Source organism: Sphaeramia orbicularis, chromosome 6 (assembly GCF_902148855.1).
Source record: "Sphaeramia orbicularis chromosome 6, fSphaOr1.1, whole genome shotgun sequence".
Classification (NCBI taxonomy): Eukaryota; Metazoa; Chordata; class Actinopteri; order Kurtiformes; family Apogonidae; genus Sphaeramia; species Sphaeramia orbicularis.
In genome coordinates, this window is record NC_043962.1 from 52,875,988 (window position 1) to 53,020,166 (window position 144,179).

Here is a 144,179-nt window from a genome sequence, read left to right on the forward strand (position 1 = left end):
ACAACAGTTAATTGTATTTATGCTTTTGACGATCTATCTATTTTATGTTGCTTAAAACAACTTTTAGCTGTGTGTGTTTAATTTAATTTTATCAGTGTGCTTTTTCTGTTCTGTCTTCTAATGGTAAGGGTGTCTAGTCTCATTCAGTGCTTCAATAGACTCAGTGATTTGCGAAGTGATTCAGCGAGTCATTGATTCATGAACAATTTGTGTTTGTGAACGATTCAGTGAGTCAATGATTCAGTGAGTCAATGATTTGTGAACCATTAAGAATTGATTCAGCGACTCAGCTTTACTCCGCCCTACTCAGTCGTTATCTGCCGGTGGTTCACTACGTCAGCTCCGTCCGTCCATCGCCGGCAACTACTCTTGCAATACAATCAGATCTTGCTGTGGCGACTACTGGCTGCTGCACGGTATGTCACACAGCACTTCTGCCTCCAACTTAATGAGTGATTCAGACTAGTTTGTGATACTAAACAAAAAATTAGCAAAATGCTGCTTAATCAGTTCAGTTGCATTCACAAATCGATTAAACTTGTTCACTTAAATGAACTGATTCTTTTGAACGCTTGTCATCGCTACTCTACCATTACACAAACTGCAACCACAGAAGAGTTCCTATAACATCCTTACTTTTTGATCACAATTAAAATCCCCTCATAAGAATTTAACTAATGCCTCTGTTTTATCTACTCAAAGGTTTTACAGTTATAGTTAATATATATATGTCTTAAGATTCTTTTAACCAGTGCTTCTGTTTTATCATTTTAATGTTTAATATTTGTATTATTTTCATATATGTCTTAAATTTAGCCTCTTTTAATCAATTCTTTTCTATCTTTTTGTGTTTCTTATTCTCCAGTGTTTCATCAGAGGGAGCCCTCCGTGCCGGGGGGTGGCTGTGGACTCCGGTGGCTGTGGCGCCTTCTTTCACTGGGGTTTGCTCCTTTCTGGTGGTTGGGGGTCCCAGTTGGCCCTCTCCCACTGGTTGGGATACGGTGCTGCGGCGCTGGCGCCTGGTTGCCGGGGTCGGCGGCTGCCTCCTGGTGCGGATGGCTCCCTGAGACAGCGCCTACTCTTTTACTTTTACTTTTTCGCTCTGGTCTACCCGTGCTCAGTCAGTCTTTTTAAGTATGTGTGAGCTTGTGGGTTTGCATATGTGTGTGTGTGTGTGTGTGGGTGTGGGTGTGTGTGGGTGGGTGCGTGAGTGGGGGGTGGTACTGATTTTTAAACTGATATGTAAAGCACTTTGTGCTACAGTCTCTATGTATGAAAAGTGCTATATAAATAAAGATTATTATTATTATTGTAAAGATTATTAAGAATTAGTTGCAATATAAAGATGAATGTTAATAATCAGTCAAATCTGTAAGTATTCTTCCATTTAACAATCCTGCTGAGTGTTGCTGCGGAACATTTATGGCAGAAAAAATATTGTTTTCAATGCATTTTTGCATTTTTTGTGTGTGTGTGTGTGTGTTTGTTTATGAAGCCTTTTTATTTATATTGCATTATAAATGCAATAGCCACACAAGCCTGTGATTCAGTGATTTTACAACAGTTACAGGGGTTTTACCCTAGTAACACCTGACATCTTTTAAGGTCAGTCGATGTGGTTGTAAATCAGTATGGTCAATGAGAATAAATGTGTCTTTTCAATCCTTTTTGACAAAGGTTTTCTAAACTGTTCCTCCAGTCAAAGGGAGCGTGATTTTCTGAAGAAAGAATTAAAATAGTTCTGGCAGTGCTAAAAAGGTGTACAGCCTTCTTTTTCACCCCACAGAGAGAAAACTGTTCAGGAATCAGTAAAGAAAATTGTAAAGAATCACAGCATTGTCCCCCAGGAGCATAAACTACATTATATCATGTGTCATAATGTTATATCTGCTTTAACTGTGTGATGAACTGCAATTTTATCACTGTTTTTTCATGTAAATGGCAAAGCATCCAAGAGGAATCGTAGTTAAATAGGGGATCCACTGACAGCTATCCTCAAATCAACTCTGAAGTTATGGTAAGAGAATATTGCTTTAATGAGTGTGGAATATTAAACATTCATGTGACAAATGTGTCTGCTCTCATAGGATCATCGTCACACAACAGCAACCACATGACTATAAGTCAGGGTAAGTAAAGCCTACATCGCTCAGCACAGACCAGAGACGTCCAGAGCAGGAGGAGTCACTTTTTCACCCAGTTTCCGTGGCAACCGGGACAGACATTTTCTACTCAGGTGTCAAAGTTTTACTTGGTCTGTGTTTGGTTTTGCGAGAAGCCCACGTTGGCTATCAGAAGCAGCTATAGGCCCCCTCAGTGACCAGTATGCAACTCACAACAGAAGAAAAAATAGAGCTGGGATTCAAGGAACAGGGGACAGTCAATCCTGCATTCATGGTAAGTCAACATCACCTTGACTTTTATATAAGTACACAAAGTGTCAGGATGAAGGATTGAAAAGTGACAATATCACAAGCAGAAAGTGAGGTCCAGTGCAGATTTCTTAGTACAGTACAACAGTCAGAGCTGAATGTAAGCCACTGTGGAATGTGAAAAGACCCAAGTGTTCATGCGTTCCACAAACACACAGGATATTTCTGTGGAATCGATTGCATGGTGTTGAAGTATGCGGTTAAAATCAGTCTTGAGGGTACAGTCACAACTCATCAGTGTGCTCCGAGGTTGAGAAATGGCAATTAAGAACTGAGTAAAGGATACAGCCATGGCGATGTGTGAGTGCTGAGTGGGAATGGTACGAGGTCCAAGCACATGGGGAGTACAAGTATACACAGCTGAATCCAGAGGAGATGTTTTCCCCTTTTGTATCCAGTTACTCTAAGTGAAGAAAAATGTGAGAATGAAAACAAACAGCACAGAGTGTTTTGCAGATGTGTGAACAAGTCAGCATCTGCAAAATAAAGCATGCAGATGCACAGAATGTAACAAATTAGTAGGGGAGAGGGTAAATCCTTTACTGAAGTACCAACACTAATATGTACTGTGAAAATACTCAAGTACAAGTTGTGTATTCAAAACCATGTCTGCAAAATGTACTTTAATGCCTCAGAGGTTAAATGTGCTAAATTTTATATACTCAACGTATATAAAATTTAAGATGAAGTGGAAAACAAATGGCCAAATCAATCTGTCTGTCTGTCCATCTATTATATCTGATCATTTTTCAGCTGCAGTAACGTATATGTTGCATTTTACTGCTGCAGATGTTTAAAGCTGCATATGACTTTCGTCACCAATTTTTCACTGAATCTGTAAAAACCGAGTCATAGCCTAAGTATCACAAATCCGTAAGTCTTTCCTTGATTACTCACCTGAATCTCTTCCCTCATGGAGTGATGCATTTTTATGGATTAAGTGTGAATTTCTCCTCCTTAAGAAGAAAAAAAAAATCTCTAAAACACTGTTGTAAAATGCATAATCACAAATTTGAAAAGCCACATTATGGCCGCAGTGGCAACAAACACGGAAATGGCTTCATTGCCCCTTGCTACTACAGCTGCACAGAGTTCCACTTCCCACAATGCACATCATGGCAAATTTCTGAAAATGCCCGAGTTACCTACCGGCTCTGTTTGTAAACAAATGGATTGTTTATGGTGGAGTACACTTCACAATTGTTCACCGTGAGGGAAGAGGTTCAGGTGCATAATCACAGAGAGACTTTCGGATTCGTGAATGTTAGGCTACAACTCGGGTTTTACAGATTTGGTGAAAAATTGGTGACGAAAGTTATGCACAGCTTTAAGGCAGAGCTCATTAGAATGACTTTATAAAGTGTTGGTAGTTTAACAACAGTGATTCATTATATTATATGTTTGTCACATAGCTGCACTGTAAGAAGCATGCATCTCTGAAAAGTGAATAAAAAGACCAGTTTTCAGGTTTGTGATTATGCATTTTACAACAAATCCAAGAGTTTTAGAGATTTTTTTTTAATCTGAAAGAGAAGGAATTCACACTTAATCCATAAAAATGCGTCACTTCATCTTTCAGTTCATCCCAATCACTGAAAATGTGTTTGGATGCATTTTGTTTTCCTGGTCAGGAAGGGGATGAAAAACTGTATAAGGAAACTAAAGCTGTAGTGATGATCAGGCCTTCACATTTCAACTCTCCTACTTCAGTTTTGGAACACTGGTTGTAGGTTGGCACTAAATCACAAAACAACCCCATCAAATGTAACCTTAAAGTATAATTTTACCCATATTCTGCATCTAATCCACTCATCAAATGATTCTTAAAACAGCTATGAAGTCTTCCAGAGGCTCAGATGGAGGTGATCAGTGTCTGAATGTCCAGGTGTGGATGTAAGACAAGAGGACTTCAGCTTCATACATATAAAAAAGAATTACAACATACTTATGCAGAACCATGTCAGGCTCTGAAAAGATTAATATGAGTTTTAATAGCCAACTTATTTTATCACCCGAGAAAGGCCTGCCTAAAAATTATTTTCTGTTTCTGTGTGTTTTGTTTAGAAAATGTTCACCAATTTTTTTTGCCATTGTAAAAAGCCTTTTCTAACAGGACGGACTCTCAAAACTACCAAAATTCCCTGACAAAAAGAACAATTCTGCAGGCTGTGTTGTTGTGTCATTGTGGTGTTTTAATGTTATCTTGGATTCAAACCAATAAACAGATTAACTAATTAAGGAAGTGACTTTACAAGATAAAAATCACTGCCTTATTCTAAGTTTCAGTGTTTCCGAACAGAGTGATATACAGGCTTCAAATAAATGGCTGGTTTGTCTGAATCTGACTGAAGGACAGATGGACCAAACACCTCATATTAGAGGCTTTAACACTGTTGGAGTTTTTTTGTTATGTTTTGTTTTTTTCTGTACAAATTTCCTGACTATTTCTTACTAAAACAACACTATGTCATGACAGGGGAACACTTTCAAACAGGAAGTGGTTAGTTGAGCTCTTTTCACCAACAAAATGGACATTTTTCTTAGTCAGTTTTTGTTTGTGGTACTGCCTCACAGGAAGCTGCCACCTCGTTTGTCTCCTTTGTTGATCTATAGATACACTCGGCAACAACAGGAAACCCAAAAAACGTCCCATCCAGTTAGAGCCAAGGGGGAAAACAAACCGGTCTCTTCCATTAGTTGTAATGCTGAAGAGTTGCTGTGTGCCCTTTTGCACCACAAATAAAAAAAAAAAAAAAAAAAGTCACCAATTAAGGTGTTACATTTCACCAAATAATAAAACGGAACCACAAAGGAAGGCAAAATGGCTTCAAGCTATCAGAAGCGAGGACGAGTTTGACAGATTATGGGACCCAACAACAAAACTGCATTGTAAGTCGGATCATTGGCCCAGTCTTTTAAAACATATGGACGACAATCCAACCCCAGTGGATTTAATTTTTTAATATATCAATCATTGTCAGAAGGGAACAGGGACTCAAAGTACATCATGACTACTTGTTAGCATTAGCCAAACAAGTTGAAATTCTGTGTTTTTACAGTATAGCGAATGGGAGGGGGGGGGTTCCCCCTCAGATTTCCGCCCCTGGCTGTGACATCGTTGCTGACTGTATCTATATAGGGGCCTGGCCAAGCAGTTATGGGCTTCCAAAGTGACTGTTCATTGAGTAATAACTTTTAAACCAGATAACTTACAGCAACTTCAATACATATTTCTGTAGGCCTTTATAAGTACTGGTTAAATGAAAGATTTGTCTTAAATAATTTTAAAATACGAAATTAGCAAAAAAACATGCTCGGTTACGGCACTGCAAGAAAAGAACATCACCTTGGACAAGGTTTATGCAAACATGCATAACATGCTGTTCTTGCTCAAATTTGGGGCAAACAAAGTTTGGATATGATAATAAACATGTAAAACTATACTGAGGCTAAAAATGGTGACAAAATATTGACCCTCCTAGATTTTATAACTAAAAGAGTACATTACGGATTTACATGCTGTATTGGTTACAGACTTACAGAAATGTTTATGTGAAAACATCACCTTTACCTGAAAAAAACACTAAAATATGTACCATAACATTCTTCTATTATAAAAAAAACAAAAAAAACCCCAAAACATTTTATATCACAGATATATACATGTTGATTGTTAAAATGAGTTTTAACGGCAGTATATATGAACAGAATTCAACATCTGTGCAACTTCAAAATTCTTAAGCACTCATTTTGTTTTCCAATATTCACACCAATAATGGATGTATTGTATTAAGCAGCCTTTAAGTTTGATACTTTTCCATCACATTAGACCTAATTGCTTAAAAGTCTCTGAACTTCTCCTGTACAGCTTGAAAGTCATCTTTGGTAAGCTTGAGTAAGCTGGTCCTGCTCATGTAAGGGTAGAGAAGCCACTCTGGCATCAAAAGAATCCTGTAATTGGCAGTTTGACTGATGCAGACTGCAAACAAACATTTCATACAAAACAAATCATCATTGTCACATTAGACCTATAATAGTCTAGGATCCTGCCCCCTCAAATAAAAGGTTGCGAAGCTTTAGGAGGTAGGGAAAAGATAAATGACAGTTTAGTTTCACTTTCGAGGGGTGGGGGGTACACACCACCACACCAACATGTCAGTTCCACAGGAAACACTTCAGGTCAAATGTAAGGTATGATATCCATTCATATAAATAAAATAACTTCATAAATGTCTCTCTTGATCAACAGTAGGTATTAAAAGGAGTTATGAATGATTTGGATTTAAAAGTTGGGTAACAGAGTCTGGTCTGTATGTTCTGGTTTCACTGATCTGTCACTGGTTACAGCACTACAGAAATTGTCAAAGTAAAAAAATCCTATTCCAGTCATAAATGTCCAAAGTTTTTTTAACTAGTGGAACATGCATCTAAACCTCATTATTTTTACCAAGTTTCATTAAACCCCAGAAAATTTTGGTTACAGACTTACGGATGCCCGAATCTGAAGTGTCAAATTTCAAGAATAAAAAAAAAAACAACTTTTACTTAGTCAGGGAAAATAGGTGAATATGTTGAAAAATATGAATAATAAAAGGCATTAAATGCAGGAATCAGCAAATTTGCCTAATTTTAGGCATATAAATTATTCAGTTGATAATGAGGTAAAAACAGGTTTCCAAGACACTTCAGAAGTTTTCAAACTTAATACTCTTCAAACAGTTGTAACTTTTTTTTTTCCACTTGTATTCAAAAAGCAAAATTAGATCCATAAACTAGACAAATTAAGCCAAAAGATGAGCCCATTTACTATGTGATATTAAGAAATATGATTTTGACCCATGATGTACACTTTTGCTTGGCCAGGCCCATAGATCAACTCCACACACATACAGACATGACTTCTTCTAATGTCCTTTTTGTGTCTTTGTAGAAATTACCTCGTTAAAACAAAGAGTGAAACAACATGAACCAAAATATCTGCCTAATTTTAACTTAAAGTGATTTTTTTTAAATGAATATTTGAGACAGATTTTCTGTAACTTATGTATCCAGCTCCCATTGCAGATAAGTCGCTGCTACCAGAGGTGAACTCACCAGCACAAATCGATTAAATGTCAAAGCCAAATATTTTGTTCCTTCTCCCACATTTTTTTTTTCTTCTTCAGTTTAGACAAGTAAGTCTCTGTTTATTTGGGCAGATTATTTATGTCAAGAGGAAGTCAGGTAATGCTGGTTCATTAAGGGTTTCATGTATCAGCTGAAGACGGAGATGATGAACCTGAACACAAAGGACAACTTCATGTGAAATTACTACACATCCCACTTACATTTCTGTGGAATTCAGATTCCACTGTGACAAAAACACTCTCATGATACATTAACCTCTCTGACCTTTGAGCTATGGCTTGTTTTTGTCGTGACTGTGGATATTGTTAAGGTTTGAGGATAATTCTGGAAATGATTGTGACATGAAGTATAAGAAAAAGGGTTGCCTGTGGTTGCAGATGAGTACAGCAATTTTGTGATGGTTTAAGTGAAAGACTTAAACACATTGTGTGCATTAAAATATATCAAAGACAAAGTGCACTGGAAATGAGCAATGGAATTAAAAACAAAGATGAACTGTAGTACACAGTAGTCAAAGCAAGTACTGTGTTTTTGTGTGACAGTGCACAAATCCGTATCGATTATGCCCAACTCATATCTTATGGACACATTTGACATGCGATACCTCACACCTTATGCAGTTACCTGAAAATCCACTGTCATTTTGCCTCATGTCTGATCTTTGTCGTACACAGTCAGGCTCATAAGTCTTTGTACAGTTAGTTAATATTAACAAAGATCCTGCACCCAGCACAGGTCAGACTCCAGTGAACAGACATGTTTCTACATTAAATATTGAACCTGTGAAACTGTTTACAGTAGCAGACTGTGACAGAATAACCAAAGCAGGGCCTTCTTATTGCACTGGGCCCGACTGGCACGATCATAGGGGCCCCATGCTAATCTGTGATTGCTAGCCCTTCAAAGCACCTTGTGTCATATATGATACATATACTTACTTCACTATTTGATCATTTAAGTTCTTTTCTGCTTTTTTCAATGAATTTCAAATATATATATATTTTTAAATTTCCTACTCAAAATTTTCCATTATTTTTTTATATAGATTTGTTTTCTTTTGTAAGAGAATTTCTACATCATTTTATGTAGATTTTATTATTTTGTACTGGAATTTTTCAATCATTTTATAAACATTTTATTATTTGGTAGTGAATTTTTAAAAATCATTTTAAAGATAATTTAAAATTTGTTTTAAACTAAGATTTTTTCAATATTTTTTTTTTACAGATTGTTGTTTTTTTTTTTTTTTTTTGTACAAAAATTTGTACAGAAACTATTTCTGATCATTTGAAATCTGTATTCCTGAATGTTGAAATTGCAGGCAGTATTCATGTGCATGATGGTGCCCAACTGTAAAGGAGAACATTCTTTTTCAAGACTGAAATTTATTAAAAAAATAATAATAATAATAATCAGTGTCATAGCACAACAGGGCAGCATCGTTTTGAACTGGCTTTCACTTATGTGCATGGACAATGATATCCTGAAGACCACGGATTTCAAGCCAATAATAATTATTTAATAGTTGTCGTAGGGGCCCCAGTAAACTGCTTTGCCTGGGGGCCCATTCTGCTGTTAAGACGGCCCTGAACTAAACTGTTTATAATGTTCCTCAAATGAGCTCAACCTCAAAACAGAAGTGAAAGACATCATACACATGAATGCTACAGGAAAACGAATTCCAAAAAACTGAATATTATAAAGATAAGGAGGACGTCCACACTTTCTTCACTGAAGTAGAAGTAGTGAGTAGTTACTCTGCTAAATGCTGAAGTGCTGATTCAGTGCCCACAGTACCAAACTATAAAGTCTGAAATGTATTGAAAGACCACTCCTATTGACTGCCTCTACTACTGACCCTCATGTCTCCTATGTCAGTTTTAGGGCTCCTGGTCTCAGACAGTGTTACTCCACCTGTGTCATGTTTCACTTTAACTGTTTAGATCTGACAGAACTTGACAATATTGTTGGTCAGCTCAGGTCCTCCACCTGCTGCCTGGATCCTCTCCCAACTACGATCCTTAAGAACTGTCTTTAACTGCTTAGCACCAGAGGTTCTTCATATCATTAACAGGTCTCTTGAGTCAGGTATATTTCCCATATCAATAAACACAGCTATCAACAAACTACTTCTGAAGAAGAACAATCTGGATCCAACTGTCATTGCAAATTACAGGCCTGTCTCCAATGTACCATTCCTCAGCAAAATACTTGAAAAAACAATTTACATTCAGCTCAAGGACTATTGCACATCAAATAGCCTTTTAGATACTTATCAGTCTGGTTGTTGTCCCCACCATAGCACAGAAACGGCAATTATTAAAGTTAGAAATGATCTACATATAAAAACAGACTCCCAAAAAGTTTCCATTCTTGTTTTACTTGATATTGGTTCTGCATTCAACACCACAGACCACAAAATTCTACTGGAGAGCCTTGAACAATGGGTTGGCTTATCTGGCCCCATTCTAAACTGGTTAGAACCTACCTTCATGATAGGGAGTTCTTTGTCTCCATTGGTGATTTCTCCTCCACCAAATGAACATTACATGTGGGGTACCCAAAGGGTCAGTTCTTGGACCCCTGCTGTTTAATCTTTACATGCTTCCACTGTCACATATCACACACTCATAATATAATTACCATAATTATGCAGATGATTCGCAACTTTATATTTCACTACACCCTGATGACCTATCTTCCATACTATCCCTCTCTGAGTATTAAAGATGTTAATCAATGGATGTCGGACAACTTTTTTACAACTAAACAAAGACAAAACAGAAATACTCATCTTTGGTGCTCAGGCTCAGAGACAGAAAATCACAGCACACCTCAACTCTCTCTTTCTCCTGACAGCAAAACTGAAGCAAGGAATCTGGATGTAATTATCAACAGCAATCTAAATTTCAAAATTCATATCAACCACATAAAATCAGACTCTGAAAAATGAACCCAGGCATTTATAACAAGCAGACTAGATTACTGTAATGGTTTGTTCACTGGACAACCAAAATCAAGTTTTCAGAGGTTACAACTATGGATGCACCGATACCAGTATCAGGTATCGGTCCGATACTGAGTGTGTGTAGTAATGCACGTACTTGTAAAAGTGCTCCGATAAAAACACACTGATACCACATTCACTTCTTAGTGCAGCAGGTACGCAGCCAAGGAGTAGAGATTTAAAAAAAACAACAGTGACAAAAGTAGGTGTCTGAAAGTTACGGTGACTGAAAGTTACGTTAAAGACACAGAAGGATACAGATTGAGCATATTGTCCACCCTCTGTTCACATTCCACATGTAATTCTGTCCGTTTTCCGGGAGCTAGCAGATGCATACCCAGAGCCATATAAAGATCATCACAGCATTTCCGCTGGTAAGGTTTTGTGCCATGGCAAAATCCTTGGTGCCACACCATACATTTCATACAAAACAATCATCACTGTTGCGTTAGATTATTATCATTATTATTATTATTATTATTATTATTATTATTATTATTATTATCACATATTATACATACTATGTATAATATATGATAGGCCAGGACAAACGTCCTGTCCCCTCAAATGAAAGTTTGTGAAGCTTCAGGAGGTAAAGAAAAGATAAATGAGTGTTAGGTTTCATTTTCACTTCCGCGGGCAGCATGGTCCACACTGCTCTGTACCCCCATAGTATTATAAGTAGGACAGAAACCAGCTGAGCCCTGCCCCCTGCCACCCACCGCCACATTAGTATTACCTCCTCTGTCATCATCATGTTTGTTATTACCAGCTTTCTTCTTCTTCTTCTCAAAAAACTTTACTCTTCTTCGTGGTACTTGTCCAGTATGGTTAATTAAGTGCAGTGCCCTCTGGTGGATTGATTGGGAAACGCTCATTCCAACATATTAAATGTCAGTAGCAGCACTTTGTAACAGTCAAACTACAGTAATGACAATGACAATAAAGCACATTTTCAAAAGTTACTAAGAACTGTAATGCTATTATTAAGTACTCATATCGGTACTCGATATCAGCAAGTACTCATATGTAAGTACTTGTACTTGTACTTGGCCTGGAAAAAAGTGATATCAGTGCATCCCTAGTTGCAACTCATTCAACTCATTCAGCTGCACGTATTCTCATTGGCACCAAGAAATATCAACACATCACACCTGTTCTTAAATCTCTGCACTGGTTACCCGTTAAAACAAAAATTGATTTCAAAATCCTGCTCCTGATTTACAAAGTACTACATGGCCTTGCACCTCAGTACATCACAGATATGCTCATCACTTACACCCCTTTTAGTGTATATGCCCAACAAAAATGGAACACCCTGCCTGATACAGTTAGACATGCCACAACAGTAACCATTTTTAAAACAGATTAAAAACATATCTCTTTTCGACAGTGTTCTGTTGAGCTGTGTGTACATGTGAGGTTGTGTGGGTATGTGCGCATGTGTGAGTTTAAGTGTGTGCACATACGATTGTTTACTTGCACTTGCACTCTTTTTTTTTATAATCATATTTTACTGTAGCTATATTATATACTTGTTGTGAAGTACACTGTGCCTTGTGCATGAAATGTGCTTTAGAAAGTTGAACTGAATTAAATATATGATAATTATTTCACTAGTATGATAATTTTTCTCTGTTTCGTCAAATGTACAATAATATTAATCACTTTGTAACACTTAGCGGTTATAACACTGGACAACAACAACAGCAAACAGTCCATCTGCTACTGGAGAAAAACGTGACCTTGACTAAATCAGGCATTCCATGTACTTCTAGACATGGACATAAAACCCACTGAAGAATAATCATCAGTATCAAAGCCGATCAGTTTGGCTCTAAACCGTTCTACAATGTTCCATACACTGTCTCTGGTTCTTGTGGTTGTGACATTTTTCAGTATTAGAACCAACCTTAATCACCATCATATTTGGGTTAATGCCCCTTGGTCCCTGGTTTCCATTTCCGTAATCGGAATGAAATGTTCCCCAGCCCATCACTTACATCACCCAAACTGGAGTAAAAAAAATTACATTTTTTCAGTTCAATTTTATTTGTCGAGCCCTATATCACAACAAGGTTGCCTCACAGGGCTTTACAGAATTAGTTGGATATGAAACTAAACAACAGTCAAATGAACAATAGATGAAGGTGTCATCATTAGACCCTCCTTCTCGGCAAGGGAAATCCCCAAAAACCCAGTGGGAAAAGAGAAACCTCAGGGAGAACCACAGTGAAGGAGAGCTCCACTCCCATGGACGGACAGGCTGCAGATGAAACCAGGGCCGATGGACGTCCAAGGTGTGAATGGAAGAAATTCATTTAGAGTGGCATTCTGGAACCAGTGTGTTCATAAGTTTTTATCAAGTCCTCAAATAGTTGATCCTAATATGGGTTCTGTGCTTGAACAGAACCTTCTGCACTACTTGCACAAATGAATACCAGTCTGTTCTAGACTTCTAGAGCTGAATTTTCAGGGAAATTCGGGATCACCAGTGAGTTCTCCAATCTGGGTTCAATGAAAGCTCCAGTTTTCAGTTTTATTTCACTTTGGACTGCACCACATTGTTCTGATATTCAAAGCATCTGGATTTTAATCACTTAAAATCTATAGAACTAAACCCCTGGCATGCATAACTCAAAACCTTTATGTTCTGGAGAAATTCTGATTTCAGATGTGGAATCAGAGTACCTAAATTAGGTGAAATCCTAGTAGTAAAAATGTTGAGTAGTGTAATCTATTGGGGAGATCTTATTCAAATTTTTCTACAACTTGATCAAGATCAAAATCTTAGCCCTGCAAACAACAGTAAAAACAAAAAATAACGACAAGGAAAAAGGGTAAAAAAAAAAAATTGTCTTTATAGCGAGTCAGTCTCACTCTCAGCTCTGTGATTTGCCCTTTAAGTGTCACATGTACTGCTCTATGCACAAAGAGGTCATCTTCTCTAAGTGTTATTCTTTTATCCTGTAGGTTGTAACTGGTCTATATGTTAGGAAGGTCTGCTATGATGCAGAATAAAATATAACAATAATTCTTCCTGAATTGAGGAAAACAAGCATGTTATTACAGTGAAAGCAGTACTTGATAAATGTGTTAAATGTAGGGTAAAGCACAAATAAAGCACTTTTACTGAAGGAAAAGTTGTGAATATTTCTCCCACTACAAACTACATGTTGAACTAAACAGAGACAGCGTGACAGTCACTTACCGGTCTGATTTAGTGCAAAGTGTCATGTGCTGAGCTGCTTCACAGCTGTAAATGATACAGATGAATACTTCAGGCATGGGAAAAACAGCTAGTTTTTCAGGCTGATCTTAATGTTTTTCTAGTCAGTAACTGTAGAGAGGAAATAATTGAAGCTGTTTAAAGATTATGTGATTCAGCAAGTAGTGCTTTAGTTTGTGAACTTTGATGCTGTGATGATTGAAGTCCTCTTCAGCCTAATACAGAGACACACAAACACCTCATCCATCTCCAGATACATTACTTTTATCATGTTGAGATGACAGATGTTCCTGTCATATAATTTGAGGTGTCATCTGGATATTGGAATAATAAATGGGGAACCTATTATTTTGTCTTTTCTTCAAGTTTCTTCTTTTTTAATCAAATTAAAAAAAAAAAAAAAAAAAAAAAAAAAAAAAAAAATATATATATATATATATATATATATATATATATATATATATATATGTAGTTGTTTGATGGGGGAATAGCATCAGCGTTGCCAGACATAGGATAATTATTGCATTTGTATGATAATTTCACCCTCTGTATGATCAATAATAATAATAAAAAAAAAAATCCCATAATGTACAATAATTTGACCCCTTCAATACATGGCTATTAACAAACACAAACAGGATACATCCTGCACTGCGCCTGATGTTGCACACTGTCTCACGTGCCTCTTTACAGCCAATCAACGCATGACATAGCACAAGTGATGCATGACATATAGCATGGCAACACAAAATGTAAACAAGTTTTTGAAGGGACACAGGATTTTCATTTTTGATTTAGAAAGTGTGTTTTGAACAGAATAAAACTGCAAAACAGGTTTCTTCAGCATGTTCTCAAATTATCAAGCATTTTAGTAGTTGAAGTGGATTGACTGATGTTCATTCCTCGTGTATAAACAGATTAAGTCTTAAAATATTTATGTTACAGGACCTTGACACATGATGATTAAGTAGATGGTTCAATATGACTGATATTCTGTGCTGTTCAGTGCAGCAGCTCATCCTGCACACCACACAGGTGGGGGCGCTGTTCTGCCAGTGGCATCTTTTTTCCCAACAGTGCTGTTAGTTTATTACCCCCCCACAAGGGGGAGGCCAGGGCTATTCAGGACCACCATAAACTTTATTGTTCCATACGGGAAATTTGTTTTGAACAACAGTGCTATACGTTGCTGCATTCACATTCAGACAGATACAATAACAAAACATACTCAGTCACAAAGTATTGGAGTCAGTTTAATCACAATTATGTATTACCCCTAATCTATGTAGGGCACCTCCCACTCCAAGGTAAAAAATTAATAAAATAAATATAATTAATTGATACAGCGCATTAATTTAAAAAGATGGGAGTAATTCCATTCCTTAAAGAGTAAAAAGAATACAAGCATTAAAACTAGGGCTGGGCAAGTTAATACGTTATTACCGCATTAACACATTCATTAAATAACGCCGACAATTTTTTTTTAATCTCCCGTTAATGCCGTTCTGCCTTTCAAGCAAGTCTTAGTTCATTTATACATACAGACTCTTATTTTGAAACTCATGCTTTTATTTTGGCACTCCACACGCACTAGAACCAAGCGCCAAAGCTGAGAGGAGAAAAGTGAGCGAACTTTCCGAGAAATGTTGAATCAAACTTTTTGCAACTCCTGCAGAAGCAACGTCTGTATGTATCAATCATTCTGTTGTTTGCTAAATAATTTCACATGCAAACATGCCGTTAGAAACATGTTTATGAAGTTATTTTGGATGTGTTTATTACAATATGTTATTAACATGTTAAAGCTAATTCGTTTATGCTAGTAGTCGGAGATTTGTTGCTAATTCTTTATGCAGGGTCATGTTAAGTTTATGTAAATTCATTGGTTGTGTTTAGGTATAATATGCCAGCCTTTGAACTAACCTTTATTTATTTATGATGTGATTAGCTCGATGCTAACTTGAATGGGAAAATCCATAGACACGCTAACGATTAGCATTTACAGATTAATTTAAAATTTACATCTTTTTATCCAGCAACAAAGGTTCACATCAGAGATATTTTATACTATTCATTCTGACAACAACTGAACATAAAATACTCACAGGCAAACATTTTTGGGGCCATACAAACAGAGTGAAAGAAACGTGTCTTCTTATGTCGAACTGACTACGGTAACACTGAAAGGACAAAACATACGTTAGTGCAACTTATTCCGACCACTAGAGGGCCCCCTTTGCATGCTTTTAACAACTGAACATCACATATTATTGGTCTAATTAGTATTAGTACTTATTAGTGGGCTTAAGACTCCTGTCAGTCACTTACAACCGGAAATAAACTGGTGGGGACATAAACATGGAGAAAAGTAGCGGTCTTTTACATGGACATTTTCATTTTAAATGTCTTCAGATGGTGGGGTTGAGAAGGACACAGTTGTTTGGAAGCACTGCAATGTGGAATTATTTTTTATCACTGGAGTACTTCAAGTCTGAAATATCACTTAAAGGCAATTCACGCTGTTGATGCCAGCAACCCCCCCCCCCCCCCCATACAACTATGTGATTAATCACGATTAATCACAGAAATCCATGCGATTAATTGTGATTAAAAATTTCAATCGCTGCCCAGCACTAATTAAAACACACAAAAAACATGGGTAGTTTAAAAGCCAGACCTCAAGCAAGGTTGAATGACAGGAAGAGGTCTCAGAGCCTGTTAAACATAGCAGGCTTCTCATCTAACAGGGCTGTGGATGGAGCTTTGTTTTTGGTTCAGTTTGTTTCTTTGTTTCTTTGTTAACATTAGCAGCAAAAATACTGGTTGAATTCATGCCAAATTTGGTTTTAGATTGCCACTGACCCAGAATAGATGTCATTACATTTTAGGAAAAATAAATCAAAGTTCAAATTTTTTTAAATTAATTTTTAAAATCTTTTTTTTTTCCCCATTCATATATAATAAGCAAAAATTCACATATCTATAAAAACATCAATTCTGTTTCAATGTACTTCAGACATAGCACATACATAGAGGCAATTGATGTGCTGATTTCAGCACGTGCGTAGACACGATGACATCAGCTGGATTGATGCCAAAATAAGCTACAATTTGTGTGAGGGGCAGGGTTTGTTGTGCCTGGCACCACTTATTTAAAGGTAAAACCGCATTATAAGCTATACTTTACACAGACAGTGGTAATGTTTTACTGAAGCAGATGGTCCTGAGCAATGTCAAATCAGGTATGTACGATAATTTTCCTCAAAATATGATAATTTTTTGCTTCTGATACGATAATTTGTCATTTCCCATCTGGCAACTCTGAGTAGCCTATTCTTTTAAATCTAAAAGTATACAGTGCTTATGTGGATTTCTGAGTGCATTTGCATGCGTGTAAATGGGCCACTATTATTCCCAATATGACAGCATTCTGAAATTGACAGGTGTTGTGTAAATAGCATATGTAGATATTCTGATTAGACTGTATTACAAATGGAGCAATTTCTGACCAAAGCATGTGGGATATACTGATATTCCAGTTTTGTGAGAATTTCTTTGACATGTATGTATGGCACGTTTGGAAAATGTATTTTATTTGCAGGTTTTCCAATAGATTGTGACACACAGTCCCTGTTTGATGGATGTATCAAAAGTCCACATTTCTGGTCAGAAGGAGAAATAAATCTACTGTTAAACATTATGACAGAGGATGTCAAGGAAATATCAGAAAACAACATTTTCCATTCACACAGTGGAACATTTACTGTCAGTGATAAACTTTGAAAAAACCCTCAAAGTCCTCAGCAGCCACCAGTGTCCAAAAACATCTACTATTTTTTAAAAACTTTAGACCCACTAACCCTAACCCTTATCAATAAATGTAAATAATGCAGGTCAAATGCAGTTTCTCAGCTTTTCAATGGATATGACCCATTTCGTCATTCAGAGACAAAATAGTAAATGTGAATATCCTATCAACTTCTGCAAAATTCACCAATAAAACCCATGTAGTTTTGTAGTAAATGACAGGGGCTGTAGATTCTTGTTTTAATATTAAGTTAATGATATGTTTTGTTGAAAAAGTCCTTTTTTCTTCTTTAGTTTTCTTTCTATTCATTTAATGACCTTTGAGTTTACTCATGAATATCTACATAGTAAATTTAATAGAGGAAAATACCAAATTTTCACTGAAAAACAAAAAGGATAATGTAATCAATGTAAACTATTTTTGTGGTGACTTCCAAATGTATTTTTCTTTACATTCAGCCTTTCCTAGGTGATTTAAGTGTTAATCATATTGTGCACGACTGTGTGTGAAGAGGAAGAGATACATTATTAGAAATGGAATTAGATTTTTTTTTTTTTTTATTAGTCATTTAAACATTAGGAATTAACTTCTTTCTTCAGAACTTTGAAACTTTAAAAACTTTATTTTGTGCATTTAAATATAATGAGTTTGAACTCACAGCCACTGAAAAAGCAAAGGCAGCAGCTTTGATATCAACAGATATTCTCTTCTAACAAGAAGTAAATTGTCTCATCACCTCCAGCACTTGTACATTCATCTAAATGCTTAATTGAAAACAATTCACAACAACTGGTTTTCACATCAATTTATTAGACAATATATGATTAGTTTTATTCTGTGGTACCTAGTTACATTTTCATGTTTGGGTTTAGGTACTGAAAGACACCAGAGATTAAAACAAGAAAGTCTGCAACCATGGGATAAAAATGACCAATGGGTGACCACATTTTTTTCCAACTCTAATCGAAGTCACTTTGCAATTGTAGAATTACAGATTATTTAATCATCTGAGACAGCAGAAAATACAGAAATGCAATGACAACTGACAATATTAGTGTTGAGATTTATGTATTTATTTATTTACTTACTTACTTACTTACTTACTTATTTTCTAATAGTCATGTTTGGGCCATGCTGCAAAAAATGTTATGATAAAAATGTTTATGGTAATTGACACTGATTTTTCATTCAGTGTGTGATGCTCAGATCATTTAAAAACTGGTCATATGATACAATGTTAATTCAGTATCGAATTGTGCAGAAGAAGAAGAAACATGCAATAATTTTTTTGGCAATGTAAACCAAATCACTCACTGAGTATTAAATCCTCACTTTTTTTAAGCCATTTATGATATCATTAATATGACTTCCAAGCTACAAGAAGTTGCTTTTACACTGAAGATAAAAACAGATTAATTGCTTTGGTCAAATAATCAGCAGTGATAGGACGTTTTACTGCAGATAATGATGGATATCTTCATAAGTCCAAGTGTGTCAAAATAGTTCAGAGATGAGCTACATTCATTTAATTAATCACATTAAATGTGGATACGGCCAACACAAAGCTCTAGTTATAGGCCTTTTTGTGGGCCATATAAAATATTGATATTTGTGGTCAGAACATAATTTCTTTCACATCCCACCCAACATTGCCCTGCAGCACTGTATCTACAAACCTTTATTATCTAAACCTGTATTCTATTTCTAGAGCTCAGATTTTGTTTAGCAAGTATACTCATCATCCAAAAGCATCCTTATCTGCAAATATGTCACAGAATAAAGTGGAACAATTCAGAACAGAACAGAATAAAGTAGATATTGTGTGTTCAATTCAACAGCTTTAATAATCCTGTTGTGAGTTCTGGTGCCTGGTGGTTTTCAGACTACAGGTGGATGGCCACTAGATGGAGGCAGCAGGCTGTGGAATCACTAAAGATGGGTACCTGCTCAGTGGTTCAGTGTCCTTATAGTAAATCAGAGGCAGATAGTTCACATCTCTACAACTAGATCTATATGGCCATGCAACTCATTTGAGAATGATGACACATTCACAATAAGGTGTTTTCTTTATCCAAAGAGCTGATCAAAAGCCAAACTCAACTTCCAAGGCTCAGCAGGTTTCAGGCCGGACGCTGCTACATGTGGCTCTGTCTCCGGTCATGGGATCTGGGTGTGATAAATTCTGAAATTCACTGGAGTCTCTGGTCTGATGACTTAACTGTATAATGTATTAAGAGATGGTTGAAAAGTCCAGACATTATTCAGCATTAATGTTGGAGGATTTACTCGTGCATTCTATCAAAGTGGAGGAAGAAGTACTGAGGTCCTTCACCAAAGAAAAAGTACTATTACACTGTAATAAAGTGCATCATATTCTAAAAGATCATCATATATCTTGTGAGAACCATATACCTTTTCAGTAATGATGCATTTTCCAGCAAATCCAAGAGCTTTTTACAGACATTGTTTAGCTTAAGATGGAGGAGATTTTGCAGTTCAATCCATACATGAGCATGTCATCCCTCAGTATCCTTCACTATATGAATGTAAGTCAATGTAAAAGGAACTAAAGCTGTCAGACAAATAAAATGGAGTAAAAAGTCCATCATTTGCCTTTTGAGATGTAGTGGTGTAGAAGGTTAATGTAGTGTAAAATAAATACATAAATTCTTTTACTCGCACTTTTACATACGAAGTCCCCCGAAAGTCAAAAAACAGTATTGTCTTTAACAACTGTTGTAAAATCTGTATCTCTGTAATACTCGCGTATTTGTTGACAAGCCATTGATGCCGGCAAACTTCCTGAGGCAAGACAATTAATGTGCGTTCAACCCCAGGTAAAGGCCAGGCAAAGTAGCCTTACAACATTTAATACAAACGTTATTGTTTTATTTTTAAAAATATCAGAAATGAACAAAAAAAAACCAGACAAATGAACAAATATATATTACAATGTTGTATTAGGGCCACATAGGAAAAATGAAACCACTTGTCACTACGTGGATAAAGTTGTAATACTTCGGGAATAAAGCCATAATATTACGAGGATAATGTCCTAATTTAAAAACTCACAGTCAGTTCCTCCTCCACATAAGAGGCAATTTGCTCCAAATCCATTCAGTTCTTATGATGAAAGTAAGTAAGTAAGTAAATTTTATTTATAGAGCACTTTTCGCAGACAGGGTCACAAAGTGCTTTATCAAATCAAATCAAGTTTACAGAAACCCAGCAGAATCCTCCAGGAGCAAACACTTGTGATTGGTGACAGTGTCGAGGAAAAACTTCCCTTTAACAGGCAGAAACCTCGAGCAGACCCAGACTCCTGAAGGATGGCCGTCTGCCTTGACCAGTTGGGGTTAAAGAGTGAGAATAAAGGAGAAAAGAGAGAGCGATAGAGACAAACACAAACGTGTGCAAACTCACTTCAAAGTCCTCAGACTAATGCTAATGTGTTGATGGTGGGCGGGGCTGATCGGCTCAGTATTTCACTGTGCCTAAACCCCAAATTAAAATAAAACCTTACAAAATGTTACAAGTTCTCCATTATGCAACAAGTGGGTACAACTTTATTCTAGTAATATTATGGCTTTATTCTCAAAATACGACAACAATATTCCCATAACATTACGACTTCCTTCTTGTAAAATTATGACTCTTTTTGTATTCAACTTTATTCTCATAAAATTATGGGTTTTATCTCAATACTTTAGGACTTTATTCTTGTAGTGACAAATGTTTTAATTTTCTTATGTGGCCCTAATACACCATCGTACTATAGAGCAGCAAATAAGTAATTGCTCATTGAACATAGTTTTACTGTAATACAGTGCTGTTTGTGTGGTCATCATATTCATATTGTAATACAAAAAAATTAAAGATTGGTTTGTAATACTGTGAATTCAATTTATATCAGCCTGAAACTTAGTAAACTTTACACTTACTACTCCAACAGTACCAGGTCCAGGTCTCCATGGGTGGGGCATCCCTCCTCCTCTTCTAGTAAAAGTTGGGCCAATATTCACCCTAGTCCCGCCTCCTACTCTCACGCTTTCTTTTCTTTGTTTCTTCGGTCAACACCCTTACCCTCTGTGCTTTTCTTGCTGCTTCAGCCATGACTGTTAGCCTATTTGTAGCTTTCCTTCACTTGTAACTTGGTTTACCTGCGTCATCTTCTGAAAGTGGAGGGGGGATGTAATGTATGCCATAAAGCAGTCACATTTTGTAGTTCTTTTTGTGTAGAGGTTCCTACCCGAAACCAGAAGTTGCATAGTGCCAGTGCAGGAGATACAGATGCTCTGGAGTGATGATGAAAGTGTAATTGAACCTATTGTGAGTTGTCGTACCACCAAAATGAACTGGAAAAAGAGTTTGAATGCTGAAAAAGCCTGTTGTGTTGCTTTAAATTAGATAAACAGATTTCTTGTGTTATAAAGACCAGCTTATTTCAGCTGCATTTTTTTTAGATAAGGTGAGGCCGTACCTCCCTATGAACCAATTCAAGCATGTTGTCCGTATGCTTCTCACATCTCCACTAGATTACTTCAAGTCACTGTATTATGACCTGGACCAGTCTTCTATCCACTGGCTGCAGATGGCCCAGAATGCAGTGGTTCTTACTGGAACCAGAAATTGGGACCACGTCACCCCCATACTGGCTTCCCCTCACTGGCATCCTGTCATTTACAGGATCAAGTTAAAGATTGTATTTTATGTTTTAAAGCTACTAAACTAAAGACTAAAGGTGACAGAGCCTTTTTTGTGGCAGGTCCAAGGCTCTGGAACACTCTACGCCAGGGGTGTCAAACTCATTTTAGTTCAGGGGCCACATTCAGCTAAATTTGATCTGAAGTGGGCCGGACCAGTAAAATAATATCTTAATATGTAAATAAGGTCAACTCCAAACTTTTATCTGTTCTAGAGCGAAAAAAGTAAATTTACATTATGAAAAGGTTTACATCTACAAACTATCCTTTCAAAAGATGTGAATAACATGAACAAACTAAAAAAATAAGTATAATTTTAACAATATTATGCCTCAGTTTAACATTTACACATGTACATCATAACTTACAGATCACAGTGGATCTACAAATACACAAAATATTTAGTAACAGTCAGAATCTTGTTAAAATTGTACTTATTTCTCTTAAGAGATTTTAGGTTGTTCATATTTCTTCAGGTTATTCACATTTTTTGTGAAATTATACTTGGTTTTAGTGTAAATACATGATAATATTTACATTTACAAAGATAAACATTTGGAGTTGTCATTAATAATATGTTATTATGATAGTATTTTACTGGTCCTGCCCACTTTAGATTGAATTGGTCTGAATGTGGAACCTGAACTGAAAGGACTGTTAATATCTTAGTGTAATTTTTGCATTTCACAAATTCATCCCAAGGGCCGGACTGGACCCTTTGGTGGGCCAGATTTGGCCCCCAGACCACATGTTTGAAAGCTGTCCTCTACGCCAACAAATCACATGTGCGCAGTCTATTGAGCACTTTATACCTCTTTTAAAGATGCACCTGTCTGCACTGGCTTTTAGTACAAGTGTGTGACTTGTATTTGTTTTGTCTTCTGGTTGTGTTTTAGATCCTTATCCTGTTATTGTGTACCTGTTTGGATCAGTTTTAGAATATCTTATATTTATTCTTATTTTTACTAGTTTTAACATATCTTGTGTTTTTATCCACATCTTTGTACAGAACTTTGGGCACATTTGGATGTTTTAAATGTGCTATAGAAATAAACTTGACCTTGACCTAAAATGGGAAAAACTGAAGGCCCTGGTCTAGAATGGAGGCGGTGGAGAACAAGGTGGTTGTGATGATCAAGAGGCACAATGAGAGGTAGGGTGGAACTTTTCAATGAATAGCATGCAACAGAGGGTCTCAGCACATGCACTGATTAGATTATAAGGAGGAAGAGGGAGGCAGGAAGATGGTGCAGAGGCTGGACCAGAGAGAAATGTGAAGAACAATGTTTAGTCTCATCATTGAACTACAGTAAACCTGAATAAAATAAGTTTATGTTAAGTGTGGACACGAGTAAAAGGATTTAATTACATTCCACCATGGCTACAGCAGGATTATTATAGAACCTCAAAGTTTCATAACTTAATAAATGAATTGTGATAAAAAAATAAAAAAAAAAAGCTATGAATACAGATAGACTTCACCTATATTGTAATATTTTACATTAATTGTTAACATTGTCTTGCTTTTTGTGCTGATTGTGTCATTCCATTTGGTTTTCAACCTTTAAAGATGTGCAACCATTTTAATGTGAGTTCCAAATGATTTTTTTCTTTACATCCAAACTTTCTTAAATGGTCTATCACCATTTACTATAATATTTTTCAGGTGTATTTTTTTCCACTTTATTTATACATAAAGTAAGAACAAGAATGAAAAATATGTGCAAAATAAGCTGTGGGGTGACTGTGGAAGAGTCTGGAGCAAGACATTAAGTGAAGTACAAATATAAATATATTTAAAAGGAGGTACAAAAATTATTTCTAAATAGGTATATGGAAGATGAGGGATACCAATAGTATTGTCCCAAATATCATTTGTGATTTCTTGGAATTAAGATTTTCGGGCATATATAATTCCATTTCATTTGTTTTCTTTATCTTATTGTTATTATTATTATTATTATTATTATTATTATTATTATTATTATTATTATTATTAATAATAATAATAATAATAATAATAATAATAATAATAATAATAATTATTATTATTATTGTTATTATTATTATTATTATTATTATTATTATTATTTTTTAATTATTACTATTTATTTATTTATTTATTTATTTATTTTTGTGGTTTGTTTGCTTATCAGTCATTTATATACCAGTACTTATATTTTACTGGTTGATTTTTGTTTTTATTTCACTGTCTACATGTTTGAAATAAAGATTTCATTCATTCATTCATTTAAGATAGAGTAATAATAATTTCAGAGATCTTTATATTTGTGAATGGACAAAAGCGAAGACAAATGTGAAGTCTAGGTGGACTGGGGTTGTGGGTGTGAAATTATGGTGTGGACCTGATGAGGCATTTAAGTTATTCAATCCTTTGACAAAGTTTATAAAAATGCCTTAAGTTTAAAATTATTTAGGAATATTGAATTGAGGTGGTAGATATGTTTTTGCTGTTGTTGATTTTTTTTTCTGCATATGGTGTGAATGTTCGATGCTGTACACATTTAATTTAATGTAAGCAGTGTATCAGGTGAAAAGGATAGGCAAAAAAAATAAGCTTTTGCTTCTACCCTATTCCGTTTTGGGATTTTGTGTTTATTGTGATTGTTGTGCAAAGTGCAATGTACAAACCAAACCAAAAATGAATTAATGCATTCATTATTTCATTACTGATTATGTATATTTTCATAAAAACTTAAAAAGTTTTAAGCTTTTATGAACATGACAAACACAGTCATTTATTGTACTATGTGGTTCTTAGTGGTAAACATAGACTACGTCCATGGCTCAGATGGTAAAGCGGGTCGTCCAATCACTGAAGGGTTGGCGGTTCGAATCCTGCTCTGTCCATGTGCTGTTGTGTCCTTGGGCAAGACACTTCACCCCCTTGCCTCCAGTGCTGCTACTCACACTGGTGTAGGAATGTGTGTGAATGTTCGGTGGTGGTCGGAGGGGCCATAGGCGCAGATTGGCAGCCGCGCTTCCGTCAGTCTGCCCCAGGGCAGCTGTGGCTACAGATGTAGTTTACCGCCACCAGAGGGAGGATGTGAGAGTGAATGAATAATGGATCCACTGTGTGCACTTTGAGTATGCGTTCATAGAAAAGCGCTATATAAATCAAATCCATCATTATTATTTCATTTGGTGCCATGATCTTTGACCTTGAGTGACCTTGAAAGGTCAAACGAATGTCAATTCATGTCTTTAAATATGCCGTTAGACTACAAGACCCTTGGTCCTATTTTTTAATATTAGGAACTAGAAATACAGCATATAGACTCTTTAAACAGTAATTTAAAGCAGTTGCTCATATATATGATGTCTATTTCCATATAAGTCATCCTGCCTCGACCTCCTTGCTGTAGAACTGCTTTTGACCTCCCAATGTGCCTCTTAACAAAACCTGCAACAGAACTCTCTCCTAAGGATGTTTAACATGTTTCAAAAGATTTAATGTTAATCCTGTTTTCCCTTTCTCTCTTTCCTTCTCAAACACTGCCATATTTGTTGCACCTCGTCCTCGTGACGTCCTCTCGAGTTTCACTACAACACGCCCTGCCCCTCTCACCTTCAAACACCATCCTGAAAACCACAGAATCGGCTTCGCTCACACTTCAAACATACGCATCCTCAGGAGAGTACGTAGAAGCCTCCTGGAAACTGATCCATCCCATGTGGGCTGCGTTAAGAGGAGGCTGACCTCTTTGCATTCGACTATAGCAGGTCACATGGGGCGTCCTGTAATAGGCTTAATGCATAACAAAAACACACAATCCTGCTGCTTTTTACACCGTTTATGGTGCAGAATATGGAGGTGATACTTTAAATACTGGTGTTTTAGCTGGAACTCATCCAAACATACTTGATTTACGCATATAGAATTACCTATCTGCTTATCTACCTACCTACCGCACTAAACATATTGTAATATCCCCACACTTCAAACAGACTCATCCTCCAGAGTGTTTGTACAATCCCACAGGAAACTGATCTGTCCCAAGCGGCCTGTTCGAGGAGGGAGCTGACCTCTTTACATTTGAAGACAGCCCCTGGTCTTACATTTCAGGTGGCCCTTAAGGATCTCTTGTTGTTAATAGATGTTGGTCTAAGTCACGCTCACATCAGCTGTCGGCAGCTCCCAAAGGAAGTCAAAGGAAATCCCATAAAAGAGCTGGAAAAAAACAGGCCGCTTGACAGTTCAGACTTACACATAGCTCAACAGATAAAAAAAAAAAAAAAGGCAGGCGATTCTTTCATTCTATTTCTTTTTAAACTATGGATATAACTTTGGTTAATATTTCATGTTCAGGTTGTTTTATTCCTGTGGTTATTGTATTGTGTTGAGAAAACTGATCTTAAAATGGAAAGCTCCAAATTCAGAGGTGGCTGAAATGAAGTAGAAGATAAAAAATACTCCAACAGACAAAGGAAATCTATTCATATAGCAATAACACAGATAACTGAGTGGAAAAACTAAATGGTGATCTTTATGTTGGCTCCAGAATTTCTTATTTTCCTTCCCATCCACATCCCCTCAGATGCCAACAATAAATCCCAATCACCCAAACAGTGCTTAACATTGCATCTGACCCCAGTTGCCACCTCCTGACTCTGCCCCCGGTCATAGACATTGATCACTGGCATGTAAACCATCGGCAGGTCACCAAGTGTTTACTCAAATGTATTTATTTAGAGGTTTTTAAGTAACTTAGTTAACAGTGGTTAGTTATTAATCTCATTAATTCTTAATGAAGCATGATTTTTGACTGCTTAGGGTGATACTTCATTGGCATTTCATTCATCCATGAATTCATCATAAATCTTTGATTCTCTAATCACCACAGGCTACTGACAGATTACCGCTTTGGAATTACAGGCAAGGCTCACCACTATCATTCCCTCTCAGTCTCCAGTTCACCATAAAACTACTGTAAATCCTCTGCTGTCTGTCTAAATATTAGAATCATATCAACCCAAAAGATCATATGATATGATATGATATGACATGATAAAGACAGCCTAAAGTCCTGTACCCTCCACCTAAACCCTACACAAACCCTAAGGGAAAACCCACACATGGGATAAAATCTGTGCCTTTGTATATTTTAACAAAAGAAATGTTAAAACCAAGACGTGTTTGAAAGGTGTGAATTTATTTCAGCACTTTACTGTGAACATGATGAACTTGACAATACTTCTCAATTTAAGTGATAAATGTCTTGTCCTGATACAGAGTCAAAGTAACCTATATAGTTTTAAAAAAAGAAATGAACATTTTATGAAAGGTATGCAAATGATGAAAATCAAACATCAATCTTTTTATGGATTTAAATGACATGAGATTAGAGCTACATTTGTGTCATTCCTGTCTGTTTAAACCTGCAAACCTGGATAAACCTGCAGCTGAAGTCATATCCTTGGTGCTTTTATTTTCAGTTTTACAAATCTCTAAGACTGGTGTATCACCAGATCATACCAAATTCATTTTAGGGATTTGTGTAAGTATGCCTGTTTTATTAAGCAAATATTCATAGAACAGTTGTAAAAAAAAAAAATCTTTTGGGTGGAGTAGTCAAGTACAGCAATCAAGCTAACTACAGTTAAGATTTGTTCTTTATTACATCCCATCTCTGTACAGAGTATTAGATATAAAGTTAACTATTTTAATATCCATCCATCCATCCATCCATCCATCCACTTTCTGAAGTACTTATTCCTCATGTGGGTTGCGAGGGTGCTGGAGCTGATTTTCAGGTGAAGGTGGGGTACATCCTGGACCTGTCATCGGTTCATCATAAGACTGACATGTACAGACAAACAACTATTCACTCTCACATTCACACCTATGGGCAATGTAGAGTGACCCATCAACTTTTTAACCCCTGAGACATTATTTCAACAAAATGAGCTGCTTGGAATTTGTGTCTTTTTCAGTGTCATAAAAGCTGCTGTGAGTTTGTGCTTGTGTTCCTTTTCTTCAGTGGTCTTGCTTTACTGTGTGTTTTAGGGTCAAAGCAGGGTCAAATAACCAGCGGTGGGTAGTAACACGTTACATTTACTCCATTACATTTACTTTAGTTACCTTTTACATAAATTGTACTTTTAAGAGTACTTTTAATATGACATACTTTTTACTTTCACTCGAGTACATTTATGAAGGAGAAACGTTACTTCTACTCCATTACAATGGCATACATTCCGCTTGTTACTTATATTTTTGGTCGTTTGTTAAACCACGAACCATTTGTTTTGTTTTGTTTTGCTAGAAAGAGTTCCACTAGAACCTCACATGACTGTGTTTCACCAATCAAACATAGCTGTGGCTACATTTCACGTAGCACTAACTATGTTTGACTCCATACCACCAATCAGATGTAGCCAGGCAGTCACATGACAGCTTAGTTCCGGTTTCACACAAGAGCAGAGTGAGCACACCGGAGCACAAACACAGGAGTGGACGTCAGCAATGGATGAAAGAATAGCTTGTGATTCGGATTTAGATGAAACAGAAGACGCAGAACACCCCTCAGGGCCGGCTTGTGGCATAGGCCACATAGGCGTGTGCCTCGGGTGCCAACCGTTGGAGGGGGCGCCACTGGTAGGCAAAAAAATAAAATAAAATAATAGTAATGATAATTATAGTAAATAAAGAAATACTGGTACTGATAGCGTGATAATTTCTCATTAACTGTCTTAATTCTTTCCCCGCTATTGACGAGATATTCCATCAATTGCTTCCCAACGCTTCCCTGCCAATGACAAGATTTTCCGTCAATCCGTGTTTTCACTGTTATACTGTAGTTGGAGTTGTTGCGGATCATGTGAATTACTTTCCTTAGTCCAAAAACAAACAATTAAGCAGCTTTTCCAGAAAAATGAAGGACGGGGTGTAACGTTTTTGCACTGGAATCACCGTATCCCATGGCAACGCATACAGTGCCAGTCACTCTGAATGAGGAAATGCCAACTGTGCAGGAACCGCACACAGTTTCAAAAGCCTTAAAGATGATTATGGAGACAGAGTCTGACAATTCATTCATTCATTCATTCATTCATTATCCACCACTTATCCGGGGCCGGGTCGCGGGGGCAACAGTCTTAGGAGGGATGCTCAGACTTCCCTCTCCCCAGACACCTCCTCCAGCTCTTCCGGGGGGATCCCGAGGCATTCCCAGGCCAGCCGAGGGTCATAGTCTCTCCAACGTGACCTAGGTCTTCCCTGAGGCCTCCTCCCGGTGGGACATGCCCGGAACACCTCCCCAGGGAGGCATCCAGGAGGCATCTGAAACAGATGCCCGAGCCACCTCAGCTGGCCCCTCTCGATGTGGAGGAGCAGTGGCTCTACTCTGAGCTCCTCCCTGGTGACTGAGCTCCTCACCCTATCCCTAAAGGCGGCCATACACTGTGCGATTATTTCGATCGTTGCATGCAGCTCCATCTCAAACTGTGCGAATCAGTCGTACAGTCAGGCTCACGATTCATGTTCTCACACTGCACGGACCGACGCTCGTATGCGACCGTACTGCTCACACCGTAGGACCATACACCACAGGACGCACGACACGTTTGAGTGTTGTATCCAGAAATACAACGTTAAAATACCAAGGAATCCGTAAAAGTGCATAGACGATTGTGCATTGGCGTGAGTCACGAAATGGTAATGCTAAACAAAAACCAACGAGCTGCTTTGGTAATATGTGCCATTATCTGCGGGGAATCAAAAAAGAAGAAAAGACAACGATGTGTTTGGTGCAGGCATTGGTTGGCCAGACGTGGACAGTATGGGCTGTCAATCCTACAGCAAAGAGAACAAGAGGTAAGCTGCAACAGCCAAACTGCACTAGGACAATAGCCAGCTACTGTTAGCTTGTACGCTACTGTACGCGTCTGTGTTCGCGCATGCACAGTGTGAGAATTTGAGGCACATCAGTTCGTGGCACTGCTTTGACAGTACGATACACTTACGAGGAGCGAGCAGGATTTCAAACAGCTCCGTTTTCCTTGCGAACACACGATTGCTGGTCGTGAGGTGCTAATCGCTTCTCTTTACCCCATGTACACTGCACGAAGCACGACACACGATTAGAGGCACATCGGGCCCGATCCCAGAAAGAGTCGCACGAGTGAGAAATCGTCTCTAAACTCGCACAGTGTAAGGCCGCCTTAAGGGTGCGCCCAGCCACCCAACAGAGGAAACTCATTTCGACTGCTTGTATCCGGGATCTTATCCTTTCGGTCATGACCCGACAATTCAATATATGAAGAATCTTTTAGAGACAGTGACACAGAAATAGAAGGTGAGAGAGACGGACACGGACCACGGGAAACATGGAGCGGCGAGGGTCTGACATGGAGATGGGGGGGCACGGAACAACACAGAGACAATGACAGACAGGAGGAAGAGAAAAGAGACATTTATAGTGGACATTCAAGGAGAAGACAGACAACCAGACGTGGGACAAGACAAAGGACACCTAGTCTGCATCTGTTAGATGTTTTTTCATTAAGTACTTTTTTACTTTTTCTTGAGTAATTATTTGGATGACTACTTTTTACTTGTACTTGAGTAATATTTTTCCAAAGTAACAGTACTTTTACTTGAGTATAATTTTTGGCTCTTCAACCCACCTCTGCAAATAACAGAAAAAGACAAAGACAGGAATTGCAGTTTGGCAGGTTTTGACTAAATAAGGCACTCAGAATGTACATCAGTAATAGATTTAGGATGTTGAACATGAACGGTGCACTGGAACACACTGAACAACAAGTATTTAAAGTTTGGCCCAGTAATTTTTTGGGGGGGCTCTTCTTTTCTACATCAGTCCAGCTGCTTTTTGACACATGGTTGAGCTACAAAAAGCAGTTACATGGTAAAAGTCTGTAAAAACATAGTAAAAACAAAAAAAAACAAAAACAGAAAATCACAACAACATTGCAAACAACAGTAAAATAAAAAACGACAAGGAAAATGGCATAAAAAAGCCCAAATTCTCTATTTTTATAGACACTATATTCACTGCTCTGTGGTTTGAACATGTTCAGATGTCTATGGAAAGTACAAAGGTCTATTCTGTCAGCACTTTTTGAAAGCGAACAGTTGAATTTTTAGGAATATTTAAAACACATCATACATATGGAATGAGCACCACAGACACTTAAAGGGTTAAAAAGTTACGATGCAGAGGAAGGATGGAGGAAGCCGTAGTACCTGGAGAGAACCCAGGCACACACAGGGAGAATATGTCCAAGCAAAAACAAATATCATTATTAAATGTAATTAAAATATATTGGCCATTAAAGTCGAACATTCCTAAAGCATGGATTAAATAGAAATCCAGCTCATACAAACTCCACAGAAGTAAAAGAGAGATTAGTGTGAAGCTGTTGGTTAAACAAAATTTAACCAATAATAAAAGGAAAGAAAGAAAGAAAGAAAGAAAGAAAGAAAGCTTTTTACAAAATGCAGTTTTTCAATGTAAGCCCTTTTATAATCACCAACACTGATTAGTAACTGATTGAATTACATATTTTTATGAACGATTATATCTCAAACAATTAGATTTATGTTATAAAAAATATTCTGACATATGTTCAGTTCAGCAACATAAAATGAAGTCTTGAGAAAAACAATTTTTCAGACATGACTTATTACCTCCGCCAAGGAGGTTATGTTTTTGCCAGGGTTTGTTTGTTTGTCTGTCTGTCTGTTTGTTTGTCTGTCTGTCCGTTAGTGTGCAACATAACTCAACAAGTTATGGACAGATTTGGATGAAATTTTCAGGGTTTGTTGGAAATGGGGTAAGGAAGAAATGATTAAATTTTGGTGTTGATCGGGGGTGGGGGGGGCCCACGGGGGGGGGCACTGATCGTTAGTGTGCAACATAACTCAGGTCAGGTCTGCGCTCTCCGAGTGCTTCTAGTTTATGATTTGACCATTGATTTACATTTACTTTGCAGTTGAATTATGTAATAATATCCCTTGTCACTAGTTACTCTCCAAAGCTGTTATGTAATATTAGTTATAGTATCCAGGAAAATAATTTGGTGGCTTTGTTCTGCTTTGACTATGTGTGGAATGTGATTTATTGGTGTTTTGCTTAATTTACAATGGAAGTTGAGACTGCAACAACTAGAAACGCATCCACTCATGATCTTTTAGGTTGCATGTGTTTTATTGTTGAATTTAATAGATGATAGATGCACTGAATGTGTTGGATGTGCTCCAGGACACAGCTCCACCTGCATCACTAACAAAACTTTTGAAACGGTGAAACGTTTCAGATACCACTAACTTGTCCTGGACTGTTTACTCAGCTTTGACCCACAACTCACTGACCCTCACCCTCCTCCACCCTCCTCCCGTTGTGTCCCACCCATTCTGTTTCTTTAACATCTTAACCACCTCCAGTGAAAAACAAACCTATCTGCGTCACACATCAGCTGCTGGAATTATGGGTCTCCCTCCTCTCCAACAGTCAGACTTCACCAGTGAAACCACCACCCAAACAGCTCTCATCATTGACCCCTCGTTGCTCCCGCCCAACCCCCTCTTCACTCTTACTTCACGTCTGGTTGTAGGTATTTTTCACTGGTCTTTAAACAGCTAAAGCTTCATCCCTTCTGACACACGAAGACCAGAACTAATTAAGACATAGATTAAACCTATTGAACTGTACACAAAATAGTTCAGTGTCATAGTTTGGAAATAAAAATTACCAAGTGCTGAAGATAGAAGAAAAACTGTTGCACTTACTCTTTATTTTTAGACAGGCCATGAGCTATTGTGAAAGCACTTTGTCCATCGTCATCTTCGTCGTTGTCTTCGTTGTTGTCGTTGTCTTTGTTCTCATAATAATTTCTTCACACATCTTCTCCGACAAAACCACTGGTCAGATTCATTTCAAATTTTATATGTAGCTTCCTTTGAACAGTATCTACAAAGTTTGTTCACTGTTTTGAGAAATTTAGATTTTTTAATTTTTGATGAAATTTTGAAATATTTGTCTTTACTTATAATGGTCCATATTTTCATGGCTTATAACATGGAAATGGTTAGAGATAATATCGTTACAATTGAGCACTGATAGGAAGTCATTTAATTTGTTAAGTTATCCTCTATTGAAAGTGCCACCCACTTCTATTGGAAGATTGATGTCCTGCATGAAGACCACAGGACATTCTCGCATATTCAAGTTGTTATTGGTTCTTGATAGAGCATGCCAGTGAGCTACCGGGCCATTAGTCCTATTATTATTTTTTGGTAGTGATACAAATGGACTCTGCATAAATGTATGATGTATATTGATGTATATGATATACATATTTTTAATTTTGTTATATTGTTACCGCCAGTGTTTTAACCTATTTTTTATCATGGTGTGTGCTGCAGACCTCTTGGCCAGGTCGCCCTTGTAAAGAGATCTCGATCTCAATGGGATTGGGGTCTGGTTAAATAAAGGTTAAATTTAAAAGATAATAATAATAATAATAATAATAATAATAATAATAATAATAATAATAATAATAATAATAATAATAATATATGACAGTTTTTGAAAGTCAGAAAATGAGACTAATTGTTCTTCAATATTTCACCGAAACAGGATTCTTTAAAAAGTTTGCAAAACACATGGTTTGTGCACAGGTTTTGCACATTACCTGCATCATACCTCCATCTTTCTGTGTCATCAAGCAAAAATAACAATTTTATTTATGAGATAAATGGCTAATCAACACTAACGAAGATATTTTGGAGAAATTTGTTCACTACATTTGTGCTTCTATTTCACATCACAGTAGAATTAGTAGTGTTAGTAGGAGCAGCAAGTTAATTTGGACCCCCTTGATTAGACAGGCAAAAAAGGTAAAATGTCTTAAAAAAAAACAAAAAAAACAAAACTTAAAATAAAATTTTTAAAATTTCATAAAAATTTGTGGACAATCGCTGAAGTAATTTTTTTTTCTTGCCATATGGACAGTAACATTTTTAAAACTAGAAGCACTCGGAGAGCGCAGACCTCTGCCAAGGCACATCAGTGGTCCCCCGACCCACGATCACCACCAAAATTTAATCATTTGTTCCTTGTGCCAGTATCAACATTTCCTGAAATTTTCATCCAAATCCTTCCATAACTTTTTGAGTTATCTTGCACACAAACAGACAGACAGACAGACAAACCAGCGCCGACAAAAACATAACCTCCATGGTGGAGGTAATGAAGGACAGTGGATGAAACTGTTGTGAAAAATATCAGTGTGGACAGGACACTAGTATTCCTTTTTTTTCCCATGTCACACTAGTTGCTTTTCCATTGGACATATGCGCAAAACTTTATTGATATTTACTAAATGTCGAAAAAATAGAAGTGGGTAAAGTCAGTTTTCCATTAAATCACAAATGCAATGATTTGTTAATTTTTTATCGCGAGATGACACGAGAAGTCATTCCATAAACATGGTGACGAACACAAATATCATGCTGATTTACAGATATATTCCTTATTATAATATATTACGCCTCTGTTCCATCCTAAATTAAAAAATGATCCTGGTGTGTCCACACATACCACGCCATGTTTCTTTTAAAAGTCTTCTTCGCTTCTTGTAACATCCTTTTTTTATAAAAATGTATGTGACTATTTATGAGTTGCGAAAAAAAAAGTCTTTTCATTACAGTTCTGTGTGATTTACCATTTGCACTACGCCCGAAAAACCACCTCTTGTCAGCGCAAAAACTTTTAATTGATTAGGTAAGTTTTTATGCACAAGTTATATTCGCGCAATTTGAGGGTCAATGGAAAAGCAACTACAGATGAGTATTTTAACTTCTGTAGGTGTTAAACTGCCTAATTTGTCTTTGGACTTTGGAAAAAATGGAATAGAAGCCAAAACAGTCAGTGCAACATCAGGACGCACCTCATCCATCCAGAGGACCACATTTGATTCCAAGTCTTCCTCCACCTTTGTCAGATGCCACTTTATACCATCAATGTGTTTTATAGTGACAAAGAAAAATGTCCTTTCTAGAAAAAAAAATTTCCAAGCATGCAGAAGAAATACAAGTAAGACCTAAGGTTTTATGGCTCTTTTGGGATTTTTAAATGTGAATTAAGTTGAGCTTAGCAGAGGTTAATGACTCTGCTTGTCTGACATGAACGGAGAGGGAGTTAAGTTATTAAGTCTGTGATTTGATGGTTCTCCTCACAGTTTATGTTTATATCACCCTGGTGGAAATGGGGTCTCTAGCACAGCTGGCGCCACGTTCCAGACATTTGAGAGGTGGTTAAAGTCAGACATGAACGTGCAGAGGTCCAGACCCCAGGAAAACCTCCCTTGCTTGTTAACCCTGGCTAAATCAATGTACAGACTAAAGCACTTTTTCAATACTGTGAACAGCTGCGTAGGAAACTCCTGTGTGTTGTTTCTCTAGATTTAGCTTCAGGTAAAAATTTATTTGTAGTTTTGACATTCACAAACAGGAAACCATGCATTCCCACTGAAAACAACATAAAGCAGTTACAGGCAAATGGGATTTTATTGTGGATGAAACTTCCGAAGTGCATTCTGTTGACTCTCCTTGTGAGATTTGATTCAGGGCTTAGTTCTCCCTGAATACAGAAGCCTGTTTCTTACACTAAGATGGAGATAAAATGATAAAATAATGACAAGCGCCAATGAAAACTAGCTGATATGAGCCAGTATGGAGCCAAATTTGGGCCAAAACTTTAGTAATTTTTTTTAATATAAATAAAATTAAACACTGAAGCTCTAAGATGTATTCAGCATTAAAATGACAGTAGGTTTTAGCAATTTCTTTTAATCTAGCTATTTCTGATTTAAAACAGAATTTAAAAAAAAAATTGCCTACATATTGATTTGTATTTTTATCAGTCCCAGATGGTGAAATTATTTTTTGGTGGGGCACAGTATGCAAGTCAGTTTTCTGATCCACTATAACTACATATCACCACTAGGATACACCAAAGCACATGCAACACTATTTTAAAACATTAATTGATATCAGAATTAAAATACACAGTACGTGTTTTCAGTTATTTATTTTTTACATGTAACTTTCACTTGTCTATCCTTCAAACATGTTAATTTTTCCATGACTCTATTGTTAAAGTCAGGCATGTCCCTGACAAGTGTCTTTTCCACTGATAATATGGCCAGTGCATTTAGACCAGGGGTGAAGGTAGGTTGCATGGCTTTAAATAAGATGGAAGCTTGCCTAATGGTTGAATGTTGTTGTTACAAATGTTGCTGTTACAACTGGTTTCAGTACTTTTTGTTTGTTAGGTTTTTATTATGTGCTGAATTAACTGTTATTATTGTCACAAATTCTAGTGATTTCTCAGTTATATTGCAGACTAGCACGTTGCCCCTGTGGGGATCCACAGGTTCTAGATGTGGTCGTTTTTATGCTGTTGTGTATTCATTCATGCTGTACCGCATTTGTCCAGCAGTCACCGCCAAAGTGTTCTGGGCATAGCCACGTGATTGTAAGACTGTTGTATTCCAAAATTACTAATATCTCCCCAAATATTGGTCCTATCAACTTGCTGTTTTCACTACTGTCTTCCTTGAAAAAAAAATCCATAAGTATGCCAAACTTCAGCAGTCAGCTCTTGCCAGATTTTGTGTGATTCCCAAGACACAGGCATGCACAGAGGCCACTTTGCTTTTATAATATAGATGAGACCTTCAACGTTATATTTTTATTTTATTTAATGTGAGGTTCATTGTGGTTATAATAATTCTATAAAAGGTGAGAAAATTGATTCAAATTATGGATCATGATTCTACTTCAAAAGATCATCATATAATATTAAATCCAGTATAGCTGCCTTTTCTGTTTGTTGTTTTCTCCTCTCCATGTAAGCTAACATAAAACAAAATAAAAATCCTGCTTTAAAACAAACCTGTTCTGAAGACAGTAAGAGTAGTGGAAGCAAAAAGTCATGAACATTAAAGTACAGAAATCTCAGGTTGAGCGTTCACTCATAGTATTTTTATAGTGTACTACTTGTACTTTTACAGAAGGAAAAGAAATGAATCTGCTACCGCAAATGACATAAAAAAAAAAAAAGTAACAGATAGCGTGAAAACTATGGTTAATCATCGGTGATACCAGTGTGATTATTTAGTGCACAGATGCATCACAGCTATAAATTGTCAGCCTGTCCCAGGGCAGCTGTGGCTACAAATGTAGTTCACCGCCACCAGAGTGTGAATGTGAGAGTGAACGAATTATGGGTTAATAATGTAAAGTGCTTTGGGTGTCTAGAAAAGCGCTATATAAATCCAAATCCAATCCATTATTGTTATAAATTCACTTCGTATTTTTGATCCTTTTCATTCATATAAACACCATTTTTGCTGAAGTATGAACATTAGTTTCACTACTACACAGTATTGTACTGTAAGATAAGATAAGATAAGATAAGATAAGATAAGATAAGATAAGATAAGATAAGATAAGACTTCATTGATCCCACCATGGGAAAATTTCACAGTTGGCAGCAGCAAGTTACAAAAATAAAGTGCAGGGATGTCAGGCTGAAAATATACAGTTGAAACATCAGAAAAAGAAAAGAGAAAAAGAAATCTGTTATTTCTATAAATATTTATATAAATTTTGATTTAAAATAATATATACATATTTACAATATAGATCCAGTAATATAAACGAGGGGACTTCAAAAAGTTTGTGGAAAAAGAACACAGCTTTGATATGGTTTAAACTCATTGACCCTCAGTTTTTCGCAGATGGACTTAAAGGCTGGTATCACTGCTTGCAGAAGTGTACTGACCTAGATGGAGCATATGTTGAATAAATAAACATCATAAATTAAACTGTCCTTTGTCCATGAACTTTTTGAAGCCCCCTCATACATATTTTCAATATAGATGCAATACACTGATAGATGACATACATGGATGCGGTTTTCTTCTTGTACTTCAGATTCAATAGGTCAAACCACTGGTCATTAGATCCATGTCTTACAGTGAGGCTGCAATAAATGTCTAAGACCTGAAATCTCACAGTCTTAAGACTAATTTAACCTTATTCCTCAAGTTGAAACCTGGAGGTGTTAAACAGTCTGAGAGGAAGCATTGAACAAATATCAGATCGGACAGTAAGCCTATTAACCAGTTTCATTCGGTCGACCAAATCTTGGCTCCTGCACTTAAACCCTTTTGAGACGATTGTGTCTCTGACACCACCATCTTGCAAAAACTGTCATTCTGTAACTTCTGAGCCATTTGCGGTATTGACAAAATTCAAACAGTATCTGAGAGCAGAGACTGGGAGCTTCTGATTGCTTTATATGATGTTACGGTAGAGGTCTGCATTGCTGAAAATGTTTGAACTCATGTAAAATAGTTGAACATTTATTTATGCAATCTCCAAAAATTTTGTTATGCCTATTTTCAGTTGTTTTTCATAATAAATATTATAAATATTAGTTTAAAAATTCAAGTCTGTTTTTTTTTGTTTTTGTTTTTGTTTTTTTTAACTTAACACACTGTTTTAAGCATTTGTTGTGACCTACTTCATTTGGTCCGTTTAAAATGGAATTTGTTTCCCCAGAAAGTCCAGACTTTTTTTTAGGTGTGAATAGAAACATGCAAACCCTGATTCGAACCAAAAAAGTGGACCGAGACCACGTAGAAGAGGTGGTCTCGGCCCATTTCCAAATGGACTCTGGGCTGGTTCACTTCTGGTGTAAATATTACCAGCCAAAACAAACCAAAGAACCATGTGCCTTTTTGTGCTTGATGAGCCACTGTAGCCGTGAGCAGCACACCTTCGCCAATGCAGAATGACACAAAAAACACTGACAAACTGGCTCCGAATGAGCTGTTCTTGACAGTTAACATTCATTCATGCATTCATTTTCTGAACCCACTTTATCCTCAAGGGTCACCAGGGGTCACTGGCACCTATCCCAGCTACTTATGGGCAAAGGCAGGGTACACCCTGGACATGTTGCCAGTTCATTGCAGGGCTGACAGTTACCATGATTTTTGTAAATTTGTAGCTGTAAAAATCGAAAACATATTCCAAAAACCAGACTGATCTCATGAAATTATGTTGTATATCATGCCAGTTCTTGCATTTGGCATGCTATACGTATGCATTTTCATTCTTTTGCATGTTATTCAATGCCATTTGCTCGCCTGTCAATATACACCAAGATCTCTGATTTACAAATCCGTAACTGCTAACCCTAAGCCTAACCCTAACCCTAAACCTGACCCCTAATCCTAACCGCTAATCTTGCTAACCACTAATCATGCTAATTACTAAGTTCTAACCCTAAACTTAACCCCTAACCCCAACAGCTAATCGCGTATTATTTTATGCAGCATGAACATATGTGCAGAAAGCTTATAATGTGTAGAGATAACGCACCACTTTTATCTGTACACAATTCATGATTTCACATTGCCAAAAACAATAACTGTACAAAGGACCTCCATGTTTGCTTTCATCAACACCTGTCATTTCTGATTCACCCCGCCTCAACTTTTCTGTCCAATGCCAGCACAGTTCATCACATGCATGCCTCTGTTTATAAATTTTGGTCCATTGGCAAAAAGTGCAATGAGAACGCGATCCAACCTAAACAAAAAAAATAAAGTCCACATTCGATCCAAACCAAATAAGCAGACCAAAGGACTTTCCAGGTGTGAATACTCCCTAAAACATCAGTAACAGGTTTAGACTATCCACCACCGCCTTTTTCTTTTTGTTCTTTATAGAGGTTCACATTATTATTATTATTATTTTTTTTTTTTTAGCTCTGAGCAGTCTGTCAACAGCACTATTATACATTTTACCCGATCATCTCCAATATAGTATATAGGCTGGAAAAGTGAACCACAGTAACGCCAGTGGAAACCCACATTGAGACCTGATGTTACCTCACTCAGACCTTAATCCTGCTTCGTGGTAGCCCCTGGGGTCTGTATCACCAAGTCGGATTAGTAAGGTTTTGTTGCAGGTTTAACCCTGTGTTATAAAGACCGTATCACAGAACAGGATTAAAGGGTGAGTGAGGCCAAGTCAGGGTAAGATGTGGGTTTGTTCACATGCAGGTTTTCAAGGAGGATCGGTGGTCTGCCTTTGTAAACTGAAAACAAAACAAGAATAATGGGATGATAGCCAGCATCATTGTGTTAACACTTCATGAAATAGTCATTGTTTGACTTTTTCAAGCTGGGTAAAGGAAGCAGATTTGTTGAACTTACTCTATGATACTATAGATCAGGGCTCTTCAGCTACAATAGCAAGAGGTCCACTAAGTCAGCCCTCCTCTCAAACTGAGGTCCAAACAAGGACAAATGCCAGTTTAAGCTTTTTGCCAGATTAAAGCACTGATCAATTTTATCGAACAGAATATATTCTTAGTTTTACAGCAACATGTCTTGGTTTGACATTTAACTAATCCTTAACACCAGGCATCTTGTTTTGAACAAGCCTGCCTTGTCCTGTAGTCAGTGCAATAGATAGATAGATAGATAGATAGATAGATAGATAGATAGATAGATAGATAGAGGCAAAAGCATACTAGATACAATTACCTATTGACAAAGTAGTACTACGTTGATATACTAGTGGAAAATCTTTATTAAGTTTTGTAATTTCCTAATTACATTACTCATAGATGGACAGAAAAGACAGATATTAAGGTTTAGACCTACTACCTCATCTGCTTGTAAAGTGGCGTTGTGGATTTAGCATATGCTTGGCAATTTGGCACCGCAGTTCGTGACCAACGCCCCTTAGATTTTTAATTTTTGCAAAAAATTGAATTAATTGGGAGGGAAATCCAAAAGGTCAGTTCAAGGGTTTATCTGATAGTATCTGAGAAGAGATTAAGTGGTTTTCTACATTAAGTTAGCATTTTCTAAACTGTTTCATAATGGAGACAGAAAGGAAAACCTTATTTTTCTACAATATGCCCATTAAAAGATAATTTTGCAGGTGAAGAAAATCAATCTCCCAATGGAAGTGGGACCACAGGACTCTAACATAGAGGAAGACCCTGACAACCTTGCACATTCAAGTTGTTACTGAGTCTTGATAGAACATATTGGTGGGCTACAGGGTAATTGGTCCCATTTTCTTTTTTTTAAATGCAACTGCTGCAAGCCATTTGTATTAAAGGACATAAACTTCACTTTGGTTAGTTGAAATGTTATTTTCATGCATTTAAATACCTCTGAACACACATGCCAGACATAATATGTAGTAGATGGGGCAATACAATATTAACTCTCTCTCTTTTCAGCTACAAATGTGGTTCTTGTACTTCAGAGCATTAAAACCAAACTATATCATGATGGCAAAGCCTCTTGTTATGTTTTAATGTATGACATTTGTCAATAAGCATGTCCCAACACAGCATCATTCATCTTAACTGACTGAAAAACACTAACCAGACAGTGAGTACATCATATTACACCTGGGGCGCCGAAAAGGGGGGGTAAACATGACAAATTCATGGGCCCCAGCATTTGTGGGGGGCCCATAGAGCAATGGAGTGGGTCCAGCGGATACAGGGTAGAAGTTGTGAAAATTTTGTGTAAGATCCACTGTATAAGACACGCATAGAAGTTGGGAATCAGAAGCTGAAAGCACGTTAAGTTTCAGTGTTGTTTTCAAGCTAGTGTAAGTAACGTTATGTATGGACCGCACATCCACATACATACAACCCCCCCAACCCTGCTTCGACAGATCGACAAGATACCGAATTTTAAGAAAGGGTCCACAACGTTTACCTTTCATGGGGCCCACAATTGGTAGCTGTTCCCCTGTATTACACCATCAATCAGTGTGTTTTAACAAACTGCATTTAATTTACACTGAAAACATCACATTTAAAGGTTGTAAATGTTCTATTGGAGGACCACCAGAGCAGTTCAGTTGAGTTTAAACAACTTCATCAGCTGCGTTTTCATCTGGATGGATTTGTGGTCCATAACTCAGGTTTATTCTATCGAAAACACTGAGTATTTCTGTCCCTTATTTGAACTGAAGTAAACTAACTGCTCTAGTTTGTAGCAAAGATAAAAGTCTTTCCCTAAACGGCCACAAAGTACAATAGAAAACAAAACCATAAAGGATCCTTTGGCTTCATGAGTGAGTTTCAGGTATATTTGTGTTTTCAGAGAATTTAGAGCTCAGAGTTTGTATGGAATTCAAACCAGACTAAAAAAGAAAATATTGACTTTTATCAGATGCTGCCTGGAGTAATGATGATTTGTTTGCCCTCGTTTTTTTTCTTCCACTAGGGTAAAGACAGTGATGAACAGCCACAGCTGACAGTCGACACTGAAGAGGTGCACACTGAAGCCCTGCAGGAGTCTGATGATAAAGGTGTAGATCTGGTTTACTCCCTCAATGACAGGCCACCATGGTACCTCTGCATTCTGCTTGGCTTCCAGGTAAATTACTTTCACAACGAGTTTGATCATTGTAGAAGTCATCTTACATCAATCAGCCTTCATAAATAGGGCAGGCAGACATTTCCAACGCTGCTTTGATGGGTTTTTAGCGCTTAGACCAGCCTGCTGACCTGTTAAAAACATATATACACTCAAGGAAAAAAGAAACACACCATTTTCATTTTCTCGTTTTTTTCAGAAATATGACAGTTATTACAAAATTGCAAACTACAATGAGTTCAGTACTATTTTGAGTCAAAATGAAATGATTGTTTTCCTGGTTCCAGTTGATTGATTTTGATTAGCAATAAGAACTGTATTTTTGTATTCCTCACCCATGTCTGCTCATGAGTGAAACTCAGAGATGAACTGGACTTCTCCTCAATTGTGCACAACCATTCCCAGTAAAAAGACACCAAAATGGAGCAAAAACACATTTGTCCACAATGCCACGACTACTGCAACCGGAGAGAGATCGGGCCATTGGCATGCTTCAAGCTGGACGGAGCAGATGGGCCGTAGCCAGGGTGTTGCTTGGTCACCATTCCCACAATGCACTTCACGACAAAATTTCCGAAAAGGCCTGCATGACGTTTTGGTTTGTTATGTAAATAAGCGGACTGTGTTTATGATGGAGTCATCTTCTTCCTCTTCGCAACTCAAGCAACTCATGGCACCCAGTACACTTATATTGGAGGCCAAACTGCTGAACATGACAGGTTAGAAAAAAAAAAAAAAAGTTTTTCTGAAGTTATTTTATGGGATTCCTATCGACTTCTTCATATGAGACAGGTGGGGCAGCACCCTAGTCCCTTTATTGATGAGCCGCCACTGAATTTGAGTGTAAATACAATCTGTGAAAGTGGAGCTTGATGATCTTTCTGACTTTCTGGGTTTTACACAGAAAGCGTCAGAAGAATTATCACAGGGATAACTGGCTTGTGGTGGCCAAGCATTCATAGAGACATCGATTTTTGATCATTATCCGCTCTTCCTATCAATGTGAAGCAGAATTCACCAAGTGTTGGATTGTTTGCCCACTAACAGGGAATGTGAGCTGGTTTTAGACCGTTGTGAGACAGCCTACTGATGACGAGTTGTTGCAATAGTAATTCTGCTCAGTAGGTGAGGAACCGCAGGTTCAGACATTTGGTGGATGTGCTTGGCTGAATATGACTGAACACCTCTAAATCAGAATGCCACCTAGACGTTCTGCTTCTCTGGTTGGTCTCAGATAGCCATAGTTAGACCCTGTCATTTGTAACAGGGTTGGAGAAAAGTTACATCACTTGTTTGTGGAGAATCTGGTGCTAAATCACATGCAATTCTAAAGTTGTAGCTCCTCCCACCAGAAATGGGACAGGAGCTGTCAAAGCAAGGATCTGTGGAGAAAGTACTTTATGATCTGACACACGAGTGTAAATTGGTAGGTAAACAGGTAAACTTAAATTCATAATGTGGCATAATGTATCAGTAGGTGATATAGGGATGTCATACTTTTTATTATTGTTATTATTAAATACACACAAGTTTAATCACACATTTGGACATTTTAAAAATTTTCCTGCAGTTTCATAATGAGGAAAACTTTCACTTTTAAACTCATGCTGTGGTTTATACATTAATAAGTGATCAAATTGTTTCTCACATTTTCATTCAGAAAGTATCAGTTTTCTTTACAGGTAAATTATGTCTCTGAAATCAGGAGGAAAACATTGTGCTTTGTTTTTTAACCTAACATACTGTATGAACAACAGAAGATCCAGAGGTCATGAGTTTGACTTCAAGAACTCTACAGTGACATTCAATGCATACATCAAATATTCAGTTAGAAGGACATGCAAAATGGACAAGCTCTAATGTAGAGATATGAACAAGTCCAGATTTTAATTTTTCTAAAGGTGGATCACAGACCAGTCAAAGCCAAGAACATGCAGCGTTTGAGCAGTATGATACTATTTAATGGTAAAAATATTTCTTTAAGCAGGGAGATACAAACAATACTGAAAAGTGCAAATTTTAGCAGGTTGAATTTGTTGTGTTGTTTAGCATTTTCCTATTATTTATATGCATTTATCTAAAAATCATCCATTCTGTTCATATGTTGAAGCACATCCAATGCAAATGAAGCTCTGTGATAAAAGAAAATTCTTAGGATTCATGTTTATTATCATTGCATAATTTTAAAACATCTCTTCAAACATTATTTGTTTGATGTGTGTGATATGAAACCTGCAACATAGGGAAATAACAAAATTTTAGACCCGTCTTTGGATGCATGCCCTATAAAACATCTCAGATCAAATATACATTTGGTAAAGTGAGTTTATTTATATTGCATACTTTGTATGCAAAGGTCCTTCAGTGTGCCAAAAGAACGAAACATCTGGATGTTCCCCATCCAAGAAAATCATCCCTTTATTCATACTTTTTGTTGGATCCTGTGAGTTTTGCAGCTAAAACTGTCTCTTTTTTTCTGCCATGAAGATCATTTGTTGCCTGACTGTGAGAACCAGCTGCAAAAGTTTCCTAGAAATCAGGATCATGGTTTCCTGTAAAAGACAGACACTGTAATGAAACACATAATTGTTGGTGATAGTGAAAATGAAAATTGTCAAATATTCATTCATTCATTCATTCATTCATTGTTTAAAATATTTCAATAATTTTCTCACACATTTGTTGTCACACTTGTCACACTTGCCCATCTTTGCTACTATAAGCCTGAATATAAAGAGTGGATGCATATTGACAAATAAAATGAAGTGAAATATGTTGAGTTTGTACTGTCACTTTATATAATATCACTGCATTCTTTTTTTTAATTTACATTTTCCATACCATTCCAGCTTCTCCTAATATGGGTTTGTTGTATGTCATATCACATCATTGAATAGCAGGTTGTAAATCTGCCAAGAGCCTTTAGCAGCCACTTCATTTGTAAGTGCTGGGATATGAATTTAAGTCAGAAGGTTATCAGGTCTTTACCTTATTACCTGCATTTGATTTTGATTAGACTGTGATTCTTGCAGGCCTCATCTAATATATATTTTTCAATGAGAGGAAAAATAGGAAAAATCATTACTTTATCTACTATCTGACGGTTTTGATCGATGTACCCTGAGGTGTGACAGGCCCTTCCTACTGGTGGAATCCTCTTCACCATTTCCTCTTGAAACTGACCTTAGACTTCTAGTTTTGATTTGCAGGAGTTGTAGGTTAGAAAATACCTCCATAAATTTTGTGGGGCCTGTCAACATCTGTCTTGAATATTTCTCCCTTTGTCTGGATTCTTGTGGATTATTGGCACCTACACCCACTCTATTTAACCCACGCATGGGCAACGTCTGCATGTCAGTTAAGAGTTATAGGAGCACACATAAACTCATATGTCTCCTCAGTTTGTTTTACCTGTTTGGATTTTAGCATATTTAGGGCCAGATCTACTGAAGGTTTGCATGTATAAAAACACGTGTAAACTCATTGCACACGCAAAAAAATGTACAAACAGATTTACTAACAGTGTGCACTAAGGGTTGTGTCTTTCAAAGGTGCAAAATAGCACATCTGCATCCAGGTAGTACATTTGCTGCAATGAATATGCATTATGGGGTGTTTACACACAATTGTTCGTGTGCTGGAAGGAGAAAATGTAAACATATTAATTTATCACACGCAAAGTGATTTATCAAAAAAGTAGATGAATAAACTAAATGATTGAAGTTCTTTCCCTTCTACTGTGTCCCAGTAGTGGCTGCTGGTCTTTAAAACAGGGGAGGCTCATCTTACGGCTCCATTATAAAACTTGTCATATTATAACAAAGCAATTAAAGATAGAGGGAACACTTAATTGAGGCTGTTATGCTTCATCTATACCAGTGGTGTGCAGTCCTGGTCCTTGAGGGCCAGTATCCCGCATGCTTTAGATGTTTCCCTCTTCCAGCACACCTGATAATCGTTATCAGGCTTCTGCAGAGTTTGATGATAGGCTGATCATTTGAATCAGGGGCTCATTTCTGGGTTAAATAGTGAACACAGCCTTTTGCGCGCCCTTCAGTGCAAATAGTGAGTGAACAATGGGTCAGTGAACACAGAGGCTTAACAGACACAAAATCCGTTTCTGCGCTCATTGCGTTTGCTAAACCATCGTTAGCTCACTATTAGCGCTGAAGGGTGCGTTCACTATTTAACCCTGAACAAGGAAACACCGTCATCTTCTACAACACTGATTCACCAGTAAAACCCATGGAGTTGGATCAATGACAGTGGATGGACACACTGGGTTTATGTTCAGTTAATGAGAGATTTGACTGAAAAAGTCAATTTTTCTTCAGTTTTCTCTTTCTGATATAACCTTCAACTTTAATCTGAGATTTTATGAATATCTACATGATCGGTGAATTAAATATAGGAAAACACCTGATTTATACTGATAAAATACAAAATACAGAAGATAATATTATAAATAAATGGTGATAAATCACTTAAGAAAGGTTATAGAGAACATTTTGTTTGGGAATTGACATAAAAATAACCCTGGGTCTTTATGGGCTAAGGTAATATTTCTCTAACAGTACATGGTACTGACAGCATAACAGCTGATACCTCAACAAATTCTAGAATTTCACAGTAGTTGAGAGAGATGCAGAAGTCAGAGCTGGTCACCAGCCCTTTTATGTTCAGTTTTTCATGATTTCACTCTTGCCCTACCACAAGTAAAACTTTGTAACCGAGGCTGTGTTTATCCATCCCACTCTTGCTGCGTAGGTCATGCCATTTATACTCATCAACAAGCAAAAAGCAAAGCAGCTCATGTGAGATTAGATGTATTGCTCATGTCTGCTTAAAGCTTTAAACCTGGTGATCTCAGGCTCTGCTGGGGAAAGTTTAGGACTTCAGTGAATGTCTGTTTCTTGTTTCCACTGATGTTGCAGAACACCACTCAAATGGAGCCGCTGGAAATACAAAAAGTGTGTCATTGAATCAAAGTGGATGAATCTGATGGAAGTCCGTTCTGACCTCCAGTCATGTTGAGACACTCACCACCAACAAAACATTTGTATTTCTTTTTGTTTACCTTTTATACTGATTTGTCTGCTGTCTGTGGCCAATCAGAGAGGATGTTTGTGCCATTTTGAGTCAGGCTGCTTCAGTCTCCCTTCACTTGTGTATTTAATAGAGTACATAATATAAGTAAGTAATAAAGTTTAGGGTACCATTACTAGCTATATCAAAAGATCATGTATAATATTAGCAGTTCCATCTGGTAACTTATGCTATAACCTGTTGTCAAGTTGCTGTTCCGTCAGTCAGTTATGGTCAGCGATATTGATGAAACCTTGTTGGTTTGTCCGATTTCCTGGGCTGAGATGAACTGGTTTCTGACCAGTGTGCAGTGGACACCAGTCTATGATGACTCATTATCGGCCAGTGCTGGGTCGCGTCTCTAGGACAGTGGCAAAGTGCAAAGCTTATGGCGGCACAAACAACAAGCACAAGCGCGTGCTTTCCATTTAATCTGCTCACCGACTGCCGCTTGTTTATTCATAGTCATCACCTGGTATCAACGACAGGTACGCCACTTCTGACCGGCAATGGCTGCACCGATAGATTCTGTCCATGCATGTAATTCATGTAATAAACAGGTCCAGTGTGGTGCATTTATGGCAATTTTTTACTGAATTTGTGCCTCTCTAGCTTACTCAATACATAAAGCGCAAATAACATCATAAGTAAGGCCAGTATGGGTACACTTAAAGTTTGTTAGCCACTAACAGCAATAATATTTCATCCTTCTTTACCTTTTTTGCAGGGATACAATATTTTTCTGACCTAGACCACTTGTGGACATGGATTCAGCACCAAGCATGTGCCTCTCTTGTACAAAAGATCATTGTTATACACTGTGTTTTTTACCTGATCTCTAACTAAACTATTACATCATAAGTTTGATATGAAAAGTGAGATGAGATGTAAACACAGTTGTCAGTGCATAACCTGTTATATCTGATCTGCAGTGTTATCACAGCTGCACAAGCTCCTGCTGAGCGGCAGCTCTCAACTTTCAATAAATGTAAAATTAAAGGAGCACTGACGTAAAACCCTCATTGTTCAATATGTGCACTATGTACTTGCAATGCACACCAGCTTAGATTCTGGCCAAAGACCTGAGCAGACAGATTTCCATTTATTTCTTCTTCTTGCTATTTTATTTTAGCAATTGCTAATAAAACAGTTAAGTAAATAGAAAGCTGAAAAACACTACAATACATGTGATGCAACTGGATTTTTGGAAGTGAATTCTTTTTCCATTAAATTGAGATTCTGGGATGAACTACCTAAAAAATATTTTTAAAGTAATATATTAATAAAAGTATCAATTAAGCTCATTTAGGTTTTTTCATATTAGACAGATTTATGAGTCATCTTCTATGAAGGTGCATTTTATTTGTAACTAGAAGCACTCGGAGAGCGCAGACCTCCGCCAAGGCTGATCAGTGTCCCCCCCCGTGGGCCCCCCCACCCCCGATCACCACCAAATTTAATCATTTCTTCCTTATCCCATTTCCAACAAACCCTGAAAATTTCATCCAAATCTGTCCATAACTTTTTGAGTTATGTTGCACACTAACGGACAGACAAACAGACAGACAGACAAACAGACAAACAAACAAACAAACAAACCCTGGCAAAAACATAACCTCCTTGGTGGAGGTAATTAACAATTATAAAAAATGGTTTTATCCTGAATGTCCCATATGCGCTGCCCCCTGCTGGTGCAAAACAGTCATAGCTACTAAACTAAAGCATGAATGGACTCTATGCACAGCCCCACTACTTCCTGAACTTCAGGTGGGTCCTTTATTTCCTGTCTTTCCTTATTGGACACACTGATTAATCCAGGTGTGCCTGCTACTTGTTGTGACTACTGATTAATTAGGCACACCTGGATTTATCAGTGTGTCCAATAAGGAAAGACAGGAAATAAAGGACCCACCTGAAGTTCAGGAAGTAGTGGGGCTGTGCATAGAGCCCATTTCATATTCAGCTAAAACTCTGAAAGATATAAATGGAAAAAAAGTCATTTTAATCTCAGTTCATCTGTAATTTAGATTATTCAACTTCATAAACAAGCTATAGTTTTCTTTCTTTTTTCTTTTCTTTTTTGAGACAGAAATCCAATAATTACCCTAGTAAATAACAATGAATGAGATATTTTAACAAGATGAAGGTATCCAGCTGGTGTAAAGGCGGTGTTTTAAATAATTTATTTCCAATGGTTTCATTCACAGCATTACATCCTGGCGTTCGGAGGCATCATTGCTGTTCCACTGATACTGGCCGAGCCACTGTGCATAAAGGACAACAATGTCGCCAAAAGCCAGCTCATCTCCACCATCTTCTTCGTGTCAGGACTGTGCACCCTGCTGCAGACAGCTGTTGGTACCAGGTAACACCCCTGCAAAGATGCAGCAATAAAAGGTTTGATATTTAGTGACATCTATCGGTGACTTAAACCAGCTGAACACAACCACTTGGTTGAATATCTTTCTCTATGGCAGCTGTAAAACAACCCTTAATGAAGCCGGTGTTGGGCTTATCCATCCATGACTTTTTAGTTCATGGAATATTAACTCTACAGGCATAGTTGCACACAGTCAAATACTACTAGTACTAATGTATCGTATGTAGTAATGTGTAATGTAAAGGCTCATTAATAGTTTAGGTGCATATGAAAACAGATGTGTGCATTTCTAAAGGTGTAAGCATCACTGCACTTACACGTCCATGCCTTCATTGCATAGAAATGAAGAAGAAAGTCAATAATAACAAACATGGCAACAGCACAGGGAGTATTACTAATACTGAGAAGGAGGCACAATCAGAGGCAGTGGTCTGTGAGGCCGTGAAACACCTCGAGGCATGTCAAAGGTGAACCTTTTTCAGTAGTATTACCAATGAGAGAAATTGATGGATGGATGGATGGATGGATGGATGGATGGATGGATGGATGGATGGATGGATGGATAGATGGATGGTTGGATGGATGGATGAACAGATGATGGATGGACGGATGGATGAACAGATGATGGATGGATGGATGGATGGATGGATGGATGGGTGGACGAACGGATGGATGAACAGATGGAAGGATGGACAGATGGATGATGGATGAACAGATGGATGGATGGATGGATGGATGGATGATGGATGGATGGATGGACGGATGGATGGATGGATGAGCGGATGGATGGATGAACAGATGATGGATGGATGGATGACGATATCTATTGTGGAGCACAAATGAGACTTAAGACTAGATGCCATCCACTGCAAAACAGAAGAAAATAAGAAGTCTCTCCTGATACTGTACTGTACACCATGAACTTCAACCTGCTTCCACTGTAGATATACGTGACTTATGACTGTCAATAAAAACACAACAGTCAGTTTCTCCATATGATTGTCCACTAATTGAAACATAACTATGAATATTATATTCCATTTAGGCAATCAGATATTATAATTATTATATTAAATTATTAAATCCCTTTAAATCTTACATGCTGGACACACTTTACACCCCTGTCCACTCTACAGATAGGCTATTGTGCAAAAGGAACATTTGTCTCCATATACAAGCCTCTTCTGCACACATGTGCAGCATTTTTGGTCACTGAAAAAGAAATTTTACACAGTGTAACCTGTGTACCTGTGTGAAAAATGAAGAGACAAGAAAATGATGGCATCACACTTCAATTCACATGTCTAATGAACATGCTACAACAACAGCATGCATTTTAGTATGTAGAGAGGTCTTTGCAAAATGATGGTTGTGTGGAGGTTTTAATGATATAGGGGCATATTCTCCTTAGATAAGTTAGAGCTGTTAAATATAACTTCACAGTCCACATGACAAAAGTTGTTCACTGACATTATCAGACTAGAAAAAATGTAGACCGATAGAAAAGTGGCTTCTGAGTTGTAGTCATGATGTGAGGATAAAATACAAAAGGAAATGACAGACATTTGCTTGGCAACCTGTGCAGGAAGATAGTGTTTTAAATGCACAGGGAATTTCCCCAATTAGGAGGAAGTTTCTCTCTGTGTACTGTATGTTTCCTGTCACTTCTGCCCTAAATGCTTTACATTGTTGATCAAAAAAAAAGAAGGCACGTGAGGTTGTATATTGCAGCAGCTAACCTCTGCTCTCCATTGTCTGCCATGCATGAAGTACCTTTCTACATAATTTCACAAAGCACTTATCCTGAACAGATGAGTTTTGAGAGGAAGCTGATGAAGAAGTAAAACATATTTTAGACTCTTAACATCCATCAAATTACTGATATTCATTTTAGAGTTACATTGAGAGATGGGGGTAGATTTAACGTTTGAACTGTGTGTAAATTAGATATTTTAGATTTTGTTTCACCCGCATGTTAAACACAGAAACGAGATGTTCACTTTAGAAGAAGATGCTGTTATGGGATTAGTGATCCATGAAAAAGAGTAGATGTTTTTTTTTTCTTCCTTTTGCATAACTGGGCCAAATCTCCATAATTCTGTAAGTGGTCTGAAAGGAAACAATATATGGATCTGATTAATAATAGGTGTTTCCAGAAAGGTACAGATGTATCAAAATGTGACTGAAAAGTGGACTTTCAGCCTCTGAAAATGGAAGGACTCTGTTTAATAGAGTTGTAACTCCTAAACAGTTAATAGACTGAGGGAGGAGCACAAGGAATATTCAAACAAAAACACTTATAAGAAAATGTTTTTCACAAGTTATAAGGATGAGGGTTACTAATGTCACCATATAGCCACTGTTTATGTTTATATTTCTTTCTTTGAGTTATTTATTATTTATTTATATTTTGCCAGCACAATTAAGAAATGCAAAGGTAAAAGCTTATATGAGTATGTGTATGTGTGTATGAGTCAGCGGTGTAGTCCAGGGTATACGGCGGTATACTGGCATATGCCTACTTATTTTTCAGTCAACATTGCATATACCCACTTCTAAATCCCCCTGCTGCACACTATTCAGTAGTATCTGAGCCATATTGCTCATTTTTTTTCTCCTAGGATGGTGAAGCCATGACCCGCCCTACTCTGCCTCTAATTGGCTAGTACATGCTGCCTTCACTGATTAGATTGGTTAATGATCACTGATGAGCCAATCAGAGGCAAAGTAGGGCGGGTCAAGACCAGGAAAATATTGTTAACTAGTGCTGGCCATTCCTGGAACCTGATTGGACACCTCAGGTGCCAGTGCCACCCCAGTTGATTGACAGGTCACTGCACGTCTCATTGAAAGATACGCGGTTATTGGAAATATGAATGAGAAAGGTGGAATAAACCTCTTTCAAATGAGTGGCACATATAGAGAGAACCTACTTTCATGGAATACATAATTCTGACGTAAGTTTTAAGATGGTTTCCAAATGAGTCACTGTTAAACTTGGCCATATGACTGCACATTTAGAGGATTAGAGATTTGTTGTCAATAGTTAAACTATGTGAGTAGGCTAATGTTATGAAAGGCTAATGTTGTGAAAGGCTAACGTTATCCTATGTTTGCTTCATGTTGAATACATTTACATTCATGCAGTTGCTTGTGTGACCAGTAATACCTACGAACTGCTCCTGATCAAGTTGTGATAATTTTATAGCAGTGAGCAAATACTACTGACAGATATTTGGGTAAACTAAACAGAGTAGTCTTACATGTCACATTTTCTAAAACAGGACATTTTTTCTGGACTACTTAAAAAAAAAAAAGGCAAAAACTGAGAGTATACCCACTTCTCCAGGGACCACTACACCACTGGTATGAGTACTTGTATGATGTGTGTATTGTATAATCATATGTACCTGTGTGTGTGTGTGTGTGTGTGTGTGTGTGTGTGTGTGTGTGTGTGTGTGTGTGTGCGTGCGTGCGTGCGTGCGAATATATATGTAAATATAAAAGAGTAATATAAAAGGGGGAGATAAATATGTATTAGTAATATAAATAAATTAAATAAATTGTACTTCTTCCCACCCCTTTTTGGGCATGTAAATGAAACTATTGATTGAAACTAAGATTGTCTTGATTGTTGATTTTTTTATATAATTATTTATGTTTTACTTGTTCACATTATGTTAAATGTCATTGCATGTTTAGAATAAATCACTCTCACTCCCTCACTCACTCACTCACTCACTCACTCACTCACTCACTCACGCAATCAATCAATCAATCAGTCAATCAGTCAATTAAACTCCTTGAATTGAAGCTGCAAGCCCACACCTCAGTCACATCTTGACCATTCCATTTATGGCCCACTGTGGTACATAAGTAATACATAGTACCAGAAACAGGTGATAGGACTCAGTGCACTGTATTTAGAATATATTCTACATTTTATATGTACATATATGTAAAGTTAGCTGAAAGCTCTGTTTCCTCATCAAATGACAGTTACTAACTGCAACTTAGTTCGATGACTATGTGCATAATCCTCTTTGATATCTGACAGATATGTTGATTTGGATAAGTTCAGATAAATACAGCTGAAATGCTCCTTATGCAAACCCACACCCATGCTGTCAGCAGAGTCTGGTAGCTCTGAAAAACAGGCAAGCTTCTGCACATTCCACTGAAAGGCAGGACGTCTGCACACATGTGATGAGATTGCTTTAACATTACATTTTTATGTATGTTTCATGACAAAGAAAGGACTGAGACAGTGGACTCTGCTTTAGCTTTGTCTCTGAACATTTTTGGATGATTTGAAACAGGAAGTGGCACTAGTGAAATGCAGATTATCATAATCCAACTATTTTTTAATTAACATCCACTCATTAGATTAACAATTGATATAAAGCCAGTCTTTCATAACTGTAAACACAGAAAATAAACTCATTATCTCAGAGGCTCCATCTATCATCTATATACATCCTAACAGAAAGGCAAATAGAAATTAAAACATAAACTTGCACTATTTGATGTACACATTCCTCTCTTGGCTTGTTCCCTTCCTTGTCATAAAAATAGCATGAGCAGTGACAGTTTCCTGACAGTTGAGTCAGATATGTTTGTACTTCTTAACCTGTTCAGGAATGACATTTATCTGACAGGTTTAAGATTCAAGATTTACAGCTTGTAGACAGAGGGAGTGGCTCACTTAAGACAAAGATCTTTACTGAACATACTCATTTTCTTTTTCAATCACTTTTTCTCTAAACATTTTACACTGCTCATAAAAATGAGGGAAAATAGGATCATGTATAATTTTCTGTCTATAGTCTTATAATTTCTACACTTGAAGCCCAGAATTTCTACACTTGAAACACTGACCTGCACTGCCAGAGTCAGTCAGTATTTTCTATGTGACACTGTCAAAACCCATGAACCCCCCCCAATATTTACACAGCTTAATTCATGGCTTTCGTCTTTCAATAGAGCTGTAAAACCCTGGGAGTTTTGCACTTTGAGAGGAAAATCTCTCAGAAATTAATGGATCAGATTTGATGCTTTGCTAAATCTCTATCTGTTGCCTCCCACACATAATGCAGGACGTTCAAGTACGGTGCTCCAAACGCACTTCCCTGCCCCTTCAATGCTGTTGAAACAGTAAGCCTGAGCAAATAGCTAATGCTTTTGTTTGAGCTTTCCACCTACACGCTTTGGCAAAAGCTTCAAGGGACAAAAATATGATCCAAGAAAAGATTTCAACAATGAATAGTGTGTTAATCTCTATTTTTATTGCCCTTCTAAAAGTGTGGTGTGATGAGTTACACACAGAAATACAGGTGTGTATAAACCATACTTGGAAATGTAATAATAATTGTTATTAATATCATCTTTATGTAGGGCCAGTACAGGCTTGTACAAAGATTTATAAGGAGTCATTTGTGCCAAACGAGTCAGTGAGTACATTTAAATGAATATTCCACTATTATTCCAACTGAAACAATGTTCTGAACTTGACAGTAAGTCACAGTGTGATTTACAGTAAGAAGCATGTTGTGGTGGGATATTCTGACTCAAACTTTTTACAAATGGAGCATTTTTCCAATTAAGGCATTTGGGATATGTTGATATTACTTCAAGGATATTTTGGAAATGTATACAGCAGGATAGGAAAATGCAAGAAGATGATGGTAAATTTCTACCTTTACAACATTATCATTATTCTTTTGTAGATTTATTTGTTATTGTGTCTGTGGTTAACAACTGAGCCTGGATTTTGTTCTCATTTTCAATTTTGATGGTTTTAACACACACACACACACACACACACACACACACACACACACACACACACACACACACACACACACACAGCAATTTGTCCCCAAAAAGTAATGATTACAAGCACACACCTACACACACACACACACACCTACACACACACACACACACACACACACACACACACACACACACACACACACATATATATATGTATATACAGGGTGTCCCATAAGTCTCCATACATATGAGACATAATACATTCCATACATATATGGTTCTAACAAATATTTCTTTATATTTCTTCTTTATAGTTCTTCAGCAGTGGAGGACACGCATTGAAATGTGTTCCCAACAAAATGGCAGTCATATAGCGCATATTATATAAATAAAAATGGTTTATGTCAAGAAACGTTTATTTTTCCTATGTATGGAGACTTATGGGACACCCTGCACACATATATATATATATATATATATATATATATATATATATATATATATGTAAAATGTCCAATCATTTTATTGGACAAAAACATGTTGATCCCCATGTTTTGCCCTCTGAGTCGGCACTCATTAAACCAGCTCTTTACAATCTCTGCACTTATTTCACCCTTGCTTTTGAACAGATCCAGGTCATTCAAGTCCACAGAGACCTGACACCATTTGACCCTCCAACCTTCTGACCTTTAACCCAGTGCCCTCATTGGCTTACAGATTACCAATCCTCCAGGGTGGGACTTTCAGCTTCATCACCCCGACCCTGGCCATTCTTGCTTTGCCGAAGTGGCAGTGTCCCGCTCCCCAGGCACCTGCAGCACCTCCACTTCAGCCACTGAACGTGAATAACTCAGTGCAAATGAAGGATTCTGATGAGGTGTGGATGTCACGGATGCGGGAGGTAAGTAAAACAGTAACACAACCCACTCTCTAGACATGTTCAGTGAAAGTTATCCTCATACACTATGAGCCCCTGAAGAGAAACCAATTTGCTACTTAGGCAGAAAAAGATTCATTGGAATGCAGACAAACCATTTCAACACAGACACATTTTTGAGTGACAGTCACATGATCCTTGACACTTTGGTTGACCAATTCAAAAACAAAAATTAAAAAAAAACAAAACAAACAAAAATGTTTAGATAAGGACTGCATATTTTGATATTTCCTTTTCCTGAACAGAAAAACTAAATATGAAGATGAGAGAAAATGTGGAAATGTGAGGCAAAAAAGAACATTCAATTAAAAAAAGAACACTGGTTAAAAAAACAGAGAAGAGTAACACATGATTTAAGGCATTTAAACCACTAAAATGTTCATTATGTTGTGAAAAATGGCTCCTTCTTTGTTTTATCTTTGAGTCCAACCAGATAAATGTGGGTTCACATTAAACCTGTGACATGTATTCAATCAAATTAAGTCTGGTCAGGTCAGGTCATGTCTTTTGGAACTAGGCCTATATATTTCCTCCTTGTCTGCGGTTTTGTATGATCTTCCTCGGTGGCGATATGTAAAGTTACAGCTACTTTACGAATGGTTCAAGCATTTTCCACTTTGACTCAATCTGTCATACTGACTTGTTATTGCTGTAACTTTTTTACATTAGGTTTAAAGATGGACAATACATCACAGATGTTGAAAACACTCTTCAACTCTCCACAGATCCAGGGAGCCATCCTGGTGTCCTCTCTGCTCCAGATCTTTCTGGGTTTTTCTGGCTTGGTGGGCTTTGTGCTTAAATACATTGGCCCACTGGCTATTGCTCCAACCATCAACCTCATCGGTCTGTCACTGTTCATTGAGGCTGGGAAGAAGTCAGGAGGTCACTGGGGAATAGCTGCTCTGTGAGTAACCAACACCAGCAGATGAAGTTATGACCACATTCTTTCAGACACTGTTCATTTACAGCCTGTTCTACCAGGGTTTGTTGATGGATGGATGGACGGACGGACGGACAGATGGATGGAAGGATGGATGAACAGATGGGTGGATGGATGAACAGATGGATGATGGATGAACAGAAGGATGGATGAACAGAGGGATTGATGAATGGATGGATGGATGGATGGAAGGACGGACGGACGGATGGATAGATGGGTGGATGGATGAACAGATGCATGATGGATGAACAGAAGGATGGATGAACAGAGGGATTGATGGATGGATGGATGGATGGACGGACAGAGGGATGGAAGGATGGATGAACAGATGGGTGGATGGATGAACAGATGGATGATGGATGAACAGAAGGATGGATGAACAGAGGGGTTGATGAATGGATGGATGGATGGATGGATGGATGGATGGAAGGACGGATGGATGGACAGATGGGTGGATGGATGAACAGATGCATGATGGATGAACAGAAGGATGGATGAACAGAGGGATTGATGGATGGATGGATGGATGGATGGATGGAAGGACGGACGGACGGATGGATGGACAGATGGGTGGATGGATGAACAGATGGATGATGGAAGAACAGATGGATGGATGAACAGAGGGATGGATGAACAGATGTATGGATGGACAGATGTATGGATGTATGGATGGATGAATGAACAGATGGATGGATGATGACAGACAGGTGGATGAACGGACGGACAGACAGACGGATGGATAGATGGATGGACAGCAGGCGGCTGGACGGATAAATGGATGGACAGGTGATTGGATGGATGGGTGTAATAAAACAAAACATGCCTATTCTCAACCTGGAGCTGTTACATTCTGCCATGAGTCTTGATACACAGCACACCAGATAGAAGACAATGTCCTTAGAGGTCCTTAGACCTTGGACGTAGACAATATGGATGGTGTTGAGGATGGTTACGGTGGAATACTTTTTAATCACCTTTTTTATGTCTAAGTCTCTTTAAGAGTAACCATGTCATTGTTTAGACATCACTGAACTGTCCCTGGCATCGACAAATGATGCTCTAGCAGTGAAAGGTCATTCCTAGGATAATACACCGAGTATAAATATGTGTCAAGTTGGAAGTGACAATGTGTAACTAAACACAACCTTGTAATCACTGAAATCTGAAACAATCCAACAGTAACAGCCACTTTTGTACAATGCAGTTTCCAATGCATTATATACAGTGTCAGATTTTTAGCATTAATAAATAAGAATTATTTAAGAAACTACTGCGCACTAGGTAATGAAATGAGATTTTATTTTTACAGTTTTATGATTTATACACTGTGATTATTGTGGATAAACTGAACATGGTAAAACATATTGTTACAACTTGTTCTAAGATTAGATATGTGGGATAAAAAGCTCCAAGCGTTATATTTGTCCTCCTGTGAAGGCTAACTGTCTCTGTGCTGTTAAATGTTCATGGAATATTTACATGCATGTCTCCAAAGCAGCTGTGTCCTCTGTCTAAGTCCACCTAATCTCTGGAAATACAGCTACTGAAACTCACTGTTTCTAATTATTGCTCCTTTCATTTACCTTTACCTCGGCCTCATCCCACCCTGTTAAATCTGTCTCCATTTTACCTCTGTTATCTCCAGATAATGCACACTAAAGTCTTTAGCGACCCTTGTGGGTTTTAAAAGGTTCAGCACATCCACCTTGCTGTGCCATATATGGATAGTAATCAGTCATATCCTTCTTAGTCCAAGTGTCCTGCTCCCCCTGAGCGCTCTGCAGGGTAAGTTATCCAGCAGCTTATAGAGCAGAGACATGGATGTCATGTGGTCTTAAGTAGAACCTCTCAGTGCTCAAGTCATAAGAAACTCTGTGCAGAGGAAACAAGGAATTCAGTTTCGAAAGTAACTGTCAGCCCAATCAGCAGCAACAGTAAACAGTCCTTTCTGCAAAAATGTAACTTCAGTCCTTTCACCTGAAACACTGATTTTCTTGGAAACTCAGATTCTAAAAGCTTTACATGAGGATGTGTTACATTTTTAAAAGAAGAGTTAATGCACACAATGGGAAAAGAAAACACCTTTGATTTATGGAAATTACATAATTCTTATTTCCTTTGTTCATGACTTTTCAAGTTTGCTCCATATTCACAGTATCATTTGGCCCCGTTTGAGTTAAATGTAAATAGCCTTTTAATTTGTCTAAAGCAGAGGGATCTTCATCGTCTTCAGGCTGTACAGAACTCTGCTACAAGGCTTTAACTCACACTAGTAAAAGAGCACATATCCCACTGATTTTAGCAGAACTACACTGGTTCCCAGTTCTTTTTATAATATGTTTTAAAATTGTAGTTCTTACTTTAAATGGCCAAGCCCCTATCTACATTTTAGAGTTCCTAGAATTGCACAACCCTCCATGGGCTCTTACTGTAGATCCTCGAGTCAGTGCCTGCTGGTTATCCCTCGCACTCACTTCAAAAATAGAGGGGATCAAGCATTCTGAGCTGTGGCCCCGAGACTTTGGAATGCCCTGCTACTGGCACTCAATTGAGTCTTTTAAAAAGCAACTGATAACTGTCTTTTTCAGACAGGCTTTTAGTTTTGTGTGTGTGTGTGTGTGTGTGTGGGGGGGGTTCGTCACCATTTGCTTTTATGTTTTTATGCTTGTGTCTGTGTATGTAGCTGTACGTTTTTTTTTTTTTATACCTGTGTATTTATGTGTGTTTTGTTGCCTATGAATTTTACTTCTGATTTTATTGTGAAGCACTTTGTGAAAGCTTTCTGCAAAAAGTGCTACAGAAAATTTATTATTATTATTATTATTATTATTATTATAAATAGTAAATCCTCAATATCTAAAATCACTACACATTTTAAATTTCACATTTAAGAAAGATAAGACAGATGTACATGAAAAGGACGGCAAATTATTGTTCCGTGTGACATACTCTCCATGATATTTACTGGGGAATATGAATCACAAAAGTTTATGGAAAGATTGATTGATTGATTGATTGATTGATTGATTGATTGATTGGTTGATTTTTAAAAAGGTTACCTGTTTTTGAAAATACGTAATGTGAACAAAGGGAGATCATATTTTAAACTATGAAACCACATCTTTTTTTCCCTTTTTTTATCTGTCTACTTCTTAAGTTTGGTTCAAATTGGCATGCACAGGTTCTTAGCTGTTCCTAGGACTGCATTCTTTTGGACAGAGATCTCAGGTTACTGCCCCCAGTGCTTTGATCACTACTGACAAGCCGCACATTTTCTCTACCTCCTCCATCAGCCCTTGGTGTTTAACAAGCTTCTCCTGTTCTTTCTTTCTGATGTTGCCATCACTCTGGGTTGCTACATCTATCACTACCACTGTCTTCTGATGTTTATCCACCACCACTATGTCAGGCTGATTGGCCATCACCATCTTGTCGTCTGGCTCTAGAAGTCTCACAGGATCTTTGTCTGTTTGTTCTCTATCACCTTTGGGGGTGTCTCCCATCTGGACCCTGGGACCTCCAGTCCATACTCAGTACAGATGTTCCTGTACACTATGCCCACTCCCTGGTAATGCCTTTCCATGTATGCCTTGCCTGCCCCCATCTTACACCACTTTGATGTGCTCAGGGGCTTCTCTGCACTACCTGTAAATTAAGTAAGTGAGTGAGTAAATTTTATTTATAGAGCACTTTCACAGACAGAGTCACAAAGTGCTTTACAGTGCAAAGTACAAATAAACAGTACAAATAAAATACAATTAAAATACCATTAAAACACAATAAAATACAATTAAAATACAGTTAAAATATGATAAATACATAAAGTGCAATCAGTTTGTAGCCTCCCTGAGTCAGTTGGGAAGTTAAAAAGCCTGCTTGAACAGGAGTGTTTTGAGGTGTGTTTTAAAACTCTCTACAGAGTCCATGGACCGTAGGTGTAGAGGCAGGTCATTCCAAAGGCACGGTGTGACAGTTTTAAAAGACCTGTCACCCTGCGTGCTAAAACAGGAGTGAGGAACCATCAGCAGGTGCTGCCCTGAAGATCTCAGGCTACGAGCCAAGCTGTAGGGCTGAATCAGGGCAGCACTGTATGCAGGGACCTGTACCTGGGGTCTTGTCTGATGTGGTAGACCCCGGCCTCTATTGCTCTTGTGTTCAGGGCCTGTTCTTGTGCAGCCATGAGTAGTGCCTTGTAAGACACGTAGACTCAAGGATCTCAGGAAGAGACTGTTGTTCCAGTATTTTTCATATTTGTTCCACCGAAAGTGTAACCTTCGCTATTTTAGGAATACGTCTACGTGATGCAAAGGACAAAACGGTGTCTCTTTATCTGCCCAGGAGCCCCATAGAATCTAAGGAGCCAGGGTAAAGACCCCAACTGCTGGGAATGGGGGGTACCCCCCAATTTAAAAAGGACTTACCACTTGAAGTCAGTGTCGGGGGAACACAACAGGAGAATGAAGAAAAATTCACCAAGAGAAGGGTTGAGTTTAAAAAAAGTTTACCAAAATCTGGTTTATTAAAACAGCAAAAGTTTACAAAAAATCAAAACTTGTGAATTATCAGAGAAGGCAGTTTACCACTAGTATCTCTATAAAACACACACTTGTCAAAACAAAACAAAAAAAAAAACCCTTCCACTAGGGAGTCTCCTTCATTACGTTTTATAGTCTTTAGTGACTGTTGGAGACTCCCATTTCCTCTTGACCTCATTAATACAAGACTCACAATTGGTTAATAATAACACATGGGCAAAGCATATCCATTATACGTCATTTGTTCAGCATTATTTCTAAGAAAAGCTTATAACAAAAGTTCATCTAAGTTCAGCGTGTGCTGTGTATGCCTGTCAATCAACCTTGGTTAGGTATCTAAGCCCAAAAACTTATAAAATAACTCTCTTTCTACATAGTCTAGCTGCAAAGCGATCTAAGTCTCAACACCTGCACTGTTAGGCTAGCATGTCTTGACCACAAAAATCGCCTAGTTCGTATTCAGTTTTTTCCGCTCTACGCTCTCTTTACCACAATTACTTTCTAAAGATGTAAAAATAGATCTTTTAGGTAGAATCTGACCTCTGCTCTTAGTTCATCGCATGCAGGTGTTAGTTCAATCAAAACCACACACACACACACACACACACACAAATCTAACTTGACTGTTCAGTACCTCTTAAAATAAAAATACAAGATATAGTTGGAAAATATAACTCAGAATATAACTTAAGACTTGCAAAATTAAAGACTCTTCAAGCAAAACAACTTTGTAATGTAAAGATTAAGCAGCCAACTAATGATGTTACTTTTCCTCTCCTCCATTTTGGTTCATGATGTATGATATTCACCTGACGTTGTAAAATTTAAAGTCACATTCAACTACCATTTAAAACGATCCGTTTAACAGCCTCTGTGCTGTCTTTCACTCCAGCCTTTTCCAGCCACCGGTATGTTATCTCAATGTCAACCACTTCCACAACTTGTTAGTTGTAAATGCCATGCTGGGGCTTGTCCTTCCATGATAGATCCTTGATCATACATGGTGTCCTCCATACTGGGCTGAGGGACTATGCAGAACAGCAGAGGGGACTGAGTATCTCCTAGGTAGATGCTGCATTTGCTGCTCACCTGTACAACTGACTTTGAGTTGACTTCCAGAGTTGTCTTCCATAGCCTCGTCAAGCTTTAGGCTCTCCAGTATCCACGTGTGTGGCATTGAGTCATAGGCTTTCTTATAGTCAGTCCAGGCAGTGCACAGGTTATTGTTCCTGGTCTTACTGTCTTGCTTAATTGCCCTGTCAACCAGTAGCTGGGGCTTGGCTCCTCTGGTGTTATTTCCAATTCCTTTCTGTGCTCTGCTCATGTATTAATTTGTGTCCCTACTTGTCTCAGCTGCTGTGATGTGTGATAAGAGTTTCCATGTTGTGCTGAGGCAGGTTATAGGCCAGTAGTTGGATGGTGTCCTTCCCTTCTGGGACTCCTTCACAATGACGACTCTCCAGCCTTGGGTTAGCCACTCTGGGTGGGATCCTGACATTGCCAGTTGGTTCATCTGTGCTGCTAGGCGTTCATGGAGTGTTGGTATGGTCTGACCAAAAGTTTTAGTAATGACACTAAATTTGTTTCTGCAAACTTTGCTATTTTTTGTTTTTACATTTCTTTCCATGTTTAATTGAAGTATAGTAAAGAGCCATTGTAGGCATCTATCGGCTAAAATTTGCTTAGAGGTCTTATTTATGTCTTTGTCAAAAATGTCCAATTTCATCACAATTAATGCTGTATTTTCATGTCACAAATGGCCAAGTTATGTTTTAACTGAATTTACCTGAAAAAACAAATATTCTATTCTTTTAGATTTCCCATTTTTTCTTACAAGATTATATACTACATATCACATGTTTTATTTTTACAGGTTGGAATATGGAGTATGGTGCTGATCCATCCTGCTTATGTTACGCCAATACATACATTAAGAATGTTACACGTCACTTTTTAAATCAACAGTTTTCTAATAATAAGCATTTTTATAAAGAAATAACAATTCTATATTGTTATTTACTCTTTAGTGTGAGGATAACTATACAATAAATAATTCTGATCCTAGTTTTTGCACAGGGATCATTAGTGTAAACGCTGACATGGCTGCAGAGCATCAGTATGATGGGATCCGTAACAACCATGTCACATCCGTCCACTGCCACATTTTGTGTTTTTGTGTCAGCTGTTATTGTTTTAGATCCACAATACTAACATTTATGAATAAGAGGAGAATTAGCAATAGTAAGTATAGAAGTTTATTACTAATAAAGTACTGGTACTGACCAGAGCATCATGGGTAATGTCACGTCCGTCCACCAGCAAAAGTTTTCACATACACGTGCTATTCAAAATTCAATATTTCTGAAAATATAGCTTCCACTGTCAAATAATATTAGTTGTCTGTGCACAAATGTATTAACATTATTTCAACACAGTTCTATGCATTTCTTTTTTTTTTTCTTTCTTTCTTCTTTTATGGGCTTAGCTGGCTGACAGGCAGCTGTCTGTCAGCCAGACAGCCTTATTGGTATATGGCAGCAGCCGACACCAACTGTACTCCCAGGTCTATGCATTTCTTACAACTTTTTTTTTTTTTGGACAAAAATGGCCACTCATTTGACCCCCTAAGTAAAGTTTAGCCACTATAAGTTTCAAAAACACTTTTATTGGCAAATAAATTATGCACAGAAAGTAAATTTTTGTCACTACCATAACATTTGACCCTGACTGTAGAACTGATTTCTTTGGATGAAAAGAACTATAACATTGATTGATTTCAGTGAGTTATGTATTATATTTAAGGGTTAACAATCCAGGTAGGGTAAAAACATTACTGAATGTCGATGTATGATCCAGCTCCCATAACCTTAGCATCAATTCAGTATAGAATTGGAGGTTTGGAAAAGACTGGGATTAATTTTAAATATTGGTTCTGTCTGAGGTTTTTCTTTCTGTAAAGTTGTAAAAGTCCCTGCTTTTGCCCAGGGCTTGCTCTTGGAGGATTTATTGGGCTTCCTCTCTGTATAGGATTTTAAAGGCCTTGATTTGAATTTATGAAGTGTCTTGAGATAATCATGGTATTTTGATTGGTGCTGTACAGATAAAACTGAGCTGGACTGAATCTTTGCAGATGTTTTTCTGCATTAAACAAAGCCCCAGTGTCTTCCCCTCATTCAAACCATAAAAATCTCAAATTACATGTAGACATGTTAATATGAAAATGGCCATTACTTTGGTTTTATTTTTACATCCCTTAATATATATTGTTTTTGTGGCACAGTCATGTATTCAGTCCAGTCCATTCAGTTGTATATATTTCAACCATCTATACATTTATTGACTATGCTTTTTCCCAGATAAAAATAAACTCTGCCTTATTATTTACAATCATTTTTCTCAAGCCTGTGGTCTTTCTCAGTGAAATATGGCACTGCTCCCGAACAGCATTTCATGCACAGCAGTCAACGTTTTCAAGCACAGCAAGAGTTGGTTTAAGCACAGCTTGAGATGCCATTTAACAGATACAATATTTAAGTCCTAATGGCTGCTTTTCCTTCACAGCATGCCCTCCGTGTAAATGTTCTTACACATGCTGAGATGTATGTATGGAAACACACCGAGCTTTAGCTACGCTTATAGCCGTGAGAATGAACAGCTCTGAGTGGCACATGTTGCTCTGTGTTCTGTTTCCCCACAGCACCGTCTGTCTGATCCTTCTGTTCTCTCAGTACCTCAGCAAAGTTGACGTTCCAATGATCGCCTACAAGGATAAGAAGTGGAAGGTCTTCCAGTATCCACTCTTCAAGCTCTTCTCTGTGAGTTGCCAACATTATCCAGATGTCATACATTAACACTGTTGCCACTTTAGGACTTCTGGCTCATAAAATCTAGTTTCTGGTCAACCACAAATCAGGCCTGTGCTCTGCACCAGGAGTTTTATTCATTCAAATATCCTTATCTTTCACTTGTAAGCACGCTGCAATCATTAAAAACAGTAACATCATTTATATGTCAGATAGACATCTTTTCAGCTCTTATTCTGGGTTAACATATTTACAAAGTTAAAGAAGTATACGGAATATTATGTAATATATGAAAAAATTAATTCACCATCCACAGAAAAGGGGAGTCATGACCTAGAACACACTCATAGTTGCCAAAACCACCAACAAATTAATATGAAAAAAACAAACAAAAAACAAAAAGAAGTTTAAAATGATCAAGTTTTGATCAGATCTCGACCTTACAACATTGAAGCAAAATTTAATAAGATTAATTGATGAAATATTGTTTGTATTTTAGCATATAATTAATGAGAATGTGTTGTGAAAGAGCTTGAAAGGGATTAAATATATAGGTCAATGTTTTCAACAAAGTACATTTAGAAATAATTTACGAACAGGTTAATTGGTCTGATTCATTATCTGAACCCGCTTAACCCAGAGGTTAATTGGTGAATGTGAATGTGAATGTGAGTGGTTGTTCTTCTCTATATGTCACCCTGCAATGAACTGGCAACATGTCCAGGGTGTACCCCACCTTTGCCCATTGGTAGCTGGGATAGGTTCCAGCATCCCCATAACTCTCTTGAGGATAAAGCGAATCAGAAAATGAATGTATTTATTTAGAAAAACACTTATTCTACCTCCAAATTCCTAGGCCCATTTGTTTGTATTGATGTCGGACAATCTAGTTTTACTCATTGTGCACCTTTAACATGGAACAGCTGTAGAAAAAGCTTAAGAACGCATCATTTGTATCTCTTGGGCAATTTGAATTTTCATATCATAGTATTTTACTATTTTACTTAATTGTTCCAGTTTTAACTTTATAAATGCTTCATATTTTAATAGATTTTAATTGTTTTATTGAATTGTCTTTTGTTGGTTTTTACTTTTATCACTAAAGATTACCCATGGTCATCACTAATTCCCTGTTTTTTTTTGTTGTAATATTGCAAATGAGGCCTTCACCTCCATATATTCTGAGATTTTAAAAGAGAAAAAAAGGTTGTATTATTATTATTATTATTATTATTATTATTATTATTATTATTATTATTATTATTATTATCAATAATAATAATGCAGGATGAAGGTGTGTATTACGAAATTATAAGTTCAGGTCTTGCAGCTTTAATAATAATTTGGAGTATTTTACTGTTAATTCATGTTATCTGATAAATACCCTTTTTGAACTGTCCGTTTCCCCTCTGAGTATCTCTGACTTAAAATACACTGAAAAGTTGTATCCACAAGCGGTTAAATGCCGCCCCCCCCCCCCCCCCCATACATACACACACACACACACACACACACACACACACACACACACACACACACACACACACACACTGACTAAATAACCACCACCCCAGTCTAATGGACAGTGCAATACTCACCCTACCTCAGTGCAATAATAACACCCAAATATATATATATGTATATATATATATATATATATATATATATATATATATATATATATATATATATATATATATATATATATATATATATCCTCACATGTGGTACATATTTCTTATCTGTAGTAAAGAGCAAGGTTTTTGTATATTTTAGTTCTAATTAGCAGTATTTTAGTATACATATATATATATATATATATATATATATATATATATATATATATATATATAATATATTTTATCTCTGTAGATTTTGTATATTGCCAATATTACAGTATTTTGCGTGATATTTCTATGCAGTCTTTTCTGCACTTTAACTGTTTGCTGAACAGAGGCAGAGCTGCTAAATGGATTTTCATGGGTTCTGTAACAATGACAATAAAGATAAATTCTATTCTACTCCACTGATCCCACTTATATACTCTATAAATAATGCACATGAAGTCCCATGTCACATAATGTCAGTATGCAGAGTATCCAGTCCTGCCAGTCTCCTTTTTTTTCCTTTTTTTTTTTTTTTTTTTGGGGGGGGGTAAATAAATAAATAAAAAAACACAATCTTCTCGTTTAACTGGATCAACGCCAAAGTGTAATGGGTTCCATCACAACCAGCATACATCAAACTGCATGGGTTTGTGCAGTAGTTTTGTGTAATTACGTAGACAGTCAAACAAACTCCAGGGTGACAGAAATTATTTACAAAAGAAATGATTAATCAAACCCACAATCTGTGTGCTGAACAAATGGTCAAAGGAAAAAGATTTACTGGAGGGAAAAGGTTTGCTTGGCCTTTGCATGAAAAATGACAGGAGATTAGTTCAAATATTGATTTTCCTGAAGTTATTACAGTGAAACCAGGCCCATTTTTCAAACATTTCACCCACATACCTCAGTGCTTCTGTTATCACTCGTTCAGGAGGACGGTTTACAGAATGGGATGGGGCCGACTTTGGTTTATTGTATTTACTTTGTCAAAAACAGAAGAGCACAGTTATAATCCCCGACTGATTGTTGCTGTCAGACGGCTGTCAGTTCATGCAAGTTTAGAGTGGAATTTGCAGCAGGAAGGGTGCCAAGTATATTTTGCACCAAAGAGCATAAGTTGGTTTCCGCTGCTTTGAAGCTCCAGGGTGTGACTCTGTGTTATTAAGCAAAAAATGAAGTAGACCTCTGAGTCAGTTTGGCTTCAGGGTTCGGTCTTGGGAATGCTTTATGAATGGCCACTATACACATTTTGGCATGGTAAACTAAGACCTTATGAGTATCCAAATCCCCAAGAAAACAGGACAAAACAAAACATTTCTCTTTATCATTCGCTAAAGTTACCTGTAGTTTTTATTCCAAATGACTGTCCATCATTGGATCCATCGTAAATGAACTTAATGATGGATTTTTTTTCTTTTTGTTCTTTTTTTTGCATAAAGCATTGAAAGATGGGATTACATTTTGGCACAGAATGAGTACACAGTAGACATTAGCTGACACCCAATGTCAAACAGAAGCTCTTGCCAACTCCTTTTCACCATTCTTTTATCAAACAATGCATGATGTTCTTTGATAAAATGGATAACAAATTTTTCATTTATTGTTTGGGATTCTGTAGATGCCAAGAACACTTGAAGGCACTGCAGCTGTATTTGCATAACACATCAAATAGAGTGGGCCAGTTCAAAGTACTTTACAAAGTATTGACAAGAACCATAAGTTTAATTGTCAAGGCAGGGCAAATGTATTTGTATAGCACCATTCATACACAGGGCAATTCACAGTACTTTACAAAAACGGATAAGAGACACATTAAAAACACACGATTAAAACATAATCAATAAAACATAATTAATAATCAATTCAAAAGAGAAGAGTGCAGATAGAACCCTTTCCATTGTTATATGCACAGTTGAACTGCGCTGTTTTCAGTCTGGACTTAAATATTGTCAGATTTGAGGCCTGACTCATGTCATCAAGAAGACTGTTCCACAGTTTAGCTGCATTGAACTGAAACGCAGTTTCACCGTGTTTAGTCTTCTTGGAGCAGTATTAATACAATAAATACAAGAATTGCTAGAAGAAACCAATCTGTCCTTTGTTGAAGACTATACTGTTCAGCATACAGTATTTCCCATTAAGAAGTGGACTGAAGTGGACTTTCTCCTAACACAATTTAATTTCTCACCACTACTCATCATAATGTATAAGATCTCTAATGTTGTGCTTGTAGCATTGACTCAGTGAAGTATCTGCATAAAAACATATGAGGGAGAGTCAAAAAGAGACAAAAGTCAAAGACTGTGACAAAGACAACCCCAGGAATTCTACAAAGGAGTCCACCAATGGAAAAAGAGGTGGCAATAGTGTTTAGAATGCAACGGAGCCTGTGTAGAAAAAATTTTTTTTTTGATAAATAAACTTTTTTTTTACTACATTTGTCAGAGAACTTTTTGACTCACTCATGTTGACTGAGTTGCTGTAATTCTTCAGTTGTTACTTCATTTCTTCAGGGTGAAATCACACAAAGTTGAAACTTTTTGTGCTGAAAGACTCCAAAAGTGACGTTACGCATTTATATTTTATTTAGAACCCAGCTCTGGCCAGCTGAATTTGCATCATGTTCTATGCATGTCTGCATGGGTTTTCTCCAGATACTCCAGCTTCCTCCCAAAGTCTGAAAAAACACACTTTAGTAGGTCATTTGGCTACTCTAAAGTGCATGTAGGTGCACATCAATACTTAAATCATTATCCGATTTCTGGAGTTATCAGATTATTCAAGTGATCACGTAAACATGATAATCTGGTATGTTTTATCAGATACCAGCCGTAATCTGATTATGAGAAATCGGATTAACACACCTGGATTTCTCCCCAATACTCCAATGTCTTCCTGCATGTATACAGGTTAATCTGATTTATTTTTGTTCTTTTAAGTCTGCCCATGTGTAAACACAATTAAAACCGTAGAGAACAGAAGTTACATAGTCAAATATGAGCAGAAAACAACAGGAAGTTTAAGTCTACAATCACTACGTTTGTACGTACTGCAAAAGAATTCCAATAATGGACTGGAGCGCCTAAACAAGGGTTTTCGATTATCGCATTTAAGTGCATATAACTGTATTAGATCTGATTATTACAATTATCCAATTACTCCCAGTTATCAGATTTTTATGGTCATGTAAACCAGCTCAATGATAGAATGAATGGTTGTTTGTCTGCGAATGTCAGCCCTATAATGACCTGGGGCCTCATGTATAAAGACTTGCGTGGATTTCATACTGAAACCTGGTGTACGCCCAAATCCAGAAAAGTCCGAACACACAAAAAAATCCAGATGTATAAAACTGTGCGTACGCCCAAATCCAAGTACATTTCCTTTATACATCCTAATCAGCGTGGAATTGAGCGCGTATGTTGGAGTACCTGACTCCTCCCTCTCCACGCCCACATTTAAATATGCAAATCAGTATAAACGGGGTCCGCAGGTGGGATTCCCTCTGGGATTCCCCTGTCTGCGTGATCAGATGATGATGTCAAGGTGGACGCGAAGCGGAGGCCAAAACAGGCGGAAGAAGAAAAGAGACAAACTCAGACCGTTTGAGGAAAGAGTCGCCGATATTGTGACACTTTTCTTACAGGGCTGATGCAGATCACCCCCAAGATAAATATATATTTAGTATTTGTGTATCTCACACATTAGTTCATTCTACAGGTCATACACAGTCTGATCACAGCCAAACTAGATAAAGGTTCATGTGTGATCATGTCAGGATATCAAAGAGGAAATCAAAGACTTTGACTCCTGTTTAATCACTCAAATTATTAATTTCCAACAATGAGACAGAAGACGGTCAGACGCAGTATCATCCTCCTGTCACAGAGGCTTCTGTTGACTCCCCGGTGTTAGCCGGTCCTCCGGTCCGCCACAGCCCACTGCTGATGCCCATCCGACCGACATGGGTCAGTACTGACCCGAGTCACAAGAGGGCATCGTGAGGACAATCGGCGGAGTCAATGAGCGACTGGACTGACTAATAAATTTTCTCACAGACATGAACACTATATTTATGAACCAATGAATTTTGGGTCCTTGTCTCTTTATATGGTTGTTGCTTAATGTCCTCCAGGGCAGGATTGGCATTGACGGGTCCAGGGTTGGTCTGGTTGGTTCTGGTTCTGGTGGCGGATGTGCTGCTCTGACAGCAGGACGACGTGTCGGTGTTTTCACTGTTCTCCTGTGTATCTCTGATGTGCCCATCAATCGGAGGAATGACCTTTTTCACATTATTAACAGTTTCTCAATGTCACCTCTAAGTGTCGCCAGTGGTTCCAAAGCACTAGAAACGTGCGTACGCCAGCTATGGACTTAGCGTGGAGGACCGCACATTTCCACAGTCATTTCACTCTTTATACATCTGAACGTGAGCGTGGAAAAGGGTGTACGCCAGGTTTTTGTGCATACACACGCTTTATACATGAGGCCCCTGGTGTCCTGTCCAGGGTGAAGTTCCTGCTCTCCTCTCGGAACCTTACAGATGATTAAACTGTGACAGAAAAAGAATTAATAGCATTTTTGTGGCATGTTTAACTCTTTCTCCGCCATTGACGAGATATTCCGTCAATTCCTTCCCAACACTTCCCCGCCAATGACGAGATTTTCCGTCAATCTGTGTTTTCACTGTTATACTGTTGTTGAAGCTGTTGCGGATCATGTGAATTACTTTCCTTAGTCCAAAAACAAACAATTAAGCAGCTTTTTCGGAAAAATGAAGGACCGGGTTTAACGTTTTCGCACTGGACCGTATCCCATGGCAACGCATACAGCGCCAGTCACTCTGAATGAGGAAATGCCGACTCTGCAGGAACCGCGCGAAGTTTAAAAAGCCTTAAAGATGATTATGGAGACAGAGTCTGACAATTCAATATATGATGGAGCTACAGAAGAACCATTTAGAGACAGGAACAGAGAAATAGAAGGTGAGGGAGACGGGCATGGGAAACACGGATCGGCTCGGGGTCCGACACGGAGGTGCGGGGGGGCACGGAGCGACACAGAGAAAATGACAGACAGGAGAAAGAGAAAAGAGACATTTATAGAGGACATTCAAGGAGAAGACAGACAAGCAGACGTGGGACAAGACAAAGGACAGCTAGTGTTCATCTGTTAGACAGAGTGAGTTCAGATTCAGACTGAGGACATAGAACATATTGAACACAGGCGTGGTTCAGCTCCATAATGTCAGCAGGGACACAGGTAAGACACTGTTTTATTTGGCTTTAGTATGAAATAAATAAATACATATATTCATACATAGATAAATAACTAGATGTCCATATAATTATTTACAGATCAAACACAGCAGGTGGTCCAACAGGAGGACCTGGTGCAGCCAAGGAAAGGCCAGAAATCTACAGTATTTAGTGCATTTGTTTCTTTTTTTCTTGAAAATGAGGAATATTGAAGTGTTTATATCAAAAAGCTAAACTAATATGCGTTAGACTTATAATTGATGTATGTAAATGTGTAAAGTTTATAAGGAACCTGGTGCTTTAGAAGATGTTTGGTCTAAAGTTTGGTGTGGATTCCCCTGACATTTTGTGGAATGATGGGATATCTTAGAGCTTTTTGTTATTATTATTGCTGTTATTATTATTTTATTTTGTGATTTTGAAGACAGTGTTACTGTTGGTAAATAAGAAAGAGTCAAAAATGTAAATAGGACATCAGTTTTATCTTGAATATCAATATCTTTGCAAAAAATGCAATTTTCTCAGCTTTTTGCTCAAAATTCAGTTTTTTCCTGAAAATGACCAATATTCAAATGTTTATATCTCATGAACGAATAAAGATAGAGTAAAATTGTTTTTTGTGTTTAAAAGTTGAAGTTCTGTTCTTTCTTTTGATGTATTCAGTGTTCACATACTCCTAACACAACATTTTCAGTGAGCCTCCAAAGATTAGTGAAAATGACCAAAACGGCTGGTGCTGGCTACCAACTCACTGGAAAATGCTCTGGTGGGGAAAATTAATTTTCCCTTGAGCAATAGTTGGCTCCTGAAAGATTCTCCCATGTGATAAAGCATTCTTTATGCAACAGTTGCTCTCACATGATCGCTGTGCAAATGAAAATGGGTACAGTAACATAAGTCGTTATTGGTATTAGATTATGGCCTGTTATCAAATGGTTATTGAAGCATTTTCTGGCTGAATCATGAACTTCAACTTTGAAAGATGCAATTCTAAACCTATTTCTCATCCATTCTGATGACATTCCTGTTGTGAATACAGCATAATACTGAGGGATGGTATTCATATCCCGGTGGCTTTTTACAGAGGCCTGTTTTTTTTTCTGACTTCCTGTGGAATGCCAAATTCCAAAACTGACCTTTGTCTTTCACATGGTGCAGTGACCTTCAAATTCAATATTTTCAATAGCCTCCAAATTAGCCCTTAATGTGCTGATCCCTGACCAGATATCACTAAGGCTGGTGAATGTAACATTGATAGAAGGAATTTTAACTCAATAACAGCAGAACGAAGCCTGTTTTTATGAGAGAAGATGCCATGTTAGGTGTAAGCACTATCCTGGCTGTGCTCTGATGGATTCTGAACACAATTTGTTTTGGTCTCATTCTGCATTTTTGTTACAGTTTATTACTGTTACCAACATAAGTTTTCCCCTAAAAAATGTTTTCAATAAAAGAGAGATGGAAATTAATGCAAAGATAACATGAAGTAACATTATCCAACCAATGTCTAAGACATGCCAAATTCATAAAAAAAAAAATTCTAATAATTGTATTTTAAAGATGAGATAAAGGTGATTATTTGCAGGAACTTGTAACCCAGAATCTTTGGGCTGTCAACTCTTTTTATGTGTTTTCAACATAGATTGGACTGATACTAGTTTTTAGTAGACAAAAGTTGCAACTCAGTGGTACATTGAATAGCACACGTGCCTCATAGCAAGGTCCTGGGTTCGATTCCTTTCTATGTGGAGTTTGCATGTTCTCCCTGTGTTTGCATGGGTACTCCAGCTTCCTCCTACCATCTAAAGACATGCACTGATAGGTTAATTAGTTAATGTAAATTACCCATAGGTGTGAATGTGAGAGTGATTGTTTGTCTCTATATGTCAGCCCAGCGATTAACTGGCGACTCGTACAGGGTGTACCCCGCCTTCACCCATAAGTAGCTGGGATAGGCTCCAGAGACCCCCATGACCCTAGTGAGGTTAAACCAGATTCAGAAAATGAATGAATGAATGACACAGTTACCCTTGGTAGAGTCTCAAACAAGGGCCACTCAAATAAGGGCTCTATCTTGAAATGCAAAAGTAAAAAAACAAATTCCAGTGCTTTTTTATGGATTTGCACCAAAAGGTAATGGGTTCAATCATGGCTTTCCACAAAAGTTCATGAAAATCATTGCAGTAGTGATTATGTAATCCTTCTGACAAACACATGAATAGAAACAGACAGACAGACAGAGGGAATGGTCAGGTATTAATTGGGTAATAAAAGCATCAGATGTTTTCCTAGGGGTGTGTTTCTATGTAAAGATAATACTTTATGTAAAAGTCTTTGGTTTTCAGAACCTGAGGACAAACCAGCCTCTCCAGACACTAAGTAGTGATTCAAATTCAAGTACAGCATGTTGTGTTTTGACAAACCCCAGATTACTGTAAACCAGTTGAAACACTCTGAATCTGAAAATTATTTCTAGGCTTTGTTTGGGATGTGCGGTGGCTGGCTGGTCTGCTTCCTCCTGACCTTCTTCGACGTCTTACCTTCAAAACCTGATGAGTACGGCTTCTCAGCCAGGACCGACATCAGCCTGGATGCTGTGACAAACTCCCCGTGGTTCCATGTACCATACCCAGGTTTGTACACATAGAAACATCATCCATCTATAACCACTAATCCTTGATTGACTTGAATGATTTGTTGATTGAGTTAGTTTTAAAAACCCTGCAACAACAATGAAGGAAAGATGTTTATGACACAACATTCAGTTGGAATATAATGAATGAAAGAATTAAAGTCTGGATAAACTGAATGAAACTGAAAATGTGGAATGAAATGCAAACAAAAATAGATGCTTTTCAAAATAGATAGAGCTAAATCAGTGCTGCTTAAGATCTTGAAACTTGTGCCTTGGGTCTTACAAATCCTGTCTTTAACCCTTCATAGGGCACTCAATGAAGTACTCTGAAATTCAAAACTTCAACCATTGTGTGTTATTGGAGGACATAAGACTTTTTACCTCTGCCAGGAGGTATTGTGATCACTTTGCTTTGTGTGTGCATGTTTGCGTGCATGTTTGTTTGTTAGCAGGATAACTCAAAAAGTTATGGACGTATTTTCTTGAAATTTTCAGGAAATGTTGATACTGGCACAAGGAAGAAATGATTAAATTTTGGTGGTGATTGGGGGCGGCAAATCTGTCTTGGTGGAGGTCTGCGCTCTCTGAGTGCTTTTCTTGTTTACTTTTGTGACACATCGTCGACAACATTGTAGAACCACACGCATACTGTAGTGGCGTTTTCAGACCGACAGTTCCCGCACCTAATCTGGAACCTGCCGATGTGTTCACACCAAAAGTTATAGTGTTCGGGAACTGAAACTTTGGCAGAGACACTGAGTTGTAATGTTCTGTGTTGCATTAAATAAAAACCATCTTTTAAGAGTTCTGTGTCATCTTTATAGCCGCTCATACATTCACTTATAGACATGCGGTTTTTCTCCCTCAACCTATCCCATCATGCAACAGTCCTTCTACATTTATGTGTTAAGTGTTGAGGGATATAACAGTAGCAATGGACGTGGGCCATTCACGGGCTAGCACTTTGATTCCCAGTGTAAGTGGTGCAGGAACCAGCTCTAACGCCGGGCTGGCTGGTCTGAAAACAGCTAAAGAACTTTTAGCTGTCAACTTTTATTCTGAGGTAACCGGTTTTGGTGGTACTTAAATGAGGTAACTAGTTCAGGATAACTTCAATCTGGTGATTGGTAACTTGCAATTTGTCAATATCTTTCCACAAAACTCACCAGAAGTCACAATTTAAAGGTTGTTTTTTTTTGCAAAATTTTCTCCTGGGGAAACATGCCCCAGACACCCCTAGTGTTGCTAGGTTACTGACACAGCACCACTGCCACAAAAATTTCACAGGGAAACATATATGCAACCTATATGCAGTGTTTCAGTGTCTGCAAATCCAACAAAAGCTTTATAGACCTTTTTGGAGTGCCTTTAAAGTGCACTAAATTTAAGCCAGTAACCTCACTAAGCTGTGCATGGTCAACTGAAACACTGACAAATGGAGACATATATTTTCACTACAATGTTGTTGTTGTTGTTGTTTTTAAATACATATTTAGGACTCAGAGAAGCCTAAAGTCCATACCAACCTTGTGTTAAGTACCTTAATTGTTAGAGATCTAGATGTACTCAAGGGCAAATTGTTCAAGTTGTAACATGCGTTGATGACAACATAAAGCCACCTGTACACCAGTAGTTTGGATTTGAAGTTTAGTTTAGTTGTTATTCCTGCGGTTGTGAACACATCCATTGCTGTCATAGATGTTGAAGTGTCTCTGACAGCTGTTTAAAGGTGCCAAGGATCATCGTTTTTAATTTGTCTGTCACTCTCCTCTTTAATTATGTTCTTGACAAATCTCCAAAACAAAAAAGGACTTTTGGTATCTTAGCTAAAGGCTTCACAACTGCTCTTTAATGACACGTCTCAGTGACATAATAATGACAGATTTATTATACTATGAGGAGTGGCTTGTTTACATCCAGATTCCATGTGGTTTACATGGGGAGCATGTGCTCCCCATTAAGAACAGGTTATTAAAAAAACATTACAATTACTGCAGAGTTTAAGGTTTCATCATATAATAAGGGACTTGTAGTATGTACTAATCATTTACCTGTGTCATGATTTGTGGAGGTAAAAAAAGCCTCCACATGAAATCACCTCAGTATTCGCTCTTTTTACACTTTTTAATGTAACAGTCAGGATGTGATATGGCATGTTTTTCATTTATATCCTCCTTTTGATATGATATATCTTAAGGTGAAAGTTTGATTCAGTTTCTTTTCTACTGTGTTCCCATAGGTCAGTGGGGTCTGCCTACAGTCAGTGTGTCTTCAGTGCTCGGTATGATGGCGGGTGTCTTGGCGTCTACCATGGAATCCATTGGTGATTATTATGCCTGTGCTCGTTTGTCTGGCGCTCCTCCTCCCCCAACTCACGCCATCAACAGAGGCATCGCCGTGGAGGGCATTGGCTGCATCCTGGCTGCGCTATGGGGAACAGGGAATGGTACCACCTCTTACAGCCAAAACATTGCTGCACTCGGCATTACAAAGGTAACCATGAGAGCAAACTGATAAGGAGTCCTCAAAGCTACTGTATTTATTTATTTGATATTTTTTGGTCATGCATGAGTTAAGATATCCCCAACAAGCTGACATAGTGTATGTGGCCAGATTTTCATTACTCAGTGGCAGGCTTTCACTTTGAGCTCATGAGACTAGGGAGTGTGGTGAAGTTGCCTCAATAGCCTCATTTACATGGATCCTAAAGTAAAATGTACTCCACCAATGCTCTGCTTTGTTCATGATCAGAAACACCACTATCAGAAACATAGCTAAATCCAATGTAAACATGTAGATGTCTACATTATAACTTTACCAACACCTTCTAATGTAAAGAAAAGTCAAGCTACCATCTAGGATGTGAGAGACAAATTAAAGGACAAACCCATGTCATATGTTCATAAGTCATTGTCTCACTTCTCTTTGGCATCTGTTCTGTTAGTCTGTGAATTCTAGGGATGAACACCATTCTTACAAACTCATATTCCTTCATGTGGCATTTCAGTGATGGCGGTGGGTGTACTGATAGCCACCGTCAGTGATCAAGGCAGTTCAGTAAACCATTTAACTGCAAGAATAATTCATGAAAGGAATCAGAAAGCAATCAAATGTACTTACATTAAAGTAAGTTAAATATTTTTATGATATAAATTTTAACAGAATAATAATGTGTAACATGTAAAAACAATTTACCGTCTCAGCAGTCCAGCGGTGAGTTTTTATAAAGTGTCTTTGTCCCAAGAGTTGCTCAGGTTGAAAAAAAAAATGTAAGAAAATTATTGGAGCTCTGGGCAGTTTTAAGAGTCACTTAAATTACAACATGGTGTGCAGTAATTCATAGTTGCTGCGCTTGATAGTTTTTTAGTGTAACTGGGCAAAAAGTCCTCACTTACCCGCACATTGTAATTCATGTGGTTTGAGAAGAAAGAATTTAAAGGTCAAAGGTTAACTTGCTTTATTATCCCATGGGAAAATTAGGTCTCTGTATTTTACCCATCCATATACACACAGTACGTCGCATTTATATTAGCAATTAGCATTAGCATTTAACACACCTTAGGAGCAGTGAGCTGCCATTGAAGATGTTCTGGGTCAACTCCAAATCACCGATACCATGGCTATGGACGTTGACAGGGGAATTAAACAATATGTTAATTTATTTATTGACCTATGTTTTGCATCTACAACTTGCTTGTGTTTTCGGGTTGCAGAAAATTTCCTCTGATCCCCAGATTTTGTCGAAGTACAAGGCTGTACAATAATTTGCCTCTAGGGGATAATAACGTAGGGGATAATAACGTACCTTGAACCCTTGAACCTTGAAACAATTTCAGACAGGTAGTGGGGGTAATTTCATTGATGGCTCAAATTATCAATCACTGATCAGATTCTATCAGAAGTAACCTGGATACTTCTACTGCTCTGTTTAGTATCTCAACACTGGAAAAGTGACTTCACTGTTTAATACCAGCATGAAATGAAGTCAGTTTCATTTTTACAGTAGGACCTTGCAGTATGAGTTTAACTCATTCCATAACTGAGCTCGTTTTGTGATTTACTTGTTTAACTGATAAATTTTGTCAATTGAAATTAATTTAAATATAACTGATCCATTCCATCCCTAAAAACCATTCAAAATCCACCCAAAAGTGTTTTATGGTTTTTAAAACGAAAAAAGTGAAGTTAGAAAAAAAAATGACAATTATGAAAACATAATAAAAGACATGGTAATGGTTTGGACAGAGAATCACTATCATGTTTTCTCTTGCATAAGATCATGATCGTGAGATGTTGCTTCAACCAGATGGACATGTGATCTGAGCAAGCGGCTGCTCCTGTTGGGGGGGGGGGGGCATGTGTGAGCTTAGTGCTGACTAGTGCACTCTGATCCTGTAGTCCAGGGAGGTCAAACTCATTTTTGTTCAGGGGTACGTTCAGCCCAGTGGTATCTCAAGTGGGCCAGACCAGTAAAATAATGACAGTGAAGAAAGTAATAGTGGCGAGCATAGTGATGTTGCTAACCTCTCCTCATCGTTCCACAAATGTTAGTATGGATAGAGTCCTCTGCCCAAAGTGACAACAGCTTCCAGGTCTTGGCATCTCTCCAGTTCCACATCTTTATGGTTGTATTGATTTGTTTGTTTACTGTACATGGCCTACGCTCATTTTTAAATCCTCCCGGTGCGGGGGTCGCAAATGCAATACACCATCAAAACATCACACCTTGGTTACGGAACAAGAGGTGTTCCTTTTACATACTGTTCCAGAATCATGATTCCACCTTTATCAGGGCTCTGTTACTACATCCAGAGGCATTATAGAGCTGTGACAGAGGTGGGACCAAATGATCCCACCATTTCATTTACACAGATGTTGTTCCAGAAAAAAGGTGAAATATTCACAGAACAGAAGTGCTGTGTAAAAGGTGCTTTTGTCTTTCTCTTCCTACTCTCTATTTTTAATGAGTAATGAACATAAACATAACAAAACTTACAGATGATCGCAACTGTATCCAGTATGTAAGATTTAAACACATTATTGATCATTATGTTCTACTGGCTGTGCAATTGCATTCACTATACACACTCTGTCTCTCTGTTTTCCATAGATAGACACGTGTTATCGTACTTCAGATTCATGATTACCCTTAATATGAACATGATTTAAAGACCCCATTATGTCACATTTCTGTACAGCCTCCTGTTCATGATCAATGATCAGTAGAAAACAAAAGCTCTGAAACACGCCCCTTTGTTTTGTGTTCCCACTGTGGCAACTTTTTTCTTTTTTTTAACAACATGATAGGCAATCACCTCATGCACTCTGCTCTATTTTCATTGGCTATACAAGATGCTGTCTATCCAGCAATAAAATGCACTGGACCTGGCTGAAAGAAGAGAGTGAAAATACTGACACAGATTTACAGGGCAGAATGTGCAGTAAGAGTGTTGTCATTACTTCCTCTTACTAAAATGTATTTATTATCAACTTTAGACTTTTAATAGTCCATGCAGATATACCATATTTGATGTATAGACTGGTTAAAATGTATAAATTATGATCACTTACCTCTTGATGGCGATTGCTCTTCCTAAAGAAAAAGAAAAGATTGGAAACTGTGTCACACTGTATGTGTTTGAGAATGGACCCGGGTGTCTGAAGATGGGCATAATTCTGCTAATCACATGTACGGGTTCAGTGTGTGATACTTATTTACATCTAGTGTTGAAATTCCGTATTGCAAGCAGATGTCTCCCTGTCACCCTTCACTCCGATGGTCAGTAGAAATAAAATACAAAATGTTTCAGTCAGTGTTTGTTCAATGTGCTTTTGTTTTTAGTTTAAGGGACCACCATTTGCTATTAAAAAAAATAGGACCAAGGGTCCTGCAGTCCAACGGCATATTTAAAGACAATAATTGACATTTGTTTGACCTTTTAAGGTCAGTTAAGGTCAAAGGTCAAGGCACGAAATGAAAGCCCATATCTGACTTTTAGAGCCCGACCAATATGGGATTTTGGGGCCGATGCCGATAGGGGGGCTATAAAAAAGCCAATATCCGATATATCGGCCGATGTCCGATATTGGCTGATAACCGATATATTGGCCGATATATGAAATAAGAACATTGATCTACACAGGATATGATAATCTTATATTAGATAATTGTGGACAGGTGGATTAACATTTGTATAAATCTTTGTTTATCTGACAAAGATAATGGACCCAACTTTAAACCTCTGTATAATAGTCTTATTTTAGACTAGTCTGTGACCTGTGGGGAACCACAGGTTGTAGATGTGGTAGTTTTTATGCCGGGGAGAGCAGACTTTTGAAAAACATGTGAGTCTATAGTTTATAAGTAGTGACATAAAAATTGTTTGGTAAATCATTCTTTAAAAGGTAAGCGATACCTACCTTTAATGAGTCCAACTACAAAACAAACTATACAATCACAAAAATAATTAGAGCAAAAAATATTACTACCACAAAATTATGTTTTCCCTCACTAATTTTGATGTGTCTGCCTCACGGCACTACAACTTCCCATGTGGACTAAGGACTGAACTGAGCATGGATAGAGTGAATTAGGTGAGTCCTGAGTTGTTCCTGATTGGAGCAATTGCAAGAGTTACAACTGACCCATGTTACAACTGTCCCCAATCTTCCCTACACTAGTAATACCCAGGTGTGCCTGCAGAATGAAACTGTGAGGTAGACAGGAAGTGCACGGATATGAGTGTGTGGACGGATGACAACTGATACCAATAGTTCATCGGACCTTCGGGCTGTTGGACTAAAAAGGAGAAGAGGAAGTCTGTTCCGAACTAGAAACAGTTAAACATGGTGTACTGAAACCACTCATTTTAAATGAGATAAAAGCAGAATTATTCTCATTTTTCATGTGATTGCACACTAATGGAAACAGAGAATATTTCATTCTATTTCTGAAATTTGATCTCCCTAAAACTTGGACACTAGGGCTGTTTCACTGAATAATGAGGTCAACTCTGCCTCATCGATGCGATCATGGGATTTTTGTGTCTTCTTTACTCAGTTGCTAAGGTGATTTTCCAAATCACTACTGGCACTCCTTCCTTGAATTTTTAAGGTTGGGTTGGGAGCTGTGTGACTAGATTCCCAGAATGTTTGTGAATACGACCCCTCATTGTCCCCGCCGCCCCCCCCCCCCTCCCAAGAAGAATCCCTGCTGCTGACTGCTGAGGCAGCCATGAAAGTGGATTTAATGAGCTCAGTCCCTCAGGGACCTACCAGGAGGCACACAAGGGTCACATCCTACCGAGAATGTCTCATAACTTTTTGTATGGTTAGAGACAGTGATTAGTCAGGAAATCAGGAGGCTGTGGAACACAGAGAGGATGCTGTTTCAGGGATGGAGAAGAAGTCACGAAAAGCTTTATAAAAAAATCTGTACAGTGCCTGGAGGACAGTGGACAACTTAAGAGCACCAAAGGTTAAAACTAACATGTCATCAAAAACAAAGCATTATTTATTTATGTGGCTTTTTGGTGGTTGATAGGGCCATTACTATTCCAAAATTCTGAACAACAAAAGATCAGAAAGCATGTACAATGTTAGTCAACAAAATATATTATATAACTGCTCATTCCTAGTTTTGTTTTGAGGAGTTTTGCTGTGATTCTTTTTCTTCCTCTTTTTTATTGTCACCTGCATCATCATAAGTTCACATACTAGAGTGAAATATCAGAATGAATGAAGGGAAAGATAAAAAAGAGCAATCCAAGCACTTCCAGTTGCTGATTTCTTACCTTCATCATTGTACGTTAACTTAATAATATTACACAAGTTCAATTTAAAAAAAAAACAGACACTCCAAGTTTAAGAGAAGTCCTTAGAGGTCCACAAACTGCACACACAACCCTGTCCAAATGGAAAACATTTCCATTGCAATTATTATACTCCCTCAGGATGGTGTTGATGGATGTCATAACAATGCAATGTATACATTTTACAAAGTCTTCTTCAATAAAAAGGAGGAAAGTTTTTGCTCAAAGATTTTTAACACAAGAATATCTATTTTCCTTATATATTTGTTAAATATATAAATATTAGTGTGTTGACTCATGGGGAACCACAAGTCATATTAATACCAATATCTAGGGACTGAAGTTAGTAAATGCATCATTCCTGTTTTTATCTTCATTTCCCATCATGCAGCATGGTACTGCACTTCCCGGCAACCATCGTGGGCAACGCAACGTGATTGTAAGGTTATTGTATTCCAGAATTACTAATATTTCCCAAGATATTGATTCTATGAACTTGCAGAGATATTTAATGTGGAGATGGAACTATTCCCCAGCTGTAGGTAACAAATTGGCCAGTTAAAAACATCTGCATTCCCTGTGAAGAACTGTGCAGATACACGCACACACGGGACGCACTGAGACCTTCCAGTTTTATAATATAGATAATTGAACATATTGTTTAAATGTCATAGATACACCCTGAAGTTTCTCTGATGTTTTCAGAGATGTCCCACCATCTTGGTTTTATTTATTTTAAAATGTTTTGTGTTGAAATATGATGATAGACATGACTGATGCAGCAATAAATCGATCAGAATAGTTTTACACCATATTTCACCTCGCTTAGAACAATGGTGAAGGTGGTAGTAAAATAGTACCTGTTAGTCCCTGCTCCCAAGTAATTTCCTATTTCCAGATACCCCTCTTGTCATTCCTCTGTATTCAATCTGCTGCACATCTGTATCCCTGATTCCATAAAATACATCCAGCTGTTATTCTCCCACTTTACTTGTGATAACAGAGACCAGAAGAAGAGGATGAGGTCTCATACAAAAGCAAAGGTTTGCACTAATATTCCTTCCAACTGCATCCGCTTAACCACATTTTAATTGATTCCCCTGATGTCGAATATGACTTTTATGAGGTGTTTCTCATCTTCACAGTGAGTGTTTCACTTGTCAGTCCTTTATCTGTGCTGTCTTATTCAAGGGAAGACAGAGTTTTATTTCAACATGGCCTCATCTAGGGAATGAACATAGCTGAGCACAAAGTGAAGCAATGCGTGGAGGTTAAATAGTATTTTAGACATTCTTTAAACAATTAGTTTTCAGTTTAATTGTTTGTTATATTCTGATTATTTTTTAAGTTTTGTTTAGTACTAATTCTGGTGTGTCCATCTTCTAAACCTGTCCCTGCAGACTGATCTACTGCAAGTAATATACTTACAATGAAAACTGTACTAATCTATTTTATTTTCTCACTGTATTTTAGTTTAGTTTTCAGCCTGGACACATTTTGTAGCTTTAATGTAATTTCATATGCATATCTGCCCTACATAATGAAACAAACATCATGATACCTAAATTTATTGTTCCACTATATTTTTTCAGTTAGAAAAAATAGATTAAATGAGTAAAAACTATCCTATATATCCATTTTTATCTATTTTTAGTCCAATGGCTAGAGGGGAATGACGGTCTATTGGTATCAGTTGTCGTCCGACGTCCGTCCGGCGTCCATCCATTGTCCATCTATAAATAAATCTTCAAGAATCTTCTTCTCCCAAACTGTCGGTCAGAATGACTTGGTATTTGTTGTGGAACACCTTTAGTGTAAGGTCTACCAAGTTTTTTCAAAGAATTGGGAAATATTGATTTTTGAATTTTTTTTATGAATTTCTGAAATCTTAAAAATCCCCATTGATTTATAATGGGACAAATGTGCTATAAATTGAAAACAGCTGAAGATATTGATATAATTATTACTGACAATAGATATGAAGTCACATATAGGCTTTAATTTGATGCCATGACCTTTAACCTTGAGTGACCTTAAAAGGTCAAATCCAAGGTCATCTATGTCCCCATTTCTAGAAACTTCTTCTCCAAAACCATCAGCCAGAATCAACTGAAATTCATGGCAGAGGTTCGTTGGGGCAAGGTCTACCAAGTTTTTTCAATGAATTGAGAAATACTGATTTTTGAAATTTTTATGAATTTATGGAATTTTAAAAATCCCCATTGGTTTATAATGAGACAAATTTCAAAATGCTATAACTTCCAAACAGTTGAAGATATTGATATAATGACTATTGGCAATAGATAGGAACTCACATAGGGACTTTCATTTGGTGCCATGACCTCTGACCTTGAGTGACCTTGAAAGGTCAAACAAATATCGATTAATGTCTTTAAATATGCTGTTGGACTACAGGACCCTTAGTCCTATTTTTTCACAGTATTGCCATTTACAGCTCATCCCTTTTATGCAATTTACAAAAAAAAGATCTGTTAATTACATGTAACCATGACTGCTTCTGCACACTTTAGATTAAACATTTGAAGGAGATTAGTTAATGTTCAGAAAAGTCACGGGTGCACCACTTTACATGGCCACATCCAATTCGTGTAAATGAACAAACAGTCCATTTAAAATCTTATGGTAAATGAATGTGGACACAACATTCTGAACACATGATCCATTGCAATAGATATTCTTATTTATTGTATCTTAAAATTAGCTTGTTTAATTACCTCCGCCAACGAGGTTATGTTTTTGCCAGGGTTTGTTTGTTTGTCTGTTTGTTTGTTTGTCTGTCGGTTAGTGTGCAACATAACTCAAAAAGTTATGGACAGATTTGGATGAAATTTTCAGGGTTTGTTGGAAATGGGATAAGGAAGAAATGATTAAATTTTGGTAGTGATCGGGGGGGGGGGCACTGATCAGCCTTGGCGGAGGTCTGCGCTCTCTGAGTGCTTCTAGTTTGTTTATTTTGATAGTGACAAAGAGGCGTTACAGCTAATAAGAAAGGTGTTGATTTCAATCTGAGAGGCCCCAGATTAATTAACAAATGAATTCCTGGTGATAGGTGTACTGCATAGCGCATTGTGTATATTTTCAGTAACCACCGGATTTTCCACTCACTCAAGGAATGGTCATCCATGTAAAACACACACTTTGGAGAGAGTCTTAAGATAATTGTGTACTCTGGTTTGACACTATATAAACAGAAGTAGTTTTACATATTCAGACCTATTTCCACTCTTCATTAGCTCTGGTCCAAAGCTGTAAACTTCCACTATTGTTCTGGAATTGGGGTAAATGTTTTTTGGATTCTTGGCATCCCTGAACACAGGAAGTGTGGGAGAGAAGTTGTGTATGACGCAGCGTGTCATACTAAAATGAATAAATTGTTGCACAAAAAGGTGTGTTTCTTTGGAGTTGCACCTCAGAGGTTCAACAAGTTTCAAATCAATGATACACAGATAGTTAGAAAGGAGAATGACAGTTCTAACTCTGTACCGTGGAATACCCTTATTCTGTCAGAGAACTTCCTTCAAAGAAAATTACAGTGCAAGATGAACTGATCAGTTCTAAAAATATGTTCGACAAAACTTGATTATCCTTGTATCTCATTGGTTCATTTTATTGCGTCTTATGTGATCTCCATTTCGATTTAAACGAGTAATTTTTGCCTTATTCACCAGGGGGCGCCTCTCTTGCAGGTTCTGAACATCACGTTTAATGGATTACTGAGAGAATCATGCAACCATTTTAGATTGTAAGATTCTGATTGTGAGAATAATTAAGTTGTTCAGGGTCATGATCTTTACATAGCTGCTAAGGCATACATGCATTGGGGTGTAGTGTTTTTAATTTGCACAGTGACTCAGTGCATCCCAAAGTTTTATACTGTTGGAAATCCTCTCAAAATGTTGCTGGCTTATTCGGAGATTGTCCCAGTTCCATTGGGCTACATAACACTAAAATAAACAGCATCTATGCAGTGAGTCCATGCAGTCCTTCAGGTATTAGAGCATCTGTGAGGCTTTGCTTTGATTGTTTTGATGATTTTCCTTGACCGTCTGATTGCAGTCTTGTGACAGAGGGGAGGCCTATTATTTTGGATGATTTGTTGTGCTCTGCAGTTGTTTGCGAGTCTCTCTGTCTGAGACAGTTCTCTGTCTGAACTGGGCCTGGTCTTTGGTTTTTCAGACAGAGCAGTTTAACTGACGTTCCATTTGTGATGGGATAAGCGAGCATGTGTTTTACTCTTAGTCCTTTTTAATTTTTCCATCTCATATCTTGTGCATAATTTTTGTGTTTTTTTTTAATCTTGTTACATTGTTTTCCTTGTTTCGTCTTTCAAATCTTCTGGCATCTTCTGTGTCTTTTTCATTTTGTTGCGTCTTATACATCATTCATGTCATGTTTCATCTTGTATCTCTACATTTCTGACCTCTCCTCTGTATTACACATAGATCAACATTTATAAACCAATTCAGAGAACCCTCTAATAGTATTAATTTAGAAAATATTTCACAAATCATCAGTGGGGGGGGGGGGGGGTCGGTTTCTGTTATACATTTTTAAGGAAAGAAAATAACTACAGCATTTAATAATTTAATAATAACATTTAATAATGAAAATAGTATTAATTATTGACTCATGATACACTCAATGGCATAGTGCACAGGTTTTGTCCATGCACTTAAGTCTTCTTCCAATTACCTCAGAAAAGTGTGGTGCCGCATACAATTTTTACCCCTGTATTATTTTTGTGCTTCCTGTGTTTTTGCACATGCACACTACATGGGTAAATTTGGTACAGCACACACTGTGCTGGTTTTACACCTGTATTATTTTTACCCCCATTAACTGTGTAGTTTTGAATATCCAAATAAAGTGAAATTTACCATAGTAAATGATAAATAAATGGGATAAGTTCAGTACGACAGGTTTCACTACCGAATGTTTACATTGAAAAGAATGTGGTTGCGCATGCCCAACGGTTTGGTTAAAAAAAATATGGTGGTAAAAATTGTACAGTGGCACCGCGTACACACAGCTTCTTATTGAAAACAGTAGGCCTATTATACATATGTATAATTAGTCTAATGCAACAGTGATAATTTTTTGTATCAAATGTATGATGTGGTGGCAGGGATTTTTCCGCGGTGGTGCACTTACAGCCAAACCTTACCAGCGAAAACACTGCATTTACAGATATTATTTAACTGTTGGCATTTGGCAATCTGATAAAAACATCTCCATGACCTTATGGCTGGGAAACACAGATGTATTCAACTGACAGATCATGCAATTTTCACTTTGACTTAAAGGAATTTGTGTGCATTTGAAGGCTTGTAGAGTACATATAAAAGTAATACTAAGGAGCTAAGGTTCATCAAATTGATTTCCATGGAGTGTAGATAAATGCCTGTGTTTTTACTGAATATTTTATAAGCTGTGCATAGCTAAGATTTAGATTTTTCTAGGGTGGCTTTGTCTCACTTCAACTTCCAAGTCGGCATCACTTCAGTCAAGATTTATAAGGGGCTGTCAGCAGGTTTTTCCCTTCGTAGCAACAGCAATGACAAAAGGCAGCTTAAAAAAATGATGGATTAAGCTCTCCTTTACGTGGCTAGATAACAAGGTTTATTTTATGTCAGGTTGGCAGCAGACTGGTCCTCCAGACAACCGGCATTCTAATGATTGTCCTGGGAATCTTTGGGAAGTTTGGAGCTGTGTTTATCACCATCCCAGATCCTGTCATCGGAGGCATGTTCCTTGTTATGTTTGGAATGATCGCAGCCGTGGGGATATCCAACCTCCAGGTACAGCTTCTTCAATACTGTTTCATATTTCATGTGTTAGTCTTGTTATTCAGAACAACTGCTGCATGAACCACAGAGCTATCATTGGAAGATTAAGGTTCAAGGCACAGTGTTCACCCCTGCTAAGAGGTTTTTAAACTAGACACCGGGCCTCTGTTGAATCCTGCGATGCTGGCCCTGTGAAGTGAAATACAAGCACAAACAGAAGAGTCCACCAGGGATCAGTTAGAGATTAGAATTTATGATACAGGAGTGCTTTCCAAAACAGAAATGGTATAAAATATCTAGAAACTAAAATGTAAACCATAAACAATAGTCAATGATATTGGACATGTCCGTCTTCGCCCATTGGTACAACCGCAACCCTCACAAGGACTGGTGGTTCAGAGAAGGGATAGATGCATATTGGACATGTAGTAATAACTTTTTAATCACTTCACATCATGATAAAGCCTTTGTATCCTATGGTGTTGATTAAAGGAAACCAAATTAAGCTCCTTTTCTTACAGTTACAAGAAGAAATCTTTGAATTATGATACCTGGACTTTGCACTTCTGATAAAAGTTATGCCTTGTTCAGAATTTGTCACCTAACATGGAATCAATTGAAAACATTCAGATTTTACTATAAATCAATGCATAAGAAGCATGAGATTGAGATGTGTCTTATCAGACTTTAGCCTGCATTTGGAGTTGTATGCTCACATGGCATAGAAAGTACTGGAAACACTGCCATTTTCTATTCACATATGAAATCTAAAATTAGTCTTGATTAGCCACAGTCACATCTCCACACTTTAATACTGCAAGATGATTCTGGACCACTGTGTCTCTGGAACTGGGGTAAAAACTCTCTAATTAGATTAGATTAGATTAGATTGGAACTTTATAGATCCCTTGGGCAGAATCCTCTGGAAATTAAGGAAATTGTCTGTTTACACTTTTCTTGGTCCACAGGATACAGCAACAGGGCCTTTTGTCAGGAGAGGTGTTATTTTTGTCAAATATGTCTGCATTGTGAGAACAAGCCATGGTAATAAAACAACTATCCCTACAAAAGGAAAACAATCACATGACGGAAAAACCTATTTACATATAGATAATGGAAAGAAAGAAATTGGTAATCAGGAAGAGTATATCCTGCAGTAGCCCAAAGTAAATGAATAACATGTTAGCAATCCAAAATTTAATTGATAAGAGTAATTAATGCTAAAATGTATGATAATAATATAACTAATAAATATGACTCTTCCTTCTTTTTTGATACTGAATTGTAGAACTACTCTGGAAAAATAAGATACACTGTGTTTTATTGTATTTTTGTGTTTCTGCTGTTTTAATCTCCATTATTTCTCAATAGAGTCAATTTATTGTTACAATGATTAATAACTCAAATGAAAAAGGAAAAAAAAAAAGTTCAACAAAAGTGCATTTATTCAAGAAAGGTTTGGACTGGTTTGGTTACTCATTATTACTATGTTCGCCTCTACACTGATGGACTCGAGGAAATATTGAGGGGCTTTATTTGTTTTAATTGTGTTACTTCTTAACATAAACTAATAAATGTATATAATTTGACACGTTTCTGTCGAACCATCAAAGTAAAACTCAGTTCTTGTGACTCTGACCCATATAGATTTATTGGCAATAAAACTTTAGAAATAACTACTTTAGCTTTAGAATAGACTACTTCTGATTTTCTACAGAAATCCTGATTTTCTGTTTCTAAGTTTTTTCAGCATCAAATGTTCTTAATTTCTATATTTCTTGTTATTTAGAGAATTGGATTTTGGGTGTCAATTTAAATTCAGCTTATTGCTTTATTACATTTGTAAAGCAAACATTTTATTTGTGTTTTGCTTCACATTTGCATGAAGAAAACCTAGATGGTGAGTTTTAGTTCTACACAATGGGATTATGATTTTTTCCAAAGCTGTTAACCTGGTTGTGTTTGTGTATGTGAGCCTTATACAGTTAAATCACCCTGGAGTTATTGGCATTATTCAATTTGCATTCATTTAATTTATGTCTGGCCAATAAATACGGATCACAATTAGGTTTATAGTTTGTTACAGCTAAGTAATCCAAACAGAGGAACACTGAGCAATTAAAACATGTGGCATAATATATATGATATAAATTACAACATTCACTGCTTATATCTAATAAATTAACCAAGTAATTTAATAGTTGATGAGGTCTTTGTCTTATATACATTCTTACTTTTTTATTTTCCTCTTCCAGTCCATGTCCGGTCTGTGAAGGCCAACTTAAGGGGGCGCTAAATGTGTAGTAGGAAGTGCAGTCTGGAAATAGTCCAAGACAGTAGGCAACATAGTCAGCTGAGGTTGAGTCTAATCCAGTTTCCTGGCGTCAAAGTCATTACGGAAGTAGAGCCAGGTCAGGTCTTTTCTACTGTTGTCCATTTAAAGCACCATGTTATTAAAGAACGAAGACTGCATTTTGTCAGGTAGAAATTTAATTTGTGACAGATTTGTGGATTTTTGTAATGAATATTAAGATTTGAGCTTGTGCAAAGTACAAAAAACCCACAGAATATTTTCTCTTCAAAGATTAACTTCACAAATTGTTGTTAGATTAATGTGATCCTGGCACTATTTACTCCATAATCTACAGGCTCTTTTTTTTTTTGCATTGAGTAGCTATATCTTCCTTGAATCTTGGTCATTGTGCACTGTCAAAACGCGAAGCAGCCTACAGATCAAATATTGCTTAATTTATCTCGGATGACTCACATTTGTGAGACTATGAACAGAAAAGCCCAGGATGGCATTTCACTTTTCAGGAGGACTAATGAAAATAAATAAAATGGATTCCAATATCAAAATCAGGTGGGTCAACAACAGAACTCTTAAATCTACATTTTAATGATTATTCTGTTCTGTACATTTGAAAAGTCCAAGTTTCCATGTAAATACACATCTCATATTAGTTTGTCCTTAGTCTGATTAATCTGTCAAGAGTGTAAACTCCAGACCAAAATAGAAACTAGGTTGTAGATTACTTGTCACATTCACGTATCACATTTTTTGTGATGACAGACAGCTGAGGCAGAATAATACAATAATGGTTTGCATCTGAGCATCAATAACACAATTTGAGCTAATTCCGTCACATAATATCTCCGTCTCTTTGTCTGTCTGTCTGTCTGTCTGTCTGCCTGTCTGTCGTCAGTACGTGGACCTGAACTCATCCCGAAACCTGCTGATCCTCGGCTTCTCAACATTCAGTGGTCTTGTCTTACCTACCTGGTTCCACTCAAACCCTGGCATCATCGACACAGGTGAATATTAAGGACACACATCTCCCGCAAACACAAACTAACCTGTTTCCACATGCACTGATAACACCAGGAATGTGCAATACTGTTTTGGCCGCTTGGATGTAGAAGGCAAGTTACAAACAGCACTAACGCATGATGATATTCTGAGCTAAATGTTCATATTTAGTGATATCTAGTGGTGAAGTTGAGGGTTACACCTCATCTAAACTTCCCCTATGGTGGCCACTAAAAAATGCTGAAGGTCCCTCTTGGAGCCAGTAAATGGATGCTAATTTTATTGAAATGTTGAGAAAATCAAAAGAAGTAAATGTGAATTTATCATGTTTTGTCAAATAAAAACCAGGAGTCGATCACAAGCTGAGTCTTTAACCCTTGCCACTCCCAGGTGCACCCTTGGTAAATTGCAGTGGGAATAATTTACAAGTCCTTATATGGACATCCTGGGGGTGTATTTGTTTAAGTCACATCTTTAGACTTTACAAACATTTATTTATTTTTTAAAAATCTTTAAAACCCAAGACATGAAAGTTCGCCCAACATGTTTTGGTGATACTTTATTAATATATTTGTCTTTTTACGTTGTTATACACTCCCATGTGATTCACAGCCAGAGTTAGAGCCAATCACAGAGCCTTGCGCACATATCTTCACCTCTTACTGTACGTAATTGGATCAGTCCTTTGTCCCTCAACTTGTGCATACATAATCAGTTAAGCCCCTCATTTGTTGACTTTTACCAACCAACAGGCACTCTGGGATCACTAAGGCCCTCCCTATCACAGTTTTATCTGGAGAGGTATGGGGAGACACAGGAGAGAAATACTGTAGACTTGTAGAAAATGCAATGTCACCTTCTGTTTGCAATTGGACAGGAAGTGTTTTACTGCATGGCATGAATAAAAAAAGAAAGAAAAAAAAAACAAACCCAAAATGAATATACAGTATCTAAATATTGTAAATATTGTGGGCTTAGTAAAAAATAAATATATATATATATATATATATATATATATATATATATATATATATATATATATATATATATATATATATAAAACCCCTTTCTCATTTGCATACATCTAGTGAAGCTTGACATGCAATATGAAGTCAATATTGAGCCTCAAATATCTCACATTTGAGACATTTAGTGAAGATAGAATGACAGACATCATTTATGCTCAAAGATGTATTTTGAAATTTCATTTTAGACATGTTTTCTATGGTTACCTATAACTTTATTCATGCATTCCACTACTTTTGTGAAGGTAAGACTTCAGTAAACCTTTTTCAAACAATAAAGCATTTGTGTGTTTTCACAAGAGATTTGAAAGATTTCACAAATCTGACTTCAAACTTTAAGTGGGCCTCAGTATACATAAAACTGAGATTGTCCTGAACATTTTGATGTAAAACACTTAGTATTGTATTATTTGCAAGTACCTTAAAAGGGTGAATTTATGAAAATGTGTAGAAATCAAGAAGATACTCTTGGAGTTGGGGTGGATGATAGAGAAGACAGAACTATCAAATACTGGCTGATTGAAACATAAAATGGATAAACTCTTGGTGTGTGTCAAGTAATGTACTGCCAGTTAAACACAATGATCTACTGCTATCATTTAATACATTACTTAATTAAAAGTGCTACAGGAAGGCAATGCTTACAAGTGCTGTTGAAAAATGTATGGTTTGTTTAGAATAAAGAGCTCTGAAGTTCTGCCATAGATGCCAATGTAATGGTGTGTAGAGATGTGAACTGAATTTATTTACAGCAGTTACACCATTTATGTGACTATTGTCAGCTGTTGATGTTTTCACCACTGGACACAGCTCTAAATGTAAAGAATGGACTTTGATGCTGAAATGGCAGTGTTTCTTCTGCATGGATGAGTTTGAGTCTGAGGCTTATAAAAGTATAAAGTTATTATGTTATGTTCTTATCTTTGCAAAGTTGCTGTTTGTTGATCCAGTGGTTCAAGTGGTTAGAGAATTTAATAAACTTTACTTACTTTCTAAACCAGCTCAGGACCACACCTTTCAAACACAATTTTCCTCTTCACTTTGAATAGAAACATGCCCTGAAATGGTGTTAGGACTGAAGGGGCACATGCTCACCATTTATTGGTGGGAGGTGGTAACAAAATTTGGCAACTTTGTCTCAAGCTATGGTCTGTTTCATTCAGTTATGTTAATTGTAGCAATGTTGCGACTTTGGTCCTTAAAGCGTTAGTACAGCTTTTCCACTTTGGAGATTGGTTTGACGATTATGCATTTCCGGGAGAGTGAAGTTGGTTCCTAGTTCCTAGTTCCATTTAAGTAACCGTATATAATATAATTTCTCTTTCTCTTCCTAAAGGTGCCTTAGTGTGCAGAGATGTTTTATTCTGATCTAATAATAACACTGGACAAAAATAAAGCTGATTTTACTGCAAGTCTATTTCACTTTAGTTAATTGTATTTATGATAGGTGCCACTAAATTTCATGGATGATCTTGTCTTAAGTAAAACACTGCAGTAAAAGTACTTAGTTTCATTACATAGCTTATGACTGACACATGCTAAACAACACAAAAAAGACAGAAAACAGTGGGGCGATGGTTTATACAGTGGCTCTAAGTGGTCCAGCCCAGTAAAATAATAACAGTGAAAAACTAAAATGACATTATGAAAATGTTTACATCTACAAACTATCCTTTAAAAAAATGTGAACCATGAAGAACGTGAAATTCCTTTAGAAAAATAAATACATTTTAAACAATATTATGTCTCAGTTTATCATTTACATCAGTGCATTTTAACTTAGAGACTGCTGGATCTTTTAATGCACAAAACATTTAGTAAAAGCCATAATATTGTTAAAAATTCACTTATGTCTCTTAAGACATTTCAGGTGGTTAAAATTTTTTCAGGTTATTCACATTTTTTGAGAAAGGAAAGTTTGTAAATATAAACATTTCCATGTAATTGTAGTTTTTGACACTAAAACAAAGAAGAAAAATGTGGCTATTTATAAGTTCTTATGATAGTATTTTACTGGTCCAACCCCCTTCAGATCAAAATAGGGCTTTGTGTGGCCCCTGAACAAAAATACTTGATTGTTAATATCTTCAGTGTAAATTCTGCATTTCACAAATTCATCCCCTGAGCTGGATGTGACCCTGTGGCGGGCCTGTTTTGGCCCATGAACTGTATGTTTGACACCCCTGCTTTAAACAGTATGTAAAAGATGTCACAACATGTTATCTGATTCACTTCCTGTAACAGTACAAGCTGACTTCACCTTGACACACCCACCTTGTTTTTGTCTGAATTCATTTCCATTGTTTGTTACTACTAATCTGCTGGTTCTAAAAAGTGACACATCCCGCCTCTAAATCCTTATAAGGCCTGCTGACAGTAAGTGAGACGCTGCTCTACTTCCAGATAACCTTGACAAGATGGCAGCCTAAGCCTCTAATGCCAAGGTGTTCCCAAATCCCACAGGCCCAGATGGCAAATACTTGGTTACCTGTGGTCTTTAGCCTAGATTTTATTAAGGTAAGAGAAGTCTGTTAATTGTCTCACCTGATTGTGACCTGTGGAAATTGTGTGTGTGTGGACGGAAACGGCAGACGGTTCGTAGTTCAGTCCACGTGAAAGCTCAGATGGGTGGAGGGTGGATTCTGTGCCTGTAGAGGGCACTGTCGAGGCTATCAGACTCTCCGCCCAGGTTGTTTCTAGTGTTCACATGGCGTTTTCCCTCTCAGTGGGAAGGTTGCAGATGATGCGGTTTAAGTGAATCCTGCTGCTGAGGAAACGTCATAGTCCTGTCTCAGATTATACTGAATAAAAACACAGAGTTTATGCCATAACTTCACAAAAATGTAAAAAGTAAATAAATAAATAATAATAAAAAAAAGCCTCTACATTATGCAATCACACCGGTATTTAGTTGTAGTTTTTCTTACTTAATAATAATATACAACCTGACTACAGAGCAGAATTTATTTCCTTGCATTTAGTGAAAATTAGAATTACTACTTAGTTGCTTTGGTTATCACAGGATATAGGAGTTGGACTTTTAGCAACTGCATGTTGAGTTACCTATAGCCCTATCAAAAGACCCTGCTGAAAAAAGAGAGGTTTGAGTGAATTTTCCCAGGTCTGCTCTGAATAATAAAGTCCCTGAGTCTATAAGTATGATAAAAAGCGCATCTTTTGACATGAGGTCCATGATTTTTGCTGTATTTTTAAGGTAAATATGATTAAAACAAGCTGGTCGTTAAGATGAAATCCCTCATTTTGGCTTTGTTTGTGAGATAAACATGCTAAAAAGTTGATATTTGACATCGCAGAGGTCAGTTATGTTTATGAAGTAAATATAATCAGGTACATAATCCCCAAAAATCATCTTTTTCTTTACTTATAAGATATGCATGATCAAAAGCTGATCTTTTGACATTCAATCCCTAAAGTTAGCTGTACTCATAAGATAAATCTTATTTAAAAAAAAAAAAATAGTAATAATAATAATAATAATAATAATAATAATAATAATAATAATAATCTTTTGACATGGCATCCCCGAGTTCTGTTGTATTTATGAAATATGTGATGTTAGAAAAACTAAGACTTAATCTGACATTTGACCCTAAATTCTTTGAGTTTGGCCATATTTATGAGGTAAATATGATTTCACAAAGCTGTGTTTTATGGAAAAACTCTGTGTTTAGCTGTATTTATGAGAAACACACACACATATATATATGTAATAAACACACACACCTTTAGATGTGATGCACCTCATTTTAGGAGTGAATAACATAATCTTTTAACATATCCTTAAGTTTGGTCAAATTTTGGAGATAAATGTGATGTGAAGCTTATATTGTTTCTGCCTTTTAGACTAAAATCCCATGCAGTTGTAATGCTGGTCTAATTTAATATTTAGAAAGTTTAATTTAGCACACTGGATTATATAGTGAACTGTATTATTACACTTTTGTCATGAAAAAGACCAGCTCTTTTGCAATAACTACTGCAGTATGTAATGATGACAAAATGTGAACACATTTATCACATATATTTTCAAGTTGTAATTTACAAAATACAGCAGGTTACTAAAACTTCTGGGCGTCATTACACATTTAATGGAAAATTGTGTTACATTTAGTCAAGTCAGTATATAATTCACTGTTATATAGTGTCACAAAACCAAAAGCAGTGTTACTAGTGATATGAGTTTTAGTTTTAACAGGGCTGGAGAATTCAAAGAATCATAGGGTCACTGAGTGGGTACTTGGGTACTAATGAGCTAAACTTTACTGTTGTGTACGCACAGCTAGCAGCATTTCTTTTTGTATGAGGAAATTCATGTCTACTTCCTTTTTTCTTTTTCTTTCTTTTCACTTTTTGGCACCTTGTGGTTAAAGTATTGTAATTTAACAAAAGACAAAACAATGTAATCCAGCAGTTCAATCCACAACTCTGGTGCAACAGTGAACAAATTACAACAAACAAAACATCCCTTGCAGAATGACAAAGCAAGTGAATAGCTGCTGATTACGAAGCTCAAAATACTGCTGTCATATTTTAAAAAGGACTACATCTATTTATCAATGTATACTTTGCCATAGCGGAACTTTACAGCAACAAGTCCCAACACAGTTCTGCTCAAATGGTATGTCCAGTTCACTGTTCTAGTCATGGGAAATGAAAGGTCCCCTCAGGGTGGACGTAACTTCCTTTTGTTGCAGAATCATCATGAGATTCATCCTTCATCTTACAAAGAATTTATTAGCCTTGTTATTTCTTCTTCTTTTTTTTTTTTTTTTGCTGGTATTTAGGTCCTTTGTGGAAGTCATCGAAACTTTTATTTCTTTTTTTTATTTTGTTACAAAAGGTTCACATATCAGGCAGCATCATAAAAACGTGTACCAAGATGACATAGCTGTAATAAAATGGGCCATCCAGTGTCAGGCTGACTGTACTTATTGTATTTTTTGACTTATGTGTTGGGCTTGGTTTGTCATTTAATCACAGTTTATTAAAGCCATTGAGAGTGTAACTGTAAACCTGAAACGGTCTCTCTTCTGATGGCTGTACTTGACATTTGCTGTCACCAAAGAAAGTCGATTCTTTATGGGTGAATTTTTCTGACATAGGACAAGTGGTGGAAACTCCCCATCTCAGAGTCAGCTCAGGTTTTCACCACTTCAGCACCGATTAACCTTAAAGCCATAAAATCTCCATCTACACCATCATCATGTTGACATTTTGGGTTCAGGATAAAATCGCAGCTGTGGGTATGTCACGCCATGAAACTTTTTTTCCCACAACTTCAACATTTAAGACAATTTAAGACATTGAATATGTCAGTATTATAAAGATTTAGGAGCACTGACATGAGTACAGTACATTCGAAATACGTATCTCAGTGGGTTTTTACTATAGTTTGCAACACATTGAACGTTTTCTATTAAGAATTAAGTATTGTACGTTGGACACAAACCAAGCAGCCTATCGTTTCAGGCTTATGGTTGCATTTCTGGTAAGAACTCAGGATTCTGGATATAAGCAAATTTTCAACATGTTGACCTTTTCAAGATGGTAACTAGTAGGCATATTGGGCCTCATTCACTAATATGAGCTTGGAAATGTTCTTACATTTTGCACAAAATAAGTGCATACACAAAATCACCGTTGGATTCATGACACCTGTGCACCGGACAATTTGGTTCTCACCACCTTATATATGTGTGTGAATCAGAATCATTCTACACTGACAGACGTGTGCTCGCAATTTCTGATTAGCATACTACCACGCCCCCATTTCTCCATTAGGACGCGGTTACACGAGGAGAGAAGTAGTAAAATTCACAGTTTGTTAGAAGCAATGGAGCCAAAAGGCAAAAAACAAAAGAACTTTACAACCACAGAAACTGAAACAATTATGTTCAAGGTGGAAGCCAGAAAAAGAATACTTTTCAAGAGTGTCTCTTCGGGGGTGACGATGGCAAAAAAAAAAAAAAAAAGATGCTTGGACAGCAATAACCAAGGCTGTCAATGTAGTATCCCCGGAGAAGTGCACTGTGGCCCAGGTGAAAAAAAGTGGTTCAACATAAAAGTTGATGCCAAAAAACACATTACGGACCAGAAGACAAAGAAGGAAACTGGGGGAGGACAAGGTCCACCTGATCTAATGCCACAGGATGAGAGAACAGCAGAAATAACTGGACAAACATCCATTCATGGAATATGCGCACGAAATGTCCTTCGTAAACTAGAACTGTTGGTGTCACTGAATATTGTAATTGTCACATGATGAGGGTGAAAGTTTGTTAATTTCTTGTTTTTGTAATTATCTTTTTATTATTTTTTCAGTCAGCATTATCTTAGCATTTTGCATCATTTACATGACTTCTATATATGTAAGGAAAAATAATAAAAAAAAAACAAAAACACAAAAACATACTCAAACAGGGGAGCATTGACAGAAATATTAAAAATATACAAAGCAACCCAAAATATAAAGGGAAAAAAAACAAGTATATTTCACATTCCATTCTTTTCCCCTGTATAAGATGAACATTGAATATTTAAAGTGTGTAACACAAACTAAGGGTTTACATGGATCTATATGCACAATACTCTTATCAAGTAAAATCAGCTCTTAATAGTGTAATAAAATCAACCCAGTTTTTCCATTAATTGTTGAATTTGTCTGAATCAAGTCTGACAGAGAAAGTCAACTTCTCCATCCTATAAATGTCATCTATAACCTCAATCCAGTCCTCCATTTTTGGTGCATCCTTTATTACCTGCAATACTCTAAATAGATATTTATCCCATGAATGTGTTATCCCCTGGTTCTCTTTTTCGTTCGGCTAATATATTAGTAAATTAATGATTTTTTAAAATGTTAAATCTATTTTTAATGAATGTGCTTTTATATGCTCTGCATGTACTTAAAAGGTATGTGTTTGTATTTTCTTCTCAATCTTCCTCATTTGTGCGTACGCATGGTCTGAGGCAGTTCAAAATTTGTTCACAGAGTAAGAACAAATTCAGGTAAGAAAATATTGATGAATCCTGGATTTGTGCATCAAACAATCACATGCAGAGTTTAAGTACAGATTTGTGTGTATGCAGTGTTTGTGAATGAGGCCCATTGTCTTTTCTGTAATAAAGGGCAAAACCAGAATATGCCATCTATGTAAATAAAATTGGGTTCGAATGAACCAGGTCAGAGATCTCCCACATTACTACCAGGTTCAGTCTGGGTGACCAGGAGTCACTGTGTTCCTGTAACCACAACTAGCAGCATTTTGTGGTTGGAAAAAAAAAAAAAAAAAAATTGTTCACTTTCTTTTTGTCATTTCAACATTTAAGAATAGAATGCTTCTATTGTCATTATACACACATTATACACATTATACACTGTAGAAACAAGGAAGCAACTGGCAAAAGTAAAAACTGCAAATAAAACCTGTTTCAGTATTGACACGGAAGCCAGTGCATGGTCTATTTAACATTGCATAAAACACTTAGATCCACTCACGTACATGCACTCAACAGCTAGAAACCCAATTACACTAATCCAGCTATGAAACATTAATCCAGCAGATGAAATTAGACCTTGTGGAGCACCAGTTCAATCAATTAGACAGCTCAGACACAACCACAGATCAATCACAGGTTAACTTTGATGCTTTTGATGACCTTTTTAATGATCAATAGTGGAGTGTCTGTGGCTATGAAGTGCCATCAAAAGAGCAATCCTCAAGATTAAATGGCTCCTCTGCAGACATAAGACGTTGATCCCATGAGTCATGTGATGCAAGTGTCTCCCAGGAAAGTGCTAATCCAGAGTTCAGCGGTGGGCATGAGGGTTTGTCTGGTTTTCTCAGGTCTAGGCTACTTACCACTCAATCCTCTTGGCTAGCCGCCATGTCAGTGGCTGTAATCTGCCCAGCTCAGATAAAGCACGGCTGCAACCCAGCCTCAACACTCAGCTGATAGCTTCACGCCAGAGGAGGTCTGACAGTGCTCTTTGTAAACAAACTGCCGCTCATCCAGACGTCTTTAGATGAACAGGCTGTGGGACTTAAAATCACCTCAGCGGGTGCGGTGAACTTTTGACTGCTGCCTCTTTTGGGGGAGGAAATGTATGTGTGCATGTTTGTGTTCAGATCGTTGCTTTGAACAGCAGTGAGTTAAGAGGCAAAGTACGTCAGCACTGCTAGCAATTCTTGATTCAATTCAATACAACTTCATTAGGCACTTTATTCCTCAAGGGGCATTATGAAAGCAGGGCATCGGACATGCAGGCATCCAGGGATTCAATGGCGCTCTGTACTACATCCATGTGCTGGTGATAGCACATGCCACATGAAAGGCCAGGCCTGATTCAGGAAATTGAAGTGCTATGCTGATCTACTGATTACAGGTAGTGACCCTTATTTACTGAGCAGCCATCCTCCAAAGACCTGGATGTGTGCAGACCTGCAGGCTTTACAGAGGTCCTGCCCTGTGAAGTCCTCATTATCTTAACGTCTTAACTCTGCCAGACCTGCCCCTTGTGCTCTGTCAGAGCAGCTCACTGTTCTTTGTACATTACTTTCATTTGTCTTCTAATATAATTTACTTCACTTCAAAAGCAATGAAGCACTTGCGATTAAAGAAAACCTTAATCCATAAAGACCCAGAGCTACTTATGTGGCAGTTCCCAAATGAATTTTTCTCTCTAGTTAACCTTTCTTAAGTGATTTATCATCATTTATCATATTACCCTCACTAGTTTGCATTTTCCACTGTAAATCTTGTACTTTTGTAAATTTAATTTCTTATAATTAATTGTAAAGGACCAGACACATTTATATAGAAGATATAACAAAATGCTTGCATAGTGAGATAAAATGACATTAGGACACAAGATGAAAATGAAATAGAACACATATAGCTGAAAACAATGTAAAGGATACCACAAGATGAAATCAGTATTAAAAATGCACCAAGGTGAAAACACCATAAAAGTACAATAGATAGTTGGGGGCTGTGAAAGCTTTCCACCGTGTTTTAATGTGACCAAGGCTTCAGTTGTGAGAAATTAAACCCACTCTAAATAATGCATTAAAATCTTATTTATTTGTTTTATACATATATATATATATATATATATATATATATATATATAGATAGATAGATAGATAGATAGATAGATAGATAGATAGATAGATAGATAGATAGATAGATAGATAGATAGATAGATAGACTTAGAATATAACAAGAATTTGGCTCAAAAAAAGTATTTTGTGTTTTCCAGAATCGTCCAGGATTCATCAGGAAATTGTTTTGGTCATATGATTTCACTGCAGTGGTTGCAGAAACAGCTCTAAACTAAAACCGTCCACACGAGACACAGCTTCAGACAGAGATTGTGTTTGCACTGAACTTGTAAACAGACCATCATATTTAAAGTCAAGTACATGTAATCGCTCATTGTAAAAAATATTGTTCATTCTCTTCATGTGGATCATATTAAAGTTTATACTGCAGAAGGTTCAGTGTCAGTGGGCCCAGCAGAACCAAGAGGCAGGTATGGGATCAGTCCAACCCAGTGGTTTTGTGTCCTGCAGGATTTATAGCCCCAGACCAATTTTGCTGTTGGTTTTGGTTTGAGGGGGGGCTGGCATTTTTACTTACCCTGACCTCTGACCTGTGCACGGAGGAGAAAACAGCAAGCAGAATCTGTCCATGAGATTTACAGCTGTCACACTGTTATGAAAGAAGCTGCTGTTGTTAACAAATGACTTCATTTTCAGGTATAAAGGAGCTGGATCAAGTCATCGTCGTCCTCTTTACCACACACATGTTCATTGGAGGGTTCTTCGGGTTTATTCTCGACAATACCATTCCAGGTACGTTGGAGTGCAACCATACAATAACACTTGTGTTTCAGGAGGGTCTAAGCTGTGTGGGACGGCGTTTGTTGTTGCTCTGATTTGACTAAAACCTCTACATTTTTTGTATGATTTAAGCCCTAATATTTCAACAGTCTTTCGCAACATGACCTGGCTTTGGAAAGACTAAAGGGTGAGGTCAAGGGCATCACGGATGGACAGCCCACTACTTTTTGATTCGTAACTTTTGAACCAGACAAGTTTAAGACAAATATTACACATAATTGTAGAGGTCTACATGCTATCTTAAATATACTCAAAGGGCAAAATTTAGTTTCAAATATTTTAAATGAAAAATATCAAAAACGTCACGAATGGACAAAAAATTAACGTCTATTTTTTGCAAGAATTACAAAGTTCTCAAAAGTGAAATTCCTGTGTCATTTTCATCCTCAAATGTATTCAGTGTATACCTCAAACCCTCTATTTTACAACCTAATAAAATAAAATATTCATAATAATAAAATATTTTATCACACCTAAATAGCAAGAGTCTTGAAAAATGGCAGCTTCACGGATGGACAACAAAAGTAAATATCACATTAAACATTTTTGTATTTTAATTATCAATATCATATGCTTTTTTTTTTTTTTTTACTATATTTACAACGTACAAATAACATTAACATTATATTCAAATGTATTTTGCATAGATATACTGTATGCATTTATTAATTTTAAACACTGTGTTTAGAATATGACATAAATAATATAATAGTCAAATATCAATGTATTTGGGATAAATTTAGTTTATTTATGAGAGCTGACAAAATGAACCCAGAATGAATCACTTTACAAACATTCACACTCATAAAACTCCTCAAAAAAATTTTTTTTCACAAATTTTTTCTCATTACAAAATACATTTTCCTGAGAATATAAGTAATTACCTACCCAAAAATATAAGTTTGGTGTAGATTATTTTAATTTAATTTTTTTGACCAGATGTTAACCTTCCCTTGACTTCACCCTAAACACCTTTCCACATCCTTGGGGCATTTGAAAATGTCTCTGCAGCTTCAGCGTGACTAGACATGTTGTGATTTTCATCTTTTTTCTGACTTTTTCAGTCATTCTGATGCATGAGTGGAAAGGTATTGAGGGGACAGTTTCATTAGTGTTGGCAACATGTTACAGGAGAGGGCCTGTTACAATTAAATCCAACTTTCTTAACTTGTGAAAATATATTCACAAACGTCATTTACATGTTTTCTGTGAAATAACATTCCCCTGAGTACATCTCTCTATTCTATAAATATTAACCTCTTCTCTATATACATTTGATAAACATAACAATCATAAAAGATCTAATATTTTGTTCTTGCTGCTTCAGAAAGAATCTACACAAAACCAGACTTTCTGCAGTTTGTCATTTACAACTGTTTACCATCTATTTTTCCTCATTGGCGAAAAAAAAAAAAAAAAGACACAAAACAAAACACGCACACACAGGTTTAGTGTGGACCTCAACTTTTATCATTTTAAGTGCATGTATTGACCAGAAAGATAATCAAATTTGTATGGAGCTGCAAAAACTTTTGGAGCTCTTCAAATACCAGTTCTGCAGGCTGTTCAGTCTGAATTAGCCTGTCAACATTACAAACAGGTTTAACAGTGTTTATTCATGTGTTTTATTATTAAGTAACCACTCTGTATTCAGATATTTCTGATTATTAGTGGCTTATTCCATTGCATTTACATGAAATATGTGTGGTTTATTCAATTACAAAACTATATAATGACATTTGACATTTATTTATCCCAAACTAATTGTGTAATGGAGAAAAATCTGCATGTGTTGTATGTGTTTGACTGCAACAGTGTAAAAGAAATGTAAAGCCCAAACTCAATTTTTCTTTCCAGTCAGTTTTTAAAGTTGTATAATACACTGCAGCCCATCACGTTCTAATATTTGTGTTTTTATTCCTCTTTTTACACATCAGTAATCACTTTTGAGCAGGTACAACGATGACATACTGAGTCCCAGTTTCACTTAACCTACCAAGAATAAATCGCAGTCACAATCGATTCATAAAAAGAGGTAAAAATATTTTATTCCAGCTTCATGGGCAACAGTGTATAAGAATACCTGTAGACTCACAACACAAATACTTAATGTTAATAAAATACAATATAACAGGGTAACTTTACCCTGAGTCTAACCCTGCTGCAATATTCTGAAAAGCAGGAAAGAGGCTTCAGCTTCCTTGATCATCCAGCCAACTTTTGTTACTGTTTGACATTGGTCTAGGCCAGTGGTTCCCAACCTTTTTTGGCTCGTGACCCCATTTTAACATCACAAATTTCTGGTGATCCCAGACATTCAAAATGAAAAAGGAGATTTTTTTTTTTTTTTTTTGCTAAAATGAATTTGTTTTTGATCATGTAATGGTTTGCTATACTATGTTGCAAATAAACGTTGATTTTAGATGACATTTAGGCTATATAATATATGTATAATGCACCTTTTTGGTGTCTACTTCTCAGTTTCTCTTGGAGATGTCTTGGCGGGGCCAGCGAGTGAAGAAATCTTTCCATTCTCTGTTCGGTCCAGTTTTCTGACTGCAACTGTGTCCGGGCAGGTTGAAGCATAGTAACGCATGTGGTCACATGATCGGATCAATCAAGATATACCCTCTCAGATATTATATCCTGCATTTCATTTTAACTTGATTTTTATTAGGAAAAGTGTGTGGTGTTTTAATTACAATGAAATATATATTGAATCATTAAAAAATGTTTTATTAGTAATTCTTTTTTATTTTTATAAATTACTAGAAATTTCAGGCAACCCCACAAGGGGTTGCGACTCCAAGGTTGAAAAACACTGGATTTGCCAATTAAAACACATACAAATATTTTTTCCCCATGTGACTCAAATGCAGTGTTTTGGGGTCGGGACCCCACGTGGGGTCGCCTAGAATTCAAATGGGGTCACCTGAAATTTCTAGTAATTGATAAAAGTGTAAAAAAAAAAAAGCAAAAACAAAAAAACAACTTACTAATAAAAAATATATGGTGAGTTGAGAGAGACAATCACAATCCATAAAAGACATGACAAACTGTGAGTGTGAAGCACTGTGGTACTGTTTATCTGTCAAATGTTCATTGTGGTCAGTTTCAGATGCTGCAGCTCTTTCATAATTCATAGTTTGAGTTCTTGTTTGTTCAGTATTAATTGTCAGCCTTGTAAATACAAGCTGGACTGGCTGTACATATCCTGAACAAGGAAAATAAAATTCTCTGTCTGTGCAGTAATCTACACCTGGCTTTTCTGCCTCTGTCCATAATAATATGCATTATATAGACTAAATGTTTCCTAAAGTTAACATTTATTTGCAACATAGTACAGCAAACTATTACATGATCAAAAACAAATTAATTTTAGCCAAAAAAAAAAGTATATGTTTTGAATGTCTGGGGTCGCCAGAAATTTGTGATGTTAAAATGGGGTCATGAGCCAAAAAAGGTTGGGAAGCACTGCTCTAATGGTTCTGAATGGAGTAATATAACAGCCATACACTGAAGGACAGTTGGACTATACACCTCTGATTTGAAGTTGTTGACAGAGACATTCTAAAGTCCTATTCACACTCCTATTCAACTGTGTTTCACGTGGAACAAGCCACGTCTAGTTTTCTTGTTCTTCTTGTTAAGGTTCACCATTTACAGATAACTGTTAAGACTTACACAAACACCATAGCTGTCATGTATGTCATCTCTTCACACTCCTAAAGGATGTGTCACAAAATGAGCCTCCTGATTTTCCATTGAAGACCTTTCATTTATCATCACCAGTTTAATCTTGATAGTCCTTGGTAGGCTAAATAGATGACAAAGAGGAAACAAAAAACATAAGAGAGATGTTGATTTGCACAGAACTAATATTATGTTTGCTTAAACTGGGTAAGTAATTCACAGTGGAAAGTTCACAAATTACAAACATGGCTGATTCACACAGTACTGAGATCACAGATGACTTCTGCAAGGATTAAAAGTCACCCGGTTGTACTAGTCCTGTGTGAATAGGGCTAATTCCAAACAACTAACTTTACAACAGCATCACAGTGGGATGTTTCAAGAGGTTTAAAACAGGAAGTGACATGTTGATATGCTTTCACCTACAGCATTAATGTGTTTTATCACAATAAAGTCGCATAAATCAGTTACCGTTCACAATCAATAGTGTTTAATATTAGTTCTGTGACATTAACAGAGTAGTAAATTAAGTAAAGAGATATTATTTATCTATTCAATGGCATGCTCTTAGAATTCCCCTGAAAAGTATATACAGTAATTTAATATGATCTCCATTGTGTTCCAGGTACCGATAAGGAGCGAGGCATTAAAAATTGGCGGGACAAGGAGCACTTTGAGAGCCAGAAAATGTGTGACCAGTCCTGCTATGAGCTGCCGTACTGCAGCAGCCTCTTCAGACGCTTCAGGTGTTTCCAGTATCTGCCCTTCCTGCCATCTTATAAAACCACTCAAGAGGGGGCATACATGTAATGTGGGTATTTAAGAAGACAGAGCTGGTTTATTAGGCCTGTAAAAGCAAATGGTGGTTAAAGGATCAAGTCTGGGGATTTTCCATACTTCAATTATTGTCAACACATCCAGCATTTAACCATTTAGGATTCCTTGACTAAATGCAGTTTATTTTCCTACTATATATTTTGATGGGTTGTTACACTAGAGATCACTTTAAATTACAGCTGTTTTATTATAGTACATTCATTGAGGGATGAAGGATGACAGAAATTGAGTTCACTTTCTTGAAGCAGCCTGAAAACTTATGGTAATTAGTGTCATGACTTTAGAAACTTCACATTGGCTATTTGTCTTTAGTAGCAGTCAACTGGTTGGAAATCTGTAGCTGCGTTTGAAGGCTTCCATCTGGACAAAATTTCTTGAACTCATCAAAAAACCTAGCAATCATCAATTTCTGAAAGTCTGTTTCCTCTTTGGGAAACATTTCAAAAATGTTAAAGACATTATGTTCATCTTTCCAATAGCAGCAATAGTACACAGCTTGTACTATGGATTCTGGTTCAACAGATCCAAGAGCATCTGAAGACAAAAGTCTGTAACCTGGTAAAAATGTTGGGTCAAACTGATATAAAAACAGAGAGACACTAGAACCTAAAAGGCTGTTTCAGATTAAAGAATTACAACAAGACAAGCTGAAAATTAAGTCCGTATCACTCTCAAAACCTTCCAGTGCACACCAATGCAATGAGAAAAGACGGCATATTACTTCCATAATACCTCACCATGCTTCAGGTGCAGGCGTTTAGTGCTTTGTTGTTGCGGGATGTAATTTGTAGTTTCTTAAAATATGAATGATGATTTGGATAGTGACTCATTTACTACAGCTGCACTTCTGGAATTGATTTAAACGCTGAACAAATTTTTAAAAATCTATTTATTTATTTCTAGAGTAGCGCTTTTAGAGGAACTGATGTCCTCCAATAAGCAGAGAAAACAGACACTAGACAGTGTTTTCCAAACAGGAACAGCTGATAAGTGGTTCTTAGTGGTAACATCATTTTCAGGTCTTAAGCCCTGAGAAAAACACACTGTATAGGACTGTGTTTCAATGGAAAATGTCATGTGACCTGATGAGTCCAGACCCTGTTCTAGAGTGATGGGTGCATCAGGGTGAGAAGAGAGGTGGATGAAGTGATTACCCATCATGCCCAGTACAATTCAAGTTAATGGGGGAAGTGTTATGGTCTGGGGTTGCTTCAGTTGGTCCGGTCTAGGTTCAGCAACATTGTGTGTCTCACAAATTATGGAAGTAAGTGTTAAGTTTATCAAAACAGCGCCATGGTGAGTGTGTCCTGTACAGTGAAAGGCAGTCCAGTTACATTTTCTTCAGTGAAAGGGTTTTTTGGATGCTGTATTTTGTCCATGCTGCAGGCCTGTGCGAAGGAAGCCAGTGCTAAAGTAATGTGCTAATGTTCAGAGAATTTGGTCTGATGACTTCTATGTAAGACTGTTCAGACTTAAACTGTCCCCAAAGTGATGCTGTTAATCTTTTCCATTAACACCATGTGAAGTCATGGCAGCATCAGAGATGGGCTCAGACTGACAGGTCTGTCATTTTAGATTTGTACTGGGGGAAAATTGGAGGCTAATAACCCATCGAGACATGAAGGAGTGCCATACCTAATGCTGCCTCCAACTCCTGATTCACCCGTTCGGTCTGTCCACTTGTTTGTGGGTGTTATCTAGGACTCCCACTGCCCATTGCACCCACAGCTTTTCAAAACCCTTCTAAACCTGGAAAGTAAACTAGAGAAAATAGAGCCAACCCATGGGGCCTGAACACATTTGTCACCACTAGATCAGCTGTTTCTGTAGCTGTGGGCAACTTCGAGTGAAGGATGAAATCAACAGCTTTAGAAAATCTGTCAGTGACTCAGACAAACCATAGTTATTGTTCAACCTGTGGACGCCGTGGATAATACTGGACGTAGCTGATGCACAGGCTTTAATCAGTCATGAAGGTGAAGCAGCAACAAGTTCAGTTCTAAGCCTAAATAACCTTAAGTGTTGGATGGGGTTATAGAAGAGTATTCTTTACATGATGTGGACTGGTCCGGTCCATCTCCGAAAGGTATCTTTGCTGACCTTGATCTACTGCAGGGTACACACTGATTTTGATACTTTAGGTGCATCCTCATTACACGAAGCAATAACAGGCATGAGCAACATGGGGTGTGACGCCATTGTTTTCCCTGAACACAGACACACAAACAAGTTTAGAAAACCTACACTTTGGAAAGGGTTTTTCAAAAACCTCAGTTTCTGCAACACAAAATGCTGGAAAGAAGGCCAAATGCACAGGAAAATATCCATTTTACAAATTGTCTACTTTAGTGCGGACAGGGCATTGGTCAGAGTGTTCCCTGTTGTCCCATAAGGAATAATCTGTCCGTTGATGTGTCTTCAGTACTTTTCACACAGCAATGGATCTCTATGTTGCAAAAAAATAAGATCTAAGTTCATGAAGACACAGAAAATACTATTTGAAGAATGAATTAATTTCTGGTTTTAGACTTTGCAGTGGATTTGACAATAAAGGACGTACAGAAAATCACCAGTAAATCACTTGTATATTTTTGATGATACCAATCAGTGGGATTTTATTTATTACCCACTGGATCCTTGCATCTTTTTGTTTTGCTCCATGTAACTTTTGTCTGTTTTTTCTCAAAGCAAGTGTTAGTTGATTAGTCAGATATAAAGCCTCTTGATATGAAATGCTGTTACTGTTGATATCATGACTAAGAGGGAAGAAAGGAGTTTTTAATGCATGTTATAACCTTAACCCTGTTTTTTAATCTTCATTTAAAATTATTTTATTCAAAGTTTTTATTGGGTTTTATACATGAGCTGCCATTTCTCTTTACAGTTGAATCCAAAGTGATTATTAATCAGTAGATGGGGTTATATAATGTTATAAGCAGAATGGTACATTTGTCTTTGAATAATTAAGGCATTGCCTTATATGATCTTCTATTCTTTGGACATCACACTATACATTTATAGACATAAATTTCTTCATAAATGTTCCACTCTAATGCAGCGCCAGAAAAGACAGTACTTAAAATTTACAAACTAGTGTGTATGATCATTTCTACCTCATCAACATCAGTCATGCACAGAACACATTATCATCTTAATCATTAGTGTCTTAAAACAAAAGCATTTTTCGGTACCTGCTTTGGTCTTTGCACTGGCCTTTTGTCTGTGTACAGAGGTGTTATAATGCTTTTACATTTTTTACTACACATACATTTTACTAATTTTTGTACAATTTTAAATCAGTGTTGAACTGTGATAGAAAAGGGTTGTCATGTCAGATCTGAACTGTGGTGGAAAAATCAATTAATAAAGAACACAAAAGCAAGGCTGGTCTAACGTGTGAGTTTATTCACCCCTTGCAAGGAGGACCCCTCTGTAACAACAGCACAAGGCTAAAATGTAGGAGTAAAAGGGTAAGGCGGATTCTAGGCAGTGAGTTTTTATACACACAAGTTAATGGCATAACAGACAATGTGCCATGGTCCACACCAGGTTTTGTAGTCTGCTCGCCCTCAGCTCACACCTGCAACCACTGTCACACTTGTAGTTCATGAGCTGATGAGCAAGCCAGGCCAGCAGCTCAGTTTCTGCAGTCATTGTCAGATTGTTGCTGTCATTCAGGAGGAAGACTCCAAGTCCCTCAGTCTATGTCATCCATGCTGCCTGAGATTCTCGTAAATTAATCTGAAGATTTCTGTGTTCCAAGCCTGAGTTAAAGATGAGACTTTTGTAAAGAAGAGCCCTGAGTTTTTGTATCGCGTTAAGGACTTTGTAATAAAGATCGTCAACCTGATTGCACTGTGCATGTGAGTCCTTACCCACACCACATCACAGAACAATCTGACCAGACAAGATGGACTCAGCCAGTGCAGGAACTGTGCTAGGTCACTTCTCTTTGATTGAAGACACGTTGAAGCATTATGAGACACAGCTGGTCTCCTCCACTTCAGAGATCCGACAAGCTGTGGCCCAGCAGGAGCAGGCACTTTATGCACCACAGATACAGCACCTGACCGGTTGGCTAGAATCCTTATTGACACCAACTGATGACCACCCAGAGACTCACACCACAGATCCAGCCCCTCGCCCTTTGCAACCCGCACCTGAACCCCGAGTGGGAAAACCAGAGCGCTACACCAGTGAGCCTGGGGGCTGGAAGCCCTTTTTAACCAGCTGCTCAGTCCTCTTTGCTCTGCAGTGGTGCACTTCACCTCAGAGGCCATAAAGGTGGCATCCACCATAAATCACCATCTGGTTGGGCCTGCCTTTGGGGCACAGCCGAGTGGGAGAGACATATGCCAGTGTGGGCCTCTTTCCAGGCCTTTGCCAATGAGCTGAGATTTAATTGGTTGTTTCCACTTATGTTTTTTTGTCTTTGGTAGAGAGTGGGTTTTGATATATATATACAGTGGAAATGTTAAAGAGGGTATTTTTCTTTATTTTCTTGTTTTCTAATGTTTATTCCTCTTGTGCTTTTGTAAGAAATAATCATGTTTAAATGTTTGATTATTGTGTGTCATGCCCACTGGGAGGGGCTTTTCCCTTTATATGTCAGCCATTTTGGCTTTGTTCAAGGGAGGTAGTGCTGATGGCACATTGTGGGTGGTTTGTCAGCCTGCGGAGAGGTATTTTGTTTTTGTTTTTTTCCCTTTTCCTGTTATTCTGTAAATAGCTGTCACTAGGTTTGGGAGGACTGGAATCAAAAGCCTTTAAAGGAAGACCTTTATCCGTTTTTTTTTTTTTTTTTTTTTTTCCGGACTAGTCATATTATTGAGATTACAAGTAGAAGCTCCCTACATGTGGGTAGAATATGCACACAGTTCCCCTCCTAGTGCTGCCATGGGCCTCTCACCATTTCAATGTGCATATGGATTCCAGCCACCACTGTTCCATCTCAAGAATATAAGACTACTGTCCTCAGTCCAGGCTTTTATTCGTTGATGCCGGAGAACCTGGAGCTGGGCATGCTCTGCCCTTCTCTGTGCAGCTGTTCATTACTCTGCAGCAGTGAATTGGCACCGATCCTGAACTCCTCAATACAAGGTTTGGGTGTCCACTCGAGACCTCCCCTTGAATGTGTGGAGCCATCTTGTGTGACTCCATGCTTCAATGGCCCCTTTCCCATAAAGTGGATGATCAACCCCTGCAGTCAGGCTGAAGCTACCATGAACCATGCGGACCCACCAACATTTCATGTTTCCAAGGTCAAACCTGTTTGTCGCAGTCCTTTGGTTCCTGCCCCCAGACCCCTCCGCCCACCCAGTTCATTGATGGGGGTCCCTGCCTACACCGTGCACCGGCTCCTGAAGACCAGGTGTTGGGGACGTGAACTGGGAGGAACACAGTCCTGAGGAACAGTCTTAGTTACCCACGAGGCTCTTCTCGGACCCTCAACGCATTGTCGATTTCCACTCCTTGCACCCTGACCAGCCTGGTGGGATGTCTGGTGCCTTGAGGGGGAGACTGTAATAAAGATCGCCAACCTGATTGCACTGTGCATGTGAGTCCTTACCCACACCACATCACACAATGACATGATTCTTACAGAAATGAGAGCAAGGTTTAAGTCAGCTGACAAATGATCAAAACATCATGAGATAGACAGGAAACACTCAGAGTCCCTTTTCTATGAAAGGGGGAGAACTACAAAATGTAAGATGGGGGGGACCTCTGGTCATGTGCGTCAGTTTGAGACAAAGGGTGTACTGTGACACTAGATATGGATGGTGTAGGATAATCTGTGCAGCGTGACCAAAGGAAAACAAGAGGGTTAGAGTAAAAGGCACACAAGCTCTATACTGATATGAGTTCATCTAGTTGGATAGGAATTTCGCAAATGTCAGATGAGTAGCCAAAGTGACCTGGCCTTGACAGTTATACAAGCGACATTTAATTTTGCCACTACACAACCTAATAAAAACTCTTATCCATGTTATATTTGTTTTGATTTCACTTGTTTTCTTTTCTATATTTAGTGCTTTAAAGCTGCAGTGCTGATTGTTTTGTAGTGTCACTGGGTAAAAATTCTATAATTCCCTTTCAGCATATTAAAGTTCAATTTGTCTGAGAGGATGCTGGACTTCTGCATTAATTTCTTCCTCTGTTTTCAGATTAACAGAAATCTACTCAGCAAGACATGACTGGACACCAGGTCTTAACATGGAAGCTGGAAAAACCATAACTGTATGAAATGTTGTCAGGTTAATCAGTTTTTATATTTAGTCTTTTCATTTGGACTGAAATGAAGAGCTACAGAAGGTAAGGGGTGTATTTTCAAATTTAAGCTTTTTTATTCCCATGATTCCAACTCATTGCAACTTTTAGTTTTTTACTACTACAGGATGTTCATGCATATTTTAATTAAAGATTTAGAATTCTGACAGTTGTAGCCCCTTTTTAGTGCATTACCTACAATTGGGTCTCACTCAAATACACAGGATCCTGGGTTTCCAGCTGGTGATGGTAAATTTACTGGTTTTCCTGTCTACCTTTAAAGTTCGGGAATTTTCTTTACACTTAGAACAGTAGGCCTATGATTTAAATAAACTTGCGCGGTGTCTCCACTGAAGAAATACTGTACCCGTAGTTGATATACACTTTGTAAATCTTCAGAAATGATATGTAACAAACAAAAAAAAAACAATAAATGCAATTCCACTGCTCTGATGAAATGTAACAAATAGGCGACCTTTATTTTACCTTTTTGTCTACATGAAATAGCATGTAAGAATGTGTGAAATAAAATGTGTGTGTGGGTGTTTACGTGTGTGTAAAATGTATGTAAGTGTGCTAATATGGAATGAGTTAAACTTGATAAGACCCTGTTACCTTTGACACATTTATAACAATAATGTAAAATATCCCTCAAACCCTGGTAACCACAAACACTGTACCCTGGCCTGATGCAACCCTAAAACCAGATTAAACAGTACACCTAACAATATACATTTACCATTTAAACTTGCACTAAATACTATTTCTGCACCAAATGCACTCGAATGTACAGTCTTACAACACCAGTTCACTCAGTCTTAGAAAAGCAAGCTTGCAAAAAAAAACAAAAAACGTTGGGGCCCATTACGCTGGTGCACATAAAAAAAAATATATATATATAGTAATCCACAAAGCAACTTTCACTGTAGAAGGAAATCCGACGTAGGGATAATGATGTTCACTAACACTGTTACGGTGGTCTATGAATGAAACGGCCATTTGGCTTTAAACCAACTACTCACGAACAGTTTAGGATGCGTAGCGAAAAGACGATGAGCATTTGAAAAGCAAGTCTTTCTTCCAAAATGACTTAGCTAGCTTTGTTAAAGTGTGTGCATTCAGTTCAATGTCGTATTAGAGAAAACTCAAAACTGAACTCGGCTGGCCATTACCATAGGCTACAGCCCTTATTAATCCGCAGCCAGAAGAAGAAATACACACCGTGAAAATCGTGAGCTGGTTAGTAAAAAGTCCAGCAAAAGAAATCCTCAATTTTAAGGTCCAGCTCCTCCAACTCTCAGTTCAGCATCCTTTTTCTTATCGCCGTAGCTCAAAAAACAAAGTCCTCTTTTTTTTTTTTTCTCCTCTCTCTTTCCGGTCACCGCCCGGTAAATTCCTCTGTCCCAGATTCTAATTGGCTCAATCCACAACACTACCTCTAAATGTACACAGGATTGGTTACAACACAGACATTTTAGCGGGAAATGGACCCATTGCATCATGGTACTTGCAGTCACCTTCAATAAACACATGTAATTAACACAGTCTCTATAATAAACAGATTCGTAAAAACCATAGTGAAAGAATTTGATTAATATAAAAAAAAATAATAATAATAATAATAATAAAAAGGCCTTACACAGTGTTTTAGGGCCACCATGACAGAAAAGAAGAAGTCAGTGGATAGGGTTGTCAAAAAAAACAAAACAAAAAATCCTTATGTAACTATGTCCATGAAGTTAATGCAGGAGTGACCCCTGGCAGATGGGATCATCATGTTTGGAAATTTACTTGGGTCAGCAAATAAACGTAAAATTGAAAATTTCAAGAAAATTCTGAACAAAAAGCTGGTTTTTGATTGTACATCAATTCATTTGTCTGACAGATGAGATTTTAAAAAGTCTGTTAACTCTGCATAAATACATTTATTTGTTTTCAGTTATTCATTTAATTTAATGCAGTATTTGTACATGCACAAAAAAATTATTGATTTATAAATTTAACAGAAATCTCCTGGAAAGGCTGCTTTATTTATTCAAAATAGTTTAAGGTGATTCAGATATGTAATTAAACCAACACGTCTCTGTCCACACAACAACGCAAAAGAAACTCCAAACTGGTCCAAGCATTCAGACGAACCATAATTAGTGTTCCTCAAATTGTGGAGACTGTGGATAATACTGGATGTAGCAGATGCAGTGGCTTTATTCTGTCACAAAGGTGAGCAGCAACAATAAGTTTAGTTCTAAATTTAAGTTGCCTTAAGTGCATTGCAACATTAAGTGCATACTCATACAGAATATAGTACATAACATAAAGTGGATACACTCCCATTCAAGTATTAACCAGACCCTATTCTGCATCAGTTTCTGAGATCTGACAAGATGAGGTGTGTTCACCTAAAGTCCTTTCCTACAGACAGGCACCACCTGGGCAGCACTACCACGTACTACACAGGCCTGACCCTGCCGTCAGGACTCAAGTGCAAACATTCCAACATAGTGCAAAGATGTAAAGAAATGTGGACACAATAATACAGTACAGTAATAAAATAATTAAATCCAACCAATAGGGGGGAACTGATCTGAGGTTCAAAACTGTCAAGCAACTCATGGCACCCAGTACACTTATATTGGAGGATTGCTGAACAGGACAATAAGGTCACTTCTAGTCCTAAAAACCAAAACTGTGGCAATTAAAGCCAAATTCCCTGCACCCAAAAGAAGAATAAGAGTGACAGTAGCCCTATCCACTGTCACCAACAAACAACCTGAACTACATTTCTGTCAATAACTGTCTGGTAATTGTTACCATGGTGATAATCCCAGTGGTCATGTGACATTGCGTTACCTTTCACATTTGGCATTCAGCACATATATACAAAGTCCAGCACATGATTCTGCTTTTTGTCTGCTAGAACATGTATCACAATTTATTCTTATCTGCTTTCAAAACATAGCAAAAGGCTAAATCCAGAAGAGATAGATGGATTGCTTTATAGTCATCCCAGGACACATTCAAAATACACAGTGCATTACTGTAGATTGAAATTTTATTGCATGACTCTTGAACACAATATAAAATATATATACAGTTGTCAAATATTCAGTCTCAAATATAAAAAGTGCTGTCTGATACAAATAAAGTGGTGTGTATACTGTAAAAAAAAAAAATCAGTTTTAAAAGTCTAAAATCTATTTTAAAATCTATAGAATAGTTCTAGCAGTGTATTTTTAGTATCTTTCATTCCCCTGTTGGTGTTTGACTTCCTTTATTGAGAGTTCAGAAGTCTTATGGCTTGAAGGGTGAAGCTGTTGCAGAGTCTGTTCTCCTCACACTGCGAAACCTCCAGCCTGAGTTAAGTGGTGAGAACAGTTCATGGCGTGGATGTGTGGGGTCTCTGATGATGTTATTGGCTCTTGTCAGGTAGTGTTTGTGTCCGATGTCCAGTATGGAGGGAAGAGCAGACCCAATGATTTTCTTTGCCATTCTCACCACTCTCTGAAAACACTTCCAGTCTGCAGCTTTACCGCACCACACAGAGATGCAGTTGGTCAATATGGACTCGATGGTGCTTCTGTAAAAGGTGGTGAGGATGAGACCACCCTTGGACTTCTCTAAACATTACCTTCTGATGAAAAGACATTAGCATTAGCAATTAGATATTAGCAAAAATATGAAACGTAATGGACATTCTGGACTGAACAAAAATCTATACAATGCAATTTTGTGTTTTGATAGGCTAAAATCAAGGATGTAGAACATTTTCCATAGAAACAAATACACTTATTTCTCTCTAATTTTGTTTATGGGCACTTTTGCTATGCTGAAATATTTCACTTTAACATTTTTCTGACAAGAGGTTATAGTCTGTCATGAAGTTAAACAGCAATGTCAAGTTATAAACTTAAGTCATGCCTCCCAAAGGTATGGGTGCTGACCTCGATGTAGTGCAGGTCATACACTGATTTATACACCTGGATTTGATGTTTCAGGTGCAGCTTCACTACACACATAACAGACATGAGCAAAATGGAGTGTTTTCCATTCTCCGTATTTTAAAGTAAAACATGGACTGAGTGTAAAAGAGAGGCCCAAATGTAGAGAAAAATATCTATACTGCAAAATATCCGTATTAGTGTGGACAGGGCATTAATCTGTTTTAATCTGACAACAGCTCCAGATCAGACTGTATTACAGGTACTGTTGTGGAAGGTAGATCCTTGATTGTGCTTGCAAGCCAGTTTCCATATATCAGGCCCTTGTAAATTTGGGTAAGTTTTGGTCATCACATTGTTCATTTGATATATATATATATATATATATATATATATATATATATATATATACAGTAACAACCATGGAGACAATTATAATGGTAACAGTAACTACAACCAGAACTGAGTAAACAAGAGAAGAAGAGAGAGAGAGAAAAAAACAAAACAAACAAAACTACAAAAAACAAAACAAAAAAACACAACAATGAAATACATGACCTATGAAATGGTGAATATAAGAAAAGAAAGTATGAACAAAATATTGTATACCACGTTCGCACAAATAATACCTATAACAAATAATACCAGTAACAAATCCACACAACATCAGTTGTTCACATTCATCTGCTGTGACAGAGTGAACCAGGCAAACAGACTGAGGTGAAGAACACACACATGCAACCGCAACCGCACTCCCTCCAAGGATCAAGGACCGACCAAGAGGGCCCCAAAGCCCGGCCAACCAGCAGACACCACAGAGAGGGGGGATCCAGCCCGCCCCCCGAGAGGCGACAGTGTGCCCGCCCCGAAGATGGTCAAGGGAGGCTCCCACCAGAGGCCCCACAGCAGCCGAGCACAGGCCCCAGGGGGCCAGGGACGCCAGCCGCCGTCCCCCCCGCCGGGGGCCGGCCACCGAGCCCCATGAGCCCAGGAGCCACCCGTCTCACCGGGCAGGGGCCCCATCCAGCACACCGGGCAGCCAGGCCGGCCCAGACAGCCACCCGCTGCGGGCCAGTGTGCACCCCGATGCCACAGCCAAGCGCCCCGGGGGCCCGGAGGCCCACCCCCCCGTCCCTACCCCCCTGTCCCCCCAAGCCCAACCCCCAAACCCCACACACCCTCCAGGCCCCCACTCACCCACACAAGCATATACGCACACACCCACTGACTCCCAGACATACACATCACCCATCCCACATGTTCGACCATTCACACACACACACACACACACACCTCTACCCATGCCCATACACCCACCTACCCACATGCACGCACACATCCTACATGTACACACATACCCACACATGTACACACACCTATCAACAGCCCCTTCCACCCACCTGCACACACACCTGCACGCACCAGACACGCATATCCGGATCAGTTGGTGTCGGCTGCTGCCTTATTGGTACAGACAGCTGCCTGTCAGCCAGCTGAGCCCATAAAAAAAAAAGAAGAAGAAAAAAAGACAGTATTGCAGTACATCAATAAGCTATCAAAATAGTAAGAAAAAGGAACTAACTAGAAGCACTCGGAGAGCGCAGACCTCCGCCAAGGCTGATCAGTGGCCCCCCCCGTGGGCCCCCCTACGCCAAGGAGGTTATGTTTTTGCCAGGGTTTGTTTGTCTGTCTGTTTGTCTGTCCGTTAGTGTGCAACATAACTCAAAAAGTTATGGACAGATTTTGCTTAAATTTTCTGGTCTGCCCCCCCCCCCCCCCCCCCCCCCCCCCATGGGCCCCCCCACCCCCGATCACCACCAAAATTTAATCACTTCTTCCTTATCCCATTTCCAACAAACCCTGAAAATTTCATCAAAATCTGTCCATAACTTTTTGAGTTATGTTGCACACTAACGGACAGACAAACAGACAAACAAACAAACCCTGGCAAAAACATAACCTCCTTGGTGGAGGTAATAAAGGAAAACGGAAAAATTACAAAATTTTGACTGTACTGTATTTAGCCATGGCCCTCTGGCTTTAATTTATTCATACAGAGTAAAAGTATATAAAGATCCCTATAGATTCTGTGTTTTGCAGCTGTTAACATCAAGTAGACATATTAGTGTTACCTGGACTATAAGTGGAATTATTGCTGTAACTCCCAGGAGACTGATAGTTTTAAACTCAAAAACTGCAGCTGTACTTTACTGGCTGAAACTGAGGGAACTCTGCTTCTTTACATGTCTCACACTACTTTCAATGCAGGTCAGTGTCGGTCAGGGAAAATAATTCGGGGTGGGACTGTAACTGTAACCAAGGCCACTCAGTTTGAGTTAGATCAGAAATCTTAGTGAAGCGTGACTGGTTACAATACCTCCTTTAATCTGGGGCCAACAGCGAAATAAAAAATGAGCACACGTGTATGTTGAACAGTAAACATCCATATAAGTACAATGATGAGAGAGTGGAGAAGGTTGGTGAGTTCAGGTTGGAAAAGTCCACTCTGTTATCACCTGGACTTCCAGATAAAATGATGAAACACTAATGTCTTTATTTTTCAGCTATATGCACTGAATCATAAGGAATTAAGGATAATGACTGTTATTGAGCTTCTCCCATCTTATACATCCCATACAGAGTATATTATCCCTTTTATGCACAAATTGCTAAAAAAGGGTGGGAATTTTGCTTATGCTGAACTCATGCAGAACAATGTAATGTGCTTGATATCAACTTAAATGTACATTAATGGTTCAAAGAGCACTAAGATTTCCACTAAGCTATTTCCATACAGATTTACCACAATTTACGATATTACACTGTCAAGGTTGCTCATATCTGGTAGTCCAGATGTTGTCTTTGAGGGTCAAAGTACCATAAGGATGAACAAGAGCCAGGGTCCTGACAACATCAGTGGTAGTCTTATTAAATCCTGTGCTAATGAACTCAGTCCTGTATTTCAGATTATTTTTAATAAGTCCTTGCAGACACAGCATGTGCCCTCTCTTTGGAAGGATGCTGTCGTGGTCCCTGTCCCTAAATCCAGCCGTCCAAAAACTTTGAATGACTTCAGGCCTATCGTTCTGACCTCAGTAGTTATGAAAGTCTTTGAGAAACTGGTTAAGACTGCAATTCTAAAAGGGACTAAACATGAGCTGGATCCAATGCAGTTCACATACAGGCCCAACAGAGGAGTGGAGGACACCACACTGACTCGTTTAAACATGATTTTTAAACATGTGGAGGGTAAAGGGATATCTGCAAAGCTATTATATTTATAGACTTCTCCTCTGCTTTAACACACTCCAGCCCCACATTTTGATCAAAAGGCTTTTAGAACAGTTTAAAATCAGTAAAAATCTGATGGGCTGGATTTTAGACTTTTTAACAGACAGGTCACAAAGAGTGAGGATAAATGGGGTTTTGTCCGACCCAGTGTTCTCCTCCACTGGTTCTCCTCAAGGCTGTGTCCTGTCACCACTATTATACATTCTCTTCACAAATATGTGTCAGAGTAAATATGAAAACAGGGCCATCATTAAATATGCCGATGATTCAGTTATAGTCAGCCCACTCAAAGAGGGGGAGACCAGTCATGGCCCTGTCATTGATGACTTTGTCCAGTGGTGTGAGGAGTCTTACCTTCACCTAAACATATCTAAAACAAAAGATATGGTCATCGACTTTAGAAAACAACAGGACAAGCACGGAGTCACTTTAATTAAAGGTCAGATTATAGAGCAAGTGCAATCATACAAATACCTTGGGACTATAATGAAAAACTGAGTTTTAATGAAAACTGCAGATCTGTGTGTAAAAAGGGCCATCAGCACCTTCACTGCCTTAGAAAACCAGCACACTTCCACATTGACCAAACTATTTTAACTTTGTTTTATCGTTTATTGAGTCTATTTTATCTTTTTGCCTGGTGGCGTGGTTCGGTCAGACCTCAGTTGCAGAGAGAAACTCACTGAATCAAATAGTGAGATGGTCCAGTCGCCTGACTGGTGAGTCCCAGTCTTGTCCTGCCTCCCTGTACACTAAACAGGTACAGAGGATGGCTTCATCAGTTCTTAATAATGACTCCCATCCTTTACGAGGTGAATTCCAGCTCCTTTCCTCTGGACGTAGGCTCTTAGTCCCAAGATGCAGGACACAGCGTTATAAAAACAGCTTTGTTCCTGTCGCCATCACTGAGCTCAATAAGAAATAGTGACATTGCACTTTATGTACTTATCTTAGTTATTTATTCTATTTCTTTGTTGTATTTATTATTTTTGTGACTTCAAATTTTGAAATTTTCTGTTCTTATCCTGGTTTTTTATCCCAGACTGTTTTTATCTTCTCTGGGTTTTTATTGTGTTTTTTTGCATCTTGTTTTTTTTATTTGATCTTATTTATTTATTTTATTCTTTTACTTATCCGTGCTATTATACTGATGAATGGTGGAACACTGAGCACTTTTTGTCCTGTCTTTTTGTCCTGTCTGTAAGCTCAATCAAGTACCTGTCTAATAGGTTCAATGTATGTCTTGCTGTAATGCCAAAGCAATCACCTTGACTGCAAAACAAATCTACCTACAGGTACAAATAAAGTAACCTTGAACCTTGAACCTTGAAATGTCAGGGTTACAGTGACCTCAGAGAGCACATTTTGGCATATATAATAGCAGTTTAAGCACACTCTAATTAATTACATAATTGGCCATCTGATTCATTGATAATTTTGTTTTTGTAAATTACCACCTTCACTAGTTTTAAAGTACTTCGTAAATAAAACTTTTATTTCATTAAAATGGCCGAAGGCCCTGATGATAACATTCATATGAATTGTATCGTACGCTGCTTGTGATATTTGTATTATGAAAATGTCCTTTAAGCTTTCTTCACATGGCTTCAGTATAATCCTGGGACCTTCGGTCATTTAGAAATCAACCACCCACATTGGCCAAAGAAATGGTTTTTTCTTGAATTATCTTACATTATCCCTCACATTTTGGAGCTGTGGTCCTAGTCGCTTGATCTGCACAGAAGTAATATTGTTCAAGAGCCTATTTTACCTGCAATATAGTCAGTATTTTGTGGTACACTTTTTACTTTACAAATTACAGAAACAGAAGATTGTCATAGGATTAAGACCACAGTTGACCTCCACAGGTAATATTAGTCCCATGCACATAAGGTTTTATTTAGTCTGCATTTTTTGTCGAGGCTTAGGCCCCTTCCCTTACATTCATATCTATTGCTGTTTTTGTGTGATTTGGGGTTAATTCTACTCATCTGGCTCAAGTGTACAATCATATCTTTTCCCAGTCAAGTCATCTCCTGCTGCAAAATTTCTACTCTGGTCACTCATCCATTCTGTATATGTTTATTTGACAACCAGTGTGATAAAGACAAAGATCGTCCCAAGTTACATAGAACTAGAATAGGGTTTCTCATCAGGGGTGGTACTGCCCCCCAGGGGGTGTTTGGACAACGTCAGGGGGCATTTTGAAAGAGAAAGCTGAGAGTGGGGCGCTCAGGCACAGATAGGGGGCGTAAGTCACTGTTATTCATCACAATGTATAAGTATCTATATCAGAACAAACTTTGCTCATTTGAACATGAAATAAGATAAAACTGTATTTTGGGTGGGATTAGAAATACCAGCGCTCCTGGTGCTCTCGTTTTCCTACTACTGGCATGTTATCTCCAAAGCAACACCCCTAAACAAATTCCATGCAGCGCTGACTGAGCTATAGAATCTTCTGTCAAAGAGGAGTTGACAGCAGCCGGACCTGGTTTCACAGGTTAACTGCTTCTCGCTTTTACCTCGTTGAGCAGGGACTCAAACTCTGAACTGCAGACAAAGTACTGTAACTGTCTGAATGTGGTGGACTCTGGTGGACTCACACTGAAACTGACATCTCTGTGTCCTGCAGGTGAAAAGCTGGCAGTGAGCTGCCAGACACAGGGTTCACACTAACTTGAGCCCCTTTTTCTACTTAGGTTAGTTTCCATGGCTAAATGTCCAGCTTTTATCAGTAGATCTTTGCTTAAAGTTGCTAATTTTTTGGGTTACTTTAAACTGGTGACAGGCTGCTGCTGCCGTCTTGTTCCTCGGCCTTAAGTTAAATTGTGGTTAATTTAAAAACTCGGATTATACATTGTCCCAGGTCTGCTTAATAGGGTGTGTGACCGAACGCATGTTGTTATTGGCCACTTGAGGCATGTTGTTCATGTGATTGGTTGATGTTAAAGAGTTGTTTCAATGTGCAAATACATACAACAGTTTCAAACCGTCTCCAAGTGTTGTAACAACATTTTTTTTTTGTTTTTTCCGTCATTGCTTTTAATTGCAGCTTAACTGAAATGGGTAGGCTCATGATGATGTCAGGGGGCATTTGTTCAAAAAAGGTTGAGAACCACTGAACTAGAATGTCTTATTAGTACTGTAAACTCACATCTTCTAGGTCAATATAAATCCATCTTTTTAATTTAAGTGATCAAGGCCATCTATTATTGCTGTGTCTTGCTAAACTGCTTACTGTAACAATAAAATTACACACTCTGACTCAGTAATGGAGGTTGGTATACTTATAGTATGGAGGCTGAATGAATAAAATGATGATAGATGATCGAACCTGCTCTCCTCCAACTTGAAGACATAGAGGGTTTTGTTAACCCTGTAATGCCAAACGTATCATAATTGATACATGAGCTTTGAACCCCTCTACATGAGCATGAGCATGATGTTTTTGTTCTTAAAAAACCTGATGTATACAATTATATACATGCAATACACAAATAATCCACCAGGGGGAGGAATTCATTCACCAGAGGCCTTTCCAGTGACACTAACTGACTGTCATTAATGAGTAAGGAGGAAGAACTTTGACAATTTTGAAAAGGAATTACTAATTTGTTAGACATGTTTGTGTTATATTATGTTTTTGTTTGTTCAAAAATAACAATATTTGAGCATTGAGACCCAATATATCAAATATGATACAACATTTAAACTCATACATGGAAATTGATATTTGAAAAAACTTTTTTTGTGTGTGTGTTTCAGAAGGACCAACAAAGGCTCCAGTTTCAAAGAACTGGAATTCTCTGTCAGTGATTTAATAGTTCAGGCTTTACAAGGTTAATGACGCCTCAGTAAGTAGAACATCGCTATCTGCTCATAGAAAGGTGGTATATTGGGGTATCTCCTTATATGCCTCTGATTTAAATTTAAATACGACTTCTCAAGTGGTGATAGCAAAACTATCAAACAGCCCATGTTTCATGAATTAAAAATAGGATTTTCATATTGTCTATGTGGAGTTTGCATCTTTTGTAGGTTTCTTCCTTGTGCACTATTTACCCTACCACGGGAAAAGTGGACGTTAGGTTAAGTCTCCTGTCCATGCACCGGCAGTTGTCCACAGACATCTTCAGTAGAGTGAACTAATTGTCCTAGTAGCCAGAATTAGTCAAACGAAAAGGTCGCACTAAAAATATATAGGCTTAAGGAGACAGAAATTGTGGTGGATTTAAGAAAAGGGCAGGGCAAGTTAACGCGTTATTACCGCGTTTACGCATTCATTAAATAATCCTGACTATTTTTTTTATCTCACGTTAATGACGTTTGATTCTAACTCCTATTCTTCTGCCCCTGCTTGTGTGCGTGTAGCGATTAGCTCGGCAGATAGACAACAGGTTTCCGAAGAAAAGCCGGACGCCGAAAACTTCTCTCCAAATCTTTGACTTGAGACTCACTGTAAAACTGCAACATACATACAAAATATGTCTCACTTATGTTCGTTGCCTTAGTACATTTACATGGCATTATACATTTAAATGAATGGAGAAAAAGACTGCTAGTTCGATGCTAACTTGAATGGGAAAATCCATAAACACGCTAACGATTAGCATTTAAAGATTAATTTAAGATTTACAACGTCTTTTTATCCAGCAACAAAAGTCCACATCAGAGATATTTTATACTATTCATAATTACAACAACTGAACATAAAATACTCACAGGCAAACGTTTTTCGTGCTATACAAACAGAGTGAAAGAAACGTGTCTGTTAGTTCCTTCTTATGTTCGACCTGGCTAAGGGAACACCGAAAGGACAAAACATACGTTAGTGCAACTTATTCCAACCACTAGAGGGCCCCCTTTGCTTGCTTTTAACAACTGAACATAACATATTATTGGTCTTAATAATATTAGTACTTATTAGAGGGCTTAAGACTCCTGTCAGTCACTCACAGCCGGAAATAAACTGGTGGGGACATAAACATGGAGAGAAGTACTGGTCTTTTAGATGGATGTTTTCGTTTTAAATGTCTTCAGATGGTGGGGTTGAGAAGGACAAAGTTGTTTGTAAGCACTGCAATTTGAAATTATTTTTTATCACCAGAGTACTTCGAGTCTACTTAAAGGCAATACACGCTGTTGATGCCGGCAAAACCCCCCATATAGCTATGCAATTAATCATGATTAAAAATTTTAATCGCTGCCCAGCACTATTTAAAAACAATGTCTCTCCTCTTTATTTTGTGCATAGATTAATAAAATGAACACAGTAAGGCTAATTTGTGCTGCTATGGGAAAGTGAAGCCAAATTATCACTGGATAGAGGAGCTGATACGTCACATCTGTCATGGGTCATAGTAAAAATATATTTTCTTTCACCGTCCTTTATTATAAAAATATCAGCGTCCACATGCCAATAAAACTAGTCCAAACAGTCAGGCAAACCACAGTTACTATGTCCATCCTGTCGACACTGTGGACAACACTGAATGTAGCAGATTGTCACAGTCTCCTTCCTCACCTCTCCACACCTCGTCAGACACATCACTGTCACCCGTGACTCCCAACCGCTGTCCTCTCCCTCACCTTTTTACACCTCGCCAGCTTAATCAGTTCCACCTGTTGCTCCCAGGTGTGCCTAATGTGCTGGCCAATATTTAAGCTGCCCCTATTCACTCACTCATTGTCAGATTGTCCTAGCAGCATGTATGACTCCGAGCATTTGTCTTCTATCTGATTCCCTGGTGTCATCACGGCCTGTTCCTGACTATGTTTCCTCATCTCTGCCCCAGTAAACCCATCTGTAGTGATGGCAGAATCAGGCTTTTTGAAGCTCTGAACCATTTTGAACCATTGTCATAAATTGGTTCAGTACTCGAAGCTTTGTTTAATTCACTTGGGTGACATCTATGTTGTGATAATTACTCAAATAACTTTGCAATGCAGCTGTGTTTTATGTATTTAACATGGTTTTGGTTTGTCATTAATTCAGAATTACATTGTTGAAGAATTTTTGAATGAGAGAGAGAGAGAGAGAGAGAGAGAGAGAGAGAGAGAGAGAGAGAGAGAGAGAGAGAGAGAGATCAACGCAAGTTTTTTCATCCACTTGTACTCCTCTGAGCATGGAATCCAAAAATCCTCCACAGATTGTGCAGTGAGCGCATCGCTGTCCAGGGCGCTTGTTTGAAAATCAATAACCTCCAGCTGAAATGTGAACTAACGGATAGTCAAATCATTACAGTAAATGTCCTTGAAATTATTAATACATCAGTTTGGGTCAGAGACGTGTTTATGATTTAAAAAGATAATTATTTAACCATTAAGTCTTTGAAGGCAGTGTGAGTGAGTGGGTGATTAAAGACAGCAGCCTTTTTATTGCCAAGTTACTGTCTGTTTCACAATGCAGACACAGTGTGAGCCAAAGCAGTACCACAGCAATAACAGTCAGTAGCAAATTCAGTTGATTTTAAATAGATTTATTGAGTTATGTTTTTGTACAAGATATAATGGTATACATGAGAAAAATGTTTTTTTAGTAGGAAAAACAGGTTTTGCCTGATGACAATGTAATTTTGGCCTGTCATTCAGTTGGTCAGACAAAAATCTGGCCCCAGACCAAACTTGGTTGCTGACCCCTGATGTAGATGATGGTTAGGAATGGCACTAGAGCAGTAGACCCCCCTTCAGTCCAAGAGATAGGAGAGCCTTAGGGCGCAAACATTTGCGTTCAAGCACCACCTTCAGGAGTAAACATCTCATCCCGAAAAGAATCAAGACCATCCTCAGAAATGCAATGTCACACAAGATCATCTAAAGCAGGGATGAACACACAGGTTGGCTGGGTGGATAGCTCAGTGGGTAACCAGGGTTTGAATCTTGGCAGGAGCAGTAAAAACAATGGCATCTCACCTACAGATTCACTTAATTTTTTTTTTTTTTTTTTTTTTTTTTTTTAATGTCAGTGTCCTCTATCCCCACCCCTGGTCTAAATGCATTGGTCATACCATCAGTCAGGGACATGCCTGACTTCAACAATGAAGTCATGGAAAAATTTGCATGTTTGAAGGATAGACGGGTTAAATTTACATATTAAAAATAAATGACTGAAAACACATACTGTGTATTTTTTATTTTAATTTAAAGGTGGGATAGGAGGTCCTGGAAAAATGGTTTGAGCAAGCTACATTTTGAAAATACACACTTAAAAAGTTTAAACACCTTTCTTCAGATCAACCCCCTGAAGCCACGCCTTCAGAGTACCGGAATGTGCAGTGCTTGATCCCAAGGGTTCACCAGCGCTGCGCAGCATCAATTCACCTTTGAGAATGCGCAATTTGTGCACAAAGAGGGGTTCGTGCAGAGGGAGGAGGGGGGGAGGGACAAATGGCAGTTGAGTTTGATAGACATATCACCATTCAATCATTTTGATGGGCTGATTAAAATGATTGGATGGTGTTTTTTCAGTCCTGTTCGTTCTACAGGTGACTAGAATTTTTTTTTATTTTTGTGTTACAGCATTTAATTAATTGGTTGCAATCAGGGTGTGAAAGGGATTTTAAGCAATATAGTAAAAAAAAAAAAAAATGCTGCAGGAAAACATCTCCTACCCCACCTTTAAATTAATATTTTAAAATAGTGGTCCATCTACTTTAGCCACATATCACCACCAGGATACGCCATAGAGCATCCGAAAACTGACTTGCATACTGTGCCCCACCAAAACATTATTTCACCAGTTGCCATTCCTTTGAAGCTCTCTTGTGTACTGCGTGGGCTGAAACACAAGATGTAGGAACACTGCATGTGCCAGTATTGTATCTCTGCAAGGGTACATGATGACACTTCTCAAAGTGGTTGGATACTTTTTTGGCTCTGTGAACATATAAACAGTTGGTATTCCAAAACTTTGTGTAACTGCTATATGGTTTCAGACTCAGAGCAGACTGGGATTAGATCACTTTCTATTTCCTACAAGAAGTGAACTCATTGCCCCAGAGTTGGACTGTACCCAACAGGGGATGATCCGTTCCGAGCCGTCTGTTTCAGCACTTGATCCCTGAGTGGGTGCTTGACAGGCAGGTAAAGCAGGCAAGAGGCAATTCCAATCTTTACATTTGCATTGGGCTCTATAAAATATAATTCGCTAAGTTGACATCGCAAATGTTGGGCGATAGCCTTATGCACCAACAATATAAAATTATTTCCATGTCTCCCTTTAGCGGCTGCAGCTGGGGTCTGTCCTCTGGAAAAAAGCTCTGTTCATTTCACACATTTGGCAGCATCTTCTTCCAGCGCCTGTCTTCTCTATAACCTGGCCTTTCAGGCTCCACCTGGCCTCTTCCTGCCTCTGATCTACTGCGATGTAGGGGCTGTGCAGTCAGTTGAATGGAGAATCAATGCAAGAAAAAGATTAGATAAGTGACAGATAAGTATCAATATTATCTTTCCCATCTAACCGGCTCAAACTCCAGATTAACATGAGCCGGCCCATCAGGAATCTTCCTGAGTGTCCCGATTAGCCACTCTAGGCCTGGTTTAATCTACAATGAGGCATCATATTTAATAAGATCATATGTTTGTAGCATCACTGGCCTGTGACAATAGCAGATCTACAAGAAGTCAACTTTTCATGAGCTCAGAAAAACAGGAATGTTTTATTTGTTTGTTTGTTTTTTCTCCAATCCAAGAGGGTTTGTAAAGAGTTCAGTTTAAGGAGGACAATTTCAAATGCAACCCATAAAGAAAACAAAGATAATTGCAGAAATTAATGTCGTCTGAAAAGAAACTATAACCATCAGACAAATGTACTGCAGAAGTAAGAGCAGGAAGTTATGTTAAATTTTGTGACCCCAACATGCTGACATGTTTTGAGGTGTTTATCTTGGTTGACTATGACCTCGGGGCCTTAAAATGTGTCACTTCTGATTAAACTCTTTTATCTGATAAGCAGTAACTCATAAAAATGTCATAAAACTATTTATGCCTTCAGATCAGTGCAGTTTTACAGTTAGAAACAAATTACTACATTAGAATTACACAGATGCACCGATAAGAATTGAAAAAATCCGGGGCTTTAAAAAAATTTTTTTTGCGAAAACAAATTTGTGACCAGGGGTGAGGGGTGGGAGAATAGTTCATAAATTATAAGGGGAGGCTTAAGCCCCAAATGCCCAGGTCTAATGATGTGCATGGAATTACACATGAGATTATCTTATTTATTTTCTGATTTTATTACATACAAGGGAAATTATGCAGTAAAACTGAAAGAAGGAAATTGGATCTCTGCTTTTCAATTGGAAGGGAGATCTGGAAAATTAATGTCAAACTGTTCTAACTGGGTTCATGTTTTAGATAACATTGTGTTTGATAACTGCATTTGATCTCTTGGCCATGTTGCACTTATGATGTAAGCTGGGTTGCAAATAGAACAGCGTGATATTTTATTACAGGCTTTTTTTTTCAGTCTTCGTCACAGACTTTTGCAATTTTGCAATAAAAATAACAGAATTATAACAAAAAAATGACTATGTGAATTGACTTCATATTTGTACTTTAAACATTCACTAACTGCATCGCTGTTTCATGGAGTAATGCACAACAAATATTTCACCCCAGCCACTAGTTTCTTCTCCAAGCCCCTTTCAGAGGTGGAGCCTAACAAATCCAACATTTGTAACATATTGTTACTAGTGACTAGGGGGTTCTTAAGCTTTCAGAACAGCTGTAAATGCTGAAGTGATGCATACATGAAAGTCCTGCAAGACAGCCAATATACTCAATGTTGAATGGAGAAATTTCCATTTTTGGTTCTGTTGAAAATAAAAACTGATCAGAGATGTTACCTATAATGTAGAAATGCTCAGTCACAGCTAATTCCTTCAGTTTAACTGATGGTTTGCAGAATTACTGAGAATTTTAGAGATTCCTTACTAATTCTGGATACATACACAAAGACCAGGACACAAGAAGTTTTGTGTATTTCAGTATTTTGATATTTTGACATATGAATTGCTGAGTTTTTTTGTTTTGTTTTGTTTTGTTTTGGCGGGGGGGTGGGGTGGGGGGGTTAAACAGTAGTGTTGATAGGAAACAGCTGTAGTCTATGGCGAAGGATCTATAAATTATATACAAAACCAAACTAATTTCTAAATAAGGATTAGTCCTTGTCCTCTAAGATCATGTCTGAATGATCACGGGTGTCTCTGGACACAACTGGACAGATCTACAGCCAATCAGAGTAAAGGTCACAGACAAAAGCCCATGTTGGAAAGACACCAGTCACAGGTGTCGCAGCATCAATCTGCCCCACCCAGTGTCACATGCAGGCATGTGATTGGTTAGCTCAATCTAGTGTTAATTTGAATGGGAGCAGTGCCAGATTCCTCTGTCTGGCAGATGAGTTTGGCTCCTAGGAGATGAATTCAGTTAAGTCAGTATTTTTACTTTAAATATTATGATGCCATTAGATTACACTTCTATGAATATACATTGAAAATCCATAAATGTTTCCATTTTGTGTTATTTCAAGGAAATTTATCAGTTCTGCTTTTCCCAATATCTTTGTAGGAGGTAGGTATGAGGACACTTTTTTTTATGTTTTTAGGTTTGGTTACAGTTAAATTTTAGTAAAAAATATTGTGCTACTTTCAGATGCATGGTGTGCATGTGTTCTATAGTTAAAATGTAATGTCTCATGAATCTTTGGATAGGATGTTACAGAATTTAACACAAACGTTCACTTGGATGAAAGGATGATCAAGTCCAAAGGTCCAGGGGCCTCATGTATAAAGACTTGTGTGGATTTCATACTGAAACCTGGTGTACGCCCAAATCCAGAAAAGTCTGAACGCACAAAAAAATCCAGATGTATAAAACTGAGCGTACGCCTAAATCCAAGTACATTTCCTTTATACATCTCAATCAGCGTGGAATTGACCGCATATGTTGGAGTACCTGACTCCTCCCTCTCCACGCCCACATTTAAATATGCAAATTAGTATTGACAGGGGATTCCCTCTGGGATTCCCCTGTCTGTATGATCAGATGATGACGTCAAGGTGGATGCGAAGCGGAGGCTGAAACAGGCGGAAGAAGAAAAGAGACGAACTGAGACTGTTTGAGCAGAAAGTCAACGATATCGTGGGTGACACTGACGCGGATCACCCCCAAGGTAAATATATATATAATATTTGTGTAAGTCACACATTAGTTTATTCTATAGGTCATACAATAGTCTGATCACAGCCAAACAAGATAATGGTTCATGCGTAATCGTGCCAGGATATCAAAGAGGAAATCAAAGCCTTAGACTCCTGTTTAATCACTCAAATTATTATTTTCCAACAATGAGACAGAAGACGGTCAGATGCAGTATCATCCTCCTGTCACAGAGGCTTCCTGTTGCCTCCCCAGTGTTAGCTGGTCCTCCGGTCCACCACAGCCCACTGCTGATGCCCATTCGGCCGGTGTCCAGAACACCGGCATGGGTCCGTGCTGACCCGAGTCACATTAGGACATCGTGTGGACAATCGGCGGAGTCAATGAGCGACTGGACCGACTAATAAATGTTCTCACAGACATTAACACTACATTAAATGCATTTATCAACCAACGAATTTTGTATCCTTGTCTCTTCATATGGTTGTTGCTTAATGTCCTCCCGGGCAGGATTGGCATTGATGGATACAGAGTCTAATTGGTTCTGGTTCTGGTGGTGGATGTGCTGCTCTAGCAGTAGGATGACATGCCGGTGTGGTCACTGTTCATCTGTGTATCTCAGATGTGCCCATCAATCAGAGGAATGACCTTTGTCACATTATTAAGAGTTTCTCAGTGTCACCTCTAAGTGTCGCCAAAGGTTCCAAAGCACTAGAAACGTGCGTACGCCAGCTATGGACTTGGCGTGAAGGACCACACATTTCCATAGTCATTTCAGTCTTTATACATCTGAACGTGAGCGTGGAAAAGGGCGTACCCCAGGTTTTTGTGCGTACGCACGCTTTATACATGAGGCCCCAGGTCATTGTGAGCCCATGTGTGTCAAATGTCATGAGCCTGACATCTCAGGGACAATTGAGTTTATTACAGAAATAGTTGGACTCAAGGATGTACTGATCCAGTTTTAGTGGCAAATATGTCATGGTCACAAAACACATTTAAAGCCATAACTGCATAACTGCTAGAAATCCACAGAGTTCCAAAAACTGAACTTCCCGCTCTTGTTATTCTGTATTTGCACATGGTTTCTTCTCCATTAAACAAAGCAATTCTGTCTTTCTTTAACCTTTCTACCTTTATCTACCTTTAACCTACCAGGCTACCAGGAACACAGAAACTCATTATTTGTACAGTCAAAATTACTCAAGTTCACAGACATTGTGGACTATCAAACAGCTCAAATAATGTACAAAGCTAAAAATAATCTTTTACCAACAAATATACAGAAATTATTCAGTATTCATGAGGGGGGTTATGATTTAAGGGGGAAAATTAACTTTAAAATTCCCTTAATACGCACGACTAGGAAGGGTTTTTGTGTTTCTCTCAGTGGGGTGAGACTGTGGAACAGATTTAATATAGAGTTAAAGCAATGTCCAAGCATGAAAGAATTTAAAAAGAGGTACAAAGACACAATTTTTCAGAGGTACAGGGATGAGGGAGGGCTTGGGGATCACTGGGTGTGATAAAGATGTACAAGTATGTGGTAAGTGTGTGTAAATGTATGTATAGGTGTGTATGTGTGTGTGTGTGTGTGTGTGTGTGTATATGTAGGTGTATATGTGTGTATAGATCTGTGTATGAATATGTATTTACATATATGTGTTATTGTATTATGTGTTTATGTAAATCATATTATATTTGTTCATAATAATATAAAGCCAGAAACCTAATTATTTACTAGTAAGTATCAGTCATATTATGTCATAGTGTATAGATATGATTAGATAAGGAAGGTTATTATTGTTATTAATTATATATGGAGAAGGGGTGGGAGTTTATAAGTTGTACTTCTTCTCACTCCTTTTCGAATATGTATTATATGTCTTATGTTTAAGTGTTTTGTTTATTTATTTTCTTCTGTTTGACATTCATGTTCGAAATAAATACATCAATCAATCAATCAATCAATCAAAACCTGATACCAATGCTGACACCCGATAACAATCTGATGTCATTGTTGATTTAGAGTCTCTGTAGAGCATCTACTAACGTTAGCGGTGTTCTACCTCCAGCAGCAGCAGCTTCTTTTGATCTGTTGAGCTGCTAGAATTCTTCATGCTCCTTTGCGTGGTGCTTCTGCAGGTGCTTCATTAAATTTGTGGTGTTGTATTTGGCAGTGTTACCACCACCCCTGGCAACATTCACTTTACAAGCATTACAAAATGCCATCGAACTGGTGGTGAGGTTGAAATACCTCCAAATCACTGACCCCTTAGTTCACTCCATGTTGCCTGTGTGTGTTTGCAACAACTCCGCTCAACCCTCGGCATGGATGATGTAGCCTGTGTAGCAAAAATTTAAAGAGGAAGGATCGGTCTTACGGATCAGTTGCTTTTACAGATCCCCAATCCAGCTAAAATGTTGATATTGGGGCCGATATCAACATCCTAAAACCTTACTTTAAACCTAAAAGTTTTATCAAACCAAATGTTGCATAATGCTGCTGTCAAATCCAGCTAAAAAATTTAGCTGGGATTTATTCAGTGACATGTTTTGTTTTGCAAAAAGATGTCTGTGAATAATTCCCATTTAGGATCAGCTCTAAGACAACACAATATTTTTTTTGCATTTATGCTGAATCAGGGTGTTGTTATATGGAAATTCTTGAGTTAGTGTATCTGATTTCCTGGTTTCTAGGTGATAATGTGGATGTCATCCCTTCGTTTATCAGTTTACCTTCCAATTTTCCTTCAAACCACAAGACATCAGATATCATTACATTCCTGGGAATTTGTCCAAGACATGATGTCCTTGGTATGAAAATAGTTTACCTAAGTAATCTGCAGTGGTCTGGTTGTTATTCCTCTAGACCAGGTGTGGGCAATCCTAGTCCTTGAGGGCTGGTATCCTGCATGTTTTAGATGCATCCCTCTTCCAACACACCTGATTCAAATGATAAGCCTATCATCAGGTTCTACAGAAGCTTGATAATGATCTTCAGATGTGCTGGAAGACGGAAAACATTTAAAACATGCAAAATAGCGGCCCTCAAGGACCAGGATTGGACGCCCCTGCTCTAGACGGTTTGTGTTGAAACTCTTTACATCCACTGTTTAATCTCTTTTAAGTCTTTCCATTTCTTGTTAAAATTTTTACTCATCCTACTATATAATACACATTCTGTGTCCGTCCAATCGATGTTGCAGCACAGGAGGACGTTTGTACGGATTTACCTCAGCCTTCACAGGCCCGATCACTGCCGAACTCGCCAAATGAATAGAAACATTACCTGACTATCTACTAGGCACAATTTTATGTCCGTATTCAAATGTTGTGAGGTATGCTGGGAGATTATAGCCTCTCATGCTATCGTACACAGGTACAATGCCGCTAGTATGTGTTAAATTCGCTGTTAAACTGCTGTTAAATTATGTTCCTAGATTCATTTTCTTGTGTTCTTATGCAGTCATTGTTTTATTTGGTTTTATAAGCTGCTCATTTTGTGCTACTTTTGCTTTCATTCGTCCTCTATTAAAAATACTTAAATATCTTTTCCAAAAAGAGTTAAAGGAAATAATAGAACATGTGATCAGAGGCATCTTCCTGACCTGCTCCAGGTGGCTCCAGATGACCCCATGTGCTCCACCCCTTTTGTCCAAATCAAACTCAAGCCCAAATAGTGAACAAAAATTTGGTTTGCTGCACACAAAAGAGAAGATGCATATTTATTGCCAGGGTTAGATTTAAAAATGTGTTCTTAGTTTTTAAGTACATCTTTTTTTTGAGGGATCCAAGTATGAATGATGCTTTTATCATTATTATAGTGTTAGTATTTCACTGAGTAGCTTAAATAGTAACACTGGTAGGCACAATTTAGCATTTTGACCCTTTTCAGTCACTATTTAATAAACAAACTATGGATTTTGTTTACATTGTCTGTGGTTGTTTTAATCTTTAGTGTTAGTGTAATGACTGAATAAAACTACTCATCAAATACGATCACGTCCATCTCGAAAAAAGCCAACATGGCAACAACTAAAATACAAACTACCAGCAACAAAACAGCACTTCAGAAACTAATTTCATGACAAATGGGTCCACTACTTATATACAGCGTAGGATTTAAGCTAGGATTTAATTATAAGATAACAAGAAAAAGATACTGAAAAGCCTTGTTTCATTTACAACTTGACCATTTTACAACTAAGAGCTAAACTATGTGTCACTTTCAGGAAGGTTAAACTGTCATCCTGATGGATGATAATTAAATTAACTGCAGTGCAACTAGTTAATTGGCATTCAGCCTTGGCAGCAGTACACATCATGTAGTTAATTGTACACACTTGACTTTGATGATGGTGATCCTGTGGATCCATCTGTGACTCTCCTCCAAAACTCAGAGGAACTGCATAAATATGCAACTAAACTTGAACTGTAAATGTAAATGTGAAAAATCAAATCCACCCACATTGTTTAGTTTCTACAAAATAAGTGTTAAATTACAAGCTTTCAAAGGGAAAATCTGTTCCTTTACATTTATGCTTATGAACAGAAATGTAATTGCTCACAGAAAAATGTATTTCAGTCCAACAAAAGACCAGTATCCTCTAGTTTTGATAACAGCATTAATAAAGTGTTGATGTTTAAGTTTGTGTACTGACAGAACCAGGTTTTTTTTGAGGAATTATTTTATTCATTCATTCATTCATTATCTGAACCCGCTTTATCCTCACGAGGGTCACGGGGGTCACTTGGAGCCTATCCCAGCTACATAAGGGCGAAGGCGGGGTACACCCTGGACAAGTCGCCAGTTCATCGCAGGGCTGAACATATAGAGACAAACAATCACTCTCACATTCACACCTATGGGCAATTTAGATTAACCAGTTAACCTATCAGTGCATGTCTTTGGATGGTGGGAGGAAGCTGCAGTACCCGGAGAGAACCCACACAGACACGGGGAGAACATGCAAACTCCACACAGAAAGGTCCCACCCCCCGTCGACTGGTGTTGGAATCAAACCTAGGACCTTCTTGCTGTGAGGCACGAGTGCTAACCACTGCTCCACCGTGTCGCCCAGGAATTATTTTATGTTATTACAAAAACACACTCAACAAGGATGTAATGAAAAAGGGGTAAAAAAACAAAACAAAACTCACATGCAATATAAATAACATCCACTCATACCAACAATTTTGTTCTTAAATAAACATATTTGATTTAACAGAACTTTTCTGCAGATACCTTTTTTCCCAAGTTTTTGCATTTTCTTTCACATACACACACTGACTTATATATATATATATATATATATATATATATATATATATATATATATATATATATATATATATATGAGGGCAGGGACTTTATTGTGTTAATTTCGATTAATTAATTTATTACAGGAAAAATAATGCATTTAATCGCATTTTATTTTTACACTCCAGACAACACAGAACATTTCTCACAGCACAGATTCTATCCTACCGATGCACTGAACAAGCAGAAGTGGCAACATCAGGCCAATAAATAACAGAAGAAGAATGCTATGATAGATGACAAGGATGAGACAGCGTTGTTTGGTCCAGTGGACGGGACATTTACATTTAAAAACCGTTGGGTGGAGGCCTAGGTAAGAGCACTGTAGTGTTACAAACACTAGAGCTAACGATAACACTAGTGCTCCTATTACCACCATGCAGGGCTGCCAACCGACACTCCACCAGATAATGGGTTTAGAGCTAAGATGAGTGAGTCCACGTCTGATAAATTAACAAACTCAGTGGTGAAATGGATTACAGTGCACTGTAGACCACTTTAGAAGATCAGGGTTCGAAAAGGTGCTACAGATAGTGTCATCTGACGCATGAACTGCTATGCAGAACGACAATTAAACACAATCCATCAGTTTTATGACACTGAAAAGCAAGTAAAAGGGAAAGAGGGGCTGAGATCTGTTAAGGGAGCATTTTTGTTTTTTTTGTTCTTCTTTATCATTTTAAATGGTATGGCACATAATGTTTTATGGCACTTTAACAGTTGGTCTATTTTGGGCCAAGGATATTTATTTATCACTTAACTACTCTTCTGGAATGTACTTGAAAATACTTTTTATTTACAAAAACATGTCTAGTAGATTATATAAAGTAATAAACAAGATTTGGTTGCTTAAACTTATGTATGTGTCTACTCATTTATTTAGTCTTCTACCCAAATCTGTTTAAATTGAATTACGATTAATTAATTACAAGGTCACTAATTAATTAGATAACTTTTTTGGAGTTCCACTACTGATAAATATATATGTGACAATAGTTTTAATTTTGCTGTAATTAATCCTTAATATTATGTTTCAATAGCCCTCCTTCTCTATGTAATTGTAAGTGAGGGCACTACCCATGCATCCCCTATCGACCATTCTAGATTGATTAAGAATGACATTTTGGTCAAACTAACCCTCAGCAAAACATGTCAGACAATCTGGACCATGAACTAAAGCACTAAGTTTAAACAAAGTTCATCCACTAAATAAACTTTTTTCGTTTTATGTGATTAAGCCCTGACAATAGTTGAAATGTTAGGAAATCACATGAGCCTCTTATCATTGGACCACTGTCTGCTGCTCTGCTTGTGATGGAATGAAAGATTAGAGGGCTCAAAACCAAAGCAGGGCAAGACCGGGTCAAGGCCAAGATCACACTGGACACACAACAAGGGCAGTATGGTATGTCAGGCAAGACCACAGTAGTGATGTTAACGATAAATAATACAATGAACAAGAAATCCCCCCAAAAAGTGAGCAGCGGAAACTAAAATTGTAGTTAATCAAACAACTGTTATTTTTCACACATGAAGATTATCAAGTCCAAATACTGTTCCACAATGGCTGATAATCATTTGAAAGTCTGTCTGAAGCAGTTACTGTCCAGACTATGCAGCCCTGACTGACTCCATTCATTGTCATCAGGTTAAAGTAGTGACTACAAATGGATTCAGCTGTGTTGTGCCGTAAGGGTTCATGCAGTTATGCAAGGTATGCCTATTATATTACATAAAATACATTCAGAATATATATAAATGTATATTTTGCAATTTTTAGTATAGCTAGACCATTTTGACTTGGTCATATTTAACTCATAAAGACCCAGTGTTACTTTTTGTGGCAGTTCCAAAATTAATTGTTCTCCATATTTAACCTTCCTTAAATGATGTATCACTATTCATTGTAATATTTTCTTCTTTATTTTTGCATTTTTTTCTGGTGAAAATTATGTATTTTTCTATATCTAATTTACTGATCATGTAGATGTTCATTAAAGCTCAGAGTAAAGTAAAGGGTTATTACATCAAAACAGAGAAAACTGGAGAAAAAGTGACTTTTTCAGCAAAATCTCTCATTAACTGAACATACACCCAGTGTGTCCATCCACTGTCATTGATCCAACTCCATGGGTTTTACTGGTGAATCAATGTTGTGGAAGATGACGGTGTTTCCACAGTAAGTATGGAGCCTCTGAACATCCAAATGGGTCATATCTGATGACCATGAAAAGATGACAAAATGCATTTTACACCAATTATTTACATGTATTGATATGATTAATGGATCCACAGGTATTAAATAATTTAAATCAGTAAATGGTTTAGGTCTTCGCTGGATGTTTGGGACTTAATGGGTTAAAGTAGCTCACATGCTGAAATCCTGGATCCCAGCTCCATCCTGGATGTGTCATTAGTCTAAATCTTTTATGTACAACAACTGACGTACAAACAGACACAATGAAAAAAAAAAAACTATCTAAAGCCTTCTACACACTGCTGCTGCTTTTATTGTTCAGTTTTTTATTTTTATTTTTTTATTGAACAAGTGATGCAACTTGGATCTTGATGTAAAAAATATTCATGGGTGTATAATTCACATTTCCATCTTATTTATTAGTGTTAAGGTGAACAATTCCAAAAACAACAAAAGGCGCAAAACTCTGATGGAGTCTGCTTCTTATTTGCATCTATGATTATTACCTCCGCCAGGAGGTATTGTGATCGCTTTGCTTTGTGTGTTTGCATGTTTGTTTGTTTGTTAACTCAAAAAGTTATGGATGGATTTTCATTAAATTTTCAGGAAATGTTGATACTGGCGCAAGAAAGAAATGATTCAATTTTGGTGGTGATTGGGGGGACAGATCTGTCTTGGCGGAGGTCTGCGCTCTCCAAGTGCTTTTCTAGTTAATCAATGTGTGTTCAGACAGTGAAGTTTGGGCATTATATGGTAACGTGAATATACCCCATTGTCCTACAAGTCCAACAAATGTAGGACCTCCACATTACCATTTTGACCAAGACTAACGATCTCATTCCTGCCAAAGGTGGTCATAAAACTCCAAGGTCTCTTGAGTCAGGCTTTTTTACATCTTGAACTGATTTCTAAAGGCGCCAAAGACAATTTGAGCCTGAGTCTGTCAGCTTCAACAGAGCACAAACTAGGATTTCTATTAAGTCTAATAAAATCAGTCATATTTTCATTACAGTTAGCTAAATTATATTTTCACCACTGCTTTAAATTAGTTATGGTTTCTATTAAGTCCCAAAGCATTTACGTTGAATGTTTCCTCTTTTTTCTGTCTGCCTTTTGATCCTCATCATGTCCCAAGGTTAAAAATCCTCAAAAAAAAGAGAAAAAAATCTTTAAAAGTTGGTGGTACCAAAAAAAAACCAAAAAACAATGCCACTGGGCACAGTCAGGTGACTATGAACATATTGGATGGTGGTACATTGATTAAATGTGATGATGGTACATGTAGTGGCTTAAATGTATCAAACTAATTCCTTTTCTGAAGTACCAATAATTTATCATGCACAATTGTGGTATTTTCTATTTTCAGTTTATGTACATATTGACTTTTGGCATTAAAAGTACTCCCTATGTTATGTGAAATCTCTACAGAATCCATATTTTTATTGATTTCCCCCCACAGTGGTGGTTTCTTTTGTCAGTGGCAGCTTTAAACCCGTGAAAGACATTGAACATGTGATAACTGACCATGTTTTTGCTGAGGTTGAAGATCCTGCACCTTCATCATCAACCAAGACTAGCTTGTTGAAGTTGTCAGCTAACGACTTCACAGCCATTTGACAAGGATTCAGGGACTTACGATAAGGATTTACCAAACTGTAAAGACTACTCAATAACTACAAATGGCATAATGCTGCTGAACATGGGTACTGCATGAAATACATTTAGCGATATAGATACTGAACATTTTTGCTTGGACTCTATGAATAGCAATATGCAATCCGCTATGTGCTATATATTGTTGTTGTTGTAACAACAAATAAAATATATGCTTTTAAGGGAATTTCATGACTTTGTTTTATTACCTTTTTGCTTTTAATTTGATTGCAGTTTATATGTATAAGAGTTTAGGTATTTAATATGCAATACAATATGAATAACTGCTGAAGGTAATGTTTTCCCCCTACGTAACGAAAACCACTTTACCCTACGTAACCGTAATTTTGCCAGCTTCAAGTGAAAAGAGCAACTTTTGATATACTGAAAAATGTGCCAATTTCTGATAAAGTTTTTTTTTTTCTTACCCTACATAACAGATGTTTTTCATAAAGATTTCAGTGAAAATGGCTGAAATTGACAAATGTCTTTGCATGGCCTCAAGGTACTAGAATACCCTTTCCATCCATGTATTACACTTATCTGCCAGGTAAATGTAGACCGACTCATCATTATCTGAACAATTTTTTTACCCTACGTAACCACTTGACCACGCCCCAAACCTATAATGACTGAGGAAATACTCAGTGGTCAGCTCAACAGTGTGTACCTGCCTTTCTTCATGTCACTTCAGGCTTGTGATTCAGTACAACAGCCTGCAGTAGAGCCCAGTAGTATCAACTTACACCACAACCGCAAGTCATGATTTACTGTCAAGTGCAGGATGTTCTTAACAACTGAAAAGTCACTCCCTTTTCCCACTGTCTCAACAACTTGGCATCAGCAGGGAGAACCTACAGCAGGATGGCGTCTCTCCAGGATGCTGAGGCACCGTCTTCTATAGATGTTTTCCCGTTAAAATTTTAAGTGCTTTTTATTTTTATTTTTATTTTTTTAAATTTATTTTTAATTTATTTTTTTTATTCATAAAAAGAGAAAGAGAAGAAAAAAAAAAAATTAAGTGCTGTGTTTGTGGTAAGGAAGACATTTCAATGGTGGATTTACCTACTGGTGCCCTAAAGTATTTGGAATGCAATGGAATTCAATACCAACCTTACCGAAGCCAACTCTTTGCTTTAGTTCCACATTAACGAGGTTAAATTGTATTAATTACCCCGCCCCCCAAAGGGGAGGAAAGGAGTATTGTTTTTGGTTCGGTTTGTTTGTTTGTTTGTTAACACTCTAGCGGCAAAACTACTGGTTGAATTCATACCAAATTAGGTTTATAGATTACCAGTGACCCAGAATAGATCTGATTATATTTTGGGAAAAGTAGGTCAAAATTTCTATTTTTATGAATTTTTTAAAAAATATCTTTTATCCTCATTTACTTATAATTTTATCCTCATTTACTTATAATGGGAAAAATTTCACATGTCTAACAGCAAAAATATTGGCTGAATTCATACCAAATTTGGTTTTTAGATTGCCAGTGACTCAAAATAGATGTGGTTACAATTTGGGAAAAGTAAGTCAAAGTTAAAATATTCTATGACTTTTTAAAATTATAATGGGCGACATTTCAAATGTCTATAAAAACATTAATTTTGTTTCAGTTTACTTCAAACTTGGCACACATATAAAGGCAATGGTAGGCTGACTACCAAGCCCCCTGAAGGGGAGGCAATGGGTACTGATTTTGGTTTGTTTTTTTGTCTGTCTGTCAGTTTGTTTGTTTGTTTGTTTGTTTGTTTGTCTGTTTGCTGGTTTGTTTGTTAACACTAGCAGCAAAACAGTTGGTTGAATTCATATCAATATAAATGTTTTATAAATTTTTAATATCTTTTTTCCCCCCATTTACTTACAATGGGTGAAATTGCAAATGTCTGTAGCAAAACTGTTGGTTGAATTCATACCAAACTGGGTTTATAGATTGCCAGCAAACCAGAATACATGTGATGACACTTTGGGTAAAGTAGGTCAAAGTTCAAATTTTTTTATGAATATTTAAAATCTTTTTTCTTCTCCCATTCATTTATAATGGGTGAAATTTCACATGCCAAAAAAAACATAAATTTTGTTTCAATTTACTTCAAACTTGGCACATATATAAAAGCAATTGATATGCTGACATCAGCACACACATAGACATGATGACATCAGCTGGATCGATGCCAAAATAAGCTACAA

The 144,179-nt window shown here is 37.6% G+C and overlaps 1 protein-coding gene across 1 annotated transcript; it reads left to right on the top strand.

The window, feature by feature from the left end:
- Positions 1-2,201: 2,201 nt before the first annotated feature.
- LOC115421436 (solute carrier family 23 member 1) lies at positions 2,202-108,631 on the top strand. Its single transcript, XM_030137326.1, has 12 exons — positions 2,202-2,397; positions 42,635-42,787; positions 50,080-50,237; positions 56,745-56,928; positions 57,690-57,871; positions 66,140-66,257; positions 75,587-75,743; positions 77,985-78,238; positions 89,211-89,375; positions 92,570-92,678; positions 103,481-103,576; positions 107,943-108,631. The coding sequence occupies exons 1-12, from the start codon at positions 2,326-2,328 to the stop codon at positions 108,125-108,127; spliced, it is 1,833 nt and encodes a 610-aa protein (XP_029993186.1). The 5' UTR covers positions 2,202-2,325; the 3' UTR covers positions 108,128-108,631.
- Positions 108,632-144,179: the final 35,548 nt, after the last annotated feature.

Coding starts and splice junctions, on each gene's coding strand:
- LOC115421436 (XM_030137326.1), top strand. CDS start 2,326: ATGCAACTCACAACAGAAGAAAAAATAGAGCTGGGATTCAAGGAACAG. Junction 56,929..57,689: donor GGATGTCACGGATGCGGGAG/GTAAGTAAAACA, acceptor AACTCTCCACAG/ATCCAGGGAGCCATCCTGGT. Junction 103,577..107,942: donor TCTCGACAATACCATTCCAG/GTACGTTGGAGT, acceptor ATTGTGTTCCAG/GTACCGATAAGGAGCGAGGC.